This window comes from Nothobranchius furzeri, chromosome 5 (assembly GCF_043380555.1).
Source record: "Nothobranchius furzeri strain GRZ-AD chromosome 5, NfurGRZ-RIMD1, whole genome shotgun sequence".
Lineage (NCBI taxonomy): Eukaryota > Metazoa > Chordata > Actinopteri > Cyprinodontiformes > Nothobranchiidae > Nothobranchius > Nothobranchius furzeri.
In genome coordinates, this window is record NC_091745.1 from 60,982,905 (window position 1) to 61,115,565 (window position 132,661).

The following is a 132,661-nucleotide window of genomic DNA, read 5'->3' on the forward strand; positions in this document are numbered from 1 at the left end:
GAAGTTTAGCTGTAGCTTTAAAAATAAAAGCAAGTTATATGGGTGATAATGCTTCGATTAGCGTGTCGCTAATAGAAGCTAACTTCTCGTGAGTGAGTGTTAAGTTACTTCGCTGTCTTTTTAACCTGAACAGAGTGTGATGCTGGATAACACACATTAGCCACGTTTACATGCGCAAAATCTCCTCTATCCGATGAAAATCTTGGCTGTTCGGAAATCCCAAATGTCTGTTTACATGGACACTATTTTATGCACCAAGCATTCAATCTGAATAAATAGGTTGAGCATGCGCAGAGACTTGTCTTTCCCGGAAAAGATGGTAATCAAATGCCATGAAACGAAAAGAAAAGTGTATTAAAATCAATGAATCCGGTAGTTCACGGACAGCTAAGTTGTCGGAGCGTGGAGTTGACCAGAGAGTGGAGCCTGATATAAAGATGAGTATTTTTCTCTGAAAATCTAATTTGACAGTCACAAATAATATAACAAGGATATATATAATATAATACAATAATAATACAAGATCTTTTTTCCTAGGCTAGCTATACGGATGTAAAGATTCCACCTTGCTTTCAGGCTAATGGGGGGTTTCAGTGCAGTTGGAAAAACAAAACAGGATTTTTAATAACTGTCAATACACTACTGTGCATATTGGAGTGAAACATTAAAAACGACTGTGCATATTGGAGTGAAACATTAAAAACTGATGAATACTTAAATATGCTAGCCTATTTAATGATTGTCCCCAGCAATTTTTAAACCCCACTCAAGTGTATGGTTATTGTCCCCAGCAATTCTAAAAACAAACTGATGGCCTTGAAGCTAACGTTATCTTAAACATTTTATTTAACTACCGGAGCAGATTAAAATGAGGGTGTCTCACTTAGATTGTTGTCGCTGGTTTCATCATCACCCAGTTACCCACCACATTTAGTGAAGTGGACCCAAGCTTTAGCTTTCGTTCTTTCTACCATGCTGCTCTGTTTACAACTCACTCACAGCGACCGATGACATAACGCTCTTGCGCATGCGCAGCTGTCTAGGCAAGTTCTCGTTGTGAAGGACGGGTACCGAAACGAGGCACCATTTCAAATGAAGTGAATCGGTGCTCGGTTTGTACTGTGGAATTCGGTCGGTACCTTAAAAAGTACCAAATTCGGTACCCATCCGAGAAGCACTTGATCTGTAGCCTTCTGAAACAATGCAGGTGACGACGCCACTCCAAAAGGCAAGCGATTGAAACAGAACAGCCCCTTTTGTGTCGAAATAGTCAGCAGCTTCTTAGACTCCTCGTCTACCTCCATCTGTAGATAGGCATTTGCTAAGTCTAGCCTACTGAAATGCTGACTTCCTGCTAGAGAAGCAAACAGGTCCTCAACGCATGGAAGTGGGTACTTATCCACATAGAGCTGCGCATTTAGTGACTTTGAAATCGTCGCAGAGTCTCACTGAGCCATCCTTCTTGTTGACAGGGACCACGGGCGTAGCCCAATCACTATGCGCCATTGGTGTGATCACCCCAAGCTGAGTCAGGCATTTCAGTTCCGCCTCTAACCAAGGGCGGAGAGCATATGGCACGTTACGTGGTCGACAGAATTTGGGGACGCTATCGGGCCTAAGAGTCAATCTGGCTTTAATTCATTTCATTGTGCCCAGCTCCTTAGAGAAAATGGCTGAGTGTTTCTTTAACACAGTTTCCAGATTGTCAGATTGTCACTGGCATGAATCATCTTTAAATCTTTCCAGTTCAGTTTGATAACTCTCAGCCACTCCCTACCAAACAGTGGTGGAGCATCCACCTTTACCACGTACAAGGGTAGTGTAGCACGCTGCTCATTCAGTTCAACTTGCACTTTGATGACCCCCTCTGGTGCCAGCGGCTCCCCAGTGTATGTTTTCAGCATGATGTCCGTGGGTTGCAGCGGCAACTGACTCAGCCTACTTTTGTACTGTTCCCATGGGATCAAAGACACTGCAGCCCCTGTATCCAGCTCCATCTCCATTTTCTTCCCGTTAACTACAGGCAATAGAGAGATACATGAATATTTCTCTTTTCGAGATAAAGAATACAGCTCAAACTCACTATCAGTGTCGAGTCTGATTCCTTCACTTTCACTCTCCTCTGCAGCAACCTGATGAATTCTCCTCTTTTTGTCCTTTGCTCTGTTTTTAACTGCATTAGCTTTCAGCTCAGGTTTTCCCTCTTTCTCTTTCCTGTTCCAATCTTGGCTGCTTCTGGCTCTACCTTTACACATGCGTTTCGTGTGGCCCTTCCTCCCACACTGATGACAGTCACAGTCTTTGTACCAGCAGTCTTCATCAGTATGACTCATTTTCCTGCAGCGACGGCATTTATCACCTTTTTGTGCCAGCACCGCATTCACTTTAAGGGAACCACTCAACTGCTGCACTTCACGTGTTGCTGTCTCTGCCGACACAGCATAATCAACTGCTTTGCGAAAAGTGAGATCGTTTTCAGTCAAAAGACGCTTCTGCACAGTTTCACACTTTAATCCACACACAAATCTGTCCTGCAGAGCATCTTCCAGATATGCACCAAACTCGCAATGTTCTGATAGTCTTTTCAGCACCGCCACATACTGTGCGACCGTTTCCTCCTCCCCCTGATTCCTCTTGTGGAACTGGAACCTCTCAGCTATTACCAGTGGTTTGGGAGCAAAATGAGTTTGCAATACACCCACAATATCGTCATACTCCATTGCCCCAGGCTTGCTTGGAGCCACCAGATTACGCAGAAGACCATACGTCTTGGGACCCAACACACTCAGCAGCACCGGGACTTGTTTCTCCGGCTGAATGTCATTAGCAAGGATGTAATGCTCAAAACGTTCAATATACGTTGCTCATTGCTCACCAGCATCATCAAAGGGGTCCATCTGCCCAATCATTCCAGCCATGATGTATCCTCTTTCCACAGCCAACACTGTCGCTTCTGACTCATCGGAGAAAAAGCAGGTAGCCGCTAGCTCCGATGCTAAGTCGCCACACGATCGTTTTCCGTCCAAACTCGGCCACGCAGTCAGTACATGGTCAGTAGACGGCCAAGTCTCTCAAACGTCACAACTCGTCGCTAATTTATGTTATATTTCCACCTTTGTGTCAATACACTATTAGAGTTTATACCGAGTCAGACTCCATACACGATAGCTTGGTTACGAGTTTTTCTTCTCCTGTTTATTGCAGAACACAGAAGTAACACACACACACATAACTGGGCGTGGTGCCCCTACTGGCGATGACTTGCATAACACACAATAACTCTTGGTCCATACATAACAGGTAGGAACCGACACAACCTGCTTAAGACCAAAAGAATCAAGTGTATCAGTAAAATCTTTCACAAGGGGCTTGGCAGGACAGCAAACATGAACATTAAAATCACCCATAATCAGGACTCGTTCGTATGTTGTTGTTATTTCTGCCACAAGTTCTGACCATTCTTCAATGAAGTCCTTATTGAATTTAGGGGGCGGTAAACAAGCACACATAGAACTGGATGTGTATTCCCCAGTTCAAAAGTAATCAGTTCAAAACTATTGATGATGGTGGGGAAGGATACCATCTTGCAGGGGATATTCACTTTAAAAATAGTCAGCAATCCTCCCCCGCGGCCGGAATGCCTGGGAGAGTTCAGCACCAAGCACCCAGGAGGAAGAAGTTCAGTTAGTAGAGCGGATTCACCGGGGGGATCCGGGACTCCGTAATACAAAAAATGTCCAGGTCTTCATCAGAGAAATAATCCTTCAGGATAGCGGTTTTATTTTCAATGGAGCTGGTGTTAAGCAGAGCAAGCTTTAACGCGAGTCGGAGCAGGAGAGAGCTGCAGATCCAAAGTGGAGGCGGAAAGGTGTCCAGCGAAAGCGCGCAGGTTTGCGTGGTTGACTCCACGTCTCCATAGTAAAAGGGGCGACGCGCTGGAGCTGCCTCCTCTGTACAGACGAACCAAGGCACAGACGGAGAATGAGCGAGGGGAGAATGGAGCACGGCAGCCAGCAAGGTCTGGATAGACCCCCGGGAAATCGCCATGGCAACTCGCACCCGGACACAGCGGCCCCCTCGCTTACCGCAGCGTCTTTTCCGAGGCCAGGATGGGCGTGGCAGCCTCCACAGGTAAGCAGGAATACCTGATAGCAGTGGATGAAACAGTTTCTGATGTTCAGTGGCTTTGGTTACTGCGTAATCCACAGGTTAACAAAGCTTCAAAAGGGTGAGTCTGTCAGACACCAGGATGGAGTTGACACCATTCACTAGAATACTAAAAAACAGGAAAAACAGGAGAAGTAGAGAGAGCAGACGGCAGGCCGAGCACCTTGGTGCCATCTTGATCCTTCCTAAAATATCACTGTGCCAACAACATGAGGATTTATAACAGTAACAGTTTTTGCTGAAAAGCATGCGGTAATAATTCATAGTGCATTTAGTGCCAACCACAGCCTTAGATTATGTGTCAAAAAGGCCCAAGTCCATACGAGCACCATGTGAGCACCTGTGTACATACTTGTGCTTGTGCATGTAAGGTTTCTTTATAGGAGTGTTCAATAGAGAACATGCGGGGCCTGAGATCTCCCCCAAAGATTCGTGGAAGATGGAAGATCTGAGACCCCAGGGAGACTGCAAATGGGGATTCCCTAACCCCCCCTCTCAAGAGGTGGGGGGGGGGGGGGGGGGTGCAACTATCAGCCTCCCAGGTCAGCTCCAGCCTCTTTGTCCCCAGCTCAGTGTGTGTGTGTGTGTGTGTGTGTGTGTGTGTGTTATGTCCTCCTCCAGCTAGTTTGTGTGAGCCCTTCCCTCTGTCTTTAGATAATTGTTGTTTAGTTTTGTGTTTAGGTAATTGCCCTCCTCTGTTTCTGTTTTCCCAGTTAAATTATTAGATTCACCTGTCTTCCCTCCAGCCCTCACTCCACACACCTGCTGCCATTTACCCTAATTACTCCTCCCTGTGAATATAAGCCCTGTCTTGTCTCTGTCTTGTGTCGGTCCATTGTTTGTAATTCTGTCAGTCTTGTCTCTCTGTGAATTATTAGAGTTTTTGGATTTCCAGATCGTTTCCTGGATTTTGATTTTTGCTCCCCACCTTTGGATTTACTTTTGTTTTTTGGCTCACCTTATAATAAAGGACTTTTATTTATTCAACTTCTGCTTCTTGTCATCCTGGGTTACTGCATTTTGGGTCCTACCAACACCGTATTGTGACACTTGGCTGCGCCCAGAAATTCTGTCCATAAAAGTTATGAACAGAATTGGTGATAAAGGGCAGCCATGGTGGAGTCCACCTCCCACCAGAAACAAGTTCGACTTACTGCCAGCAATATGGACCAAGCTCTGGCACCAGTTATACAGGGACCTAACAGCCCAGATCACAAGGCCTGATACCCCATACGCCCGCACCATTATTGTGGACTCTTTTTGGTGCTGATCAGTGACATCACTCACTAATGAAGCAGTCGTAGGACGCTGATGTCTGTGCAAAGTCCTGAAAGAGATAAATTATATGGAGACACAATGACTGTGTGTACCGGGCCATCGTATCTCTCGCTCAAATTCCCCCCTCTTACAAATTACCTTAAAGTTCTGACAATGGAAACACGCCTATACAAATACCAAGACGGGGGACAACGAGTATGCCCACCCCTGCTCAGCACCTCTCAGTGGGGGCAACTCCAGAGTGGTAGAGTGTCCAACCCCTCACAAGGAATGTGGTTCTGGAGCCAGACACGTGTGTCAAGGTGAGTCTGACTACATCTAGCCGGAACCTCACACACAAAGTCAGACTCTTTCCCTACCAGAGAAGTGGCATTCCGCGTTCCGAGCCAAGGATGAGACCAAGGTCCCGGCATTCGGTTACCACTCATCTCACACTGCGCCCAACCCCTTTTGCCTATCCCACAAGAGGTATTTATTTATTTTTGTTTTTATTTATGTATGTATTTATGTATTTATTTATTATTTATTTGTTTGTTTGTTTGTTTATATTTAGGAGGATAAAGCTCCTTGGGATGAAACATCTCATTGTGAGAGGGTACTCCTTCACAAACAACAGAAAATAGAAAGATGGATAAGTAGTTGAAAGAATTGAGCAAAAAAAAGAATGTAAACAGAACAAGCAAAAACAATCCAGACCATTTCAAATTGGTATAACCCATACACAACCATGCACACAATGCTCTGTTTGCTAACCCAATACATTTTTTCCAGTTTTAGTCACATTTGGTACAGCACAAGTTCAGACACTAAACTTAGAAACAGTTACACACGGGCGAGACAGACAGTATTATGAAAAGATTTGGTCGACCGCATATCTGCTGGGAGGTTATTCCAGTCTAGTCCAGTTTCCCAACTTCTTTCTTCAGCTGGGATATAACAAAAGAATTATGTTTATCCATATATCCATCCATTTTCATCCGCTTATCTGGAGTCGGGTCGCGGGGGCAGGAGTCTAAGGCAAGAGGCCCAGGCTTCCCTCTCCCCAGCCACTTGGGCCAGCTCCTCCGGGAAAATTCCAAGGCATTCCCAGGCCAGGTGAGAGACACAGTCCCTCCAACGTGTCCTGGGTCTACCTGTAGGCCTCCTCCCGGTTGGACGTGACCAGAAAACCTCACCAGGGAGGCATCCAGGAGACATCCTGAGCAGATGCCCGAGCCACTTGTATCCGCGATCTAGTTCTTTCGGTCACAACCCAAAGCTCGTGACCATAAGTGGGGGTAGGAACGTAGATCGACCGGTAAATCAAGAGCTTCTGTTTATTTAACCAAAAATTATATTGACCCATATGTGGCACCTTCCTACCGGGTGGGTGGGCTATATTATATATCTACCAGATACAAAATCCCACCCAAGGATTACACCAGGTAAATTGAGAGCGTCTGCCAGAGATCAAAGGAATCAGCCATTAACCACCGCACCGGGGTTTATTGAAAATTCTAATTAAAACATCATTAAAAACCAGGTTAGGACAGACACTATAAACGGTTGTCAGAACTGGGCCGGAGAGTCTGCAGCCTTATCTGGACGCTGCGGGGCAGATTTCTCCTCCTTGGGGACGCTTGTCTGCCACGCTGCCGGTTTCCTCTTCCCTCGATAGCTCGCCCCCTCCTTCAAGACGCGCGTCTGCCGCACCGCCGTTTCCCTCGATCGGCCGCTTCCTCCTGCAGATCAGTCACTGGCTCGGCCGCGTCACCGCGCCACGCTGTCGTCCTCCTCTGTCGCGGGTCCACCTGTCAGTGAATTTAACGGCAGTCACTGCTCGATCACACACCGTGGGTCACACCTTGTCACAGGGCCGCTACTCACACGCCAGGGCAGAGGAATACCCTGCCCACATCTCCATGAAGCCTCGTCACAGACGATCGGTGTCCTTTCACCCGGCGATTCTCTGCTTGCTGCCACCGTCTCCACCAAAAAACAGACGCTCCTAATCTGCCACAGGTGCAGATAATTGCTCCGGTCCAGATGTCATCTGTCCAAGCTCATCAAAATAAAATCACACACCCTCCCAGTTTCCTGGGTTCCCCAAAATAAAAGCATTCCATGCACTAAACTAAATAAAAAAGAATACACACTAAAAACACACCACACTAGAAGGAAAACCACAATAAAACAGACTTTGCCCGTATGACACATACATGAATTTGTATATCTAACCCTAACCCATTTTTAAATTTACTGTTTACTGGTAACTTTGCTATATGCTTCACCCACCACACAGAGGTGTTGCACTTCTGTCCTTGTCACAGTAGGTGCAGCACACAGATGAAAGTTTATGATTGGTGTAATAAAACAAATGTTATGTGTTATTTTTATTGTCCCTGAAAAGGCTAAACTAGTCAGAAAATGTTTGTTTGCAAGTGAAAATAATTTTGCTTTTATTTAAATCCACTGTGACGTTTAGGAGCTGCACATGGAAATCAGCTCTTTGACTAACTCAGTTACATCTATGTTCACGAGAGGTTTCATGCAAATTCAAACACAAACAAGTACTGATTCAATCTCCCACCTTTATTTTTGTACAATGAAACAACTTTTCTTTAAAGCACCACAGTAATCTTCTGCTCGGTCTTGTCTGTAAAGCAGCGTTTGTTCTCCTTCTCCAGCATTTCTAAAATGGAGGAAGATTCCAGTTCTACGGCGGTTTACGACAACGTTTCTGAGAAAAATTCACGTAAATTTTTTTATTTCTTCACATATAAAACATTCAGTTCCCTGAAGTACCAGGATGTAATGAATGATCAAAGGTTTAACTTTATTTCTGATTACTGAGTACTTTTCCGAGACTGTAATTCGTTACATTTATGTTATTATTCAGATTACTACAGATCAGACAGAAAAAATGCCTGCGCTCCTGTGCATTCACATGTATTTAGCAAATGCTCAGTCCTTCATTTTAGAGACAAGCTGCTGAAAACTCAATAAAAGTTTTTTTTTTCAGATCAAAAGCAAGGAACATTCAGCTCTAAAGAAAAGCTGAAAGAATCTAGGATTAATTTACCAAGTAAGTGAAAAAGTTTTAATCCTTCTAATAGATTTGAATTGTTTTATTTTCTTCATTAACTCTGACATTGATAACAAGTGCAATAAAACATAAAAAATGTAAACATAAACTGGATGTATTTTTTTTACTTTCTTGATGATTTTAAATGAAATCCTGGAGAAGAAAGCATGCAGTACGGAGAGCTAATTTGTCATATAACTATCATTCAGAACCCCCAAAGTACTTCTTCAGAACAGCATCATTCTGACAGAGTTTGTATGTTTACTCGAGTCCAGAACACAGGAGAAGAATTCAGACTGCCTTAGGCTCTGAGAGGCTAAAAATAGACAGCAGGTAACAGGAACTCATTTGTTTTTCCATCTGCAGCCTCATGCAGAACGTTTTAGTCAGATCATTCAAGATAATTAAAAAAGAACAATCAAGGCAGATATTAATTCATAAGGAACTGGATTTTTATTTGCAACCTTTAACTACAGATGTTTTTAGCTTCAGATTATTTACTGTTTATCTTTTTAACCCTTTACTTACTACAGCAAAAAATAAATAAACATGAAAACTTTTGTTTTGTCTGTTTTTCATTTCATTTGGCTGAATAAGGGTTAAAATGCCATGCATTGTAATACTATTAATAAGGAACGTTATAAACAGTAATAATGTAGAACATTTAATTCAAACATCTTAGGTGTGTTCTTGCTGTGTCACGTTTCCAATTCCATGCTGTAGTTCTTTTTCTAAAACACAGAACAGTTTTGTTACCTGTTTTCCCGCTACGTTTCATTTGCGGCTGCAAACTTCCTCAGGCTGACGCTGATGGTGGCGTCACTTCCTTCTCCGTTTATCTGCGGGCAGCAGAGGACGTTGTCGCCCTCTGCTGCCCACTCTCCCCTCTCCGATGATGCAATCCCATGCGCGGTCCAACGTGTAAACTCCATCGTCTCTGTTCATGGTCCCACATCCACGTCTCCTTATCTCAATTGCTTCTTTTATCCATCTTTTGTATTTCTGTTGTTAGGTGTTTATGATCCTTGTGTTGTCCCAGTCCATTATATGGTCCATTATGTGGTTATAGGAGACATGGATGTGGGACCATGAACAGGGACGATGGCGTTTACACGTTGGACCGCACATGGGACTGCATCGTCGGAGAGGGGAGAGCGGGCAGCAGAGGGCGACAACGTCCTCTGCTGCCCGCAGATAAACGGAGAAGGAAGTGACGCCACCATCAGCGTCAGCCTGAGGAAGTTTGCAGCCGCAAATGAAACGTAGCGGGAAAACAGGTAAACAAAACTGTTCTGTGTTTTAGAAAAAGAACTACAGCATGGATTTAATTCAAACATCTTCATATTTTTAAACACATTTTTTTGTTTAGTTATTATTTATCTTTTGGCATCAATAAGATATAAAACTGTGATCTACTGTCCATAGACCTGGTTCATACCAGCAATGATTATCTAAACATAAACTGTATAATAAAGATATGTGTTTGTTAAAAGAAATGAGTTTAATTCATCCAGCTTTTTGTTCTGTTTCTGTTTTATTTTTATGTTAAAAACAAAGTTTTCTCTCCCCAAACAGGCGAAGACGTGTTTGCTTCTCGATTCAGTGTGTTGGTGGTGTGTTTGGTGACCCTGTGTGCTCTGCTGGTGGCCGCCATCTGCACCATCATCTGGCGTGAGTCCCATTTCTACCTAAATACTTTTTCACTTTGCTTTTTACTCACATCCGACACAGAGTGTAGAAATCTGTAAACTGATTCTGTTTTTGAACTCAGATCTTATTTTTCTGATGGAAAGGAACTGGAGGAAAATGCTTCTGGTTGTATTTTGTTCCTTTTATAGTTAATCTGCAAATGAGGACACAGGATGTAAACCTCCACTATCAGACTGGACTCATAGGGACACTGACTGATCAGCTGACCAACCTCAACCAGACGCTGGAAGCCATCATGATGAACAACCATTTTCCAAAAGGAGAATTCTGTCTCATTCAACGTGAGTACTGTCTGCTTCAGAGGAGCGTCAGAGAAATAAAAATTTACCTGATCAGGTAAAACATGCAACTTTCACAGTTTCTTCATTCATTTTATTCTTTGAAGAAGAAAGTTTTTTTTTATAAATTGTGTCATCTTCACCTGCATTTAGAATTTTCTTTTGAACTTCACATAAATATATTTTTCTTGATTCCTGAAAGTTTGATTTTGAAAGTTTACTGATGCATTACAGAATAAAAGGCAATCCATGTGAAAAGCTCCATAATCACATTTACATCATTTATCGTAAAACCTTTTGTATTTATTGACTTTGTGTGTTTTATGAACAGACTGTAAGCTGTGTGAGAAGAGCTGGGGTGTGGATCAGGACAAGTGCTGGCTGGCCATTCCTGAAGGGAAACAAAATAAAAAGTTCTGCAGAGACAGAAATGCAGTTCTGGTTGATTTTAATTATTGAGAACAGATTAGCTCCAACATCACACCTTTAGCTTTACTAGGATTATTAGAGCAAGAAAACTGTGAAATTATTGGAGCTGATGAGACTCGTTCAGACTTAAAGGGAAACTATTCAGTTTGGGATTGTTTTTAGCACCCTCTAGAGTCTGTTATTAACTCACTGTCGTAAAACCAAAAATAAAACTTCTCCTTGCTGTGTGTTTGTCTTTTTAACACCTTAATCTAACAGATGCAATGTCTCCTTAGCCTTCATTTGGTGTCTACAGGAGTGATTCATCACAAAATCAAACAAATCCGCCAGCTGCATCACCAGCCAATTTTGACAGAGCTTCAACCCCAAATGTTTTCAGTCGAGTCCCGAAAGTTTTTTGTCTTTTTGTTTTCACTCATCAGCCACAAGCTCAGTCTCTACTCTCTCTCTCTCTCTCTCTCTCTCTCTCTCTCTCTCTCTCTCTCTCTCTCTCTCTCTCTCTCTCTCTCTCTCTCTCTCTCTCTCTCTCTCTCTCTCTCTCTCTCTCTCCAGTCACGCTTTCATGACTTTAAATACTTTGTGCTGATGATCAACAATGCATGTGTGTGTGTGTGTGTGTGTATATATATATAAATAAGTCTCCTCTTCACAGCATTGAATCTCCTAGAGTTTTCAACACCTTTCTTGCCACAAACTCCAAAGATTTTGTGATTTTTACTTATTTTAGATTTGACTGTAGCCTTCGACATAATGAACCATGACATAGTACTCTGACAATCAGAGTACTGTGTTGGCATTTGTGGCCTTGCCCTGAAGTACTTTTTAAATTTTAATGATAAAAAAACAGAGTTGATTGTCCTTTGCATTGGTGCCTTCAGTGGGCCACTCCCAAGTCAACAGTGGCAAATGAAGGTTTTAAGGTGGGTGGAGATTTTATGATGGAAAGTCAGACTGTTGAGTAGTTATTTTTGCCCCCTTGCCTGTCCACTCTGGTACCTAAGCGAATCTGGTCTAACATGCCACAAACATGCTAAAGACTAAGGCGCTACTGGAGGAATATCCCACATCCCTCTTGCTGATCAGTAAAACTACTCTGGCATATTGTGGCACCCAGATCAACCATCATGTCTGCTTCAACTCCCAGGACAGGACAGGTAAAAAAAAAAAGAGGAGGAGGGTGAAAGCCCTTGTTTAGCATGACTCTTTCTAGGGCTGGGCGATATGGACCAAAACGTCTATCTAAATATCTTTTAGCTGAATTTTGATATTCGATATTTAATCTCGATATTTTCCCTCCTGCAAAATATTTACAAGTGAACTCTCTTCAAGATGTATACATGAAATCATCAGCAGATTAAATTCATACAAATGTATTGATCCTTGTCCAACATTAACCTTAGTACCTCACTCTATCAGTCAGAGCTTTAGACACACTGGTACAACCACACATATAGGTTTATATTGGTATGTGCTTCACGTGGTTCATTTACAATTGTTTTTAATGTGAACTGGAACTTGAGTTTGTAATAAAGAATATCTATCTATCTATCTATCTATCTATCTATCTATCTATCTATCTATCTATCTATCTATCTATCTATCTATCTATCTATCTATCTATCTATCTATCATCTATCTATCTATCTATCATCTATCTATCTATCTATCTATCTATCTATCTATCTATCTATCTATCTATCTATCTATCTATCTATCTATCTATCTATCTATCTATCTATCTATCTATCTATCTATCTATCTATCTATCTATCTATCTGTCTATCTATCTATCTATCTATCTCAGTCAAGAGCTAGAGATGTCTCAAATGTTCCACAGGCATTTCTATCCATTAAAAATTTATAATTAATGTAAAATAACTTAAATTCCATCTAGAGGTGGCTCATATCCTCTCATCCACAAAATTACCAGTAACGGTTTCTTGTCCGTTAAAAAAAGCTATCAGGTTATGCTAAACTCCCAATGTATTTGCATCTACTGCTCAGGATTACACTTTTTTTTTTGGCCCTCCTGCTCTCCGTAACTTTTCCTGACCACATGTGGGAGGGCGGAGTTTGGCCCATTTTGTGTCTTGTTTGAAATTATATAGATATTATAAATATACCGATATACTGCCCCGTCCTACCTCTGTCCATGGTTCTGTACCTGGGTAGCAGGAGAGGACGCTGTCCTTGGTCCTGAACTCCTGCTCCTGGAGCAAAGATGCAGCAGCTATAACAGGAATTAAATGACTCATTTTCATCTGCAGACTGATGAATGTTGTTGGAGATGGTGAAACCATATATGTGATCAGAACTGGAGAAAAATACTGGAGCTCCATCCTGATCTGGAACTGTTGGAATGTGTTAGCAACAGATAGATGCCACATCATTTGGTAAATACATAAGTATAAACCTACAGAGCTTCTAATTTAAAGTCACAAATAAATTAAAACTGACAACTGAAGCAGCATGACGGGCCAGTTAGGTGATATGCCATTGGAGCAACTCATCACTTTACATGGGCCCCATGCTGATGGATGATGTCATCATCTGTACACTTTATGTTATGTAACATCATGATGGTGTTGGCCCTGATGCTCATTCTGCAGACTTTTATCTGCAGACTTTCTCAGATCAGCTATGAAACAATCCTGTAGGAATTGTGTGTTCCTAAATCACATCCAGTCACATGACCTTGAAGCAGATAGATAAACTAGAGCCAACAGCCAGTAAAAGTGGATCTTTAAGAGTTAATTAAAAGGTTCTGAACAGATCTAATGTGAAGTGGTTTTTTTCAGATGTTACGGGCAGCTGCTTCCGATGCTGCGTCATCTCTGCTTTTTAGTTTGGCTCTGGATACACAACCTTTCAGAAAATTACTTTTTCACTTTTATTGTTTTTTTCTTTTCTTTTTTCCCCCCATGTCATGTCTGGCTATGAAGCAAACAGAATTAATGTCTGAATGCTGGTGACAAGCTGGTGAAAACCTGTTTCGCATTCTGAGTGGTAAATAGGTCTATCGAACTACTCTTGTATAAAATATGATTCATTTGTTAAAAATTAGAATATTGTGACTTCAGATTCTAATCTTTACACTTTTTTTCTGTACAAATTATCCAGAATATTTAAAATCTGTCTGAAAATAAGAAGCATTTAACCCATGTTTAATGCATGTTTTCTTATTTACTCACTTTTGTTGCTTTAAGTCTTGTGGCCCCTCCTCCTGGGGGAGGGGTTTTCCAGTGTGGGAGGGGCTCCTTAATAGGGGAGGGGTTACATTGAAGCAGTAGGGGCTGCTAATTAAGAGTAGGAGTTTATTGATGGGGGAGGAGCTCTGAATCATCAGCTCAGATAAGCAGATTCAAATGAGGATTTGGACTTAAATACTTAGCAATATTTTTCATGATTTTATTATTGTAATAAAAGGAAAATGTATCTTATGTACAATAAGAATGGTAAACTAAATTTGAATACATTTTAAAAGAAAATGAACTGAACATGTTTTATTTTTGCCTGAAAACATTTACCTTTTTTGTATTTATTTTAATACAAGTAATATTCTTTCCTGCAAGCAGGTTTTATCACATTATTCATAGATTACATATTTAACAAAATGTTGAAAAGGAAACTTATGAGTCAGACCATCCAAGACACAGTTCATTTGGTTTTTAGTGTCTTTAATTGTAATTATATCAAAAATGTCTTTAAAATGTTTGCATGTTGTAATTTAAAATTAATTTGGTTTTGACACAAAAAGACTGTTTCACTTTTAAAACCTTTAAATCTACCCTTTACAAAGTTTGTTTTATTTTCTTTATTATAACCGAGGGTTCTGGGTGAGATTTTACTGGTTTGATCGTTACTCTTGCAGCAGCATCTGCAGAGTACTTCCTACAATCCTTCACAATAAAAGCACCAAAATCCATTTGAAGCTTCTAGTCTGGCTAAACTCCAGCTCCAGCCTGAACTGTTGACAGATTATGTTTGAATTTCTTTATAAAAACTCTTTACACAGGGCATTATGGGGAAAAATATTTGAAGAAATGTCACATTTAATTAGCCTATGTAATTTGTGTTATTGGTGAATTAATTTATTTAAACCTTTAATATTGAGAGCATCACTAATTAGTTTAAGTTTTTAGACATCTACTGAACAATGTGATGAATCCAACAAGACAACTAATTTTTTACTTAGTTTTATTACTTAGTTCCTATAAGGCTGAAGACTTAAAAATAATTTGGAGTTCATTCAGGCATCAGTAAAGAAAATTGATGTTTTACAATCATGACTGATTCAACAATTATTCTAGCGAACACACACATACACACACACACACACACACGCGCACACACATGCGCACACACACACACACACACATCCTTCTGCATTTTCAGAGTTTTAAAGCACCAGTTCATCAGTTAAAAAGAAAAATTATTTTTCATAAAAATAAAAGATAACTGTTCTTGGCTGTGATTTAATCTTATTATTCGTTTGATTTCTTTTTCTTCTTCTTCTTTGGAGGAATCGCCTCGTCGTCCTCCATTTCCTCTGAGAACTTTTTATTTTTCTTCTTTTTCTGCTTCTCAGTTTTCACGCAAACTCCTTCTGCCTCCAGAGTTTCAGACTCTTTATCACAACTGTCTTCTTCTGCAGGTCCAACGTCCCTGTTGGAGCATTTCTTCTTCTTCTGTTTTCCTCTGGAGTTCACCTCTCCAGTTTCCTTTGGACTTTCTCTTTCTGCGCCTTCGTCTGTGGAAACTCGCTCCTCAGCTTCATCTTTCTTCTTCTTCTTCTTCTTTTTTGTTTGACTTCTTTTTTCAGGAGGTCCACAGTCCTCCCGACTGTTTATCAGATCAGATTTCTCTGTGGAGCTTTTCTTTTTCATCTTTTTCCTGCAACACTCCTCCGTTCCCTCGTCTGTCTGAGTCGTCGCTCTGACACAAACTGATGGAGACTTCGGCGCCTGGCTCTTCCCGCCGTACTTGGCCATGAACTCCGCCTCCTGCTGCTCCAGTCTGGCTAACTTGGCGCTCATGGTGAGCCCGTGCCTCGCTCCTCTGAAACACAACAGAGACGAAGCTCAGCTTCACTGTTTTCATTCTGAGCTTCTTCATGAGGATTTTAGATCACGTCTACTCACTTGTGAGCCGTGCGTCCTCCACAGACCTTCATCAGGGCAGAGTCAGAAAGTCTGTCGAGAATCAGAGTTTTAGTCTAAAAACGTGATGCAAGAAAGAATTTTAGAATGAAATCACAAAGGACAAAATGATGGAATTCATTTTCATGTGTTAAAACCAGCTAAGCTTTACTATTATGCCTCCTTATTTCATATGAAATAGCTTCAGCCAACAAACATTTAAAGCTTTTTTTTTTTTTACTACAAACAGTCCATTTTTAATCAGAAATTATATTTTTCATACAGATAGCGATGCTCTAAATAAATTAGAGCTGCCACAAACGACTTTCAGCTCTAAACAAAACTAATGTTTGATTTACCCAAAAAAACAAACAAAAAAAAACAAGGTTTTTCATTGAATTTCTCCTCCATATTTCAACTTTTCTGGTTGAAGTTGAAATACTAAAATGAAATGAAAGTTTATAATCAGATAAAGATCCGACTTTAACATAACTGAATATCTCATGAATTAAAGGAGAATCTTTACGAGCAACATAAAAACATAAAAAACTGATTACTTTCTGGTTTTAAAGGTTAGATAAGGTCCAAATATTTAAACGTAAAGCGATTATTTCTAACCTTTAAATCAGGTGTTATTTGAATAACTTGGCAGGTTTATTTGTGTTTTAATCTGATTTCAGGTCTAAAGGAGCTGCTGGTCTTACTTTGTGGTGCTGGACAGATCCAGGTGCTGGTCGTCCTCATCAGAGCTGCTGTCGTCTGAGCTGGATGGTTTTGGTTCTGGTTGCTCCTGACCCGACAGCAGCGTGGCGGACTGAAACAGAAGGGAGTCGGTAAAAACCAAAATGTCTCAAAATCACAAAGAAAGCATTCATAACAGAGTTATGTAGGCGACTCTGGAGGCTCTGCAGATGTATTTATGGGTTTAAAAAACACTTAAATCCTGATCTGTGCGTTTCTACCAAAGTGTGTGTGTGTGTGTGTGTGTGTGTGTGTGTGTGTGTGTGTGTGTGTGTGTGTGTGTGTGTGCGTGCGTGCGTGTGTGTGTGATTGACCATAAAAACCTGCTGAAGGAAATTAAACTCCCACTGATAACAGGATGGATAGTTTTGTTTCTGGTGTGAAAAATAGATCAAATTTAAATATAAAAGCTGTTTCTGGTTTCTTTAATTATTCCGTGTGTTTTAGGGTACACTGGGTTTAATTTTGTTGTTTCTGAACATTTAGCAGTAAAAGCCTGCTGGACTAGATTTGACGGTCATGACCCAAACTTTCACTAACAGGACTAAATATACAGAATTATTTAGTAAACCAAATTTGGAAAAGATCAAAGTTTTTATGGTTCAACTGTTTTATTAAAACAAACTTAGCTAATCCAGTAAAGTTAAAACTTTAAAAGTCTGCTGGAGGATGATTACAGTTTCTCGGTGTGTTTATTTCCACTTCATTCGTCTTTAACTCTCAACACAACCATCAACACAAACTTCCAAGTGAAAAAAAGGGGAGGAAGAAGAAAAATAGTATATGGCCTACCCCTTCTACTAAATACAAAACAATTTACAATACGGCCTTAAACACCATCAAACAAATATCTCTCTTTTCTTTGCAAACAATATCACATAATTAGCATCATAACCTAGGAGCCTGGGTGCAGCATTGGCTTTAGAGAATCATCTCATTCTGTGTTTATGAGCTCCAGATCAGATCAGCTGTTTAGGATCCTGCAGCAGACTTAAGCCTCGGATCTGCCTGCAGGGTGCGGGACAGCTCATGGTCGGTCGGTGTGAACCAGTATGGTCTGACATTTCAGTAGAGTGTGTTTGGGCGCTTGTGTTGGCAGGCTGGGTTAGAAACGAACCATCATGCGTTATTTAATAAATAAGTTGTGAAACAAATCAGTTTTTTTATGCTGCGATAAACGGCTTCACAAGAGACTCCATTAGTGCGGTTGCTGAGTCCAGCTGCCTCGGCTCGCCAGTCTGTGGCTATAAATAGCATCCAGCACATCGTAGCCCCTCCATGTATTTCTCCCCTTTCCACTGCGGCTGTTTCTCCCCTTAACCTTTTTATACTGGGCTTTCATTTCTTCAGCTTGGCCCGACTCTGTTCCGACATCTGCTCGAATCCTTCGGCTACCATTCGCTGAGAAACATCTTGCACCGCTCCGCCTAGCTCGTCCTGAGCGTGGACTCTCATGACGATGGTGAGAAATGTACGGAGCTCTGAAGCTGACCAAACCTCGCTGCTACTTGCTGCCATTTTCTCACATCTGTGAATTACTAATGAAAATAATAAAACTAGGGCTGCACGATTCTGGTTAAAATGAGAATCATGATTTTATTTTGCTTAGAACTGAGATCTCGATTCGCTCACGATTTTTTTCCAAAACAAGTTTTTGTTGCACTTAACATAACAGCTGTCACTGAACATGAAAACAAATGTCTCTCGGCATCTCTTACGTACACAACTTCTGAATAATTTAAACAATAACAATTTTGAAACAATATTCTCTCTGCTTGTAAGGTGATGAGAGAGGTAGGTAATAGATGTTTCTTTAATTGTAAACCGCAATTATTAACAAAATGTAACATTTAACAGGACAACATGACTGTTGACTATGGCAGGATCACAACAGAGAACAACGTCCTTTTTATATCTAGCCAGCTGCTAAAAATTGGTATGCAGGTATGAACTGAGATAGCTAATTATTTATTTATTTATTTTACGATCATTTGTGCAGCCCTACTAACAATGGAACTCCGAGGTTTGTTCTGCCTGTTGCAAGTAGTGATGTATTTCTATCCCCCAATCAGTGGACTGTGTTGTCGCACCACCCTAACCGTACTGCTTCACAAAGTGCCGTCAGTGGCGTGGTACGGTTGTTTGGACCGGTTTTACAATCAGGACAGAAAAAACTGCGGATCACCCCAAACCCTGCTGAGCTATTAAAAATGTCTAAAACCAGCCTGCAGCTTTAAAGATGATCAATCCTTCTGCTGATGGATGAAACAGTTGAGAAGTTGGCTCCTCCCAACTCTCTCAGGACCGTTTTAACAAAAACTAAATGGTAAATCGATCACCTTCACAAAGCTTCCATACAGTTTGGCTCTCTCCAGCAAGGCCTTCCGTGGTTTTTTATTGGAGATCGTTCCATCCTCTCCATCCGCCGTCTTCTTCACCTTTATTCCGTTCTGGATCCAACAGAAACAAAAACAATGATATTAACTGTTTTTAGACACATTAAACAACTCCAGAGGATATGAGTTAGGGTTAACCCTCAGTTACTCTGACTGAGATTCACGTGGTGACTAAATGAGCTAAATCTGATCATTATTTTTAGGTCTTTTAGGCTGAAGTCTGATTTTAAAGCCTCGGACTCACCTGATCGCTCTCCACCTGCAGGCTGGCAGATGCCTTGTTAAAGACGTGATCCCACCAGTGGAAACTGAACTGCTCCCCTTCTTTATGACCAACCTGGATGAAAAGATTATAAAACTAAATGAATAAAAAACTATTTAAAAAGTGATCAAATGCAGCAAGAAAGCAGCAGTCACTCACGCCTCCTTTGTCACATTTCACTTTGACTTTGATTGCCTCTGATATGCCGTTCTCAGCTCGTCCCAGTCCTTTACCTGCAGAGATGGTGGACCGAGTCAGACACCAGAACTCGGACCCATAACCTGAATCTGAAGCTGCATCTCACCATGCTCCCAGCCGTGGCGCCGGAGCTGGCGCTCTGCAAACTTCAACCCACGACTATTCTCCTCTTCAGCCATCTGATGAGGACATGAAGACAGAACCAAAGATGGACTCAGGTCAATTCTGAAGGCAGGAATAAAAGATGGCTGCTGAAAAAAATATACAAATATTTATAAAATCCGAACTTAATCTCCGTGTCCTGTAGAAACAGTCAAGTCAGTGATGTGATTCAACTTTTTATGAGAAAACTACAGAAAATGACGGTTTCAGGCTGAAACTGAATAAAAACACTCAGGAAAACCTTCAGAGTCTGCAGACCTGTTGATTTAGACCCTCTCAGAGAATGACAGTAGAAAACTTAATAAATGAAGAGTTGGTAAAAGAAAAACACAAAGACACGAGGGCTGAATCAACACTTCTGACCCAAAGATGAGACGCGATTTTGTAGTTCTGAGGACATAAATCCGTTTGACTTCTTATAAATTCAGTTAAACGTTCAGATCTAAAACAAAAACAAAAAATTAAATCTGATTTCGTTTGTCCACCTTGCTAAGCTGATGCTTCATTCCGTTTTAAGCTAACACGCGTGTCTAACCATCTAATATTCACTGATCTAAAACAAACTTAATATAAATATATTTAATCCAAGTTTAATCGTTAAACAGAAAAAATATACACGAACAAACCTGATTGCTTGTTTCGTTTAGCTTTTCTAACCGGTGTCAGCTGTAGTCCATGTGGTTTCAGCCGGAAGCCGACACCGGAAGTTTTCTTCTTCTTCTACGTTTGATTTACAATTGGTCGGCAGTTGTTTTATTTGCGCCACATAGTGGAATAATGAAATGCAGTAATTCAGATCTTATTTGATCGTTAATAAATATAAAAAAAACATTTAGCTGTACTGCGTGATAAACGCATTTACTAATGTCATGTATTGTTGTTTTTGTTATAAATAGTAGTAGTAGTAGTGGTAGTAGTAGTAGTAGTAGTAGTAGTAGTAGTAGTAGTAGTAGTAGTAGTAGTAGTAGTGGTGGTGGTGGTAGCCCATGAAATACATTTTCACACAGCGTTTGTTTAAACGCAGTTTCACCAGCAGGTGGCAGCATTTCACATAAAACATGAACATGTGGCCTTGCTGTGACTGTCGCTCTCTGGCGGTATGAACTACACTTAATAAACACAAATATTTTCAAGTTTTATTTGTGAGTAAAGATAAATAACATGATTTTGAGAAAAGACAAATAACTGAACACACAGCTGCATCTCCTTTTCACATCTCCAACAGAAAGATGATCAGCAACAAGCATTTTTGTTCAGCTCTTCTTGAAGCACTTCAGTAAAATATAAACCATGACTGAATATTAAAATATATTATTTAAGATTAAAAACACGAATTAACATGCTTTTCCAAGAATACAGTATTTAATCTATTTCCCAATGTGGATCTGGACCAGTTTTTATCCCAGAAACAATCCCAGGATGAAGAAATCACACCAATCTGAATGTTAGGAATGATACTCGGGTGTGAAAGACTGTTCCATCCAGAACTGCTCAGTTTCAGGGATGTTTGTGTTCTCTTGATGCTTTTTCTGACCTTCTCAGGATGGCAGCTCCCAGACTGGGACCGCTGGTCTGAGTCTAAATGGACGGCTGGCAGGAAACTATCCTGTTTCCTCCTGCCCTGGTTTCCTTGCTGTGAGGATGTTTGCTCCTGCAGATCTCCATCCAGGAGCTGTTTATCTGTGTCAGCACCCAGCAGGGAGGAAAACGCATACTGGTCATCAATACTGGCCCACTGTTCGGGAAGAAGGAGGCCATTACACAGCTGTCAATAGCGTCTGCGTGAGACAAAGAGACAGATAAACTGTTACAGCTACACAGAGCCTTGACTTGTGGGATTTGGGTCAGGCTTCCTGACTTCCTGCACAAACTGACAACCTGAAATCAGGACAGCAATTTTTAGACGACAGCGCCGTAAATAAAACCCGCCTCATAAAAAAGTTTGACTGGTGGACACAGATTGCTGTCGCTCTGTTCTGGAAGCTTTTGCTGCAGGAATCAACATATCAATGATCACCAATGTGATGGAAAAATACCTACGAGGACAGATTTGTTATGTTGGTTCTCCACCAGAAATAAGGGATGTCCTCCCTCCAGCTTTTGCATCCAGGTGTCCACCGTCACCATTGTTCCTGATTAATGGACAGAGGAAAAATGGACTGAAAGGTTCCACCTGCAGTGATGAAGGTGTCCTTCCATAAGGAGCTGAGATAAAACGATCCAAGCCCTCACCAATGCTCAGGTGGACGAGCAGGTGGGCAGCATAGATTGAAAAGAGGAAAATTAGAAACATTCCAGAGAAGTATAGGTTAAACATGAAGGTGAAGCTGGAGAAGACTTCCAGATCCCTGGAATGAGTTCTAACAGCTGGGCTGTAATAGGTCTGAGTGTTAATCTCCTGCAGATCCCCTAGTGGGTGGTTCAGCTGTTAATGAGCTTGATGCAAAATACCTGCAGCACCTGCAGTCTCCTATCAGTCCTGCATCAGTCTCTGCTGCTTCCAAAAGTAATCTGATTCCTTTTTGGGTCAGTTTGGCCCAACTAACCTCCATCCTGAGCTAGTCCTTTATTGTTTTAATGTTTATATTGAGTCTTTTATAGGAGCTCTCCTTGTTTCTGAGGCTTTTTGGAGAAAATAAACTTTTACTGTTTCTGATTTTAGTAACAAACTGAAAAACTAAAATGTTTAACTAAAGCTGTTATAAATGTAAATCTGTAGCTTAAAGAAGCACAATGTTTTATTTTTGTTTTTGTATGGAATGGAGTCAAACGTTGCTTTGCATAACATTTTTGACAAAATTATCATTTGAAATTCTTCATTACCTGATATCACCAGTCTCTCTGTGTGTGTTTTTAACGTTAAATAAATAATGAAAAAATTAAAAAGTGAGAAAAACAACATCTGAGTTTTTTCATCTGCATTAATGTTCTGGATAGTAGTGAACGGGTGAGTTCTCGGAGAGAGAACCCAAACACAGAAGCAAACAGGAAAAAAAATACAAACACCTAATTTCAACAAAAATGGATGGGATTTTTTTTATTAAAAATATATATATACACACATAATAATAATAATAATAATAATAATAATAATAATAATAATAATAATAATAATAATAATAATAATACGTCTCTGGAAATCTGGAGGAGAATGAACCTAAATGACCAGCTTGATGATGCAGGTTAGTTTGGGTTGTTTCTAATTAATGTCAACATAAATGCAGGCTTATGTTTCCTAAATAATAATCTGAAAGTTCTTCTCCCTCTGTGGTTATGAATAAACTGCAGTTTTCCAGAATGTCCCTGCAGCTCATCTGTTTTCCAGGTATTTTCCCACTGGACCATTTATTCCCTAAAAATTCCTGAACACGCTCACTCACACTTGCTCATGAAGGTCTGGAGGCCCGGTGCAGATAAAAACAACCCTCTGGACCTCCCCTCTGAACCTCCCTCCTCCCCGCTGCTGTCACTTATGAAGTTTTTCCAGCCCTCCTCCTCCTCCTCCTGGGCCCTCCCCCCTTCAGATGCAGCTCTGGATTTCTCTCCTCTAGATGTTTATGCGCCTTTGGAGATTTTTTTAAGTGGAGATTTATTCTAAATAAACCCTCTTTTCCCTCCTGGTTTCCTCTGTTTGGACCCTCGGAAGTCTGTGATGAGCTGACCCGTTTCATCTGGAACAGAATCCCGCTGCTGCTGGTCGCTGAGGGTGAGTGAAACCTTTTAAATGAAACACAAAAGAAACAAAAGTTTCCTTTTGTTTTAGGTCTGAATCTTGTTTATGCTTGTTTATGCTGCAGAAACGACTTCATTAGAAAATAGAAGAAGATGAATCTCAATTATTAATGGCTCACACTGATGTTGACTGCAAACAGGAGTAATTAGTTACAACTTATTTATTCAATTAGTTTATTATAAGAGTGATAATAAACATTAGTCATAATCCACATGGAAGTAAAATAGATTTTATTCACCTTTTTGAGTCTACAGGTGTGTTTATTCTGCTTCTGGCTACAATAAAATCAGAGTTTTATGAATGGAAGAGGTAAAACCAGCAGGCAGCATCTAAACAGCTAAAGGAGGAGGTGGGTGTCTGATGAAGACTCTCATACATATGTGAAATGATTCATGGTGTCCTGGAAAAAGGATCCTGGGTGCACATACACACGAGGGCAAAATAAGGCTGGAGGGCTATAGAGTGCTCGTGGACAACATCAGTCTGGTCCTTGAGGAAAATCCTGGATGACAAAATCTGAAACTGAGTTTTAGTCAAATCTGTGAGTCTGCCGGTTGAACGGATTCGAAGCAGATTGAGGCTGCTTCAACAGGCTGCTTCCTTGAACCGTGCACACGTCTAACCCTCCGTCTGATCCTGCTGCTTTTCAGGTGCTTTAACCTTAGCTGAATCCCTCAGAGAAACTTCTGGTTTGATTCCTCTCAGAAACGTAATGATGTCACGTTTCAAAGGAAAAGCGAAGTAAATTCATTCTGGAGGTAAAAAGCTAAAAATGCTTTTTTGGGTGGAGTGAGTTGTCCAGTAAAAGTCCAAACACGGTCAAATCTGAAGACATTTTGCAGGAGCCTGTCCAGACTCTTTACATCGCTTTCATAAAGCTCAGATCACAGACAACACGCCTAACCTGAAGTTTATAAAGGAAACCAAAGCCATCAGAAATGTTAACGCTGCTTCCAGTGGCTCAGTAGGGTCACCATAGTAACTGCCCATCTGTGTCTCTCCCTCCTTCACTGTGAAATTTACAAAGGTTTAAACTGTGAGTTCTACCTGAGCTACAAACCAAAAGGGGGCGGAGCTTTCTCACCTGTTTCACTAGAAACTCAATTTTGTCTTTAGGGAAGACGACGTATCCTCACCAAAACTCCTAAGGTATTCCATGAATCACACGTTGGTGTGTAATAAACCAGCTTTAGGTGAATAATCTCCAGATGCTGATGATTTGATTATATGTTGGTGAGTTTCCAGTTACTATTAATATTTATAGAAAAACCACCCTAAACATGTTTATTTGTAAGTTTGAGCCTCCTATTTATAAATCTGCCTCTCAGTGAACTTGTAGGACTGTGTTTTAAGCTTCTTTTTATTTTTGGCTCCTCTTGCTTTACTTTGAAATCTTCTCCAGATTCTATCGAGTTTGGGTCGTAAACGCCGCCCTCTGCTGCCAAAGCCTCTTCTTTCAATTAATGGTGGAGGAAGTTGCTGGGAGTGGGTCTGCTGTTTCCTCTCTGCCTCCTTTTTCTTTTATTCCCGTTGGATTTTCATTAAGTCATTCAGATTTGGTCCAAGTTCTGCAGAACAGAGCATCTCCGGCTCGTGAAACGTGGCGGCTGTGGCTCCTACGCTCGTCTGATGGTGACTCAACACTCCATGAGCTGTCAGAGAAGTTTAACAGATGAAGACAGACTTGCGTTTGATTCGAGCATCTCAACACAACAACATCACAGCTACAGCTGTTTGTTATAAAACGAGCCTTTGATCAACTAGAGTGGGATTACACGACTGGCCTCAGCCACCGATTGTGTTCTGGTCTTGGATTATTGGATGGATCTTCTTCACACTCTGACTCAGCATCAAATCAAAGTGAAACTCCTGTGAGCCATCAGTTATGACTTCCTGACAAACAGACACATTTGTACTGAGATTTAGGAGTTCAGCATGATTCATTTGGTCTCTTTTGGCAACAAAAGTCTAATTTTATTCCTCTGGAAGCACAAAATCCCATAAATCACTCAACTGATGTTTGTGAAACTTGTTGATGAAGATGTCTCTGGTGCCGTCAGATTATAAATACATCTGTGAGGAAGGTGAAGATGATGATGATGATGATGATGATGATGATGATGATGATGATGAACAATATAAATCTCAGGTTTTGACTCCCCACTCGTGATCCAAAGTTGTATTTTTCTTTGCTGTCTTCAAGTGTTTCTGTGTGTGTGTGTGTGTGTGTGTGTGTGTGTGTGTGTGTGTGTGTGTGTGTGTGTGTGTGTGTGTGTGTGTGTGTGTGTGTGTGTGTCAGAGAAGTCTTTGTTTCCCTCATATGAGATCCTCATTAGCTCAATTCTGACGTCTCCTCGACTGTTTCTTCTATCAGAACGTTTACAGAGTTCCAGATTTTTCTGGACAAGCAACAAAAATCTTGTTTGACAGCTGGAGCTCTGGCCCAGAACCTGAACGGGGTTGGATTTCAGGCTGGGTATCAGATGTGTTTGGGTTGTAGATGAACCCCACTGGAGAGACAAAGGGAGGAGGTATAACTTTAGCTGGAGTTGTTTAACATTAGACTTCTGTGGTTTACCGTAGAAGGATCTACATGTTGTGTTTTAAAAGCAACAAGTTTTATCGACACGCTTCGAGCCCGTGACCAAACACCACAGCCCCAGGCCTCTGTTTGTTTTATCCGCCGGACCACAGGCGCCGTCCGATCCTCTTACCTGGAGACCTGAAAACCCGCTCATTATTCAGAGATGGCTGGTTCTGCCACATGCGTCATGTTAGGCTTCATGAAAATAGAGTGGTGTAAAATCAAAGTTGCTTTCCTAGTCTGGATTAATACATGCATGTTTTTATAGTTTAATTTGTATAAAACCAAAATGTAATGAATGTTTACAGAGAATTACATTTGTGTCCAAGTTGAATTAAATTCACTGAGGACCTGCTTTAGCCAAAACAATTAAAAAAGGTTATATTGATGCTAAATATAATCCAGTTGGATTAAATCCAGTCATATTCATATTCGAGTTTAGTTTAAATTTGATTCAATTCATCTTCATTCAGTTTAATCCAAATTAAATAAATTCAATCTAATCTAATCAATTAAATTCTATTCTCTATTTGGTCTGGGTTTAATGCCGTTTCATTTGTTGTTTAGCAAAGTTGATTTGAAATAAATGCATCACATTCCAAATCCTTTATTCTATTTCAATCTGAGTCAGTCAGATTAAGTCCAATTCATCAAAAGTAAAGGTTAAATTCAGAACCATTCCAAATGAATCTGGTTCGTTACAGTGAAACAGCATAATTTAATCTATTTATAATCCAGTAGAGACTAACCCCCTCCATCAGACTAACAGTCTCAGATCCTGGACCACAGAACCAGGACTGTCATGTCATACTTCATTCCCAACCAGAACAAATATCAACATTTAAGGGTTTTGTTTTTACATTTCTAAAGTTTCTGCCAGAAATGCAGAAGAAGAAGAAGAAAATATCGTTTCTATAGCGCCTCTCAAGATAAAAATCACGAGGCGCTTCAAAAAAACAAAAACAAAAAAAAAGTAAAAATATAAAAAAGCATTTAGAAAATATTTAAAAATATATTTAAAATGAGCAAAAAGAGACAATTGTGATTAAAAAAAGGTTAAGAAAGAGAGAGAGTGAATAGGAAAGAGGGAAATCAGTGGATCCTGAGGAAGGTGGAATAGGTGGGGAGAGCAGAATAAAGAGAGAGTGGTGAAGAAGGTCATACAAAAGCCAGCTTGAACAAGTGAGTTTCAGCTGCCTTTTAAAGGAGACCACTGAGTCCACTGATCTCAGGCTCAGGGGGAGAGAGTTCCAGAGTCTGGGGGCCACAGCAGCAAATGATCTGTCACCTTTGGTCTTCAGCCTGGTGCGATGCACAACCAGTAGGCTTTGATCACTGGACCTCAGGAACCTGCTGGGGGTGTAGGGACTAAGAAGATCCCCAATGTAAGATGGTGCTTGTCCATGTAAGGCGCTATAGACCAGAACCAGGATCTTGAAATGAACCCCGAAGTTGACTGGCAGCCAATGAAGCTGGAGGAGAAGCGGGGTGATGTGGATGTGTTTGGAGGACTTGGTCAGAAGCCGAGCACAGGCATTCTGAACCACCTGTAGACGGTTCAGGGAGGTTCTGCTCAGACACGTGAAAAGAGAGTTACAGTAGTCTAAGCGTGAGGAGATGAAGGAGTGGATAACTGTCTCAAGTTCAGAGCAGGACAGAATGGGACTCAGCTTAGCAATGTTCCTGAGATGGAAGAAGGAAGAGCAAACAAGAGAACTGACATGAGAATCCTGGGTGAGAGCTTGGTCAAAGGTCATGCCAAGATTCCTGACGGAAGGTTTGGTGTGAGAAGCAAGCTGACCAAGAGAGTCTCTGACTTTGGGAACCAGCTTGTCTGGTGCACAGATGAGGATCTCAGTCGTATCTTCATTCAGCTGTAGAAAGCTCCCAGCCATCCAGGTTTTGATAGTCTAAGCAGGTGTGTAACAGCTGCAGCTTAGACATCTCATGGGGCTTAAAGGAGATGTATACTGTAGCTGGATGTCATCTGCATAAAGATGGTCGGAGATTCCTTTGAAGGAGCTCAGGATGTGCTGAAGAGGAAGCAGATAGAGGAGGAAGAGTAGAGGCCCCAGCACAGAACCTTGTGGGACACCATGGGTAAGAGAGGTGGTGGAGGACCTAAGCTTGGAGACGGCCACAGAAAAGGAGCGCTCAGAAAGATAAGAGGAGAACCACTCCAGAGCAGTTCCTGATAGGCCTACCCAGTCTCTCAGCCTCTCCAGTAGCAGGTGATGGTCAACAGTGTCAAAGGCTGCAGTCAGGTCCAGCAGGACCAGAACAAAACAGTCCCCTGCATCACTGTGAGTCAGAAGGTCATTAGAGACCCTAAGAAGAGCTGTTTCAGTAGAATGAGCTCTACGAAAACCTGACTGTAAGCTATCATAGATGTTATGTTCATCAAGAGCAGCTGTGAGTTGTTTAGCCACAACCTTTTCCAAGATCTTGGAGATGAACGGAAGTTTAGAGATGGGTCTGAAGCTGCTATGGAGAGAGGGGTCGAGACTCGGTTTTTAAGAAGCGGGTGGATTACAGCGTTCTTAAAGTAAGCAGGGACCTGACCAGAGACCAGAGAAGCATTAATTATAGAGAGCACGCTGGGACCGATGGACTGAAAAGCACTTTGAAACAAAGATGAGGGTAAGCTGTCGAGGGGGCATGCAGAGGTCTTCATAGAGTTAACTAGTTTGGTTAGCTCAGGCAAAGAAACAGGAGCAAAACTATCTAGGATGATGGGCCTGGTTGGAGTCGGGAGAGGCAGCGATAAGGCTTAAAGAGAGATGCTAGATCTAACCTTATTGACTTTGTCCACAAAGAAAGACAGAAAGTTCGCACAGTCTGCAACAGAGTGGATGGAGGCTGTAGGAGAGGCAGGAGAGACGATGCTGCTGATGGTGTTAAACAGCACCTTGGGGTTCCCTTTGCTCTGGAACATTAGGTTGGAGAAATAAGAAACCATAGCGTCTCTGACTGCAGAGTTAAAGGATGTCAGAAGATCCTTCAGGTGCAGCAGATGGGTGTGGAGATGGGTTTTCTTCCACAAACGCTCAATTTTTCTGCATTGGCGCTTCAGGCTGCGAAGGCTGTCATTAAACCAGGGAGTAGGGTTCACTGCAGGAACTGATCTGGTTCTGACAGGACAGAATGTGTGTTTACACTTTGATGTGAAACATGATTTGATGATTTTACTGATTAGAATTAAAAATCACTTGTAATGAAAAAAAACATTTTTACTGATGAAATCCGCTGATTTCTGTTGGCTGCTATTAAATCCAGAGTGGTTTCATGCAGAAAAACAACTTGTTGTGGATTTACAGTCCATGTCAAAAAATATGAATGGGAGCCTATGGAGAGATGAAAGTTATTCTGACCTTGTTGTGCCATGGATTTAACATGATGTCTGTGATTTTTAAAGTGTAAGTCACCCCTGATCGGATCGTCACTGCTTCAAATAGAATCCATCAGAGTCTATGGGGTGATGGACATTTTCAGGTGCGACCCAGAAGCAGCACGCCGCGCCGCTAAAGATAGGATCAGGTTCTATTTTTGTGTCGCTTCTGGGATGCGACAATTTCCGCAGTTAACAACGGGTTAGACAGGAAATCATGAACTGTTTCAGTGTAAACCCCCATAATTTTCAGATTAAAAGACTATTGCAATGATGCAATTTCATATCTGTGTAGATTAAATCAATACAAGTGACCTTGCAGTTTATTTACTCCCAGGATTGTTCCAGAAGTGCAGCAGTGTGTTTTTCATGGCTACTGGCAGTTGAGAGAAACAACATCATATATGACATAAACAGCGATATCAAATGTGATTTCCTTATTTTTGGTTTAATTGCGGCATTAACTCAAAGAATTTTGTGATCTTCCTTTTAAGTTAAGCGAGAAGAATGGCAAAAGTCTCGAGGGATTTTGTGATGTCACGAGTCCAGCGAGGAGCACGGCAGATAAGCAGCTCCACAGCTGAGAATCTCCCGGTACGTACTGTCACGCAACGAGTCGCAAGTAAATTGTTACGCTGCCGTTCCACTCCGCTGATGCGTCCAGTGTGAAATAGGGGTTAAGCTTGGTTTATGTTTGACGCATTGGCGAGGTCTGCACAGCTCCACAGGGCCAAATTACATCAATTCTGCAACCACGCCCCTCTTCGAGGCCTCCGCGCGGCCCAAAGTTTTCACACCGCTCATCTAGGAAATTTTCTAACCACACGGACATTCCTGCGCATAAACCATGGTGGACTAGCAGAGCTCGTAGCGCCAGAGGTTTTTAAGTATAGACATCTTCCTGATTCGGCTCATAAAGATCCCTGCGATCAAAAAATGGTAAATAATTGCTGTCACAGTCGGAAAAGACGAGAACACAGTGAAAAACGTCATTTCTACTTCTACTGTGATGTAGTGTTGGATGCATGCCGTAGAGCCCCATGCCGCCTCCTACAGTCTGGAAGAATATCGGCTCACAACGGAAACAAGCCGCAGAGGTAGGAAAGAACCATAAACGCTGCAAGTTTCGACGGGCGCCTCATTTCCACTCCCTTTGGCCGCTAACCCTAACCCTTTTGATCAGACTTCAGGTTGAGTTGGTTTTGGTTGGTGTGACGAGAGCTGGAATACGAAAAACGTCCTTCCTGTTTATGTTTGGTGCTTCTTTAAAATCAGAGAACTGAAAGCTTGATCCAGAAATCTCAGATTCAATATGAATATTAAAACATCACAGAAGTGTTTTGTTTCTTTTAAGTGAAATTTTTTCTGAGGAAATGACATCATGCATGGGGGTGGTGATATTCAAAAGAAGGTGCTGCTGCTGACTATTCCACCCCCATGTGTTCTGCAGCCGTGCAAATAATTTGGATCAGATTTGAATGCAGCCCTACAGCTCGGGGTGGGCGGGGGGGAGTTTGGGTGGCTGGTTGTTCTCTGGCTGAAGAACACGTAGCGTTTCTTTGGGCTCCGGCCCAAATCATAAAAGCCAAGGTCTGGGGGGTTCTGGGTGCATATGAAGGAACCAGCCAATGGGCTGATGGAGTGACCACAGCCTGCTTGTGCTGTGGTGAGGGTCTTTCCTGAAGCTGCTTTTGTTGGTGGTTGGTGTTTAGGGGGGTGGGGTGGGTGGAGCAGCTCTGGAGACATCGTTCATTAAGATTTCATTCGTGTCTCGATGTGGCGTCGATTCTGTATGACTAGGACCAAGTGAAACCTGAGAGGCAGAATTACAGCAAACGTTCAAAGCTCTGGGGGTGGGGGGTGGGGGGAATCGTTGTTTGCTTTGTTGGACTGAAAGTTTGTCCTGTAGGAGGTCAGATGTCAGACCTTTAGCACACGAGAGCATGTGAAGAACAAATGGCCTTTATGTCACGCTTGGCACCACACAGACGTGAACTGAGAGAACTCTTGATGTTTTTCTTCAGCTCCAACGCAGATCCACTCCACCAGCTGTTTTAAAATCAGTCGTCCATCTTGCATTTTATGAGAAACTTATTTTCCCTTTTTTCTTTTCCATTTTTCCAGGCCACTTCTGAAAGACAAACTTAGGCCTAGAAAAGCTTCGGTGAAAGATTATTGCCGTTTGTCAGCATCCCCATCATTCAAAACAACACAGCTCTGCTTGGAAAAAGGGTTTATTTAGTTAAATAAGAGCATCCAGGAGCCAAAGTTCTGGTGGTGTCATTACAGGAACTTTCCTTTTGCACTCTTGACTCTTTATTGACTCTTTTGCTTACATGTCAGAGGAAGTTGCTGTTGAGATGCAGACCTGGATACAAGCAAGATGTTTCCTCTCCGCTTCCTATTGTTGGTCCCAGTTAGTGTTCCTATTGTGCGCCACAGCAATAAGGTAAAAGAATAAAAGGGAGGTTAGATAGAGCAGCTTGTTACAGAAACACATGCATTTATTCCTCATTCTCAGCTGGAAACACACCAGGGTCAGGGTTCGTTTTGCAGGGCGCACTAGACGACAATACGATAAGTGCTCACTTTAACAAAGTTTCCCACCCTTACATAGTGAAAATACTCATTGGTCACCAACATCGACTGTATATATAAAGATGGGCGAATACTCTGCGACACCTGAAGGTTTCTAAAGTGCTGAATTGAATCCCAGTGGGTGGTTCCTACCACCTCCATCTTCAGAGGAAATCACAAAAATCAATCTCTGAGCCAATGTAGCGTCGGTGTAGCTACAAGCTAACTGACCTAACCAAAGCTAATTTCAGTTGGCGAGTGTTTTAAGACAGAAAATCGTGATCTCTGCTACCCTCTGCCTTTACGACTGTGATCATTTTTACGTGAGGCCGAGGCTGAGGCATCCCCGACGCAAGCAGGAGGGAAAGCTGCTAGCGCTCACGGCTCATCTGCTACCTGTCAATCAAATCGAAATTCATAAATTCAAGCGTTAAGTGCATCTAAACGGATGAGTTACAAAAACATTCATCCCCCTCAGAGTTGTCATGACTGTAAACTAGATGTATTAAACTTAAAATGTTTTTTGAACCAGCCTATAAACATGTTTATTTCTGCTGTGAAGCTGGCATTTCTAACATGGGAGTCAATGGGAACTTGCTCCCATGGTGGATAAAGGGGGAACTGCAGTGTCCGTCACTTTTGCGTTGGCTTCGCTTTTGGATGAGAGAAACAACTAAAACATGGAAGATAGGGGACACCAGGACAAGGGTTGGACAGCACCGTTCTACATGAGACAATGCTGCTGCTACTAAAGCAGAGAAGAACTGCAACAGGGGAGCCAATCCACATGACTTTCTTCTTTTCTTCTCACCAACGCTGGAGCTTTTTACTAGAACCAGATGAAAAAGTTTTCCAGAAGTAACACTCCAGAGAGTTTGAGTTGTCGATTAACCTTTGTCTTTGATTCACTGGCGTTAAAATCAGATTTTAAGAATTGCACAGCCCTAAAACCGGACCCGAGGACCTGTGAGGTTGAATTTAGTCAACAAACGTATTTCTATTGTCTCGTGAAGAGATTAAATGACGGATATGAACAAACCTTTGGTGAGTAAATCGGTGGAGTGCTGATAGGAAGCTTGGTTGTAGCAGCTACTTTTTTCATTAGTGGTTTAAAGTCAGTTGCAGTTCTGGTTAAAAAGCAGGGAGATTTTTTTTTAAATGACTCACAGACAACCTGCTGGGTTTCTCACTGCTCCTGTTTGCCTTTGGACGCCCTAAAACAGAAACGCTTCCCCTTTAGCTCAGTTTCCCTGATCACGTCGTGCCCACACAAGGTGACAGGCTGCAGGCCCCTTCAGCATCCCCCCCCCCCCCCATGCTGCACAGGATGTCCTGTGTGGTGCCTCGTATCTGGCTTTTGTCTTCCCTTTGTCCCCCATCTTCCTGCTGAGTGGGACAGACAACTTCTTCTCTCTTAATTGAGGCCTGTTTGTTTAAACGTTATGAGTGGAGACGTGAGAAATGCAGGAACATCTCCGAGGTTCACCTCCAGGATGCACACGTGGCTCAAGTGGACAAAATAAGGCTGCAACTTCCAGATGTGTGCAGGATGAGGCCCGTCTGTAAATTGGGAGCTAAGGGGGGAAAACGCTGTCAGAGCGATCACCTTAATAAGTTGCAGGTTTTCACTTTGTCCTGCAGAAAGACAACACAACATGCATCCTGAGTGGCTGGCCTGTAAACCCACTCTAGGAATTTACTGTCTCAGTCTGGACGCCCTGGAAAAGCTTGAGTACCTGAAAATGGTTCTGGTGAACTGTCCAGGTCTGCTGCTGCGTGAATTATAGTTTCAACACATCATCAGACCACCTGCAATCAGTTTAGGATTCACATCTTGTTTTACAGTCTGCAGCGCTCACTTTGAACGGCGGCACCGCCCTGCAGGGTTCAGTAAATCATCCACGAGTCAAAGTCCTTCTCTTTGCGTCGGGGCTCGAGCTGGATCTGAGGAACAAACGTTCGGAGAATCTGATGAACAACAGAAAGAGATGCTCGAATGTTCTCCAGCTTGCACCAACTGCAAAGAAAAGCAAAGCCCCCATCCAGCCACGGTCCCGGTGTTGTCTAAATCACAACCAGATGTGGCGCCGCTCAAGTCTGTTACTGTTTATCTTTTTTTTTTCATACAGCCGTGGCTTAAAGATTTATGCAAAAGCTGTTGTACAGAAACATTACCCGCGTTGAATTAAACGCGAGTTGTTCTGAAACCTTCTGTCATAGAGACGGATGCTGCTTCTCACAGGCGCTCGGGGAGATCGGCGGGCTGGTGTCCGTCAGCAGAGACCCCCCAGGCACAGGCGCACAAACACACCCTCGCTCTTCATCCAGGGGCTGTTTGTAGTTTTCTGCCAAACAGATCTGGTTTCATTTCACACCTCTCCTTTAGAGCTTGGACAGGAGCTCACCCACGAGGGTGAGGATGTGCTCGCTCTTCATCCAAAGGTCAAATAAAACTGTGTGTGTTGAGCTACGTGGAGCAGGATGGCACATCTGTGTTTGTGATGTTTGTGTGATGATTTGGCCCTTTTTAGATTCCTGCACTGATTCAGTGTTTCCTTCTGCTCAATCCCATCATCGCCTGTTTACTTTTGTAACAAACGCCGAGTCAAACGAGCGATCTAAAAACGGCACAGCAGAGTTCCATCATCTGTTTTTACAAATGCTTTTGTGCAAGAAAACGCTCCGGACCTGCTCAGGGAACAGTTCTCTATCAGTCAACAGTCACATTTATGTATGAAGGAAAATGTAACGCAATGAAGAACGCTTATATTTGTGGATTTTCTGCTAATTGTTCACATTAAGTTTAAGCCAACAGTAATGACATCTATTATCCCTGTGGGCCTTTGCACCAGCATTAGTACTTTCCTCAAAAGCAAGACCCAGATTTGTTTCTTAGGAGGAAAACACGCTTTCATTTGAGCCGACACATCCGAGAACATTTAATATTTCATTTATTCAGTGATTTTGTTCTGGGACAGAATCTGAGAATAACTCAGTGGTTCTGACCCGACCAGAACAGCCGCAGGTGCAAAATCACTGAAGGTCCTCCAGTCGGGATTTTTTTTTTCACAGCCGTTGGACTTTATGAATGAAGTGTCCAGATCAAGAGAGATTTATTCTATTTTGGGGAATTTTATTTTGTTTGGTGAATTTTGAGTGGAAAAAGCATCAAATCATAAGAAAAATGTGCCTTTTTATGTGAACGACCTCTGAGGTTTTTGCTGAAAGTCAGATTAAACTATCCATAATCTGAATCCTTGAACCTGGATTATTTTAGTTTTTAGGTTTTTTGTCAGACCAAACCAAAAAAGGCCTTCAGCCGTATCAAATTCTATGCATGTTTACTGCCCCCTGGTGGACAATCCATATCTACAGTAGCAAGTGCCAATTTTATTCCTCAATATGAGTCAAACATAAAATTAATTCAACAGTTATGTGGTTGATATGGTTAAATACAGTTCTAATTGTGAAAATGAGTCTTTTCTGATGTGTTTTGTTAGCCTGGCCAGCCATGCCGATGCTTCCTTATGGGCCTGGTAATGCTCCCATTGAAACAACCCCACCCCCTGAGAACTACTGATCCAATCAGCTCTGAGCAGCTTACGTCACACACGCGACGCTCAGTTTCTCATAAACAACAAAGATGGCGCCTGAAGCAGTTTCCTCTGTTCTAAAAGACTTGAAAGTTTTGAGATTGAAACTGAATTATTGAAACAAAAAGTCTAAATGTTATTTTTAGGAATCAAATCAAAACAACAATGTAAAGTAAAGGAACTAAAGCTAAGCAAAGGCTGAAAATACCCATAATCCTTTATGATAACTTATCCTATACCAGCGAATAACGTGTACATTTTTAAGTAGGCTGCATCACTGGAGTTATGGAGTTTAGTAATTAGAGACTCTTATTGTGAAGGACTGAAGGAAGTTTGAGTGAAGACTTCACATCCCACTGATCCAGGAAAACGTCTCTTGTTGTTATTTTATAGGTTATTCAGTTAAAGCGGACCACAGCCTTCAGTTACAGTAAAAATAAAAACAGAATAAAAAAGTCGGTTCTGGAACAAAACAAGCTTCACTTCTTTGGGCTGAGCTGGAGTTTCTAATCTGACATTTCTTTAGCATTTCAGTTTTAATCTGAAAATACTTTACTGTAAAATTTTCATTTATCCGTAACAGTGGGAAATAAACATTTCCTTCTCTGCCTTTTTTCTGCATGTTTACAGCATTTATTTTGTGTTTTATAATTTTATCTATTTTTAAGGAGAACTCAGCTTAAAATATTTGGAGGTTAAAAGTGACGTTCCATGTTAAGTGCTTAAATGTGCAGCAGCTCAGTGACTTTCCTTTGACTCTTTAGTCAGTACGTTTAATTACTCAACCTCCTCCTTTAATGTTTCCCTCCTAACTCCCTTTAAACACCAGTGCCTCTTCACTTTATCATTTTTCCACCATAAAACTTTGGTGTCTTTGATCATAATCTTTGATTTGTACCGTTCTAGGAACAAATACGAGCTGTCTTTCTCTGTGGGGTCAGAAAGTTGTGGGAATCATGGACGTAACGGGAATTATGGGAAGGTTTTAGCCAAGGTTACAAAAACAGAAAAAAAAAACAGAAAAAACATCTTAAGCTGTTGATATGAAAATCTCTTACTTATTATTAGATTATAATCAAACTGTCAGATTTGTTGTTTAATCCAGATTCTTCAGCTTACTTTGTTCTCCTTTTTGGCGCCCCCATGTTGATGTTTCATTTAGTTTCCTGCTTTTGATGCAAATAAAAAAATTCCAAAAGAAATAGATATAAAATTAATTTTTTGTGTCAATATAAACTGAAAAAGCATCAAAACTATAGATTTTAATATGAATCAGTCCTGAGAATTGGCCTGATGCAGCTTTTGGTAACACTTTACAATAAGGGTCCCTTTAATAACTTTACTGAATGCATTATAGCCTGTATTTATATAGCGCCTTCTTAGGGTTCGACAGCCCCCCAAGGCGCTTCACAACACAATCATTCACCCATTCACACACACAGTCACACGCTGGTGGTGATGAGCTACTATGTAGCCACAGCTGCACAGCTCGCACCGACAGGCGAGACTGCCGAACGCTGGTGCCACCGGTCCCTCCAACCACCACCATAGGCTCTCTGGTCACAGCCGGGATCAAACCTGCAACCTTCCAATTACTGGACAACCCGCTTTACTCCCTGAGCTACTGCTGTCCTGTTATGGGCTCGACACACGGGAGGCGACAAACGACCGTGATCAGCAAAATTTGTCACCGTCGCTTTTACTACCTGACACACGGGAGGCGATCCGCGGCAGCGGCAAAGCCGTCTACGCGTTCTGTTCCATGGCGAAATTGAAACTTCCGTTGTTTTGCTTAGCTGTGTCAGGTTGGAGTGAATTAAGGTTATTTAAGTGGTTCAGAGTTAATAAAGCGGTAGATATGATGTTTCACAAGGTGCTGCTAGAGTTATGTGAAATCTTACTTCTGATTTTACTATAAAACATAATAATAATCAACTTCTCCTTCATGTTTGCTCGGAGATGTACTGAGAATCCTGTCCGCTCATTGGTCAGTGAATGAAACCTCCGCTGATTGGTCCTCGTCCGAGCGACAGCGAAGAAAAGTTGAAAATGTTTCAACTTTCTGGGATCGCGACGCTGGGTCGCCTGTGCACAACACGTGCACAAGCGCAACATTTCACACGCACGTTTTTCGCGTTTTGCTTGGTAGGAGGGAGACCCGCGATGATCGCTTTGTCGCGCATTTCTCATTGAAAATGAATGGAGGAGAGGCAATGTCGCCTCCCATGTGTCGAGCCCATTAGGGTTAAGCATTGATGAACAAAGGGTTATTAACATAATGTTAATGTGGTAGTGTGTAGTTTCCTCGGGGCAAGACATGCATTTCAGGATAGTTTCACACGACATCACCGTGACCGTCGCTAGTTTAAATAAACATTAGGGTGAATGTTGTCACTTGTGGAGCACAAAGCATGTGACCTCAGCGTGGCACCTCAGACTTTGATGGTCCTTCAGTTAATGCCATTGAGAGAATGCAATGCAGATTGTAGTTTCCTGTTGCTGTAGTTTCTGAATCTGCTCGGAGTCATGCGCCTGCCGATGATGTCATCCTACTATGATAATACTGCTCAGCCAAAATATATTGCATCTCTTCTTCGATTCTGTTCTTTCACATAGATTCTGGAAAGCCTTTAGCAGTTTTTGGTATTAAATTCATGTTTCTTACTGCCTAAATGTTTTCAACGAGGTAACGTAACTTCCATAAGTTGTACGTCCAATCAGTCATCTAGTGTGAAATCATCAACAGGTGCAGGACTCCGAGCCAGCCAGATTGGAACATGGCATCCCTCAAAGAAGCTAGAACTGAGCCCTGTGTACTTTACACCAGATTTGTATGGTTATATGTTATGAAGCCGCCAATATTTTTTAACAAATGGACATAATTTTATTTATTTTAAACAACATTTCGATGGAAATTTCCAGAGATTAACGGTAAAAACTACAGATTGTCTCTTTAACTATTTAGGGTCCTTAAGATTAGGACAAAGGGCGCATTTACTGTCATTGGTTTCCAGAATTATGTTCCTAGAGCGATTTGTTTCAAGCAGTCCCCGTTAGCGACATCACAATCAAGAAAATTAGGAGCAGTGGCTCAACTGAGCCCCTCCGAAATATCTAACCTCCTCCTCCTCCTGGGATGGGTGGGCGTGGCCAGCAACAGCTTTTCTTTTTGAAGTGACTCATTCTGGAAGGTATTAAAACAGTTGATAGTAAAGCTGCTGACAGTGTTTAATGTCAAAGGGATTTGGTGCAAATAAAACGTCACAAACATGTTTTATATCGACCGTAATACTATAACTTATAAAAAGTTATTTTTTTTATTTTTTCATAAAGTAAGCTTCTGAGTGACATGACTAAAATGCATTTAATGGTTTGACAAATAATTAGTCGTAATTAAGTTAAAGTTTTTTTTAAGTTTAAGGTAAATTTATATTTTTTAATATGAATAGTTTTGTTTTATTTATTTGACACAAAGCTAAACTGATCGATCGACCTCACAGCCAGATAATAATCACTTGATGTATTTCCCTCAAAACAAGTCGGCTGAAAATGTACACTTTACTTTCAGCAAATTTTAACTTGGAAATTGCAAATCTGAATTTTCTTTTGTGGTTTGATTAGAACTTTTTGAAAGGCTTACACTCAAAATGAAGTACATTTATTTATTTATTTTATTCAATATAAATCACAATTATTAGTTAATTTAAGCAACAATTCTTGATCATAGTTCCTTCAGAAACTCAGTGAAGAGATGCAGTAAATCCTAACTGGTGGGAATTAGGATGATAAATAACCCAAAATCAGCTGTGAGGAAACGAGCTGGAAAGACAAACCTGATTTCACTGATAAATCTGTGAAACAAGTGGCCTGTTTAGTTTTGTTGTGTTTTATCAGAAGCTTGTGTGAATGTTTAGTATTACTTCCTGGCTTTTTTCTGTTTGCATCCATAACATTTCTCTTTCTGGTGTGAAAGTGTCTTCTACACATTTGTAGGCGTGACTAGTTGCTCTGTAGGTGGCTCGTGATTCGGGTGGATTTACGTTCTGGTGACTTGTCGTGTGCAGAGTCCTGTGTCCCCGTAACGAGCTGCAGCCTCGTAACCTCCAGGGTTTTGCCTCTCTTCACGCTGAGTCTGCAAGACCAAGCTGTGTGTTTTGGTCACGGTTTGTGGAAAAGTTGTGTTATTTTACAAGACGTCTGTGTGCCAGTGTGACCCACACAGCATTAGAGCACATATAATTACAGCACTGTTGGTCGTGTCCCTCTCAAACCTCAGGCAGAACCTCCATTTTGAGTTTTCCACCAGCTCGCTCATGCTCAGCCCGAGGTGTGATGTTAGGAGCTCAGATGTGTCGTTTGTCCGGCAGGCTTGCGTTTGTTTAGAGGTGAGCTGGACTTTTATCTCCCTCTTTAGTCTCTTTGAGTGGACCCGTCTGCTCTCTGACCAGCGAAGCCGCAGCCATCCTGCATGTGGTTTTGGGTTTGCCGTGTGGAGAATCAGCACTGCAGCCCTGCATAAGAGCACGAGACTCCAAATGTGTCGGAGCAGTTGGACGAGGGAAAGAAAGGCCTCAAACTGGCGCGAAGCCCGGCTCGAGGAAAATAAAACACACACACAGGCCCTGAGTGTAAACCGCATCAGCAAAAGGCAAACAACGAGTGAAAAGCAAGGATTAATGTTTGCTTTCTCATCAACGGTCCTAAAGAATACAGCTAGAACTTGCACTTTCTTGGTTTTAACCCTTTTTCTCTCTTATCAGCAGTGAGATTTGGCCTCTGGGATCATTTCGTGCTTGCTGTTGAGTATCTGTAATCAGTGTGAGGCTAGAAGACCAGAGCTGATTTGTAATCAGAATGTTTGTTTAGACCAAACTTGACTTTAACTCACAGAGAAGTTTGTTTGTGTCTAAAAAGTCATGAAAATGTGCATTCTCCTGCAAACGTTTGTCCTCTTTCAGTGAAAGCTGCTGTCATTCCACAAAGATCAGAATTATTTTATTTGATTAAATGTTAACATCAGAAATACCAAAACTCACTGAAGCATGGCCACATCTCTAAATATGAGTGAAAACACTTTCCGCCACCACAATACTCACTATAAAAACATATTGAAATTGTTTTTGTGCAAAATAGTTTATCTTATTTAACTGTGAGAGTTCTGTTGGTGCAGGCTCGGGTCGGGGGCCTGACAGGCCTTCAGCAGTCCAGAACTCATGCAACAAAAACACTTCATTAAAGAGGAAGATGGTCCTGGTTCTGGAGCAGCCTGCAGCCCTGTTTCAAGTTCATTTATGCTTCAACTCCTTCTCCATTTGTTGCTCTGTTGGTTCAGCTCCTGCTTCTATTTCAGTTTCAGCCCCCACTCCAGCTCCTGCTTACGTTTTAGTTCCAGTATAAGCTTCAGCTCCTGCTTAAGCGTCTGTTATTCTTCAACTTCCTCCTCAGCTTTGCTTCATCTTTTTCTTCAGCTCTTGCTTCAGTTCATATACCAGCATCTGCGTCAGTTCCTGCTTCAGCTCCCATTACTGTTTTTTTTTTCAGCTTCAGCTCGATCAAAAGTGGAACCTCAACATCAGCTGTTTCCCATCACACATTTGGCTTCAAGTGAGAAACATCACCCCATTAGAGTGGCTAATCCTAATCCCACTCATAAATGAAAACACATGTTTTAAAACTCATCCCAAATCAGATTATTGACCCGTCACCGAGCTGGAGAAGCAAACGGTTTGACCCTGCAACAGCTCAGCTTCTATCTGTGTTGTCACAGCTCTTCCTGTTCGTTCATACTCATCTTCATCTCCTGAAGTAGGGGCAAAACAAGAATGTTACCGTGGTAACCTTATCACAATGCTGTTATCTACAGACTCTGCTCCACATAGGCAAGTGGACCTCAGCAAGACCTGACCTGACACACACACACACACACACACACACACACATACGCACACACACACGCATACTCACACCCTACCTAAACACAAGCAGGTGTGATCTATCATTTTGCATCACAGTGGATTCCAGCCTTTTTGTCTGCTTCTGCTTTGTTGTTAAAAGAGTTAAAGACTTTGGATTTTAATGAATATATATATATATATATATATATATATATATATATATATATATATATATACAATATAAAAAAACAGAGAACTGTTTTTGCTTCATCTAAACATTTGGGGCTTAAAGGATGCTGGGTTAGAAAACCTGACATTCCTGACTGGATGGTGACCATCAGGTTTTGGGTTGACTGATCACAGTGTAGGGAGATAGTTTTTTAATGCTAATCACAGGTTTTGTCTCAATATCCCTGCAAACAAAAGTTATTTTTTCATAGGATTTAATTCATTTTGAACACGCAAATAAATTTTTTGTTTCTCTTGCATCTGTTATACAAAATAATAATAATAATAATAATAATAATAATAATAATAATTAATAATAATAATAATAATACAAATGGTAAAAATGAACAATTTCATATATTTATCTGAAAACATGTTTAATTCCATAATTTTGTAGTAAAATATTTAATAATACCTTATTAATCTTGCCCCCTTAGTCAGGCTAAAAAAACTACACTTGGTTTTTTTAGTCTTTTAAATATCCGTCTATATATCCTGAAGGCAGGAGCACGGGCTGCAAGCATGACACCCTCTCAGCATCTGTCCCTGTTGCCTAAACACTGGAAACAAAACCCACTTAAAGTCAGACTGATGTAAGTGCACCCCTCCCCCTTACACACACACACACACACACACACACACACACACACACACACACACACACACACACACGCACACACACACACACACACACACACACACACACACACACACACACACACCACTACTACCACCGCCTGAAAGGACTCAAACTCAAGGACAAACTAGCATTGCTTCATTGAGCATCTTTTATCAGGCTCCAGATCCATGTGGTGCAAAGACCCGCATTCATTATCCCAGTGTTTCCACTGAAAACTCCAGCTCATCTAATGGGATACTGTTGTAGATTAGGGAGCCAAAATGAGACAATAAAAGTGTCTAAAACTATTTGACAAAAGACACAGACTTTGCAGCAGTGAGGAAGTTTAAAAGGCCAAAAGTTCAGCCAGTCTTCTTTCTCTAGTATATGTCTTCCAGAAAGCTCACTCAGCAAACGCCGGGCTTCCAAGGCCTCTGCACAGCCTCCCCCCTCTTCCCAGATCACCAGTTTTTGTCATGCAGCTCCTTGAAAATATCAGCCTCATCTGCTGCCAAAAGCTTTCCACTGAGGAGTTGTTATTTTCCATAGTGGGGGTTCTGCCTTGTGTGTAGGGTACCACCTTTTACCGTAGTCCACGCCTTCACTGTAAACCCTGAACTGTGTGCAAGTTGGCTCTGATTTTCTGTTTATTAATGTGGAAAACTGATGAAGGCCATTAAATCTGTGGGTGTTTGTTAATGTGAAGTTGTTGTTTTTTTTGCCTCTGGGTGTGGCACTCACTATCGCGCTTTCTGAAAGTCCCCAGAGTGTCGTTAAGGGTCTCTGGCTCCCCTCCCACTAAACCTGAAGCATGGCAGTGGCTGCAGAGTGTGTGCCAACCTCGGTGTGGTTCGCTGACTCCATCCTGAACGTCAAGACGATAGCCCAGATGCAGAAGATTATGAGATTTATGTTGAGTTACTCTGGTATAATGTGGGGGTGGGGGCTGTGGTTGATGTGTCACATGAAGGAATTGAATCCAGTTTCTGCTCTGCAGTACTTTTTAAAATCTGAGCCGAAGTGTGTTTTGTTTATGTAAGCCTCCGTCTGTCGTCTCCTGTGGAGGAAACACTTGAGGAGATCCTTGATGGTCCCAATCAGCTCGTGGTTATTCAAACCTCCTTAAAGCTATCAGATGCACCACAGCTTTTAAGTGTAATGGTGCAAATCTGAGCTTTAATCATGTGCAGCGTGACCAGTGTGTTGTCAGGAAACAGTCGAACTCTTTTCTGTCAGAGATTGGTCTCTTTTGTCTCCACAAGGATTTTCTGACAGCGATCTTTTTTTAGTGGGCCTCTTTAAGGGTCTGCTGTAAACCATCCACTCCTGTTAGAGCCTGTTCTGTTTGAACTCCTGGAATAAACTCTGATATAAGAGCAGTAATCACTCATTTCTGTTTTCTTGCTGCTTTAATGGCTCTTTAATGGTGTTTAACCGCCGCTGCAGGAACGATCGCCTGATTAAATCACTCCCTGTGTCCAGCTGTGTGCTGATGTTTTGGTCAGTTGTGTCTTATTTTGAAACAATAATCCAAGAAGTAAAAATACAGAAAACATTGATTCTGATTTGTAGCTTTGAGATGTTTTTTGGACGCTTTGTGACAGCGTTCAGGAAAACATTTATTCACTTTAACAAACCTTTGTTCCCAATCAAGTATGATTTTATTCTGAAAATATCAGCAGAATTGAGTCTTTTGTGTTGCAAAAACATTCATAAATAAACTGCTAGTAAAACTAAACATTCAAATCTAAACTGCATGAATGTTCAGATTTAATTTAAAAGGTGGAAAGAGTCAGATGTGGACGATAGCAGCAAGACTGAGAAAAGAGAAATGATTGTTTCCCTGGGACCGTTTTAGATGGGACACACCCTGAGCCTGATCACTCTAGCTTGTATTCATGAAGCGAACCTTAAACTCAGCGTGTACTCGATGGTTTTCTGTAGCTTTGTTCTAGCCTAACTTTACTGTGAGTTGGTGACTAGGGCCTCATAAATGTTAATGGGGTTTTAGATAGGCTCATTTTACAAAAGGAAACTGTTCTTTTATCTCCTTAATGTCACACAAAACTTTGTTAGGACTCAAAATGGACCAGGAGCTCTGATAAATGTCCTAATTAAACCCCATAATAAAGCCCTACAAAAGAAAGACTGGTTTGCCCCGCCCACTCAGCCAGGCATGAATATTAGATGAGCTACGTGCTGATTGGTCGGTTTACCCAGAGGGCTGCATGACTGTCTGGAGCTAGAATCTATGTTTTCAGCTTTAATCGGGGTCTAGATAACTCAATAGGCAAGCTGTGGATCTAACTGATATTCCTTCAAAGTCTGGACATTCCCAGTAAATCCTGGAATGTTACATGTGTGCTCTGACATTCTCCTTTGATGTTTTCTTCTGGTCCGACAAGGATGTTAGCAGTAGCACAGGCTAATGCTATTCTGAAGTTAGCATAGCACTGATGTTTATATGTTTATATATTGTCAGTGTTGAAGTGGGTTGTTGTGGGTTATACAGGGTTAATGAAATGTCACTTAGACCTCAGAATACCGCACTTGCAACTTTGGAATGCCTTTTGGACTTAAAAAATAAAATGGGGCTGACATGCCTGGCACTGCAGTCTGCTTCCAGCACGTTTCCTGAACACGGCTGATTTGTTTGATTTAGTTATGAATCGCTCATGTGGAAACTATCGATGGCTGAGGAAACATTTCAGCAGTTAGATTGAGGTGTTAAAAGGACAAACGCACAGTGAGGAGATTCAATTCTGGTTTTACTAACGGACACTAGGGGGTGCTAAAAGCAAGACAAAACTGCTTAGTATCACTTTAATAGCACAATACTTCCTTTTACATTACAACAATATAGATAGTTTAGTGTCCTTGAAGTGCTCCCAGATGAGAACCAGCTGCCATTGCTGTCATCCTGTTTTTATTCATGATTTTATTATGATCATTTTCACATGAGATGGTGATGTAAAAAATGTCTGTTTTTAAAAAGTAGGATGAAAGAAAGACGTTTGAATCATTTGAGTCTGACTGAGATGCATCACAGCTGCAGGATCATAACTCTGTTGAAGACCTGCTTTACAAGACGGTTTTTCATCATGTCGACTCTTTGGTGCCTTTTTGGGGGTTTTAAAGGATATTTGAGGGTTTTAGGTTATTGCATGAAGGTCATGATGGAGGCTGTAACCAGTCCTTTAGAGAGTTAAGTTTCAGTCTGACAGAGAGAATGAACATTGGTGTTACGTCTCACTGATCCCCTTTAGACCCCAGCTAATGTCACCTCCAGTCTGGTTTATTTTTCTTTCCCCTCCAGTGTGTGACTAATATTTTCTACTTGGTTTAGAGCTGCAGCTGCTTCAGGAATATACAGAGACACAAATCTGAGGATAGGTGCGAAGGAAATTAACCCAAACTGTTTAAATGTCCTCTAGTGCCTGTTCTTCTTCACTGGAATTACAGAAAAAAGCCTCTTTAATAACCTGTTATTAGTTGTAATGCTACATAACAGGATTAAATTCACTAAATTATGCATTCAGTCTCTGGTCCCTACACTCTGTGTGTGTGTTTATGCAGAACACACACTTCCTAATTGTTCCTCCTGTTTGCAGCAGATCATTAAAGGGAGCTCACCGTCATGTCAGTGTGAGAAGATGTGGAAATGGAGACAAGTTGGGTTTTAGTTTGTATTTAATATAAGAGCTGGTCCAGATGCTCGGTCATCCAGGACAACTAAATCACCTTAAATGAGAAGCAAAACATCACATTTTTGTTATCACCAGTGGAGGCTCGTCCATAGGGGGCGCTGGGGCGCCGCCCCACCAGTCTCACAGAAAGAGGAAGAAGAAGAAGACAGGAATCACAAAATATAAAAAGAAAAACATGAAAATTAAACTAAATGATCTATACATTTTACAGATTATAAATCTTGATAATCTGCATTTGAGTGTAGTTTAAAAGTGTCCTGTCACACTTTTACCACAACTGGAATGTCGCAACCTTTTGGTTGAAGCAATCATAGACTGACGCTATAACTGGCACATGCACACTGGATCCCTGTCCAACACAAAGAATAGGAGGGGTTTGCGATCTAATACTTACACAGAAGACCAAGAACTTTGAGCCAATAGAATTGCTTGTTGTTGAGGTTTTTTTTTGCCTGTCTTTTGTATTAACCAGTCACAGGAAGACAAACACCGTGAACCAGAAAACGATTAAATGTGGCGTCTCCATCAGATAAGAAAGCCTAAACAGTCATGGATCAGCTCAGTGTGACATTGGGACATGGGATTACACGAACCGAGTGGATTATTTGGGGTGGGGATGCTGAAAACACACCAGTCTTCCTGACAGACCTGGTGCTTTCAGTCCCTCTGGATCTCAGCAGATCTCCTGCTCTATCTAACGATGTGAAACCCAAATGTTTGGTTGGAGGGACCGGTGGCACCAGTGTTTGACAGCCTCGCCTCTGTCAGTGCACCCCAGAGCAGCTGTGGCTACACTGTAGCTCATCACCACCAGTGTGTGAATTTATGAATGATTCGTTGTAGTGTAAAGTGCTCTGGAGTCCTCTGACTCAGAGATATGCTGCACAAGTGCGGGTCATTTATCATAAATGTACCTTTTATCTATTTTTAGATATGTTTTTTGGCAGGTGGCTGCTCATACTGAGCCAGGTGCTGTTGGAGGTTTCTTCCTGTTAAAAGGGAGTTTTCCTCTCCACTGTCACTACATGGAATTGCTGTAGAGTCTGACACAAGTCAGTGACTCGATGCGATCTTAAAGGTTTCCTCACATTGGACATTTTTAACTAATTGGCATAACCGGAATGTTTACTCTGTAAAGTGCCTTGAGACGACTCTAGTTGGGATTTGGCGCTGTATAAATGAACCTAACTGAATTGAATTGGTATTTATTACTTTTATCTCTGAGAACATTCATTCTGCAGTTGCTGCATGCATGAACACACCCATCTGCTGTTGTTGAGGCCCGCCCACCTGGAAGAATTGATGCACCCATCCTGCAGACAAACATGTTGCAGTGCCAATGCAACCGGATGCTTACCTGCATGGGACATCCCCATAAGCGCCTTCAGTGGTCTGGCTGTTGTGCAGCTCCTATTGCACTGAGCGGCTGCATCTGTGGGTGCAGGTAATGAGCTTGTCTAAAAGCATTTCAGGGACACGTTCCTGGTCATGCTGCAAAGATCAGAGAGCTCTCATTCAGAGCTCTGGGTTGTTTTTCATTTCAGTGATTCTTTTTAAATGACTGGGTTTAATAAAAAATAAAAAGTAAATTCACACCACATGTCCACACCTCCTCTTTATGTTGTAGTCCCACGAGCTGGGCTGTAATATTCAACTTCTCAAAGAGTGAGACACCTGACTTGTGACTCTTCACAGTTTATTTGTTCTTTTCCTGAAATGTTGTTCTTTTGGAGATGTGAGGTATTTGCCCAACTGCAACAACATTTAATTAAACCAACTAAAGCTTTGAACGTCAAAGTTAACGAAATATTCAGATTGTTGCTTCCTGGTGTTCTTAGCACGAAATTGATTGTAAACTCCAATAAAAGGCTCAAACCCTCTGGGATGATGATTAAAACCATACAAAAGGACTCGATTAGGATTCAAATATTAAAAACATGCTTCTGTTTCCATTTTAAGTTTATTCTGCAGCAGCTCTATGTTTGTGTGTGTAAACGTGGGCCGTCTCTGACAGTGAGTCAGCACCGACGTGGTGAATTTCTCCAGATACTAAAAATAGTTTCTCTCTGATCTCGTTTCTGCATGTGGAACGTATTTGTCTCCAAAACATAAAACCATACAGTCCATGTAAGACTGTGTGTGTGTGTGTGTGCGTGCGTGTGTGTCTATGTGTGTGTATTATTTAGCCATTTTCTGCATGTTTATGAAGCCACATCAAAGGGCCCTGAATGATTGTCTGCTCTTTTCTACACGTTGCATAACCAGTACAGTTAAGTATTTTTACTGATCTCGGTCCACATTCTGTGCATCATGTAGGGTGGAAAAGCTCTGGTGAGACTTGGTGCTGTTTAGGCTTCCTGCTGCAGCCAAACTGCAGTTTGGAAAAGACCCGAAGGAGACAAAGGTTCACTCTTCTGAGTGTCAGAGGTCAGGATCAGAACTAGTTCCTTCTTATTTAACCTAAACACCTATCGGCGAGGATTTCCAGCTGATGATGGGACCACCTGGAGTCCTAGACGTCCACCTGCCCCCCCACCCCGTCTGTAGGGAACCCAAACATGTAACGCAAACACCAGCTGACTTCAAAACAACTCCATCTGCACTCATTAGGCTCTTTCTCAGCATTTAAGAATCCCCGTGCGGTTTGAAGCCTTTCTTTAATGAAGCTCAATTAAAACTGGGAGAAGGTAATGAAAAGTATTTACCCCCAGTCCAATTCAGTGGCGCTTGATGACTTGTTGAGTCCTCTTAATAAAAGCCACATGTCTGTTCTTATAAAATGTTGTTTTTGTGGCAAAGATGGGTTGGGTGTTTGTGCCAGAGAGTGAATTCCCTCCTGACGACGGGTAGGTGGGGAGCGAAAAGAGGTTTATCAGAAACAGGAACTTCATTTTTATCCATTTTCTTCTCATTCTCTCAAACTTCTGCCTTTTGAAGCGATGCAGCTGGTTATAGGGCAGCTCAGGTTAATCAGGTCTGAACAGTAAAGTCATGGTCTCACTTACTGGGCTGCAGCTGATGGAAACCAGTTACAAACATGAAATTACAACAAAAAATAAAATGTTTACATGGTGACAAAGGTGTGGCTGATGTTCCAACAGATGGGCGGAGCTTAATGTTGCAGGAAGAGTGCACATTTTAAGTTGTGCAGATTTTTGTGTCTGTTTGGTCACAAAATGTTTAATTTGCATCTCATTTTGTCTGTGATTTACCTCCATTTTATTCCCAGTTTCACATTTTTGCTCTTAATGACTTACTAGAGATTCAGCGGCATTGCAGACGCTCCTGATAACTCTGATTCTTTCCAGATGTTTGCTCAGTGGATTTTTAGTTCAAAATTCCTGCCGCAAATAAGCAAAATTCAGAACCCTCGTGGACATTTCCAGAGGTTTTTAGAAGATCCCTGGAGACTGTTATTTGGGATTGATTTCCAACTGTCAGAACTCATTTTACCACCAGGTGTGATCAGCCTACCTGTCAGTGCTGGGTTTGAACCAGATGGTTCTTCAGGTTTTCACAATGTTTCAGAGCCATTAGTGTTTTTGTTGTGCTCAGTGTCTTCTCTAAGGCCTGTAAAGAACACTCTGCACATTTCTCTTTGATGGGAATTAAACCACTGACCTTGGCTCAGAACACATATTATTCATCAAGCTGCCAGCAAATCTTTTTATTTCAGTAACATTTTCCATGGCTTCCCAAATACGGGGACTTTAAATGTAAAAATGCACGAAAAGTGAAGGAAAATGTTTTTCTTTACCACAAAATGAAGGAGTCAGAACTCAAACACAGACAGACAGGGAGCCTTAGTGTCAGATTTCACCTGAAACCAGAAGAAGAACCAGTAGACACTCCTCAGACTCATCTCACAAATTCGAATGGAGATGATATAGCGGTGAAAAGACAAATCAAGGGTCAGAGGTCATGTTGGTGTTACAGTTATGTCCTATGTGACCTGCAAAGAGAAAAAAATGTTGCAAAGGTGTGGAACGCTTAATTTAGGCCTAATTCCAACTTCAAATTGTCTAGATTTCTCCTGATTTTGTCTCTAGTCACCACCAATCAATGCAAAAATAGCATAAACTAAGGATTATGAGTTTTAGTGATGAAAGCAAATATAAAAATCATCTATTCAACCCAAGTTTTAAACTTTAATTTTGCACTCAGTGGTGCTCCTAGAAGAATTTCATGGGGGCAGGGAAAATCTTAAGGTGCATTACATTTATCGTTTAGTAATGTATAGCTTATTTTGCTTTGTTGTTTTTAACAAAAAGCATTTACCAAAACTAAATATTTATATTTACACTTCTTTTTGAACATTTAGAAAATGGTGAGCAGCAGTAAATACGCTTTTTAATTCTGACTTATTTACTTATTGTTTATTTTATTGTGTTTTCATTTATATCTAATTGATTAATTGAGGGTGGCCAGTAATTTTCCAGGGAGGGGCCATGGGCTCCCCTAGCCACCCCTTGGGGCGCACCACTGTTTGCAATTTTTGTGACCAGGATTTAAAACTTGTGTCATTTAATATGTGATGAAAACAGAAAGCTTGTAGACAAATTGTCAACTGAAATATTTTTATAAAGAAATCTGAACTTGTGCATGCAGAAATGCTTAAGCATGTGTGTTTGTTTGGAATTACTTAACTCCTACAAAGTGAATGGAGGTATAAAATGTGATTCAATTTGTGCTTTTTTTTTAAATATGAGAAAAAGTTCAGATAAATTTATCACATTTCAAAGTTTGTTTTTAAAAATACAAAATCCATGAAACGATTCATTTTTGGAGATTAAAGCCTCAAACTGGGACCCAAGCAATGATACTTTATCTGAGACGGGTTTAAATGACTGCATTGATCCGTATTCAGGCTAAGGTGTCATCAGATCAGCGATCCTTCCACGACCCACGGTTCTGTCAGAGGAGATCGTATCAACATAATTTCATTCCCACAACTCTTTTATCAGACTGTTAAACTTCTGCTGGGTTTGGGGGGGGGGGGGGGGTTACAATGATGCACAGCGTTTCCTCCCTGCTGCTCCCTGAGAGCCCGACGGAGTCCCTGAGCCGGGACGCTGTGGTTGGCTGCTCCTGTGATCAGATCCAGATGTTGCTGCAGTTTGAACGGGGACAGCAGCGGCGTGTGGAGCTCCTGCGTTCTGATAGATGAGCCCGAGGATGAAGTTGGGAGTTGCGTTCCTCCTGGCCGATCCTTTCTTGTGGTCTCGGATGGTCTTTGTGCTGAAGCTGTGCTGCCTGCTGTCAGGACGTCTACTGATGTTGGGTTTCATGTTCTGTCGAGACAGTGTGGAGCTCAGCGGGAAGCAGACAGCGTTCCGCTTGGTTCTGGCGCTTCGCCTCATTTCAACAGGGCGTCTAATGAACTCTTTTATTGTCAGAGGGTACATCTTTACTGCAGGTTGGATTGTTGGTAAACAGACCCAGTTATTACTGAAACCTTCCAACAAACTGGGAATTCTTAATTGTAGGAGATTAAACCCAAACAATTAAAGTGAATCACCAGTTGAATGATATTTTCCACCCTTTGTTTGCATCAGATCCCTCAGAAATAAAGTTGCAGTCTGTTTTATAGTTAAAGACATAGGTTAGATTAATAAATCCTGAGCTTGGAGCCAAGTATGATCTGGTAAAACAATAAGAGTTTGATGTGACCCTGTGCTGTGCATGCTGGAAACGGTTGTCCATAACTCTTTTTGCCCCCCCCAGGACCATGCAGACCCTGTACCGCCCTGCTGTCCTGCAGCTTTTTGGCTTCCTGATCGGTCTGAGCTGCTCTCTGGACCCGAGAGACCCCAATGTGTGCAGCCTGTGGGAGAGGTGAGGCCTTAGAAGCAAACAATGCTGTTCTGGTTCTAGTGTGTTACTCTCTGGAGCTCCGTCTGTGTTGATGATTCAGGAGGGTCGGCAGGCAGGCCTGCAGGCCTGTGAGGTATCCATCTCACAATGTGTAATTTTTCCATTCTAACTCATCTAAGGTCAAATTTATGTCACAAAATTTTCAAAACAGAATAAGATCATTTAAGAGTTGCAGAATTACCCATAATGCCTGAGTAGTGTGACTAACAAGAGCGTTCAAGCAAAGCTTGTCTTTTTTATCACATTTTTAACAGTTTTATGAACTCAGGGCCTAAAAAGCTGCTGACTCATACCTTTCAAAACCACAAACATGACTCATCAGATTCATTTGGCATCATGCATCTGGGAATGGTCTCCACCTGATGTAGGAAACAGATGTTCAGATGTTTCTCCTGGTTGCACAGAAGTCTCAGGATTAAATTTCACCCTGTGGGACGTTTAGGAAAGCATTTTTCTCACAAGATTTTAAAAAAACAAGAAAATGGCGTTTTAAAGTGTCACTGAACTGCATCTTAATGGTGCAGATACTGTTTAATCAATAACAAAGAGCCAGAAAGGATCAAAATAACCCACATAGATTGATTTGGTCCTACTACTCTGAATATTCCATGTTATTGTTTTCAGCTACACCACCTCAGTTAAAGAGTCCTACTCTCATCCCTATGACCAAGCAACGGAGGAGCCGTGTTCGGACCCTCGGACGTCCTACAGATGCACACGCCACAGGTAGCGGCGCTCACTTCCTGTCACAGACATCCTGTTTTCCAGGTTTTAAAAGGTCTTTGGTTGTGTAAATCTTTTAGGATCACCTACAAAACAGCGTACAGGCAAGCGGTGAAGACTGAATATCGCAGGAGGTACCAGTGCTGTCCCGGTTACTACGAGAGTGGAGACAAATGTGCCCGTGAGTAGCTCTGTAGTGCCCATGTGCAGCACAGGAATCATTTCCTTCTTTTTTCTGATTGGTAATTTTTGAGCTTCCTAGTCCCGCCCCTCAAGTGCCTCTCTGCCTGTGAGTTGCCAGACTCATTCTCTGTGCAAAATTAAACAGAGGACGAGTCTGGCAGGCCAGGCTAGTATCTTCACTGGTCCCACACCGCCAACAGATTCAACATCCAGTCACCATTTCTACGTCCAAATGTCTTTTGTTGTCCATGACTTCAAATGGTGTTTGTCTTTGTGGGACTCTGGTAGTTTGTCCTGAAGTTGAAGTGGTAGCAGCCGGCTGTTTCTCCTTCTCTGATATTATTGAGTGGAGAACCTCTCACACCAGTGGTGTTCTGTTATTAAAACAGAAGTGTGTAATGAATGGAGGACCGAGGGAAGTGAGCAAGTGGGGCGTCCCATTAGTCATCGTTACATCTCCGCATTTGGTCCATTCCTGTGGAGAGCAGTGAGCTGTAGCATGGTCGCTCAAGAACTATTTGGTAGTCTAATCCCCCAATCCAATTTCTTAATGCTGAGTGTAAAGTGAGGAGGCACTGGGTCCCATTTGTAAAGTCTTGGGTTTAACCTGATTGTGGATTTGAACCCACGATCTCCCAGTCTAAGGGTGGACACTCACACCACTAGGCCACTGAGAAGTTTGCTTTTGATCTAAAATGTTGGTGACAGTTTTTAGACAAATGCAAAAGAATTACTTCATTCATTTTTTTTTCATTTTTTCTAACCTTGATGGGTTTTCAGGTCAGTCTACTAAAGACGAGCTTCTGAAACCTCCTCAGTAATCAGCTGCGACAGCGAGACGCTCATAACGGCTGTGGTTTCTAACAGCTCCTCGTTTATTCACAGCATCGCTTTTTCTTAGAAAGTAGTTTTTCTCCTCTTTTTTTCAGAGTAAATATGAGCAGCATGTGGAACATAAATCACCCAAATTATGGGTTTGATCACCACGTGAGCTTCTCAAGCTACTTGTAGAAAAAGGTTGGAATTTTAAACCCAAATATATCAAATGTATTTGAGTTTTATGATTTCACATAAATTAGGTCTCTTCTGTTTTGTCAGCTAAACATCTGTTCAGTCTCAAGTTTTTGTGCAGCTCAGGATAAAATCTGACTTATATATTAGAACTGGTGATAATTTGATCTGTTTAAATGTTTTCTTGTTCACTGTAGAGCAGGGGCGGATTAAGGACTGAAGAACATCCGGGGCTTAACACACGCACACACACACGCGCGCGCGCACACACACACACGTGACACACACTAGTCAACATCAAATATGTCTTGTACCACATAATTTTTAATCTGAAGCTACATATTAAGCATTTTCAGGGCAGAGTATTGTTCCTGTTAGTGTTTAGTGTGAGATGATAGTAAATATTCCCTTTCTTTCGCCAACAACTTTACTTGATAGTAAGCTAACTTTAGGCAAACCAGCAGCACAACAAATATTTTCAAATAAGACTCACAAACCTGAGTCAACACCAGTCTCATCAAAGCTGGGGTTCTGTCGCCGTACTTTTGGTCTAAAAAACGTCCTTATGTCCATCTTCACTCATGCATTTCAGGCAGAGAGTGTAGAAGAAGCCGGCTGCTGAAGGGCTTCTTCTTCAGTGGTAGAGGCTCAGGCAGGCTGTATACAAACTACTGCCAGCTGCTCCCTCTCTGTTGGACTTTGGTACTGCATGTTACTTCTGCGATTTAGATCCGGGGCTTTTCATGAAACATCCGGGGCTTCAGCCCAAGTAGCCGGGCCTAACGCCGCCCCTGCTATAGAGTGCACTTTTTCCTTGAGTCATGATTGTGTGAAATAGTGCTCTTTGCAGTGAATGAGTGAACATTTTGTGGAGCAAAATGGTCGGAGAAATGAAAACATGTTTACATCTCATAGGGAAAACTCCACCTGCCAAAAGTAAAGCCAACGCGAAAGTGACAAAAATTACATTTTCCCCCTCATCCTGTTGCTGCTTTTTGGATTGCTGGCTGTAATGCACATAACACACATAACACACAAGCTTGCAATATAAAGCAGGACAACACCTGTCCCCCTCCAGCTCGGCTGTGTGACTGCACTAACCTGTCCTGTGGGACCCTCACCATGTAGCCCTCATGTCCATGCTGTCTCTGGAGGAGCAGATAGGAGACAAGACCTCCTGTAACTTAAAATGAACCTAAGCTTCCTCCCAGTTTCTCTTTAAGCTGAATTTAACATCAGTTTATCTTCATGAAACAAAAGAATAAAGTGGAACAAGAACTTCTATCTTCTATTTCTCTCTCCTTTTAACTTCTCCGTGTCCCTAAATAAAAGAGACGGATGATTATGCTGCAGCCGCCGTCACTCACCCCGCCCCCTCCCCAAGACCGGATCTCCTGACATCACAGCACTCGGTCTGACTGAGCGCTTCCAAGAGAAACAATAATGAAATTATGAAAATAATAACGCGTGTTTGGAGGAGCGTCCTCCGATCCTCTCTCTTGTGTGAGCAGACAATCTCCCTCTCTCTCTCAGTCGCTGATCCAGCGAGTGGAGCGTGCCGCGCGACAACCCGCTCAATTAACATAATTTATGGCCCAAATCCAACAGAACCGGTCGGGCTGATTCGGTTCTGGTTCGGTTTCAGGTTATAACTCCAGCACTCAGCCCTGCAGTACCACATAAAGGCAGATCAAAGTTTCCTACCCGGTAAATGTGGAGAACACCGCTCTGACAGATGTGGATGCTGCGCTGCCGCCGTTAAAATAACACAACTACATTCCACTATAACTGATTATGGTACTCTTCTATGATGCTAAACCGTTTAGCCCGCATCTCATGCATTGATTATTTGATTATTTTCCTCAGCTCTATCCTAAACCTCCCGGTCGGCCGTCGGGGGTGGGGGTGCGGTGCGCATGGGGTTTGGGGGCCACAAAGAGAGGGCGCCATTTGCGGACTGTTCTAGAGTCCTAGAACTGCCCAAGTAACTTTACAACACAATCAGTCATTCATCCGTGCACACACACATTCACACCTTGGTGGTGATGAGCTAAAATGTGGCCACAGCTGCCCTGGAAAATGGTTGACTGTGAGCATGCATCTATCATAGCGCTCCCATTTTGCAGATGAAGAAAAGGATGACATGAGGATGAGGAGGGATGATGGACAAAAACATGTACAACCACTCTGACACCCCCCATCAAGACACAAAGTTAGGCTAGCAGGAAATAAACACCTCAACATAAAAGCACATATTCAGGTAATCACAACATAAATCCACAAGTGGTGGGTGGGGGTGCGGAGAGCCGAGAGAGTTTGTAGCTATCCAGCGCGACCTTCGACCTTCGCCTTCAACATAGTCAATGGTTTATCTCTAATACAAGACATGAAAGATCCTGATTCCTCCTACCTATGCCAGTTTATCAGTTTTAAATATCAGTACAGAAATAAATCCTTATTGTTACACTTCATTTGTTTCATGTCAGTTTTCTAGAAACAGATTGTTTCAGTTTAAGACTGAGAGAGAACTGAAGCGTTTCTGTTTTAGCTGCGGCGACGTTCTACCTTCACAAACCTCCCCAGAGATGCTGGACGGTAATAACAAGGTTCCTGTTCTCTGCAGTCACAGAAGTGACCTTCTGAAGACAAATGCTCTCCGTTCTGCTCAGATAATGACTATTTATGGTTGCTGGTTTGAGTCTCCTTAAACAGCCGCAGGACGTCTCTTTAAATACGAGTTTACTTTTTATCAGCAAACACAAAAGGTCTGTTTCACCCAACTCTGTTTAAAGTCTGTCGTTTCTCCCACCAGCATGTCATCTTCTCTCAAAAGCTGCTTTCTCCTCAGTGTGGGGCTTTTAATTATCCCATAATTACCTACAATCATGCTTGCCTCTTTCATCTGATGGCATGCTGAATCCAAACGCCGTCGAGGGAAGAGGAGAATCGGTCCGACCGGTGTTTATTGTGTTTCAATGGAAACAAAATCTGTTTTCAATAAAAATCTCCTCAGTAACTAAATATCAAGAGATGATTGGCTTTCGTCATAAATGTCTGAATTTGTACCAGAATGTGTTCTGATGTTTACGAGGAAGCTGCTGGATGGAATGAATGGAATCTAAAGGCCTTTCAGCTGTCGAGCTCCATCGCTGCTGCTGACGGGATGACTCCGCTGGATAGATGTTTTTATTATTTCTATCATCCACTCCTAGAAATTAAAAAGGCTGGAAACACAAAATAAAGCACATTGAGTTAATCCAGCTGGAATTTCACACAGAGAGATGATGATGATGAAAACATCAGAAATCAAACCGATCTTTTAATTAACTCAGAAAAACATGTTTCAGCACTTTCATTCTGAGTTTATGTAAACAGATCCCTTTCATCAGAGAAAAGTTCTGCTTTTATGTTTGTGAGATGCTTCAAATCAGTTCAGAAAATCTACAGAAGATCATTTTTAAAAGCAGAAGGCCTTTAATCCTGCACACTTCAGGAAGTTTGTGTAAAGCTCCTGTAAATATGGACCAGCTGGCTCTTTATCCCATTCTTCTTTCCTATTGACACATTTGCTGTCATCCATTAGTCTGTAATCTAATGCAAGCTGCAGTCTGCCTCTCTGATCACAAACAGGTTCTTTCTGATTTTCTTCACCAGCTCACTGTACCAGCGAGTGTGTGCACGGCCGCTGCGTCGCTCCAGATCGGTGCCAGTGTGAGAGAGGATGGAGAGGCGTTGATTGCTCCAGCGGTAGGTTGTTGCTTTTTTTACTCTCCGAGATGATTCTTTGAGTTTTCCTCCTGCTCCTCTCATCTATGCAGCTCCTAAACCTTTTATCTTTCTAAAAACGATAGGAAACTGTGGTGGCTGTTAGATCTTTGCATGAATAGATCACCTCAACAGCTTCAGTAGCCGGTCTGATGGTCCAGAAGGGCTGCAGAACTTTCTCTGATTGGGTTCCTTTAGTGAAGAAGTTTAATAACTGCAAACTGAAGTGTTCTCTCAGCAGAAGGCAGTAAAACAGTCATGGACTCGGATCAGAACCGGTTTTATGACAGTCCTCCATTTGGTCTAAACTCAGAATCTGATCCAGAGCCACGCAGTCTGAAGGATGATGTTTCCACTACCTCCACCCCCCTCCCTGGTTCTGTTCGATCAGCTGGGTCCACGGTACACAGCCTCCCTCCTCCATTTTCCTTCATTCTTCTGCCAAGGTCTCAAATTAACTTCAGCGGGAATGGGGATGGGAAGGGGAAATGGAAAATGTGACCCCACCGTTTTCTCAAGAACGTCTCGTCTTACGCTGCATTTTTAAACTTCACATGAATTAACTTAGTTTTGCTCTTTTCTCTTGGAGCTTTTTCTCGTTTGTCTCCATTGCGTCGCTTTAGTGGAGCCTTCTCTCGGCTGAATTCGATCCTTCACTTCCTGGATGCCTTTGTGTTGAGCTATCTGCAGGGTAGAGGAGAGAGGCCTTATGTGTTCACCCTGAACACTTTTGGACCGTTTATTCAAGAATATGGAGAACGACTCAAAGATGGACGCTCCTCTCAAATGCCATGCGACAACGTTTTAATCCTCACGTCTACCACGTTTCAGACCCCGAAACCTAAAAATAAATTCATTTTTGATTATGTGGACTTTGGCCTGAACTCCAAACTCCAGCCTGGACTAAACACACAAGGGGAAAGAAGAATTTTCCCATCATATCAGAGAAAATTCCTCTAAAGCATTCCCAGCTCTGATGCATGAACCCGATAGTTGTTTTAACTCTTAAAGTAGTTCACATTCAGCCATTCAGCAGCAGTCATTAAAAACTCTTTAAATAGATCTGCAAAAGCCCTGAGCTGAAGAAGCATCTGTTAGATGATAAAGAGTCATTAGATGGGAAAAAAAGAACTGCTTAGAGACGAACTATGGTTACCTGTTGCTCAGGTAGATTCCATAAACCCATAAAGAAAAATTGGTTCATGAGAAAACAATTCAAAAGTCAAAGCTTTTTTCTTCTTGCCATCAACAGAAGTTCTTATTTTCAGCTACGAGCTCATTTTTACAAAAGAAAACTCTCTCTGATCTCCACCTACTCTGTATTTTTAATTAAATTAAACAACGGTTTGTCCTAAAAACCCCTGACTTCCTCTATTAGCACCATCACAGCTGCAGCACATAAACATGAGTGGTCAAGTCAAAGGTCACACGGTCTGGTCTACCATCCAGATCAAGGTATTTAGACCTAAAGTCCTTATAAATAAGCTGGTTTGAAAAGCGCATCAGGATCAGATTTCTGTGACTTTCTCTCTCCTGTTTGGGTTCCTGGTTGGACTCTTCGGTAACACCCCCCTCCCCTGTATAAACACCATCGCTGCTCCAGCTGAGATCCTCATTACTCATCGTGACACGGTCCGACAGAACCTTTCTCCAGTGCCCACACAGAGAACAAGTGAAGCTGTGATTCCTCCAAACAGATCCAGTTCTGGTCCGAGTTAGAGTAATAAACACTGCAGGCTGTGGCAGCGCCGCCTAATTTGGTCCTGTTCAGGAGATCCTGGAGGTGCTGCAGCTCAGACGTTTGGTCCATAGTCATCTGAGACATAAAAATAAAATATAATAAAATAAACGTGACTCACAGCTGAAGTCGTCTTTTCCTTGACGGACTTAAGCTCCTACATCATGTCGTCTCTGTCGTCGTTTTGATCGCTGAGCGGCAGTCCGACTGAAGTCTCAGAGAAGTCACGTAAATAAGATCTGTGACCCATCTGAGATCATTTCCTCCTGAACAGAAACCCAAACCTTGTGTGAATCTCCACACTCTCACTGACCCCCTGAACCAGTCTGGGATAACAACGATGAATCCTCTGATCTCCGTGGAAATCACCCTGCCTTGTTGCATTCATTTCCAGGTAACATGATGCCCCGGGCTCGGGGGCAGACTTAGAGGCAGATCCATGGGCAGCAGAAGCTCTGAGTCACACTGGGTTTATATTTGACTATATTTATTAATACTCTGTGAAAAACTTGATTAAAAGGGTTAAACTCTCTCCGAGGTCGGGCTGTGGATGGGAACAGGTCGAGGAGACCTGCTTATAGGAGGAATTCAACTCCCTTCCCTGACAGCCGGTATCCAACGTGTTTTAGTTGTTTCCCCGCCTCATCACACCTGATTTTAATAAGCAGGTGATTAACAGGCTTCTCCAGAGCTTGATGATCTTCTGAACAGGTGAGTCAAATGTGTTGGAGCAGGGAAACAACTAAAACCCCTGTCCTAAGGTGTTTCCAGACCTGAGAGGATCTCTGGGTCCGAGTCGGGTAAACTTACAGAGGCTATCTCATCAAATCCACATCCTTTGGATGAGGAGGAGCAGTGGCTCTACTGAGTCCTCCTGGATGTGCTTGATGGTCCTACAGAGGAATCTCTTTTCAGCTGCTCGGATCCAGGATCTGGGTCTTTCAGGTCAGATTCATCCTGGGACAATGGTTCACTCCGCAATGGCGCCCTCATTCTTCCTGATGAAGATCCAGTCTGCTGGTCCTCGTCTCCGTACATCTGCCATCACTCAGAAACAAAACACCAGAAACTCCCCCACCTGAGCCAGACACTCACTCCCTGAGTAAAAAGGTCAGGGGTCATTTAAAAGACGCTGAGTTCTACTGTTTCTCTTCCAGCCTGTGATGACCGACACTGGGGCCCGGACTGCCTCAGGGACTGTAAATGTGAGAACGGAGCTTTGTGTGACCCACTCAGCGGAGCGTGTCACTGTCTGTGGGGCTTCATCGGACGCTTCTGTGAGGACTCCTGTCCAGCGGGAACGTTCGGGAAGGGCTGCAAGCAGACGTGCAAATGCAAAAATGGAGCGACCTGCGATGCAGCGACTGGAGAGTGCACGTGTCAGGAGGGGTTCACCGGAACTTTGTAAGTATAATGAAAAAATGACACACATTATTACAACGGCTACATCCCAGATTCAGTAAACACAGCAAAATATTTTCATATTTTTTTATGTTTCATTCACTTACATTAAAACTAGATGCAGGAGTTGAAACTAAAATAATGCAAAACAACCCCTTGTGGCTAAAGCTGGTAAAATGTTTAAGCTCCGCCCCCGCCATGTGAATAAACTTTTTTCTAACAAAGAAAAAAAGCAAATTATTTTCTGGTGGTTTTTGCAACTTTGTTTTAAAGTATTTTATTAAATGTTCATTTGTATTCTGTTACGGTCATGGCTGTGTGCAGATGAGTGGGCGGGGCTTCCAGCCCTCAGATTCTGCATCTCTTTTCTCTCCTTGTTTTGATTTAAAGGTGTCAAGCTGCTACAGATGTAATTTGTAGATGTTTGATCAGAGAGAAGAAAAGCAACGTCGTGGATCCTCAGAGTGAAATGTCCTTTGTTAGTGTTACCATCACTTCTTCGAATCAGCCCAGCCCTGATTTGTTCACCAACGTCTTTTTGTTTTGTTGAATATTCCTGTTGGGAGACACTTGATTCAAGCTTCATTACGCCTCGCTTTAGTATCTGTGTTTTCTCAGTAGGAATGTTAGAAAAGAGCCTTTTATGAGTTGCTGCCGCTCAATTTGGAGATGGAAAAGACACCCTGAGGGTCTGAGCCGTGGGCCGTGATTCATCCGTTACACTCTGATTTTAAACTGCCCCTGAGGATGGGTAAACTACAAAAACTCTCCCCAACGACACAGAAAAGAAGCTCAGCATTTCACTTTCAGCTGCGCAAGAAGACCAAGGACCTGCTGTGGTGATTAAAAGCTCATGAAGCTCCAGGATGAGTCGTTTTTTTAGTGGTAACATTTCCATTTTACCTCCAGCGTGTGAAGAGAAGTCATCCAGGCCAAGAAACCTCTGATCTTTCTGGTCCAGAACAGATTCCCCTTTGTTTATTCTGTCCCATCCTTTATAGCAGAGATGTACATCTTGTCTAATGTCGAGAACTGATGGATTTCTAGTTATTTTGGTTAAATCTAATATATGTTGACTGTTTGTTTCTCAGCTTTTAACATTTTAGCTGAACATCAGAGCTAGAGTCGGTTATGCTTGCTTAAGTTTTTGGACCATCACTTGTATTTAATTCAGATGAAATTCCAACAGACTTTCCACATCCCCTGACACAGAAATGTCCTTTAATGATCTGCTGCAAACAGGAGGAACATTTAGGAGGTCCGTGTTCTGCATAAACAACCATATGGACTGTAGAAACCAGTTTAGTGATTTAATCCTGTTATGTGGCATTAAACCTAATAACAGGTCATCAAAAAAAGGCTTTTAGAAGAACAGCCGCTGGAGAACATTTAAACGGCTTGCGTCCGTTTCCTTTGCACCTAACCTCAGGTTTGTGTCTGTATGTTTCTGCAGCAGCTTCTGCGCTAAACCAAGAAGAAAATATTAGTCACACACTGGAGGGGAAAGTCTGAGCTATTTCTGTGTTCACTAAAGTTGATTAGCTGTGGTGGCCATCTTGGATTGGGTTATGGTTCCTCTTCCTGTGAGACTGATGGGGCGGCGCCCTAGCGCCCTCTATGGATGAGCCGCCACTGCCAGAGTCCCAAAAAGAAAAGAATCCTTAAGAATCTGGACACCCTACATCCTCGCATCCCTTGTCGGGATTCCGCAATTGAAGGGCGCAAGGGTGGAAGTGTGAGTATTGGGATTGGCCCCAAGGATGTTTCTCAATATCAAGGTGCCTGGCCTAGCAAGGCAATGTATTTCTAGGCCAGGCACCTTGTTTACGAGGACACTGTCCTTCCTCGGTCAAAGAAATGGAACAGACTTACATCACCTGACCGTCGCTTTTGCGGTGATTATGTCACGTCATGTGACACGTGAGGTAGTTATATTTTACACGTATGAGCTTCAATATAACTGTATAACGAGCCTTTTACTTTTTTAATTGTGTATATTTTGGTTAAAATAAATTTGTAATATGTATGCTAGCCACCAAAGCAACAACTACTAAGCAACCAACCAACCATAGGTAACTGCTTTGGATCTAAAAAACATTAAAAAAAACATTTTAGATATCAGCCCAATAGTTATAATTAGTTGACTTAAATTGAAACAGAAAATTTGCCCCTGAAGTAGCTGTCGGCTCCTGATACGGCATCCTTTTGAAAATACCGCACTGTTTTCTGGGGCCAGGCTTCAGGACACCTCCCGTGTATCCTTGCTCAGCTAGCTAAACAGCTAACAAACGGAGAACAGCACATTAACATTGGACCACGCCTTGGCAGGTCCTGATGATGTATCTCCTAGGCAACCGGGGCAGGACCAAGACATCAAGGCAAGGTTCTTTGACATTGAGAAACACCCCAAAAGACATTTGGATATAGAAAATGGTGACTGGTGTTTAGCGCTCTCTTGTTTACTCTAGCAATGCACGTTCCCATATCAGGGGAACGGGGCCTAGGGATGATGGTGACGAGAGGGGTGAGAGTTTCTTAACTGCGTTTGTGTTTAAAAGCTAGGGTATTTTGCAAATTTGTCATTGTAGCTGTAACTGGAAGAATAAAAGGCAAAACTTTTTGACAGATATGGTAAATGGTAAAACGGCCTGTGTCTGATATAGCGCCTTCTAGAGTCCTGTAACCCCCCAAGGCACTTCACAGCACAATTAGTCATTCACCCATTCACACACACATTCACACCCTGGTGGTGACGAGCTACAATGTAGCCACAGCTGCCCTGGGGCGCACTGAGTGAGGCGAGGCTGTCGAGCACTGGCGCCACCGGTCTCTCCGACCACCACCAGCAGGCAAGGGAGGTTAAGTGTCTTGCCCTAGGACACAACGGTGACGAACCGAGTGGGGCTCGAACCTGCACCCTTCCGATTACGGGGGCGAGCACTTAACTCCTGTGCCACCGATACCACAGACATAACCTGATGCGGTAATGTTCTGAGTCTTTGCTGCAACACCAGATGTTGGCTCAACATCTGTAAAATGGAATCATGTTCATGTTTGTGTTGGCTAGTGCTGATTAGCTATGGCGGCCATCTTTAATCAGGTTGAAACAGCTGTAGGTTATTATCCAATTGTTGGAGTGTTATTACAGTCCATCCATTCAGTGTGTGTGTGTGCGCGCTCGTGCGCATGTGCGCGCGTGTGCGTGCGTGTGTGTGTGTGTGTGTGTGTGTGTGTGTGTACTTTCACCAATTGATGGTGGGAAAGACGAAACAAGAAAGAAAATATTTACTTTAGTCCAAAGGATGCACGAATCATCATCGTCCCATCTGATCTCATCATCTCTTGTCTCCTCCAGCTGTGAGAGGACGTGTAACAAGAGGAAGTGCCAGGCCAGATGTTCCTGTCAGAACACCGGCACCTGTAAGGGTAAAGGAGTCTGTGCCTGTTCAGCTGGATGGACGGTACGTCCTCAAGCCCTGAGTAGTTCAGACTGATGGAGGTTTTAAATTGTCTCTCTTGTCTGGAATTATCTGTCATCTGATTCCAGGTCGTTTTGGTTCTGTCGTGTTTCCCTGCAGGGTTCGGTGTGCACAGAGCCATGTCCAGAGGGAAGGTTCGGACCAAACTGTACAGAAGAATGTGTTTGTCACAACGCTGGTAAATGTGACCCCGTAACTGGGCAGTGTCGGTGTAACCACGGTTTCACAGGAAGCAGGTGAGTGGGTTCAAACGTAACGCTTTCAGAGTGTTGAAAGTTTTGAGAAAATGGGAATAAAACCCCAAAAGGACCAGAAATTATCTTCTTTCTAAAGAGTTGATGTCTTACCAAAAGAGTCTAACACAAAAGACTCTGTGTGTGTGTGTGTGTGTGTGTGTGTGTGTGTGTGTGTGTGTGTGTGTGTGTGTGTGTGTGTGTGTGTGTGTGTGTGTGTGTGTGTGTGGTTTAAAGGTGTACCGAGGAGTGTGCTGCAGGTACCTACGGTGAAGACTGTAAAGGTGTGTGTGACTGTGCCAACGGCGCGCGCTGCTTTAACATCGACGGCAGCTGTCTGTGTGAGCCGGGCTTCAGCGGGCCGCACTGCAGGAACAGGATGTGTTCAGCCGGGAGCTACGGCATGCACTGTGAGCAGAAGTGTTTGTGTGAGGAGAAACACACACTCAGGTGGGTGTGTTAAGTCATCACTCTCAGGAAGTCACGTTCAGATCCTCGAGCATCTTGAGATGTTTTATGAAAAAGAAATCAGATTTGTCAGGTGTTAATATTAAAACACATTTTTAGTTTCATGTTGAGATGAAAATTCAGCTAAACATCAGACCACTCTAATCCTGATCTGCATGCACAGATGTGCACAGATGTATGAGTGTAGTGGTTAGACCAAAACATGCACTTTGAGCCCAGAGGCCTCTGCAGTCGGTCAGCATTTGTACCAATTCAGTTTGATTGCAACTGGATTTTTACTTTAGCTCTGTGTCTCAACAGTCCCAGCCCAGTGGGAAACTGGTTTTAGAGATTCATGACTTTCTTTTGAGGTCACGGTTTAAAAATGGAAAATTCTGAATTTTCTGGTCGTTTACAACTCGAATCTCCTGGTGAATAAATCTGACATCAGAAAGGTTTCAGCTCCGAGTCCAAATAAGACACCAGTCAGCCTGTTGCTCGGATGTTGTGATTTAGTCTTTTTAAAGCCTGCTCTCTCTCTCTCCCTCCTTCTCTGTAGCTGCCACCCGATGAAGGGGGAGTGCACATGTCAGCCGGGCTGGGCCGGACTGTTCTGTAACGAAACCTGCACTCACGGTTTCTACGGCCACGGCTGCGTGGAACCATGTCTGTGTGTGAACGGGGGAGTGTGTGACAGCGCCACTGGACGGTGCCAGTGCCCCCTGGGATTTACGGTGAGTTCAGCTAAAGATTAAACCATAAATCCCACCGTCAGGTTTGAGTTAGTGTTTTATTGTGATCTCTGGTGTTTTTCAGGGCGTTCACTGTGAGAATTCGTGTAAAAGTGGCACCTACGGCAAGAACTGCTCCCTGGAGTGCTCCTGTGAAAACTTTATCGACTGCTCATCGGTTGACGGAAGCTGCTTTTGCAAAGAAGGTAAAGAGCCCTGAAAGAGCAGCTTCAGAGGAGCGGTGCCGTTCAGCTGACTGATGGCTCATTTGTGTTTGCAGGCTGGCGAGGTCCACACTGTTCTGAGCCCTGTGCTGAGGGGACCTGGGGTCCAGGATGCAACTCCACCTGCCACTGCAGCAACGGGGCAACATGTGACCCGGCAGACGGAGCCTGCAAATGCTCCTCCGGCTGGCAGGGCACGCGCTGCGACCAGCCGTGTCAGGTGAGTGTCTCCTCATTTGATCATAGATTTTTATTGGGTTGCGGCTCTGGAGCGTACACGCGTGTGTTTACGCAAGACTTCAGCAATCACTCTAGAAGAGGGACCACTGCTGCTCATCAGGCTGGGTATGTTACAGGTCATTATGCAGTGACTAGATAATTTGTTAAAATGAAACAATGAAGATGGCTGCTAGTTCATCCTGAGGTCAAAGGTCAATGTTCAGAGAAATGACAGAAGGTTAAGGTCAAAGTTCATGGCAATTAGAAAAAGGCCAAACACGTTTTGCTTGTTTGGACAACACATCAGAAACGGATGTCTTAATCCCGGACCACACTGTGTCTTTTTCGGCCGTCCTACATAACTCCCTCGTCGGGAACAGAATCGTGACCCAAAATTGTGAACGTGAGGGTGATTTGCAAGTCTGTGGCTGTCCAGCGTGACCGGCTCTGCGACAGCTTATTGAGCACTCTCATGACCAAAGTCAGCCTCCAACAGTCTGCTTGAAAACCTACGATTCCCGTCTGCAATCGACCAATGAAAATACACCCAGGGATTGACGCGAACTAGTGAGAGAGAGCAATACAAGAGTAGAACTCGCAACATTAGCCACAGTGGAAGGAAGCTACACGCATGAACATGTGGACTGCTATATTTTAGACTGCTGGTTTGGAGTCTACTACAAAAAGTGTAAACAGAGTCAGCTTTGTTGTTTTGGCTAGCTGGCGATTTTTTGAGACGTATACTTTTCGGGGGGTTCGGGGCTTTGTGACGTAACGTATCCTGCTAGAGCGAGACGTCATGCAGTATGGCTCACTGAAGTCTTGCGCCATACAGGGGTCCACCTCTCTAGAGTTCTCGGTGTACTATGAGCAGTTCTGTATGACACCGTGTGGTCCGGGCTTTACAGGAGCTGGAAATGCTTCAAAATGCTGAATTTAAAGGTGTGGAACACTGAAAAGCCACTTTTTCAATGTTTTTTTCTGATTATAATTGTTTACTCTGAGTTTTTTAGGCAGAACATGAAATTAGTCTCCTACACCTATCTCCTGCATTAGCTTCTGATAGAATGGTGAAAATCTAGGATTTGAAAATCCTCACAGATCTATGCCACACTGTGAATAGCATTCATGGACTCACCCATCTTCACTCACAGTGGGGAAGGCTGTTAGTGTTTTGGTGTCCGCAGAGAACGTCTCGGATAGCATAAGCTAACTATTATCATTAGAAACTTCACCACACAGCAGAAGCTCCTCCATGCTTGCATTTTATTTGTGGAGATGAAACATCCATGTCACAAATCAGTGGTAGAGTCGTGTTTCTGTTATCCAATCCGGGGTGAGATGCCCAAATATCAAGAAATAAGACTCAAAAACCACCTGAAGCTCAGCTGTGATGTGAGCAATTTTTAGGTCCAAAAAATGGTGCACCCATGTATTTTTTCCCATGAGAACGACTTACAAGGCATTCATTCCTAATAGAGATCACTGCAAATGTGTTGATTAAACAAGTGATCCACTCATTTAAGGTGGTATTTAAAGGTTTTAGATGTGATTGTTGTAATAAACAAGCTCAGTTGTAAAGGGGATGATTATTTTAGAGAAAAATTGTAAAAATCTCAATCATTTTATTTGGAAAAGGTGCAGGAGCTGGAACTTTTTTCTTTTTCAAACGTTGATTACAAAAATGAGACAAACTAAACACAGGAATTATGATGCAACTCCATGATTTCCTGAGTTTGCCTCCAAAAGCAGCAGAAACCTCCTGGACTCAACCCACAGCGCATGCCGCTTTGGCACAAAAATGTCCCAAACAGTAAAAAAAGACAAATCACAGATTAACATTTATTCTGTGTGGAGATTGCATGAGCCGCTGAGTTTGATTGGATCAACTCTTGTCTTGTAAAAAAGTTACAGAACACGTTTATTGAGACGTTCTGCTTTAATCTGGACTCTCGTCTTCACGGTGACAGACCGTCCGCGCAACAGCACAACACCGGGGTTGTTTTTTAGTCTGACTGTGACTAAGCTGCTGAACAATGGACAAGAATCCCCTGATGATTCTTCGCCCGCTGGCACCGGTTCTTTGTGCAGATGGATACGTTTGGACCCGGCTGCCTGAGGAGGTGTGATTGTGTCCACGCCGCCGGCTGCCAGGGCACCACCGGGGAGTGCCACTGTCTGCCAGGTTGGACGGGTAAGTGATGACGTCCTGCTGCTGCCAGCTTGGATTCGGTCTCAGACAAAGGTCCAAAAACTCAGAGAGCCGCAGGTTTTAAAACAGCTTCACAAACCTGTGGTCGTTAAAGGACCAATCGTGTCTCCATTAAATGATTTTATATTTGAACCAACTGCAGCATATTTAACTCTTAGACATCACTTTAATTTACTACCCTGTTCGTCTGCTTGTAAAAGAAAAAAGTGTATAAATTCACGTTTTTTATTTTGCTTTTTTTTCATAGATCTATTAAACAACTTCAGTCCTGCTCAAATGTATAAAAAAAACTTGGGTCATTTTGAGATTTTTAACCCTTCAAAATCCAGCTTGGTTACTCAATGTCATTGCTGTAATTTATGGAAAAAAAACCCAAAAACAAAAGATCAATATGCCAGCTGCATAAACATACTAATTGTTTTTGTTTTCTACACTTTGAAGTTCAGAGAGTCAAACTGTGTTTTATTCACTTTCCAGAGGTCAGGTTGATATTGTGCCTTCAATACAAATAGCAGAAGATCTAAAGAAATGTGTAGAGTTTCCAGAGGTATCACAGAATGCATGATTATTTTTAGCAGATGTTACAGGATGAAACACTGGTTTGAATGGAAGTCAATGGCACATTCATATATACATATATGTATGTGTGTGTGTGTGTGTGTGTGTGTGTGTGTGTGTGTGTGTGTGTGTGTGTGTCATAAAAGGATGGTAACTTTTAAATCTGTTGCTACACAAAAACTTTTGATGCAAAATGTAATTTTTTAGATATTTCATAACATAGCCAAGACTGATTTGTTGTCATGTTCTGGTTTAGTTTCCTGATCCAGGACATTCAGAATCATACATGGAGATTGGATAAAAGGGTAAAACAATATTTATTAGAAAAGGGTAACTGAAGGAGCGCCATCAACGTGAGGCGAGGGTCCGAGTGAGGTTGAAGGAGTAGAGGTGAGTAGGGAATTAGTTGAAGACGAGGAGGGTGGTCAGGTCTGAGGTGAGGGTCGAGCTTGAGAGGAGAATCCAGATGAGCGAAGGTGAGTGTGGGGTGAGTAGCTGAGAGCAGGTCGGTCAGGTTGAGCAGGGACACGTGGTCCAGTGAGATAATCCATGGTTATGGCTGACGAGGTGGTGATGGCGAGGATGCCTGAAGACAGGGAACAGGGATTACAAATATGCTAAAGCTCAAGACATGCGCAAGATTTCTAAATTCGAGAGTTGGCTTTGTGATCTCAGGTTGGAGTGTACCAAAGTGAGCAATCATCCGACGAAGTGATGTCGTCTCCCTGCTCCTTTTATGCACCAACTGGTAGATGAAAGATTGGCTGCAGCTGCCCGCTCTTCAGTGCCACTCACCTGCAATTAAGCACTCAAGAGGTCATGAATGAACCACTCACCTCAGACAATGACATTTGTAATAAATGCCCCGAGCAGAAAAAGTTGGGTTTTGCTTTGGAAAATAACAATTTATTTTTATTTTTATTATTGTTTTATTGCAACAATAACATTGAGTAATCAAAATGGCATTTGAAGGGTTCAAGTCCTCAAAATGATTAAATATTTTACATGTTTGAGCAGGGCTGAATTTGTTTAAAAGATCTCTGAACCAAAAGCAAAAAACATGAATGTATACATTTTTTATAGCCACTTTTACAAGTGGACATTTTTGTCCTCAAAGGTCACAAGAGTGTAGTGTTTTTATTTTGTTTCATTTTTTGTCAAACATGTGCACAAACTATGGTTGTGTTCAAGATAAGCCAGTTCTGTGCAGATTAGATCAGCGGTGATCGGTGAGCAGTGCATGCTGGTGTCGGTGCAGGATCGGATCGGGGTCCTTCGACTGCCGATGACGTCACGTGACTGCAAATCTACTCGGCTTTCACACATACGTTTTGGAAAGACATCAGCAGTTTTGTTAATAAATTCTTGTTTGTTAACACCTAAATGTTTTCTTTATAATTGTAATTTGTTAATAAAACACCATATTATCTTTGTTTTGTAAAGAACGAGAAACTACATAAAACCAACATCGGACTGACAATAACTAGAACAGTTCTTATATGTGAAGCCAAATATGTTTGTACTAATGTGGAGTTCGTCTGTATATTTCCTTAGTTGTTATCTAAATACATTCTTTGACTCAAAATATTGCTTGGTGTCTTTCAATAAAGTTCTTATATTTTATTTTGCCCCATTTCATCAACATCAAGAACTTTTGAGGGTCACCGTTTATCGTTTGCTTATATTTTACATTTCCTTTAGAAATTCAAACATATTTTCTCCAAAAAGTGTTGATTTTTAGACTACAGGACTACAACCGCAAATTTGTTCTGACCAATCAAAATCATTACGTGATTACGTCACTTCCGTAAGCTTCATGTTCAGCCAATCAACTACTTTGACGTCATCGGCAGTCGAAGGACCCCGAGCCGATCCTGCACCCGAGCAGATTCTGTACCGACACGGTTAGATTTGTGTCTGACTTGACACCGACTTGCTCTGATATCATGCATACGTAGGCAACGATAACCTCGTGAGATCAAGGCGGCCGCAGGTTTTGAGCAAGGCGCTGCAGTTGCTCTCCGCGGCTGCAAAATCTAGAGGATGACGGGAAACGCCTGGCTCTCACCTGATCTAAGATCTGATTGGTTCATATTCTGATCCAAACATCCGGTGGTAGAACATGAAATGTTAGTTGGTCACATGTATTCTGTAAATCATGTAACGTTGATGATGACAACTATATAGGCCATAAAGAGAAATGTGTTTTGTGTTCTCTTGTCACGTTTCCTATGAGCACACTGAAGCTACAGCTGATAACCTTTACTTATTATTACAGTCATGTCTTCATATACAATATATGATATCCACAAGCACGTGAGGATGTGTTTCAGTTGCTAACAGGCACCAGAATCAAAATTGAAAATTAAACAAGTATGAACTCTAACGCGATATCTTCATCCATCATCACCCGCGAGCTACACATGCAGGAAATTGTGTCCGACTTAAATGCCGGCTTCAGCCACTCCCACTGCTGCTTCCGTCTGCTCTCGTCTGTTTTCCAGGCGAGGCGCTGCTCAACTCGAACACGGCCAATGCTAAAATGGCATCCCAAGGAGAGGGAAAAACTACCCAATTGGACAAAAATGTCCCCATTGATGCCCGAGGGTTAGATAACGTTTCAATAAACCATTAAATAACTGATGTCATCTAATTATTTCTTGGTTTATAATTATAAAACAATTCAGAAATTATAGAAAGAAATTTGGTTCTGGAGTTGTTTCCATTCTCCACCAGGGGGCAGAATACACGCTTGTATTTCAATACAGCAGGATTGTTAGGAAGGTACTAATCCTGCTAACGAGGCAGAGACACTGACATAGAAACGGTTGTTAAAAGAAGAGGCTCTGGGATCATGGTTCAGTGACCTTTTGGTGATTTATCAGGTCATCAGACCACCTGTCAATCATTTGGTGTCCCCTCAGGTCCACGCTGCAGTGATCCTTGTCCTGAGGGCCTGTGGGGGTCCAACTGTAACCAGACCTGTTCAGAGCGATGCCCCAACAGTGACACATGTTTAAGGAAGACCGGCGAGTGCGTGTGTCGTCCGGGCTACTGGGGCGCCACCTGCCAGAACAGTAAGTGCTCCTGTGGGCCTCAAAACATTAAGAGTCCAAGACTCAAGAACACAGCCATGAAGGTCTTCTTCCACTTTCTGTTAGACTCCTCTGAGCAGGTGGGCAGCGTCATGGTTCCTCTCCCCCCGGGTGAGAAGGAGTCATGGGGGGCCATCAGTGGCATCGTGGTTCTGGTCCTCTTGGTGGTGCTGCTGCTGGCTCTGCTGCTGCTCTACCGGCGCCGGCAGAAGGATAAACAGAGCAACACGCCGACCGTCTCCTTCTCCACCAGCCGCACCGTCAACTCCGAATACGCCGTTCCAGGTACGGATCAGAACCTCGTGGGCCACAATAAAACAAATGAACATCTTAACCGATGAATGCATAATTCAGAACTAATTGAACCCACTTTTCTTCATGATTCATTATGAAGTAATATTTGACAATAAATCTTTTTGTACTAAACTCACATGCAGATCAAGATTTATCAGATAGAACATAAAAATACAAAAAACGCTGCCAAACTTCACAGCTTTAGGCTCCGCCCCCCAAAATACTGACACATCACCAGTGACTGTGAGGAAGATGGAGGTGAAAAACAAGCTTCACACTGAGACCTGAATGACTTCAGCCGAACATTTCTGCTAGGATTAAGATCTGAAACAACAAACCCTCCATGCATGCCTCTGCTGTTGCTGGGTGTTGTTTGCGGAGCGTGGCGTCACCATGGTAACCAAATATCCCAGCAAACACGCTGCTGCTGAGATGCTTGTTTTGACACATACATGTCTCCCATAATGCATTTCTATGCAGCACTAATTAGTGTATGTGTTTCTGTGTGGACTCATTCCCATTAAAATGTTGTTTAACTGGGTCCAGATTCCTCCAGACATCATTTCTCTTGATGATTCCTAACGAGGCTCAGGAACAGATGATCGGAGGTTTTAATTTAGATTTTTTTAATCGTTCTGGCGGTCTCGCTGAGGTGTTGTTGTAATTAATGCTCCACTAAGGTCTGTTTTATTGACCCTGAGGTGATTAAATCACAGCAGATGTGACTCCATGTGTTTGTTTTGGGCCTCCAGATGTTCCTCACAGCTACCACCATTACTACTCCAACCCCAGCTACCACACGCTGAGCCAGAACAGGCCGCCGCTACCGCACCTCCCCAACAACCACGACCGCATCGTCAAGGTGACACTCATTGGTCGAACGTTTTTTTTAAAAAGGGGGACAGCTGGGCGTGTCTCCTGTCCTGGACATAAAGGGTCGGATTTTGTCTCATCAGAACACAAACAACCAGCTGTTCTGCAGTGTGAAGAACGCTGCGAGAGAACAACGCAGTTTGTTTGGAGTTGAGCCCAACGCCACTCTGCCAGCAGACTGGAAACACCACGAAGGTCGCAAAGCCTCAGGTGTGTCTGGATAAGTGGGAGGAGTTTTTATCAGGTGGACAAATGTTTAACAACTAAAAACCTGAAGCAGGAGTTGATGCATCAGATTAAATTCACCGTCCTTCTTACTTTTTAATTTTCTGACCCTCTTCTCCTCCACCTGCTTTGGTCTAACCTGCACATTCAAACATCTGTGCACATCTGTGCATGTAGCTCAGGATTAGAGTGGTCTGATGTTTAGCTGTAGATCAGATAACAGGTGTTGAGGTTTTAGTGAAGCAGGTGGCAAAGCCCCGCCTCCTCAGGAAGACTTTGCAGTAGAAACATCATTTAAAGATGAAACGGGCAGTGAGACATTAATAAATGCGATTGCTTAAGTTTCTTTTTAGTTTTTACATAATCTGAGTCCAAGTTCCAGTATTTGGGGCAATTTTCCATTAGAATAAACTCAATAACGTGTTATTAGCGAAAAAAACTTCAAAAATTCTCAAACAAATCTTCTTACACCAAAAATGTTCGTACTAAATTTACAAACTATAATAATTATAATTAATAATACACAATACCTCCTAAGAAAAATGAAAAGCTGTGAATATCAAATCCCTGTGACACGATCTGGGGATTTCTTTAAGCACAAATGAGTTATTTTTAAACAGCAGTTTAGTGTTTGGGACTTAAAATGTATGAGTGTGTGCTCTGAAATATCGTCGGACTGTCTCATAGCTGTGTTGCCATGGTGACCTGATGAGCCACTGGCAGCAGCTTTAACATTTCAGTTTAATTTGTTTCACATTTGAACATTTTCTCTGTAGGTTATTACAGAAGTTCTAGATTATTTGATGTTGGGATTAGAATTTTGAGCAGAAGGAATTGGCGCCCTTGGAAATCTCCCTTTCAGGAGGAGATACGTCCCTCAGCTTTACCCGTTTGATATCGTTATCAAACCGAAACCTTTTCATGTGATTCTAAGGGATGAGTAAATGTTCAGAAATCAGGTGGAAGCTGAGATAAAAGAAGCTTCTCTTCTCACTTAAACTTTATCCTCCGTCACATTTCATATTCAGCTGCAGGTATCAGACCATAAACACTCAGAAGTTCATAAACACTGATGACGGCATCAGCAGCGCCTGTTAGTGATTTTATACGTTTCCAAAGCAGCTCATCTGCTTTGGATTAGTTTGATATAAAAGAAAACTGGATGGAGAATGTGTCTTTTACTGTTTACAGGAGCTTTTGGCATCGACAGGAGCTACAGCTACAGTGCCAGCCTCGGAAAATATTACAACAAAGGTAGTTTTATCACCTCGTTCTCTCAGTTTTTCTTCTCCTCTCATCAGTCAGAGCAGAACACACGTGGAAACGGCAGCATAGGATCCAGACTGAGTTCTCTGAAGCTGTTTGGCTTTCACTAATTTGCTATTTATTTAGTTATTTCTACTCTGGAGGAGTTTTATTGTTTCATAAGATTTAGTGAAGCATGACCGATGCTGTGTGTGAACAGAGCTGAAGGCGTCGCTGAGCAGCAGCTCTTTAAACAGCGAGAACCCGTACGCCACCATCAAAGACCTGCCCGGGCCGCCCTTCTGCCCCCAGGAGAGCAGCTACATGGAGATGAAGTCGGCCGTGCCCAGGGAACGAGCTTACACCGAGATCAGCCCGCCGCCATTCAACATGGCCGGCCTGCGCAGAGGTGAGCTGAGCTGCAGAACCCCTACACGTCTCAGGTTTAGAGAGAATCTGTTGGATGAAACCTGAAAAAAAATGATCATCATGCCTGAATATAACCTAGATGAAGGAATAACTTAGTAGGGATGAAACGGATCATTTGCGTTGAAAGAAATATAAAAAGCTGCAAAATGCAGATGAACCAGTTTAAATGTGGTTCTGGCATTGAGGAGAAAGGCCAAGACTGAAATCCTATTTGAAGAGCAGATCAGAGACTTACTTATAATTTACTAATAACTTTTAATGATGATCAGTCACTCGGGCTGAGCATCAAAACAGTCTCCTGTTCCTGCATTAGCATCTGATAGAAAATAAAAGGTGAAACATTAGAATTTTAAAACCCTGACAGATCTATGTCACACTGTCACTTCACATTCACATTCTCCCCCATAGTGGCTCGCAGCAGAACTCCTCCAGGCGTGTGTTATTTGTGGAGATAAAACATCAATGCTGCAAAGTAAACTTGTAGCCAATCAGAGGCTAGATGTCCAAATATCAGGAAATTCAATTGCGCGTTCCCGGCCAGTGGTGCAAGTATTGAGATCGATCGATATTTGAGACTCAGAACTGCTGATCTCAGAATAATCTAATCATGTTGAAAAATGGACGATTCCAATCACCAGTGGATTAGTTTAATCATCTCTAGGTGATTCCACCTTATTGATCTATTTAGAAGTTTGGATCTCTACAGGGACAGCTAAGAGGGGACTGGTTCTGGACCAGCCCAATGAAATAACCTTTGTTTTCCTGTCAGAGCGTCAGAGCTCCCTTGGCCACGCCCCGCACGAGGACCCCCACAGCCACTACGACCTCCCCGTAAACAGCCATATCCCGGGACACTACGACCTGCCTCCGGTCCGTCGGGCCCCCTCTCCCCGGACCTCCCCCAGGAGGAAACTTCAGTGATGCTCGGAGCTGCAGGTCCTCCAGCATCCAGGCTTTGGGGCTCTGTGAGAGTCTCATTTTAGGGCAGCGCTGCCTCCCTGTGGACATCACGTGGTACTGATCTCACTCCAGACTGCGGAGACAGAAAGTGATGAAGACAGGTGTGGACCCTTCACCTCCATGAAAACCATCTTACCTGCAGCTTTGGATAATTTAGCGTAACCTTGATTTACCCCAGATGACACGGAGATGATTATTCAGACATTTTAAAAGATGAAAACCAACAAAAGCTGCAGCCATTTGCTCCAGAATGTGGTTTATTGCTGCTGGATGAAAACTTTGTAAATATAGAGATGAATATAACAGATTCACATGAATGTAAAACAGCAGTTTTAACTGGTTTATTGTTTCAGTTTGAACACAAACAGGACATGATGTGAAGGAACCACCAAGTTCCTCCAACCAATCAGATCAGACTTAGACTTTAAGACGTTCCAACAAAGATTTCTTCAGTTGCCTAAAGGCCAGCGGAGCATCAGCAGGGAAGAGGCGGTGAGTCGGCTGCATTTACCGATGTATTAGCTCGTCGTAAAGCACGTTTGAAAAGATAAGATGTCCTGAATGAAGAACACACCTGTTCATCCCCAGGATATTTGAGACACTCCACAGGAGACAAGGAGGTGGAACGTTTTGTGCCTTCAGAACCACCTTAATTCTTCATGTCATGGATCCAAATAGCCATTTTAAATGTTCTTCAAAGGTTCTACTATATCCTAACATGACAGCATCAGCTCCATCCATGAGAACCTCTAGCTCCTCCACATCTCAAAGGTTCTAGACTGAGATCTGGTGGCTGCGGAGATCGTTGGGAGTCCAGTGAACTCATGGTCCTGTTCTAGAAACCATTAGAGATAATCTGAGTTTTATAACCCAGTGCTTTATCCTGCTGGGAGATGGGTCCATCTGGTCATAAAGGGATGGACATGGTCAACAACAAGACTCAGGTAGGCGGTGGTGCTTAAACCAGGCTGAGGTAGTTCTTAGAGGTCCAAAGTGGGACCAGAACACCATTACACCTGCAGCTGTAGTCTGAATACAAGGCAGGATGGATCCATGCTTTCGTGTCGGTGACACCTAATTCTGACCAGACAGCTGAAATCCAGACTCGGAGCCAGGAAAGGAGTCTCCAGTCTCCTCTGGTCCAGTTCTGGTGATCCAGTGTGAACTGTAGCCTCAGGTTCCTGTTCTTAGCAGACAGGAGAGACACCAGGTGGTCTTCTGCTGCTGGAGTCCATCTGGAGCAGCTGGTGAGCTTCTGCAGAGCTTGGTAGAGACCAGAGCTGATCTGAGCTGCTGTTATCATTCCATCATCTAGACCAGGAGGGTCCTATCCTGGTCCTGGAGAGCTGCCTGCTATCCAGCATGTTTTAGTTGTTCCTCTGCTCCAACACTCCTGATTTTAATCAGGTGATTCAACCCCTGAACAAAGCGTTGGAGAAGAGAAACAACTAAAACATGCTAGATCGAGGATCTAGAACCTGTCTGCACACTAGAGGTGGTTGTTGGTAGAGATCCCAGATCGGACCAGCCGGTCTGGTACCAAATGCCACATCATTCAAAGCTCCTTCAATTTTCCACTTTTCCGAGGTGTTTAAACCGCACCACATATCTGACCCTTCAGTTTACCAGAACCCAGACTGAATGTACATTCATATGCTGTAAATGTTACTCGTGTTTTTTTACTCTACATACTTTGGTGTATTTTGAATGTAACGTGGACCGTGCGTGTGTGTATAATGCAAATAAAAGTGTCTGTGACATCACCTGCAGCGTATGAGGACGAGTCGTTCTGGACAAAAATATTTTTTATTCAGCATCGTTTTAGAAAAGAAACAAAAAAAAACATCAAACATGGAAAATAAAGCTTTGGTTAAAGGTCCGTAAAACCTGGAACCGGGAGGATTCAGGAGGCCTGAACGAGCGACTCTTTAAAAGTCCGTCAGCGCAGAAACCCGGTCTGACCCGTTTCAGCCAACGCGTGTAAACAGAACCGTAGTCATGTCTCTACTTAGTATTTAATCTTTACTCATTCCAGCAAGAGGCTGTTGGTGAGAATGCTGAGGCACTTTGGGACAAAATTACACAAAATAAGGGCAAAAAAAATTAATAACAAGCCATCAAGTATTTCCATACTGATAAACATCCTACTGAGTAATAAAGCTACCAGACTACAGCACACATCTACCTGCAGCAGATAAAAGCAAAGCATCCTTAAGCTTCTGCGATTAACAGAAAAAATAAAGCTTGTGTTTGGTTGGGGGGGGGGGGGGGGGGGGGGGGGGGGGCTGACAGTCACAAGACCCCATGTGATATGAGGAAAGATCTGCTTCTAAAGGCGCATTTAGATTTTTATCTGGGAGAAACACAATCCTAAAAGCTAGCAGTGGACTCTTACTGGAAACCAGTTCAGGTTTTCTAAAATGGATGTGAAACATAATTCTGCATACATCTCCTCCTCCTGCAGAAACAAAAAGCAGCTGTGAAGCTAGTTCCTGTGCATCAGCTGCCTGGGGAGACTACATACACGTTTAGTCCCTGAGTGGATGGGTCCTCTTTGGAGGATTTGCATATGAAGGCAGAACATTTCTGCTCCAGAACTGAACCGTGAACATGATTACCAAAGCTCAGGCTCGGTGGGATCAGAGTGCTGACAGACGTCCAGAAGCAGCTTTTACAGACATGCAGATGAACCAAGCCAGAACTTGGGTCCTGAGCCCTTCACCGGAACCCTGAAGCACATCTAACCTGCAGATTAATCTGAATGCAAAATAAAAATCAAATATATATATATATATAAAAATGTTTATAAAGTCAAAACATCCCAATGGTAGAAAAGGGGTTTTCCTTGGCCATCGTTCAGCTGAGGCGGCGTTCCGGTTTTACATGACGGAGCAGTTCTCCGGCTTCACCCGGCCCTGGACAGGAAGAGAGTTTTATCACTTACTGAATGAAGATCAAACTTTAAACCTAAATGTTTGGTTTTGAAAAGCAGTAGTTACAATTCCTTTTAGACAAAAGCTCTAATTTCATTCATTCATAGGGAATTTATCTCTGAACCAGACAGAAAATAAAACCCTAAATGTGTAAAAACCATCACTAGGATGTTAGATTTAACGAGATCTTTGTACAGATTAAAGCGGCTCTGAACAGACAGTCCCATGCCTCGTGTTAGTTTGAGCTTTTCCTTTTTTAAACTAAAGTCCAATCAAAAGAAGACTTTTGATGTGATAAATTATCTTCATGGCTCTTCCCTTACGTCAGCTGATTAACTCTCTGCAGCAAGTTGGTATAAATCATCAGAACACGTCTGAATGATTCTGCTCTGATCGGTTTCTAGTTCGACTTCATGACAGTTTCTCAGCTTCTCTAACTTGGATCGCTGCGACATCCGTCTGACTGATGACGAGTTCACTTTAAGGATCCAACCGTTCCCATCCAGCGACACTGTGCAGCTCAGAGAGGGATTTGTTTTCATTCACTCGTCACCGATATCATTTGCTTGCATGTTGCTGTCAAGGTGGTACACGTCTGACCTGATTTAGTCAGGTGGGTTAGCAAACGTGTTCTCCTGTACAAACTGTAGCTATGTCTTAACATTTGCTTCTGTTTTACAAAACGGAGGTGGTTTGGAACTTTTTACATTTTACTGCCACATTAAATCAGGCCCTAAAGGGTTAAAATACAAAATTGTTCTAAATGTTGAGGGTGACCTTATATCTCCTCATAGATCGCCGTCCCAAATCCTGAATAAAGCCTCCAGATGGAGCATCGGGATTAGTACCTTCATCAGAAACCCAACATATAATGTCTACTGCCCCCTGGTGGAGGATCTAGGTAGAAAAGACCAGCTTTATTATTCATTACTGCTTTAGTGTCATAGGTTTACATGAAAAGTAAATTATTTAGGTTTACATGAAAAGTAAATTATTTAGATGTTTATAAATAAATGGTTCTGAATAAACAATTTATTTATCCTTTTCATGTTTCTGACTTTAGATGGTTAACTCTCGATTTGTCGTCTAAACCCGCAGCTTTTAAAAAAGGTATAAAAATAAAATTATCATTATCATCATCATCATCATTATTATCATTATCATCATCATTATTATTATTATATTATTATTATTATTATTATTATTATTATTATTATTATTATTATTTGTTCCTTTGTGCTTTAAAAAGTGAGTTTTAACTTTGTGTCAACGTACCTGTCTGGGCTCGTTGGTTCCCATGAAGAACGTGTGACCCCCGAGGCCTTCAGCCAACCCGCCGCTGCGTTCTGATGACTGACCGCACGAGTCACAGATCACCTTGCGGCTACGCAGGTTGTACTCGTTGTCTGCGCCACTGGTGCTGTGAGCTCCCTGCAGTGGGGACAAACTACAGTTACATTGACGTGAGATTCTGACCGGTTCCCTCTAACGTCCTGAAGCTCCGGGACAACATGATTATGCGGTCTACATTTATATTTAGCTGCTTTTAACTTCAGACACTAAACCAACTTCCATAAGTGCTTCAGATCTAAAAAAAGGTGATGAGGAAGATTTTACCATATCTTCATCCTCGTCGTCATGGAACAGGGTGCGCGTCACTTTCCTTGTGGCCATTTCCTGGTGGTGAACGAGGAGATCAGATGAGTCACAGAAACAAAGAAACCTAAGAGAACGAAGGAGGAGTGAAGTCCTACCTCTCCATTGGCACTGATCAGGCTGGTCTGCAGGAGGTCTCCGGTTCCCCACGAGTTCTGATTCTTCCACACCAGGTCCGAGGGGGGGTTGTGGGTTCCCCCTCCAGATGCAGCCCAGATCTGTGAAGACAAACACTTTCGTCACCCAAACACCTCGCAGGAGTTAGTTTAAGAAGAAGAGGTGAACGTACGGTCACGGAGGCTCCGGCCTTCAGAGTGAACTTTTGAGGAAACTTGTAGACGATCGGAGCTCCGCCCCCAACTTGTCTCTTCACCTGCCAGTTGCCCAGAGACTGGTCCTGCAGCACAAAAACGGGAGAAAAATAAAATCTAGTCCACAAATGATGGGATTTAAGAAAAGGTAAACACAAATAACTTTAATCCTTAAAGAGAAAACTTTCATTCATCACCAAATGTATTAGAAATCTGTTTGATTCCCTTTGCTGAAAAAACATTAAGCATCGGTGCAGAACCTCCTCTAAGTTCTTGCATTAATAAGTGATTTAAATGCAGATCTGCCCTCATGAGCGCTTGAGGTTTAAACAGGAATCTCTGGAGGAGTGTGGGCGGGGCCTAAATCTATCCGAGTTTCAGATGTGAAAAGGGAACTTTCCTGTGGTGCAGCAGGTTTTTAAGGTGGTTTATTTCCCATTACCTCATCAGCCTTGTTGGTCAGACGGATGAACTTCCCCTCCAGGTCCACCTCATCCACAGAGATGCGTCCGCTGGCCGAGGCGTGCTGGCTGATGCGGGCCTTTGTCACAGTCCCGCCCACCATGCTGGAGGTCTCGTTGTCATCATCATTAAGGCGGCGTTTTTTGGAGATGCTCGTACCGGAGGAGTTACGGCTGCTGGTGGCCAAGGCAGCAGCACTAGCAACCAAGCCGGCAGCACCGCCGCCGCCAGCAGCAGCAGAGGAGGAGGAGTGATGGTGGTGCACACGACTCGACCCAGAGGAGCGGCTCACCGTGACCTTTAGCTGGGGGCTGGGAGACAGACGCAGTCTGGAGAGGAGATGAAGGACACGTTTATTCCTGGGCTTCAATTGGACCAGTCCCAAACTGAAACATATCTGAGATCTGTCATTAAGAACCATCTGAGTATCTACAATATGCATCAGGTGATGCGAGTGGAGCCTGACTGGATTCACTTAGAGATTAAAAAGATCTAGGAACTTTTTATTTTATGCAGGAAGAGGAAGTCATCACTAAAATCTCATGATGGTCTTAATTCAGGCTTTTGTGTTTCTGGGATCAGAGATAAAACTTGAAAATGAACAAAAACAGAAGTGATCATGAGCCGGCGTTGCTTTCTGATCTTCACCGGTAACTCATCCATTACAAAGCGGCTCCTGCCCTTACAGAGTCCTGGTGAGCGAGTCCAGCTCCAGATAAAAGTCAGAGCATTTCATGATTTCAGCAGCTGAAAATAAACTAATGACAACAAATCCTGATGAACCGCCGGTGTTTGTTCACTTTAGTCTGCAGATCTGAAACTTTAAACCCACAGAAACACCAGCGAGGAGTGTGAGGTAAAGTTTGAATTAGTTAAAACTTTTGGGAGAAAATTATTAATGAACCCGTGAACAGACGTCGGAACATAAAGATGGCCTCTAGTATTTTTTGCTTGGGATGTTTCTCAATGTCAAGGAACGTCGCCTTGATGTCTTGGTCCCGCCCTGGTTGCCTAGGAGATACAACATCAGCAACCAACAAGGTGTGTTCCAATGTTCATGTGCTGCCAAGGCATCTGCCCTCCGTTTGTTAGCCGTTTAACTAGCTGAGCAAGGATCCACAGGAGGTGTCTTTTAGCCTTCTCTCAGTCAAACATTTCCCAGAATACAGCGTGGCATTTTCTAAAGGATGGCAGATTAGGAGCCAGCAGCTACTTCAGGGACAAATTTCCAGTTTAAATGTAATTAAACTAATTATAGCAATCGGGCTGATATCTACAATGTTTTTTAGATCCAAAGCAGTTAGCTAGGGTTGGTTAGTTGTAGCTTCGGTGGCTAGCAGGAAGTAATGCGTTTACATATTTATTTAACCAATATAAACCATTAACAGTAAAAGGCTCGTTATACAGGGTTTGGGTATACTGAAACTCATACGTAAAATATAACTTTACCTCACGTGACATGACGTGAGGTCATCTCTGAGCCACAGTCACGTGAGCCAAGTCTGTTCCATTAAACCATTTTCTTTGACCAAGCAAGCACAGTGTCCTTGTAAGCAAGCAGGCGCCTTGACATTGAGAAACATCCTTGGGCCGATGAAGATGCTGCCACCATGTTTCCTCACCTCTCCTCCTCCCCCTCCAGCAGCTTTCTGTAAGCATTGATCTCCATGTCCAGGGCCAGCTTGATGTCCAGCAGCTCCTGGTACTCGTCCAGCTGCTGCTGCATGCGAGCTCGGATCTCTGCCATTTCTCGGTCCTTGTCTTCCAGACGTCGCCTCATCGTGTCCCGTTCCCGGCTCAGCAACTCCTCCAGCTCCCGAACTCTGGACTCACTTGCTGACAGCTGAGAAGAACGCTCAGATGCAATGAAACCGCCGGCTGGGTGGGGTTTCGGAGTTTAGTAAAGTTTAGTAAAAGCTGTCCGAGTACCTGCTTCTGGATCTGGGACAGCTGGCTGGTCAGGCTCTCCATGCGGATGCGGCTCTGCTGCAGCTCCTCATGAGCCGCTCCAACCATGTTGCTGTTCCTCTCAGCGGAGTGACGAGCGTTTTCCAGCTGAAAATAATCAAGAGAATCTGGTTTCTAATCCTGGAAAACAATGTGTTCATCAACAGAGCTGGTTTTAATCAGATTCCTCGTCAGGATCCCCACAGAGCAGTGGTTCTGCCCGTCAGAGGAAGTCTGGGGAGTTGGACTAACGGAGAATGAATCAATACTTTGCATCCTTTTGTTCAGACAGCTGAGGAACCGTTCAACCTCTTGGTGACTACCTTGGAGTTGTAGGTCTTCTCCAGCTCGTCCTTGTACATGCGGACCTGCTCCTCGTGCTGCGCTCTCAGCTCAGTCAGAGCTTCTGCCAGTTTGCTCTCAAATTCCAGCTGCCGCCCGCTGTCGATCTCCACCACCCGGGAATCGTACCGGCGCTTGGACTCACGCATTTCCTGTGTTCAGACATCAAAGCATCGCTGACATCCAACTCATCTGTGAAGTTTAGCTCATTTCATGTGCCATAAACAACAATTAGCCCTCCACCTGCAGAGACCTGCTCTACCTGATAAACTGAACTGCATTGATCAGCTCGTTGCACTAATTACTTGTTTAGAGTTCCAGCAGGAAAATCTATAACAGCTCCTCGTTGCATTTCAATTTAAATCCCTGCTACAGCCAAAACCAATAAAGATTAAAACATAATCATGTGGAGAATTATATTCCAAGTACTTCTGTATTTGACAAGGTTTCTTTTTTTGTTTTGGAAGCAGATCTCGAGGAGAGGTGAGATGCATGAGCAAGTCTAGAGGGGGGAATGAAAAACCAACCAGTAGGTGGTTGGAAGCAGATCAATATCCTGCAGAAAAGATGAGAACTGGGACAGATTAAAGCAAAAGTAGATGAGTTGAGGTGAGGGGCACTGACCTCGGCATAGATGTTCTTCTGGAACTCCAGCTCCTCCTTCAGGGTCTGCAGGCGATTCTCAGCGTCCACTCTCCTCAGCATCTCATCCTGCAGCTGCTTCTTGGCGTCGGCCAAATTGACATCCAGCTGGGGAACAGGAGATTAGGGAATGATGGGTGCAGTTCCTCATTAGGACCACTAGGTGGAGCAAAGCCACAGCTGCAGCTCTGTGACTGATCGGGTTCATTGATAAAACCAACAGCAGAGATGTGCAGCAGCTTTACAGGGAGTGACTCTCCCTCTGGGGGATGTTGAGGCAGGAAAACCAAACGCACACAGAGAGACTCGCTTTCTGACCAACAGGTCTGACCCAACGAGTGAGTCTGTGGGTTAAAGGGAGACGTCCTCATTCCTCTGAAGGAACTTTTACAGTAGGAAACAGATATGATGCTAAACCACAGAAGCACAAATCATCCTTCACTCCTTGGATAAGGATTCGCTTCAAGGGAGGAAACGAACCCTTCCCGACCAAACAAACCACACAAGGCTTTGTCAAGAATCGGGCTGCTTTTACCTTGGCCAGCTGGGCCTTCAGGTCCTTCAGCTCAGCCTCCAAGGCTCGTTTCTCTCCCAGGGCGGTGGTGTAGGCCGCATCTTTGGAGTTGAGCATGGCCTCGAGGTCCCTGAGCCGGAGCAAAGCAGCCTCCAGGTCAGACTCCTTCTTAGCATTCCTGCAGAGACGGAGCAGCAGGGGGGAGGTGGGGGGTTAGCGCTCTCATCCAGTGATGTGATGCATCAATTTCAGTCTTGTTTTATTTTACTTAAGCATCTTTTCCTCTTGTTCATCAACAATAAAAACAGAACAACTACATTAATACGAAAAGTCAATTTATTGTAGCTTTGCAGTAATTAAATGCTGCAACTGTTTTATAATCCCAATAAAACCGACTAAATGCCTGCAGGGAGGACAGAGAGAAAGGCTTCAGGATAAAGAAACTAAAGAAATGACTGAAGCAGGCAGAACATTTTATATTGATGGTGAGATTTAAATAGTTGGAAGAAACAGAAAATGTAACTTAACACAAAGGACAAAGAAATGTAGATTTCTTTGCTCTAAAACACAAAGTCTGAAACATAAGAAACCAGATAAATTAGCGTGTGATCAGAATCAGTCCACCAATCATCAGGATGATCGACCCAACCTATGATCTGATTTTGCTTTGGTCTGTGAACGCAGCGTTGATAGCCACCAATGGGAACTAATCCTTCATGAGGATGTTTTATTTCCAGAATCATCATTTTAACATTTAATCACAACTGATGTGTTTTGCTGTATTTCTGTAAGAAACTGGAGCCAGCAGACCAGAACCAAAAATCCCTTTTAAGTTTGAATGTTGTTGTGGCAAAAAAGACGTTTAAATGCTCTTTTTAAAGTTTGTATTTGTCTTTACAGTTTTCAACTTTATTTAGGTAAAAAGGCAATGAAGACGTAAAGAGTTAGGCTTCTTTAAAACCTAAATAATCAGTCTTAGTTTATTTTACTTCAGCTTTTCCTTCCAGTCTTTCATCAGTTCAGTATTTTGGTCACAGATTCTTGTTATAAACTTCTGTGTAGTTGTAGTTTAGAGTTTTATTCATTTAGGAAGTAACTACAGAAATCTGTCCCTCACCTGAAATCCCCACAGCTGTTTGTGGACCCGAACCTGGGACCTTTGTTAGCTCTAGAGAGCCCTGGGATCCAGTTAGGTGACCTCACGTTTGTGGAACACGTGCTTCGTGTGCATCCCCAACATCTACAGGAACCAATTTAGAGCTCGAGTAGGAAAAAATGAAATGCTGGATCTGCCAGTGGAAAACAAAACACCAGCAGCAGAAGCTGGAGATGGAGGGAGGTTGTTAGCAGCAGAGGAGGCTCCTACTCAGCTCAGGAGGAAATGGGTTTCAGTTATTCAATTTGGCCCTGTGGGCTGGCCTTCATTGTTGCTAATAATGACCATCTGCTGGGGGAGACGGCTTCCAGGCTGCTCAGGAGGGCCTCAGAGAGCCGAGCTTCACAGGCAGCGCAGCTGCAGTTAGAGGAGGAGGATCTAAACTCACAGCTAGACAGAGCTCCAGCGTTTTATCTCCATTATAGAGCTGCTGATTCAGTTAGAGCTAACTACAGCTGCTCCCTGACAGAACAAGTTATTCAAGAAGAAAACGGATACAACTCAAACAAAGCAAATCGAAATTAGAAAACAAAAATGTCTTCCAGATTGCCAAGAGTCCTAAATGCAACTTTTTCCTCTAAAGTTTTTATTTAATTTTTTTTCCCCACACAAACTGCTTGAAACAGCTTTTCCAGTAAAGGCTTGATGCTTTTCTTGGTGCATTCTGGGTAATCAGACTCACAGCGCAGCAAGACAGCTCGGTCGTCTCTGCAAGCACATAAATAATAATAATAATCAGCCTGATTTAAAAAGCAGGAACAGCTGGTGTTTATGAACGTCTAACAGCTGATTAGCGTTTATAAAACGTTGAAGAAGCAGGATTCATGGCATTTCAAATAAAAGCTGGTTTTATTAGAGAAAGACTCGACGGAATGTTTATAAATGATGTTCATGTTTCTGCTGTGTGAGGCAGAACATTCTCCTGGACCCTTGTTCAAACGCGTCTGAATGTAGAAATGAGGTTTGTATAATAGAGTTGAACCTGGTGTTTAAAGGCTAAAGCAGAAATCAGCCGTGAGTCGCTCCAGGTTAGAACCCTAACTTCTACCTTTTACCTCAAACATCTGGATCATGAGCAGCTGGAGCAGATTCTGCTGCATGGAACCTACACACTCACTCACATATTATGGGACGTTATGTTAGAGCACAAGACGAACACATCTTGGAGTTTTTAACTTTAAAAGATGCACAAGAAGAATAACTGGTTGTGTTTCCTGTCCTTTGTTGACATTTGTTTTCCTGCAGCTGAAAGTAGAAACATTTGATACCTAAATTAAAAGGACCATTACTTATTTTGTTGTGTTGCAAAATCAGCAGTTTAAGGCAGCATATTATGCTACGGTTGCCACGGCAACAGGAAGGCATATGGATACCTGCAGCAGGTAAAGCAGAACCGGGTTGCCCCAGACAGGGGCCAAAAAAACAACTAATGAGGGGGCTTTATCACATGATATTATCGTGTGTGTGTGTGTGGGGGGGGGGGGGGGGGGTTTGTCTTAAAAACACACACCAGCTTAAATTTGCTCAGATGTTTAGATTCTGAAGCTGAGACTCGTTATGATCCAGGTGTGCACACTTCAGACATGACAACAAAGACATTCCCTGAATTCCTAACTGCTGCCTACAGGGTCGGGACACATCCACTAGATAGGTAACAGGTAACCATGGTAAATATAACGGGTAACCATAGTAAATATAACGGGTAACCATGGTAAATATAAAGACTGTAAATAGTTTTAATGGCTCATCTTGTGTATTTATGTCACTTCTGGTCAGGTCATCTCAACACTTTGAATCCATCACAATGAACTTTAACAGAATATGAGAGAGAGAGAGAGAAAGACAGAGAGAGAGAGGAGGGAGCGAGAGAGAAAGAGAGAGAGAGAGGAGGGAGCGAGAGAGAAAGAAAGAGAGAGAGAGAGGAGGGAGCGAGAGAGAAAGAAAGAGAGAGAGGAGGGAGCGAGAGAGAAAGAGAGAGAGGAGGGAGCGAGAGAGAGAGAGAGAGGAGGGAGCGAGAGAGAGAGAGAAAGAGAGAGAAAGAGAGAGAGAGAGAGAGAGAAAGAGAGAGAAAGAGAGAGAAAGAGAGAGAAAGAGAGAGAGAAAGAGAGAGAAAGAGAGAGAGAGAGAGAGAGAAAGAGAAAGAGAAAGAGAGAGAGAGAGAGAGAGAGAGAGAGAAAGAGAGAGAGAGTTTATTGGTTTATGAAGCAATAAATAACCTCCTCAGGCCCTCCTACAGCAGTAAACATGATCCTTTTCTACCATTTTGATAAAAACTTTCCATTTTTTGACAAATTACTTTTTATTCTAAACGTGCAGCAGTGAGGTCCACATCTTTATTATTCTCATGAATGTAAATAACCCCCTGTGACTGTGGTCCATAAAGTTTAACAGATGTTGCTTTTTGAGTCGGCTGTTGTTCCTGGATGTGAGATTAAAACAGCGTGGGGCGCCTGCGGATTAAAACCTCGGTGTGTGTTTTACCGTGGGAGTTTTGACTAAAACCAGGAGATTAACCGCTGCTGGATGTGAGCAGAACAGCTCAAACCTTATGAAATGTTTACATGTTGGTGTTTCTTTTATGTGACCCAGTGAAAACGATCCCGTTAGAGCAAAACGTTCAACAACGTGGAAGGTTTTGATGCAGATTGGAGCAGAAACTGTATTGAGTCTAAAAACAGAACAGCCTACTTTAATAAGGCAATATGTGCAGCAGCTGGGCTGCTTCTGCTTACACAGAGCTGGACCTCTGAGCTGAAGATTTCTGTACTTTAGTTCGATTTCCTCTATAGTTTATCCTACAAACAAATTATTAATCCTCTAAACAACAAAACTTGCAGCCTTAAAGAAGATTGTTTGAAAATTACAAAGAATTGTAATTGAGTTTTTTTCTGTATGTTTAGTTCAGCTGCTGGATGGAGGAGATGCAGTCTGTGATGAAGCTGTTCAGCAAATAAAAATGGAAAATCCAGATAAAGAGTGTAGTGGTGGTGGTGGAAGGGGTGGGGGTGGGGGGAGTGAAGAAATCCAAGGAGGAGGGGGAATGCTTTGGCTCGGTTCCCAGCCTCCAGGATGACTCACAGCTATCTCAGTCCATCCCAGTAAATGGTAAAATGGTAAATGGCCTGTATTTGATATAGCGCCTTCTAGAGTCCTGGAACCCCCAAGGCGCTTTACAACACAATCAGTCATTCACCCATTCACACACACATTCACACACTGGTGGGGATGAGCTACAGTGTAGCCACAGCTGCCCTGGGGCGCACTGACAGAGGTGAGGCTGCCGAGCACTGGCGCCACCGGTCCCTCCGACCACCACCAGCAGGCAACGTGGGTTAAGTGTCTTGCCCAAGGACACAACGACAGCGACAGACTGAGCGGGTCTCGAACCTGCGACCTTCCGATTGCGAGGCGAGCACTTAACTCCTGTGCCACCGTCGCCCCATAACAAGTAACAAGAAACAAATGCCGCCTCGCACAGAGGAAGAGAGCTTTGCTCTGCTGTTGCTGTGGAAACCAAGGCTTCATACACCAGGTCTGGTAGCTTCCAAGTTTCCACGGAGCTGTGGACAAATCCAAACGTTTCTCTGGACTTTTACAAACACCCTGAAGGAAGGACTCTGCATGTAAGACGTGCTTTTAGGGGAAGGGAGAAAACATTCTCCTTTTACAGTCGGTACTTTTATTTCTGTGCAGGCTGGTGGCATTAGAACTATCAAACTATCCGACATGATGCCGTCTCACGGTCTGACCTTTGCTCCGCTTGAGCTGCCCATTTTCTTTACTCTGCTTTGCAAAAAATATCGGTTCAGTCTGCCGAGGCTCGTTCCTCCTGCACCGGTCCGACTGTTACAGACTTAAATCATCTCAGCAGCATCAGCCGGCTTCCTGATGGAACTCTGGAGACGTTTCACTATTCTGAGCACATCTTCTGTAAAGTTATCGGCTTTTAAACATTTATTAGACAAACAAAAATTCCAGAAAGCATCTGATTTTTACTTTGTTTTTAACGTGTCTTCTCTCTACACCTCGGCCTGTTGAGCTGCTGCTTTCTTTTCATGTTTGTGTGTACGAGTCAGTTTGTTCCTCTGATTTTTATGGTTTCAAGTCTTATTGTGTTATGTGTTTTTTGTGCTTTTAGCCGCCTTGTGTTTTTGGGTAAAAGGTTCTTTATAAATAAATAATTAAAAGGTTCTAAGATTATTTTAGGTGCATTTGATTCTTCATAAGTGTTATCTTGTTTGCTGTGGAGAACACCCTCTGTTCAGAGAAATGGGGTTTAGGCCCTTCAGGACTACTTAATTACCATTTACACCTGTTCCTGGTTATTCACATGGAATTGTGTGATTTCAGGTATAAAAACCAACAGTTTTCAGGTGTGGCTCATTTGTTGCATGCAGGGATTATGTCCAACAGGAATTTAATATTTAAATGTTAAATAATTTAATATTTCTGCTAAAAATAAAGTCATGCAGAACTGACAGCAATGTGACTCAAACTTCATCAGGCATTGTTATTTCAGATGTTTCCGAGTCCACATCGATGACTGCTCCTCTCCCTCTGTGCCGCCCCCTGAGGTGTGCCACAGGGTTTGATTTTAGGCCCACTACTCTTTTCCATCCATTTTCTCTTCTTGGGGAAGATCTTAGCTAAACATGGGGTGCACTACCACCTTTACGCTAATGACTGTCAGGCTGATTTGGCTTTAAACCAGATCAACAAATCAGTGTGCATTATTTTCTTCAGTTTCTTAAATTTGGCTCAACTGTGTTTTATTCTATGCTTTGCTTCTTTTATAGTATATTTTATGATATTTCCCTAATGTATTTGATGTTATAATTTCTGGCAGTTTTTACTTTGTGAACTTTTAAGATGCTTTGTTATCTTCAAGTCTTTCTTATTGTGTTTTTCTGTAATTAGTCTGTCGACTTTAGGTTGCCTATTGGTTTTCTCAGTGCAGCACTTTGGTCGGCTGTCATGATTAATTTAATGTGCTCAATAAATAAAGCTGGCATGGTATGTTATGGTAACATTGACTTATGTCTACCTAAGTGTAGCACAGAGAAAGAAAAAATGAATCAGAGCAATAAAAATCTAAACAATAAATTGACAGAAAGTAAAAATGTTAAATAAAAGGTCAATAAAATTATATTTGCAATTTTAGAAGGCTAGAGATTAGGATGGCAGCAAAACAGAGGCTGTTCAGGAAAATAAGACTGATATTTTTAAGAAACACTGACAAATGGTCCAAAAATAATCCCTTTGAAGCAGTTTGGCCAAAGAATTGTGAAAACGCAGTAAAATAAACATCTAAAACCTTTATCATTCAAACCACAGAAAAGCCAATGTTTTAGTTCATTTGGGGCGTAATGTAAAAAAGCGCCTCACTGGTATTTATATATTAATAAAAGATTTATTTTTGTTAAATAGTGTTTTTCAGTGCAAGTTTCAATCAGCTGGATGAAAAGTGCTCCACCAAGGATCTCAAGAGGTTCAAGGATTTTAGGAGGTTGTTTTTGGAATAATAAATTATGTACAGATCAAGTGGATTGGGTCGATATTCAGCACAACTAGCTTAACTCACAATCAGCCAATGGTACTAAAGTTAATCACCAATTAAAAAATAATTTAGTTACTTTAAGGAATCTGAGATAAATTGCTATCAGCAGGTCAGAGCTGAATCAGAAACTGGCATAAGCCTCCAAAACCAAAATAAGTGCATCCCTAACGCAATGCACGGCAATGGGGTTCAAAACAAAGTGACTGCCTTATTTACTAAAGGGTTAAATAACTGATGCAAAGGTCCTAAATACCAGTGAATGGATTAAGTCTGATGGTCATGTGACCTCGTTCTGCTCCTAGAGGTCCTTTTCCTCCAAACTCTTCCCACAGATCAAAGTACAGATTAAACATGAGTGAAGTGCTTTAGTTCAAAAATGCAGTCCAGAGGTGGGAACAGAACCATCCCCTCACCCCCAGCGGCTGCTCTTCCTGGGTCAGGACCTCCCCCCACCCAGCAGAACCAGCACTTCACCACCTTGTTGTTTTACTGCACTTCTGACTCTGACACACACACACACACACACACACACACACACACACACACACACACACACACACACACACACACACACACACACACACACACACACACACACACACACACACACACACACACACACACACACACACACACACACACATCATGCGTATGGTATGCTTCTATGTAACCACACCCCCGCCCCAAACATCAGGCAGCCATGTGGGAGGGGTTTCCCTGTGACTCATTCCTTAAAGATCGGAATGCTGGAAAATAAAGCGGGATTCTCCTCAATTCCCCACAGAACCCCACAACTCCAGCTACAGAATTCCCTCCTTCCCTTTTTCCACTCTAGACATGAATCCTTGAGCCTTCCACAGAGCAGCTTTATGTGCAGAACCCTGCAGGAAAAGGTGACTCAAGGACGGTTGGTGAGTAACGGGATTTCTATAAACAAACCCAGAAACCCAGAAATAGAAGCAGTAAAAAGTCCAGAGTTGAGTGTGTTAAAGGTCAGTGTGAAAAAACACGGATGGAGGCTGCAAAGAATGAGAATCCAGTTTTAGACTCAAAGAAAAAAAGCTTTTCCTCAAAAATGTATTTTTTCCTTCCAATTGTAGAAACGCCCACATTTATTCAACTGGAACAATAAAAAGGCAGAAATGCTAATAAACAGAAAAGTGGCCTTTAAATCCTACAAAACATCATAAACGTTTTAACCCTTTGAGGTCTTTGCAGCCATTTGCGTGAGCAGAGCTGTTTAACTTATATATGTAAAAAAATATGATAGTTGGATAAAATGATTAGAAATATTATCTCACATTATTATAAAGCCTTATTTCACTAAATGAATGAATGAAAGTGAAACAAAAAAAATACGTTTAATTGCTTTTTCTTGGTGTCTCAGCTGGTAGCAGTATTGCCTTGCAGCAAGAAGGCTGTTGGTTTGAAATCCCGGTTGCAGCCTTTCTGCATGAAGTTATCTCTGAGAATTCCATCTTCCTCCAACAGACCAAAAATACGCATGTTGGGTCGATTTGATTCATCTGTTGGTCACACCTGATCGACAATCTTCGCATGTTTTATTTAGCGACATTTTGCTAACCCTAGACGATTAAAGGCCCAGAGGACTGGTTCTCATCAGCTGTGGAACGGTTCAGTTCACAGAAGCAGCAATTGTATCAGGCTACGTAAAGTGATAGATTACTTTTCAGAATCAGGGTATCGTATCAGTACTTGGTATCGGTATGTACTCGATTGTAAAGCCTAGTTTATAAGTCTGTCTGTGAAGATGCACAACGCCATTATCCATAGTCACAAGAGCTCTCAGACACAAGGACAGGCAGAGTAGAGCCCAATTTTCCAACTATCCACCAAAAGCGACAGAGACTGCTAGCCTGTGATTGGTTAAGATGCTGCTTCCTTCAACTTCATCAACAACACCCCCTCAAAAAATGTAAAATGAGAGCCAAACAGCAAACTTGGAGTAGACTGAAGAATGTTTATCGTCAAAAAAGTTTGTCAACGCAAACCTAAGAAACATGTTTATTTTTCCCTCAATAATTAGAACCGTTTCATATTTTAAAAGTGCTGAAAAGCTTCACAGATGTGAGGATCAGCAGCAAGTTACATGCTGATTGCAGCAAGGTCTCGACACATTTTTGTCTTTAAAAAACTGTAAAGTTTCAAAACATCAAGGGTGAAGGAGGCTTTGAGACTAGTTCCCAGATATTCCCAGATTCTTAGCTTCCTCCCTTCCTGCTGATTGGTCACATTTGATCTGCCTCGAGTCTTTCCAGCCAATCAGCATGCAGCAGTGACTTGTACAGGAAGTGTGGAGCCGGGCCTCTTTACCAGCCTGCAGACCAAACCTGGACCTAATCAGTGCGCCCGTTAACCTCTTGTTGTTCTCAGAGACCATAAAACCCTCAGATCCACTGTTAGAGCAAACGTTCCAGTCCGGCGGACGACAGTTTTATGTTCCTCGTTTCAGATGAACAGAGTAGAAGCAATCGTGATGAATGAATATAGCCGCGCGGGGGTGGGGGGGGGGGGGGGGGCTCAGCCACATGTGGCAGGCCAGAACACAGCTCTCTGTGTTAAAGTAGGACAGATGCTGGCCATGTCCAATGTGTTCACGAGCCTATGCGCGCACGCACGCACACACACATGCGCACGCACACACACATGTTTCGTTAAAGAAGAATCAAACTTTATGAGTGAGCATTATATGAGCTCCCTTTGTCCTATTCATCTCACGGGAATGAGAAAGTCCACGCCCACTGATTACTCCTGTCTGTGTCTGCACACACACACACACACACACACACACACACACACACACACACACACACGACGGAGTGAGTCAGATGCTGACTGCTACTCCTGTGATTCGAGTTTTCTTCACTGTACATAAACGATCTGAGCGTTTCCAGGCAGCACGCCTTTTATCACTCCACCTGAACAAACAACAGAGATAAAGAACAGTAACGTGTTAATGATTACAGTGAGGTTGGTAGAACCTCACACTGTACAAAACGTTTCCGGCTCCAGTGAAAAACTCTGAAAAGCAAAGATCTGTCGTCGTCTTCATCTCCGACCAAACTTGGCATCGTTTTAATCACAGGTTAAACAGCGTTTCATGAACATTGTAGCTTTAAGTAAACAGGAAAATCCCACTGCTACAGTTCTGTACCTTAACTGAACTTCAGTTCTTGTTATTTCAAAGCAGAACTCATTTGCATCAACAAGAAGGCACCTTGATCCAGGCAGCATGTAGCAACAGATTGTTGTTTCAAGCCTCTGATCCAACATGGCTGCATCTCTGCAGCTGCATAGAAAACTGACAGTTTGGTTTGAGTTAAATAAAACCCATGTGGAGCTCATAAGACTGATGACTTTGTGTTCTTATTTTTCCTTTCATGGGGAAAACATGGATTTGATGCCTGGAATGAAACCAGGCTGTGGTGGATTGACGAGCCCGGTGGCTGGTGCTCTCACGCAAATCCTGGCATGGGACACACACAAAGGAAACAGGAGCGCTCTGGTGATCCAGATCAAGAGGAAACATGAAGAACAAACAGATTTTACTCCAAACGTGTGACTAAGTTTCAGTAGAATAATTAACACAATGATCAAGCTTTTCCAAGTATCCTGCAATTGTCTTGACTTTGCCAACCACACCCATCTGACTGGGAGTAGGGGCACATTCTTCCAAACAGAAAAGCCAGGAGAAACTTTGACTTTTCAAAATTCACCTTTAACAAGAACCGAATCATCAAACCAACCATGAAGGTTTAAATTAAACCAATCAAAAGGTTTGGGTTAAGAGGGAATCCGTCCTCATTCCAAATAACAAACCAAAGCAACAGCTAATGCTGAACATTCAGATCTGAAAAGTTAAGAATGTGCTCCAGAAATCAGCATGTTTAGGTTAGACAGAACAGCTCCAAACATCCCAGTCAGCTCAGATTCATCAGAGACAACGAGCTTCAGCAGATCTGTCTCACATCCAACCAAACCACAATCCAAGGTGGAGCTAGAGCACATTTGTCTGAATCCCACAAAGAGGGCCTCTGGGCACCAAGAGGGACCAGAAGGATGGAAAGTGTGGGAGGACTTGTGGAATTCCACCATCTTGGAGTGATTTACCCGTCCTTGAGCGAGTGACTCATGGAGAGCTTGGCACTCTCTAAAATGGAAACTCCATTTCTATAAACTCTAAAAATACACATAATCAGTACGGAGGGTGCCAAAACCTCCTGATCGGTACCAAACTCTGCTTCGCTCAAGCCAAACACTCTCATTACTCTCACACCAATAAAGCCATCAGAGACGGCTCCATCCAGAGCATTACGGGCCTGCGGGTTCTGGTTCTGGTTAGGGGCTCACAGGACAGAGAGCCACTTTCTCACCAACAACCTCCTAAATTGTATCAGAAACTTGAGCAGTCGTACAGTAATTGGAGTAAAGCCAATTATTCAGTATAAGCAACATTATAAAGACCAACCCTCTTCACCATGATGGATGGTAGATAAACTGTTTATGCACGTTAATCCTCCTGTCAAGCTAGTCAAAACAGTCTAGTTTGTAGCCTTATTTGGTTTTTATTTTGGTAATTTCACAGTAAAATTCTAACAGTTGTCTGAGTGGTGGTTGCAACAACCGACACTGTTATAAACTACACTCAACTACAAGTATTTGAGGATTTGCATCTGCCAGGTAAGATTAAAGATGTGGATCACTGAAAAATCTATGAGTTGGAGGGTCAGTCAGGGGTGCTATGGCATTCCTCCTGCAACATTTTCAAAGTTCTAGTCTGGTCCCGTGTGTGTGTTGGGGAGGATTGCAGCCCACCTATTGGGTACCACTGATGTTTATTAATCAATCAGGGATGATTTTACTGTTTTATATAAACTCCTTAAGACCACAAACTTCATGTTTGAACCCATGGCGCAGGCCTGAACACGACTCCTGTTGTGATCAACAGGAGAGCAGGAACCAGAACATGGTAAATTGCCTGTATTTTATATAGCGCCTGCTAGAGTCCTGGGACCTCCCAAAGCACAAACAAACAAACAAACAAACAAACAAACAAAGAGAAAAAGAGAAAGAGAAAAAGAGAAAGAGAAAGAGAAAAAGACAGAAAGAAAAAGAAAAAAGAAAGAAAGAAAAAGAGAAAGAAAAACAGAAAAAAAGGAAAAAAGAAAGACAGAAAAAAAAGAAAGACAGAAAGAAGGAAAGAAAAAAAGAAAAAAGAAAGAAAAAGAAAGAAAAAAAGAAAGAAAAAAAAGAAAGAAAAAAAAGAAAGAAAGAAAGAAAGAAAGAAAGAAAAAAGAAAGAAAGAAAGAAAGAAAGAAAGAAAGAAAAAAGAAAGAAAGAAAGAAAGAAAGAGAAAGAGAAAGAAAAAAAGAAAGAAAGAGAAAGAAAGAGAAAGAAAGAAAAAAGAGAAAGAAAGAAAAAAAAGAAAGAAGAAAGAAAGAAGAAAGAAAGAGAAAGAAAGAAAAAAGAGGAAAGAGAAAGAAAGAAAAAAAGAAAGAAAGAAAAAAAGAAAGAAAAAGAAAGAAAGAAAGAGAAAGAAAGAAAGAGAAAGAAAGAAAGAAAGAAAGAGAAGAAAGAAAGAAAGAAAGAAGAAAGAAAGAAAGAAAGAAAGAAGAAAAAAGAAAGAAAGAAGAAAAAAAAAGAAAGAAGAAGAAAGAAAGAAAGAAAGAAAGAAAAGAAAAAGAAAAGAAAGAAGAAAAAGGAAAGAAGAAAGAAAGAAAGAAAGAAAGAAAGAAGAAGAAAAGAAAGAAAGAAAGAAAAGAAAGAAAGAAAGAAAGAAAGAAAGAAGAAGAAAGAAAGAAAGAAAGAAAGAGAGAAGAAGAAAGAAAGAAAGAAAGAAAGAAAGAAAGAAAGAAAGAAAGAAAGAAAGAAAGAAAGAAAGAAAGAAAGAAAGAAAGAAAGAAAGAAAGAAAGAAAGAAAGAAAGAAAGAAAGAAAGAAAGAAAGAAAAAAGAAAGAAAGAAAAAAGAAAGAAAAAAAGAAAGAAAGAAAGAAAAAAAAGAAAGAAAGAAAAAGAAAGAAACAGACAGGACACACACACACACATACACACACACGAGCTGAGATCACCAGGACTCAAAGGTTTTTCCCAGGCAGGGGAAAACGAGAAGAAACATCAGCGTCAGCATGACGAAGTTTGCAGCTACAAACAAAACGTTGCAGGTAAATAAACCTGTGTTTTAAAAAGAACTAAAAAATGCAATTAGAATTTCAACACAACAAGAACTCAAAGATGAGAAGAAATGTGATCAAGTGGCATGAAAAGAAATTCGACAGCACAATGAAATGATACAGACAGACTGTTAACGCTGATAAAAACCAGCAAGATCCTCAAAAAACAAAGTTCAAGATGCGTGTAAAGAAACTAAAGAAAAGGTTACAACATGGACGGCGTCCATCACACACTAACCACAGCCCACCATCATGACACACATCAGGTAATGGTGTCATCATTAAAGCTATTAGTTCCACCAGAGCTTTTCCTGAAATATCAAGTCATTATTCCTGCTGTGAAGAAAGCCTGAACACTGGTGGATGAACGCATTAGAGGCGATTCTGTAATTCCTCGGCCGCGGCGTAATGATGACGATCATACATGAAGTGGTTCGACTGTCAGCATCGATGAGTGCCGCCACAACCACGAATACTCAGACATTTAACATTTTTAACGGGGACCAGAATTATCAGGAAACACATTAAATTCTTATTTTAGTTCAATTCAATGACTGCATTCATGCATTTGTACGTCTGATCCAATCACAGTAGAGCAAAGAGAGTGAGACTGTCTGGAACATCCTCTGCTAACACTAAAGTGTGAACTAAACCTTTTCTCCTGTTTTTGGCATCTAGAAGAACTCTGTCTGAAACTTTAAAAACTAAAACTTTTATTGTTAGATTAATAAAACTGAGTTAAATGCAAACTATCACAATAAACGCTTCTAAAAAGGTAGCTCACGTTATCGTTACCTTTTGTTTTATGACACTTGTCGCTTCAGGTTAGAGGATTTTTCTCTTGGTGTGGAAGCTTAAGGGTTAAATTGATCCTAAAAGCATTTATCGTTGATCTTTTACAGTCAGGATTCCAGTCCAACCTCAGAGCATCACACTGATTCGGTTATTGCCAGCAGCCGAGACGTTTCCCTAGTGACTGAACATTAAAACAAAAAGCAGCTTCAGGAGTAGGGACTGATGCAAACTTCCTCTTTTCCTTTTTAGGAAACAAACTATATCCCAACAAACCCAACAGGATCCTCCTCATGTCCCCTAAAAAGGAGCCGCGATGACACGAATGTTTAATGAGTTAAACACAGTTAGTCACCGACACACGAAGATCATCTCTGGGGAGATTATCAAACCCTCAGAGGACTTTACAGACCGGATGAATATTTTATTCTAAATGTGTCTCAATTAGAAAAATTATCCTAAACTGTTAGGTGGTAAACTTCTGAGCATCCAGGAAACTGAAGTGCTGGGCAGTGTGTCTGCTTCCTGCAGCGTTCTGATAGTGAGAGTCAGACGCAGCATCATGGTGGAAGAGGTGTTGGTGGAGTTTGTGACTTTTCAGTCTGCAGCTGCATTCAGTGAAACGTGTCTGACCATGTTCCATCTACCACTGTGCTTTTTAAACCTTAATTCAACAGACAGCAGCTCCAACAGACAGCAGCTCCAAATGACTTGAAGAGAATAAAAGATTTCGCCTACCTGGAGTCACACCCTCAACCACAACAGGCGCGGCCGATCCCACCTTTGTTTCTCCTCTGGAGGAAGAATCTTTGTTTATTTTCCAGCTAAGCTTTGTTATTTTAGCCCATTAAAGAGGGATGTTTGTTTCAGAGAGCTTCTGCAGGGGAGGACCTGCTTCTGCACGAACATCAACGGCCACGGGAAACAGACGCGAGGAAGAAGAAAAACCAGATTAATCAGATTAAAGCAAAAAAAAAAACTACACTTTATTAAGAACTAAGGTCAAATCTGCATGTGGTCAATGTTAAATTAAACCTTTTTTTAGTTTAAAGACAGAATTGAAATAAGAAAAAACTTTGGAAGATGTTTTCTTGTTTAATGACTATGCTACTTTATTTTTAAAAAGAAATTTGCATAGTTTGTTGTTTAAATCTTAAAACTACATTTTAAAAAATGATAATTTAGAAAATAAGTCATAGACAGCTGTCCAAATTCAATCCACATCTCCATCATGCATCATCCATACCATTATAAATTATACTTATTTTAAATATTTATACATGATATTTATATTATTAAAACTATTACTATATAGTTGTAATATTTTATTATTTGTTTAACTTAACATCTAAAAAAACATTTAATCTAAATACATTTTTGTTGGAATGACAAAATTGTCACAATTAGAATAAATAAATCCACAATCACTAATAAATGAAATAGCACAGCCCTCATTAGTCATGAGTGATTTAAAAAATACTTTAAAATATATTCAGTATTGAAGTTCTAGGAATTTCAGCTACATAAATAAAGTGAATTTCTGCAAAAGAAACATCAGAAAACACTAAAAATGTGAAGGTTTTTTAGACATAAAACCTACAGATACGGATGGAATAACTCGTCAGTAAAGAGTTCAGGTGGAGCCTTTAAAACCCGAGACCTGCTGAGATCTGATGGGTTTCCAGCTGCAGGCGACTCAGCTGCATGTCTTGAGAGCATGTGAGGTTCGCCGTGAAGCTGCTGAGTCGCATCTCTGGGGTTCTGGTGGGGGGGCTGCAGGCTCATCCCACAGCCACCCATGTTTACAGATTTAGCTGCTGTTTTTCCAACAGGTTTTAATCATTCATAAGTCAGACAGCTTCTGGGACAACGGCTGGCGTTCTCCTCAGACAACTTGAGGTTCTTGCTCCAGGAAGTGAAAACAAACAAAGACGATGCATTCAGGATGAACAGGTGTGTCCCCTCACCCATACACTCCAGCAGCCGGAGACGTAGCTGCTGCCTGGTGTAGCTCAGCTGCACTCAGTGTTTATTAATAAAGCCCACTTCCCACCAGAGTCCAGTCAGCTCATTCCAAAGGCCATGAAAAACCTCTGAGTCACCACCCCGCCACAGAGCCATAGCAACCAAACACTAAACAGGCTGGTTAAAGTGCAGGCAGATGAAAGCAGCAAGGCTGCAGTGAGCAGAGCTTTTCCAGGAACATTAACACGACAGACCCCGAGTGCTGATCTCTCAGCACAAGGAAATGACCAGAGGCCTTTCTGTCGCCCACGTGCCACAAACGCTGATTGATTTTGGGACAAAAATCAACAGACAACAGCTGCATGATACAAACGAGAGCATAAACCACAAACATCACTATGATGCAGAGTAGAAGCAAAAACACCTCATGTTCATATTACACTGAGCTGGGCCATCCATTGTTATAAAATAGGCATGTGGAAACACGAGAAATGCTGCCAGACGTTGCTGAGGAGCTCATACAAACGGTTTCATTTTCTTAAATCTGATGCGCTTTGTTCACATTTCCCTAGAACCCGTGTCTGTCTGCCCGAGGCCAAGAGTGGATCTCTGAGGCAACACCCGAGTTAGGAACGAACCCGGTGATGACAGCACACCAATCCAGGTACCTTATATAAGTTATTATTAGGAAAAGCACCGCTTCTGGTTTTCGGGGCCGATTCCTAGTTAAGATTTTTATCCGATTCCAGTTTAGACTCGATTTGTTACTGAAGTAAAAGCTTCCACAGTGATGAATTATTGGAAAGAGACCGTTTGTTGATCCAAAACATAAATTCTGAGTTTTTTGTCAAGTCGATCACACGGGGTTTTCATAGCATGTGACCATAATTATAGAACCAACAATGATTCCACCTTAAAAGGCTGAGGTCGTTCACTTATTTGTGAATAGAATTAAAATCCAATTTTGTTTCCTTTCATTAGATGTTGAGTAAAATTTTTATTGAGTCTAACGACTTCATTCTGTTCATATTTCACCTGAACAAGCAGGTGGTTAGAGAGGGTGTGGTCGTTGGTTCAGAGGTGTGGCAGTATCACCCCCCACCCCCGGGCTTATAGAAACATACCTGGACTTGTTAGCAGATGAGTCACACACACACACACACACACACACACATGTGCTCCTACTTCACACCACATTCCTGCTGTTGCACCACCTCAGATCTTTTGAAAACTGGGCGTGAGCTGAAGACTCCAACAGTCACAGGAACTAGATCAGTAATGAATAAATAAAAACTCTCCCCTGCAGGCGCTGCTGTGGATGAACACATGAACATAAATCTGTTTAACACTAATTGAAGATAGAGTGTGTTCTCGCGGAAGAGTCTCAGCTGGGACAGAAACACTCATGTGATGTGGAACTGTCACCATAAATCTCATGTTTGGGGCTTTATGATGTTCGCCCTAAACACACATTTATCTTAGTTATCTTTATGTAAAAACTATAAAGTAAACTTTTGTGAAGAATCAGAAGAAAATTCCCAAACTGCAGTGGGATCACGTATGAAAACCTCCTGGGTGTTCTCCGGCAGAGCCACATTAAGGATTTCCGAGTGAAACAGCTTGAAATCCTTCTGTTAATAGTTTACACAGACAATACTCGAGGTTGAGTCACACAGCAGTGTCGAGGTGGGCGTGGCCACAGAGAGACCCTCCTACCTGGCTTTCAGCTCCTTGTGCTCCTCTTTGATCTTGCCCAGCTCTAGTTGCAGCCGTGCCCGCTCCTTGGCCACCTGGTCCAGGGTTTTTCGAGCATCAGCCAGCTCCGTCTCGTAGGCCGCCTTGATGCCAGACAGGTCACGGGTCACCTCCGACTCGGACTCGGAGATGCGTAGTCTGAGAGAGGCATTCTCAGATTCCAGGGAGCGCACCTTGTCGATGTAGACGGCCAGACGGTCGTTCAGGTTGCACAGATCCTCCTTCTCCTGCAGCCGGGTGATACGGGCCGGTGAGACAGCGCCGCTGCGGGTGCTACGCTTTTGGCTCGGCGTTTCCATGGCGGATGTTGCTCAGGTAGTAGTGCAGATGAGGTGAGCTGTAGGTGAGGAGAGAAGTGTTGAACAGGACGGAACTGCTTTCCCTGAAATAAACCTATCTAGGATAGTTCCCACCCACTATATGAAAAACCCTGTAGATCTATTAGATCTATATCTGAGATCCAACCGCAGGTCTCCGTGGAAACTAAACAACAAGGGTGCTGATGAGGTTTATTTTTGAAACAAAGTTAAATAAAGTTTTGACTTGAAGCACAAAGGTTTCTTTCAGCTCCTCCAAGTCTTGTTTATCCTCTTTTCTTCTTCTTCAGCACAGACCTCCCATCCCCTACCTCCATGCTTTTACCTTCCTCTGTAATTACGCATAAAGCTGCAAAGGGTGAAATAAACAAACATCCTCCCTCCAGAGATTGGCAAAATGAAGGAAAGCAGCTAAAAAAGCTGCTAATTGCTTCGACTCTCCTGAGATCAGTGTTCGGCTGTAATTTTTCAGCTGATTGCAACATATTTAAATACACAAGATAAGCATCGAGTCACGGTCTAAATTAAAGCTGCAGGATTTTCAGGGAACTTATCCTTTCTGAATGATTGGGACATCAGGCATAATGGCAGCGATTGGATTAAAGCCTCCAACTAATGAAGCTTAAATTCTATTATCGCCATATTTTTATCCGTTTTCTGCCTCTGTGTCATCCTGACTCCTATCAACATTTGAAATACATTTCTGTGGGAACAAAACTTTGAATCGGTCTGATTTTTTTACGTTAACGTGACTGGAACTGAGATTATGTTTGTATGTTTTTAAACAGAGACACTCTGATTCTTGTTCTGATTTAGGATTATTACTCGTCAATACAAATTTACCTGATGCCGTTTCCATGAATTCAATAAGGAGCCAAGAAAAATGACACTGTCCTGGTCTGTGGACTCACCATCACAAATTATGAAAGGTGGCAACAGTAGATCTTCCATGTGGAAGTTTAAACTTCCAGAATAGCAGCTTTTATAATAATAGCTGTTTCTAATCCAACCAATTTGGTACCGGTGGGTCTGAACTGTACAAGCATCAGAAATTGGTATCGGCTCAAAACCAGAATCGGTGCAGCTCTTGTTAAAAGCAAATTAAATGGATATGGATTTAATACGTAAAGGATTATAGTTGGATTTAAAAAAGGAATATAAAAAATTTACATTAGATATTTTACCCATAAATTAAAAATAACTCATCTACATAAAAATCCTAATTGGCATTGATCCTAACCAGCCGTACTTTCATTAAAATTATCGCATTAGAATCAATAACAGACTTCACTAGTCCTCTCTGACTCATGAGTGGGTGGACACGCCAAACTTCACCATCTCTGACCTCCTACTACAGAGCGCACGCATGAGCATGCACGCCCAAGTGGGTGGAGTGGTGTGTGCACACACCCACACACTCACCAGCGCCCAGGACCAACTTTGAATTAAGGAAACATAAATTTAACCTCCAAACGTGCCAAATTATTCAAAAGACTCCCAGATAAAAAGGAAAAATGACTGATCAGACAGTTAAAACCTCACAGGAGACAGAAACAAAGCAACGCTCTGAATCCTACCGTGGCTGAGTGGAACTCCTCCCTGCAGCCTGCTGAAGGATCCGAAAGTATACGCAGGACCTTTCTGGAAGTGAATCTGCTGCTGTGGGTGAGCAGAAGCAGCTGTGAGGATCGGTGGGACAACAAGGTCCTGCTCTCGGCTGGTGGGTGTGTTCGCCTTTGGCTAGAGCCCTGAACTGCCCGGTGTCGCTGCAGCACATGTAACTAGCGCAGTAGAGGGAGGGGAGGCGGGAGCAGCAGCTGGGAGAGGGGAGGGAGAGGCTGTGAGGAGGAGTCAGAGCCACACACACACACACACACACATATCTGCTGCTGCTGCATCTCGCTCGGCACTGCCTCTATCCTTTCCCTTCTCATTTCACTCCCTGACCTCAGCGAGCGGAGCAAGTGGTCCGTCAATGAAAAACACCGATGATTCCAAGCTGTTCCTTCACAAATGAAAAAGCACACCGATTTCATCCTGAGATTATCTGGTTACATAAGAGTTTTAAATAAAAACAAAGAAAATAGATTCCAAAAAAACAGCTTTTAAAAGGTATGATGGATGACCCCTAGCCTAGACAGTCATAGAAATGTGCACTAAAGCAAAAATTACAAAACCACAACGTTGTCGTGTTAATCCAAGACAGAACATCCACAAGCCGAAGAGGTTTTAATCCAAAAACAAAGGATAAAATTATTCCCACAGGTCGCTTTAGACGTCTGACACTCGGCACAGGCCGACTCTGGTTTTATATTATTTCTTCTGGGTGGAGTTAAGGGATTCACAGGTCCAATCAAGTCCTGATGCTAGGGAAAAAGTTGGCTTTTTTATTTATCTCCTCACCCTGGAAATAATGTGCAACGTGCATGACGGTGTGCCTGCTTTTGGGCATAGGGCAGCGGCTGTGGAAGTATCCTGGCTGCAGCCTGGCCTTCCAGTAGAACCCAGCCTCCGAGTCACATGACCCGGGTACCAACTCCTCACGCGTTCTGTCCTCCTCCTCCTTTTTATTGTGTGCCGTGAAGAGACACACAGAGATTTACCTGCTGATCAAAATGACTCAAATCTGAAACTTGTTTTATGGTTTTTAAATTCTAGTTCTTTAAAAAAAATTAACAGCCGATCAGATTTAAACATAACCTGTAAATCTGTGTCGGCCCTCAAACCCAGAATCGGTGCATCTCTACAGCTGGATCTTTAAAGTTAATAACCAATCAGGTGTGAAACAGGGATGTGCTCTCCTCCCATCATCCTTCATGTGTCCAAAGCCTGGATGTCTTCCTTCGCCCGACTGAGACACTGAATGTAAATCTCAGCTCGAGTCCTGAAACAGGAGCAGGCATGGCATATGTGATGAAACTCTGCACACAATAAACCAGCAGACAGCTCTCTTCTTGCCTTTTCTCTCTCCATTTGCCCTGTGGCGCTCAGAGTGGGCATGAAAAGAATAAAGCATACAGGAATGCCCAGCATGTGATCCAGCTCCAGCTCAGATCTCCTCAGAGAGAGGGAGGCAGAGAGCGGAGAAGGGAAAACAAAAACTAGCAGCTTTTGTCTGAGGAACGGCTTTACTGAAGCTTTTTGTTTCCGATGGAAACCAGAGGAGCTGCTCACACCAGCTCTGCAGAACAAACAAATGCTTCTCGTTTTTATCTCATCACCACACGGAAGTTTGGTTTGGATGAGATTTTAATAACTAAATGAGAAAGCACATCTGAGCCTGGTTTCAGCTCGACACGTTCCTCGTCTCCTCAGAGAAAGTTCCTCTCTTATGGATGTTTAGAACAGAACATGTGTGAGAAAACACACTGGCAAGATGTTTAGACTCTGAGATGTGAAATCAGAACTGCGAGGGGATCATCTTTGATCCAGTCTGCTGATTAATCTGAAGAGATGTACCATGGGACAGGAAGCAGCTCCTCCAGAGGGAATCTTGTGACAAAGTGCCCACATCCATGCCGAGTAACTCATCTTCTGGTTCTAAAAGTCCTTTTATGGTTCCGTGGATGTTAGAACTTTTGGTACCATGTGTTTTTTCATCAGTATGCTGCTCGTGTTTCAAAGGCCGGCTGAAGATGTGTCAGGCTGAGTCTTTAAACCTTTAATGGGCCGGTAGACTGCTGGGATTAAGCCTCGTGTCTTGCAAAAACATGCACAAAACTAAACTCGTTATTTTCCTAAACTACAAAAAAAAGTATAATTTGAATAAGGTTAGGGCAAAATTACTTTACTTTTTAATTGCTGATAAACCATATAAATGAGTATCTAAAAGTGCTGTAGACATGTAGTCATTTCGGCATTTTAGTAGCCTAAATCTAGACCAAGCAGTAGCAAAAGGGTTTTGCTTTGTAGGTTGGCCTTGTCACACTCCATAGGACTGCCCCACTGAACAACATCTGTAGCAGTGGGTACATCACGTTGTCTGATAGGGAGCCTAAAGCCTGGGGAACACTGAAGAGAGACGCGGTGCATCACGCCCGCACCATCATTTTAAATAGAAGCCTTGATAGTTACTAAAAGTGGCTAGACGGGGAGCGCAGCGCCACAACAGCAGCGCAACGCAGAGGCGCTGAAGATGGGCGCCTGTTCTATTTCAAGTGCTTTTAACTAGAACTTTGTGGAGTACTTTACAACAGACATTACACACGGAACGGCAAGTTCCACTTGTTACATGCCATGGATTTCACATTTGATGTCCGTGAATTTTAAAGATGCATTTTGATACCAAGAAAGCGCTTAATTTCTAATGAGGGGAAACGCTATTTTAAGTTTTGTGTGAAAACAAATTCAGGACTACAAATGCGCTTCACAAAAGTGATGTAATCGAACCAGACAGAGGGAAAATGGCTGGCATCTGGCCATGTGGTAAGTAGCAGCTACGCTAGGGGAGAGGAGATTATGTGGTGACATCATATATGTGACGTACCGATGTCCGATTTATAGTCATGCTAATTACCAACATTTACAAGCTGATAAACCTGAAAGTACGTGACTGGCGTGGTCGAACCACACCTCTTTATATTTCATTTAAATATGTGCAGTCCAGGGCATAAGGCAAAGTAGATTAGAAAACAGTCCCATTCACTAGCATTCATTTTTTCCTTCTTCTGGGGACTCATGAGTTGACCAGAAAAGGAGGAGAGTTGAGACTAATTTATACTTCTCCATCTGCATCGGGATGGACACACGCAATGCCATCCTTGCGAGCCTGCTGGAGAGCCCTCGCAAGGACGGATGGAGTCACGCGCTCTTTTCTAAACGTATGTGGTCAGGATGCCACTGTTGTTTTAAGTGCCGCCATTGCGCCCTCAAAAACATAAAGAGAGCCAAGGATATCTAGTGACAGACATGGAGATGCTAAAAGAATACCTCGTGGAAAAACTCTAAAAATATGACCGTTTTATTCCCTCGTGACTGGAGGAGTGAAACGATTCGCAGCCAACATTTTATTTGTGGAAGGAAATGATGGGAAACGTGGGTTTAGAGGTGGTGAGCACATGAAGAGGTGGAGGAGGATGAGGGGCAAATTTGTCCCTGTTAAAAAGTCTCTTAAATAGAATTAAAAAATATATATATACACACAGGTCCTTCTAAAAAATTAGCATTTTGTGATAAAGTTCATTATTTTCTGTAATGTACTGATAAACTGAGAAAGTGGAGCACTTCATTCTTTCATCTGCTGAAAAGCTTTATGGAGATGAAGATTTCATTTTTCAGCACGACTCGGCACCTGCTCACAGTGCCAAGACCACTGGTAAATGGTTTACCGACCATGGTATTACTGTGCTCAATTGGCCTGCCAACTCTCCTGACCTGAGCCCCATAGAGAATCTGTGGAATATTGTGAAGAGGAAGTTGAGAGACGCTAGACCCAACACTCTGGATGAGCTTAAGGCCGCTATCGAAGCATCCTGGGCCTCCATAACACCTCAGCAGTGCCACAGGCTGATTGCCTCCATGCCACGCCGCATTGAAGCAGTCATTTCTGCAAAAGGATTCCCGACCAAGTACTGAGTGCATAACTGAACATAATTATTTGAAGGTTGACTTTTTTGTATTAAAAACACTTTTCTTTTATTGGTCGGGTGAAATATGCTAATTTTATTGGATAGGAATTTTGGGTTTTCGTGAGCTGTATGCCAAAATCATCAATATTAGAAACAATAAAAGGCTTGAACTACTTCAGTTGTGTGTAATGAATCTAATTTATATGAAAGTCTAATGCTTATCAGTTCACTACAGACAATAATTAACTATCACAATATGCCAATTTTTTAGAAGGACCTGTAATATATATATATATATATATATATATATATATATATATATATATATATATATATATATATATATATATATATATATATATATAAACACACTATCTTGGGCAGCATACATGACAGGATACCGCAGAACAGTGCTACGCCCTCTGTTGTCCTGGTGGGGAATTGCTTTGCAACACTCTCCAGGAGACGGAGAAGTACAAGGGCAAATTGTCTCCGTTCGTGCGCGTCTCTCTTGTGGAGCAGACGGAGGTGTATGAATTTGGCTTAAGGCTCCCTGCAGCATGTGGAGACAGTTTATAAAACAATCCTAGGTTCTGCCCCACAACGAAGATCTCCTTATGGGTCATGGCCAGAATACATATTGGCTTGCCAGGCTAAAATTTTAGTGCATCTTATTAAAAATTAGAAAAAAATCCAGCCTGTTTTATAATCGCACCCTCTTCAGGTTAAATTCCGCACTACACTGAATTTAAATTAGCCATTGCTATTGGCTAAGAGTAGCCTGCGATGTCGCCGGTAACGTATCACATGGCTGCACTGCACTGGACTGCAGCAGCATCTCGGTCACGCCTCCAGCTGGCTTGGCCACTATCAGACAGTACAAAATGATACGGCTAAGAACCACGCTCCCTTAAAAATACTTCCTCCCGTCTTTCCTGTGGAGATCAAGGTGGACAGGAATTCTACGGCGCGCTGCTGTTTCCGTTTGTTTGCGCTGACTGAGCAGTGTTTGTTAAAAGCTTGTTTGTCCGACGGAGAAGCTCAGAGAGCATGCAAGGGGTGCAAGGGTGTCATTCACTGCCTCAGCGCAGCCATCTTGGTCTGCTAGGTGATGCCTCCTTTTGGGTGCATTTTTCAAACAGAAATGATTTGAAAACTATAAAAATGTGGTTGTACTTGTGGTGATTCCCATCATCTGAGCGGTGGTGTACGATGTTTTTGCCTTTGTGTGCTCAGATTCTAATGAAACTCTCAGAAACACCCATAATCCACTGTTTGTTAGTGCTAACAGAGTTTACCTAACACAAACTGGTCTAAACGTGGCTAGCTTTACAGTCACGGAGCTAAAATATTTATAGCACTAGCAGCTCAGAATCACAGCTCAGGGTGCTGATGGAGCTTGTGAAGACGACCTCAATAGCTACGATTTCTTTTCTCAACAAATAAAAAGGTGGAAGTTGACATGAACTCCATCCAGGAATATCAGCAGGGGCGGCATTAGGCCTGGCTACTTGGGCTCAAGCCCCGAATGTTTAATGATAAGCCCCAGATCTAAATCGCGGAAGTAACATGCAGTACCAAAGTCCAGAGAGGGAGCCGCTGGCAGTAGCTTGTATACAGCCTGCCTGAGCCTCCACCAATGAAGAAGAAGCCCGTCAGCAGCCGGCTTCTTTTGCAGTGCCTGGCTTCTTCTACTGTCTCTGCCTGAAATGCATGTGTGAAGATGAGGACGTTTTTTTAGACAAAAAAATACAACAACAGAACCCCAGCTTTGATGAGACTGGTGTTGACTTAGGTTTGTGAGTCTTATTTGAAAATACTATCATCTCACATTAAACACTAACAGGAACAATACTCTGCCCTGAATATGCTTAATATGTAGCTTCAGATTAAAAATTATGTGGTACAAGACAAATATATATGATGTTGACTAGTGCGTGTCACGTATGTCTGCGTGCGTGTGTGTGTGTGTGTGTGTGTGTGTGTTAAGCCCCGGATCTTCTTCAGTCCTAAATCCGCCCCTGAATATCAGCCTTTACTGAGAAAATGAAACTGTAGGTAAAACCTAAAATACCACACACACACACACACACACACACACACACACACACACACACACACACACACACACACAGTGCTGACTGATATTAAAGGCCTCCACACTTTTCAAGGGTTTTCAATTGCTTTTAAAACCCACATCCTTTTGGTTATTGTTTTTAAAAATACAGAAGAAAGCAGCTCGCAAATGAAGGTGTAACACCTTTAAGCTCTGTTATTTTGGGTTTTACAGTCAACAAACTATGTTTTATTCAGTCATTTGGGGAAACACTAAAAGGTAAAGTGATCTCCTTTGGTGCAGCTTTGTCTTGTAAAAGTGAAGAATTCAATGCCAAAACTAACCACTGGAAAAGGCTTTAGATGTGTTCATTAACTGATCTTTAAAATTAAGATTGGAATCATAACAGAACAAAAAAAATTTCAGTTTCAGGAATTATTTGTGTTTTTTTCTGACTTTCAGAGGAAGGCAGCAAGCTGTAATTATGTTTAATGTTAATATTTGTTTTATTATCTGAGAAAAACAAACAAACCCCCCACTTTAATCCTTTATTTGCCGTTTCCTGTTTTAATGAGTCAAATCGGCCTCTTTGACGCCCTCTGCTGCCTCGGTGGCCGCGCTGCGTGTCATTCAAAAAAAGCACGCCATCCACCGGTTAAACCCTCTCTTCCGCCTGGGTCACGGAGTTCATGAACTGACTCAACTCTCTTGTCAGCCTGCCTGCTTAAAAACACACCGAAAACCTCAAAGGGAAAATATTTCTGCTCTAAAAAACCCGCGACCTGCTCGGATGCTCGTCTCACCTTCAGTCCTCACCGCTGCCGTTTCAAACGAGCCTTTCTTCTCCACGGTTTACGGTGACCTTTCAAAAATGTTGACCGTCCGGCAAATTACCATATATTCCCCCCGTCGGGGAGACGAGGTTCCTTTAAAGGTTCAGGAGAACGGCAGAACCGAGCCCTACCGAGTCGAACCAGCACCCACCTGCAGATCTCTATCGTTGATTAACCTGCCAATCTCCGTTAATTAGGAGGCGGCTCTTGGACGCCATCTAGCGGCGCTAATTAACACCACTGAATAGAAATCCCCAAAACACGAGTTAATTCATGTTTGTTTGTTTTTTATAATTCTTCTGCAGCACATTTAGGATGCACATAAATATCTGAATGTATTTGATTAATCTCTAAACTCAAAGACTTAAAACATAAAAAAAATTGTTATGACGTTGAAATCCTGTCTGATGGTATAACACATTTAGGTGCATAAATGTGTAAACTTCTTATATGGGAAAATATTGTATGTCATGCTATTTCTTAAGTTGCATAAATTATGTATTACAAAAACAGATTAAATAAAGACTAAAGTGATTTTGTAAAATCACAGATTAAAATAGTATAAGATACCAGAACTAAGGTAAGAAATTCACAGTCCCATCTGCCTTCCAAAAGCTTAAGAAAGACTAAAACAATTCTATTTTTGAACTTTTTTTTTTGCCTTTTTCTCCAAAAGATGTGCTCACTTTAAAACAACTGAATTATAATATTTTAGATCCCAAATCATCCTTACAAATGAAAACATACCATAATGCCTCAGTCTGAAAAAGCATCTCAGACGAGCCAACCCCTACATCACAGAAAATGGAATGTGAGTAATTAAAAAAAACTATAAAAGCTCAAAGCTTTTATTCTGATTTGGGTTAAAGGCAGGTCACTCAGATCAGCCAAAGTGAATAAACAAATATCCTAGCATCACTGATAAACACCAGAAGTCAGCTCAAGGGTCAGAGGTCACACACCTTACACCTTTGAGGAGAAGCTGCCGTCTGGTTCTTGGTTCTAATAGGTGAATGTTCTCCAGGGATGGAAGGTTCTCAGCAGCTCCCAGAACAGACCAGCATTTTTCAGCCTTCTGCTGAATTAGAGCCTGAATGATGCTGGCTGTGTTAGTGGCCTGTGTAAGGTCAGAGGTCATGTGTTGGCCTAGTCATTCAGCTGTTTCCAGCAGCTCCACAGCCTCCTGTCCAGTGGCGGAGGGTGTCACACCAATAGGAAAGCTCCTCTATCCTCATAATAAAACTTCACATTGGGGCTACTCTACAGCTTCAGACACTTAAACATGAAATCAGAAGATCACCAAGAGAGAAAAGTCCTCCCTGCTGTTTGTAAGCTGCAGGTTTTAGGTCTTTAGGTCTTTAGAGAAACCTTTAGGAGACACAAAATGGACACAAATGGCGGCGAATGGATCCAAAATTGCTGTAGGAGTCCAGAAATCGTGTCCTGGGTGAATATTTTTTTTACATTTTTTTCATTGCTGTAAAATATTTCTGTTTCTGAGTTCAACGCCAGAGAAGCAGTGGTTCAGGTTCACTTGTGATGATTAAGTCAGTTTAAGGCCCGGATGTCCACATGGGTCCAAATCAAAGTTACAATTACTCTGGAAATGTAGAAATCAATTATTTGAGATTATTTTTTTATTTCCCCAACAACATTAAACTTCTCATGTTTAATGAACAAAACAAAGTGACTTAGATGTTTGTGGCTGTGAGACATGAACGTTTCTGCTACGCTTGTCTTAACAAAATAAAAGCACAAGATTCCTGATCTGATGGGTGTTTCCTTGATTCTGGTTCTGATAAATAAAAGTGAGTTGATTATCAGGATCTGGGTCGCTCATGTTTGCTGGATTTAGTCAGGTTGCATGAACGGAGCTCATAATGTGCTGGGTGTTGAACTTAACTTTGCTCATTTTGAGATATTTCTCTCAGGGTTTTCAAGCCTCAGTCCAGTAAAAATCTCACCAAAAATATTAAAGTGTTTGCTCCAATTACTTGTGCTGCCATGGTTACACTGGACGTTGTAGGCCACTCAAAAGCCCACTGGGGCACAAATAGTCTGTGGCCCAATCTTTGGACACCTGTGGGTCACTGGTGACCCTAGCAGGTCTGGGTCAACAGTTAGGCTCTCATGTGTCCACTCAGTCTCCACTGACTCTTCTTTGGCAGTGACTGATGCTGTAACCTGCACTAAATTTCACATGAATTGATCATTTAATTACCGCTGCAGCCACAGAGCCGTCATCCAACGATTCCTCAAGGCAACAACACCATTATCGAGCTCTGCAGATGGTCCAGTTGAACGGTGCCGACAGTTTAATTCCCCGTGACCCCCGACTCAAACAGAAAAAAACACATCAGAACCAACCGGTGTGCAGCTTTTAGCGTTCCTACGCATGCAGCTCTTATCATTATGTAACAGCTGAGCGAGAATCCTGCAAACGGTTTCGTGAATGATGGAGGACAGTAGGTCAGAGGAACCATCAGGATCTCTGAGAAGATGTGATGAGGTGAAACATCGGTTCTGCTAGCTCAGGCCAGTATGAGCTTATCAGCTGTAACACCACTAAACCAGCCAGAAAAGATACAGTGATCTTTTGGTTTGAAAGGAAAGTAAAAAATGGTGTTCACATCAGAGTGTTAGATGATGGCAGAGACATTTCAAATATAGGAATTGAAAATGCCAAATAACAAAAACAGATTTTGTAAATGAAATGAGTCCAGAACATCGAAATATATACTGGACAATTCCTGTCCATAGGCTCCAATTATAAGTTTTTGTGGCAAAATGGGAGGTTCCAACCACTGCCATTTTGACCATGTCAGAGGTTCCGTCAAGCCCAGACAATTCCAAAAAGGGAAAAGAGGTGGAGCTGAGGGTGGGGCTGTAAGGCTGGGATCAAATGACGACAGCCATCGAACTGAAGCGATGTAGCTACAAGCTAACACAAAGCTAATGTCAAAGTTGGGACAGTTTATGCAGTGCTCTTTTACTGTGCAGAAGTCGGTTTTCCTTTAATTATCAATTGCATGTTGTTTTGTTCCAATTATTAATGCATGTTTTTCTTTTCTGAGATGTTTGCTTGTTTGCATGGATTTGTGTTTTCCTGTTATGAGCACAGAAAATGAACTTCTGATTGAGAGCAGCTGCGCAGCTCATAATCACGGACTGATGCGGCTTGGGATTGGACAATCGCGGGATTGGGACTTGATATAAGGACGCTGACAGGTGTGTGTAAGGGAGAGAGAGACGCGGAGCAAAGCCGCCGCAGAGTAACCGGGCAGCAGCGGGACCCGCGTTCCTGGAAACACGTTGGGTTGCGGTACCGACGCTTTCTATCTCCAGGGAGAGATCAGAGGACGCCGCGGAAGGATCCAGCTGTGACATCAGAATCATTCAACGCCCGCCAAACAGCTAAGTGAAGGGACGTGAAATATTGTGGCTATTTCCTGCGTGCCTGTGGATTCTGGGAGGGAAGTGAACGCCCCCCTGAGGTGTGTCTTGTGTTTTCCTCGCAGCGGCAGAACCGGAGCCAGGGAGGGAAGAGGAGCGGGGCAGCGGCCCACCCCGACTGATGACGAGCTGGAGGAGACGCAATCCGTGACGGAGCCCAGACGAGGGGGGCTGGGCCCTAGCCTGGAGATTTCTAAAAGCACCAGAAACTGAAGGACATCAGGGTGGCCCCTGCAGGACAGTAAAGAGAACGCACCAGAGCTCCAGTTGGTGGGAGCGACTGTTCTTTTCTGAACAGCAAAGACAGTTCTTTTTACATTTTTTTACAGACTGTTTTAAAGAGTTCCTTTTATATTTTTCTTAACAGACTGTTTTAGAATAAAACTTTTGGATCACACTTTGGTTTTAGTCTTCCTTTAACAGTGGAACTCTCATTAATGCTGGAATCAGGGAACCTGCTTGGTGACACTAACGTGAAGGTGGGAGGCAAGCTAACGGAGGTAGCTACCTAGCTACAATTGGAGTTAACAGTGCACAACACCGGAGCTTCTGAGTCAGAGATACACCGGGTTGACTGCTGCGTAAAACCGGGTGGAACACAGAGATCCCCCGAGAGCTCCACAAGACAGCAGCCCGCGCAGCAGACAGGCGCTGCTGCGATCAGAGATGTGCTGAGCTGCCGCTGAGGGGAGGGGACCATATCAATAGTCGGAATCCAGCTCCACCAACATGTTATATTTTCAACCCATTTTCAAAAATGCAGCGTTATGTTTAATGCACTGGGTTTTACCCTAATGGAGTGGCAGTGCTTGTCAACAACAGATGGTGCCATCCAGGTCATGTTTCGGTGGAGTGTCGTCTCTGCAGCCCAGATGTTGAGCTCTTGGCAGTAAATTGTCACCCATATTATTTGCCAAGAGAGTTCACCAGTGTTGTCTTGGCAACCGTTTATAATCCACCTTCAGCCATTGCTGAAAATGCATGTGATGCCATCAGTTCCATTGTCGCTAAGCTACAAACCCAGCACCTCAGTGCAGTTGTGGCTATATCTGGTGATTTTAATCATGCCTCGCTCTCTGCTACACTTCCAGCATTTCAACAGTTTGTCAGCTACTCCACCAGAGAAAACAAGACATTGGATTTGTGTTATGCAAATGTAAAGAACGCATACATGTCCAAAACAAGACCTCCTCTGGGACAATCAGATCACAATCTTGTTTTTCTCTGCTCAGAATACAAACCACTTGTTCAGAGGCAACCTGTGACAAGAAGAACTGTGAGAAAATGGTCACAGGATGCTGAAGAAGCCCTGCAGAGTTGTTTTGAGACCACAGATTGGATGACTCTCTGCCAAGGATATGAAGAGGACATCAATGCCATAACTGGATGTGTCACTGACTATATAAACTTCTGTGTGGACAATATCATACCCACCAGAACAGTGAGATGCTTCGCTAATAACCAGTGGCGGCTCCAGATTTTTTTTTCTGCAGGTGCTATGAAGGAGCTAGTCTTTTTATTGAGGGTGCTATGAAGGAAGTGGTCATGCGTACCTATTGTTCTCTAAAACACCTTCAACACTAGCAGATACACATGCGTGCACAAAACCTCAACAACACCTGAAACAATAATATACCCTAATATGTTTCATAAACATATGAACAATCGCTGACTTGTCCATGAAATCATAAGCACATACAGCCACAAAGAAAACAATCTATAGTGTTGCAATGTTAGCTAACGTTAGTGTTAGCACTTCCAGCGGCAAAACCCTCAACTGCTGCAGTGGTTGAGGGTTGACTCTCTTCATCCAGATCCGTAGGTTTTTGTGGGTCTGAGATCACTTCCAAAAATTCATTCGTTTCTGACTGAACCTGTGGAAATTTGGGCAACGAAAACCGATCCATTTTACCACTAGCTCTACCTTTCACTCGTTCGCAGGTGGAAAATGAGGTCAAAGGTTAACATCAATTTCCTGTCTTGGTTTAAATTTTTACTATCTATATGATAATTTACTGATTATTTTTGTTTTTTAGTTAAATATTATCACATCCAAACGTTAAATTAAAATTAAATAAAAAAAATCTAATATTTACTTGGGGGTGCTATGGGGGTGCAATGACTAATCCAGGGGTAGCTATAGCGCCCCCTAGCACCCCCCTGGCACCGCCACTGCTAATAACAAACCCTGGATCGCCAGTGAACTGAAGAATCTGCTAAATGAGAAAAAAGAGCCTTCAAGGAGGGAGACAGGGAATTATTGAGGAGTGTACAGAAGCAACTGAAGATCAAGATCAGAGACAGCAAGGAGGCATACAGGAAGAAGCTGGAGAACAAACTACAGAGGAACAATATCAGAGATGTCTGGTCAGGGATGAAGAAGATCACAGGCTTCAAGCAGAGGAAGGATTGCACAGATGGCAGCCTGGACACAGCCAATGAACTGAACAAGTTCTTCAATAGGTTCAGTTCAGGAACAAACTCAGCATCCTCCTCACCTGTCCTCAGCCAATCAGACATCCCATCCTTCTCTGATCCAACATTTTCCTGTCACACACCAGCTCTTTTGTCCTCTAACGCAGTCATGGACTCTTCTGGTTCTATTAATCTGTCTTCAACCAAGTCAGGAGATGCTGCTGTCACATTTACCTACCCAGCTATCTGTCTCTAGAAGTCAGGTGAAGAGGCAGCTGGAGAGACTGAACAGGAACAAGGCTGCAGGTCCAGATGGTGTCAGCCCCAGGATACTGAAGGCCCGTGCAGAGCAGCTCTGTGGGATTCTGCAGCACCTCTTCAACCTCAGCCTGGCCCAGGAGAAGGTTCCAGTCCTGTGAAAGACATCCTGCCTTGTTCCAGTTCCAAAGAAAACTCGCCCATCAGTCAATGACGACTACAGACCGGTTGCCCTGACATCCCACATCATGAAGGTCCTGGAGAGACTCCTGTTGGTCCACCTGAATAAGCAAACTAGGACATATCAGGGCCCGCTGCAGTTTGCTTATCGCCATGGAGTTGGAGTTGAAGATGCCATCATCCAGCTGCTTCAACCAATCCACTGTCATCTGGACAAAGCAGGCAGCACTGTGAGGGTCATGTTCTTTGATTTCTCCAGTGCATTTAACACAATCCAGCCTGATGTACTTTGCCAGAAACTCCAGAAGACACATGTGGGGGCCTCAACTATCGCCTGGATTAAAGACTACCTGACAAACAGACCACAGTTTGTGAGGCTGAAGAACTGCACATCAAACCAGGCGATCAGTAACATTGGAGCACCACAGGGGACTGTACTCTCACCATTCCTTTTCACCCTGTACACCTCAGACTTCCAGCACAAATCAGAGACCTGTCATCTACAGAAATACTCAGATGACTCTGCAGTTGTCGGGTGTATCAGAGATGGACAGGAAGCTGAGTACAGAGAGCTGGTGGAGCGCTTTGTGGCATGGTGTGGAAACAATCATCTGACCTTGAACGTGAACAAAACAAAGGAGATGATTTTAGACTTCAGAAGAAACAGGGTGGAGTCAAACACTGTTTCCATCATGGGAGAAGAAGTGGAGGTGGTTGAGGAATACAAATACCTAGGAGTTTGATAGGTAATTTTAGATTCATCCCATATTACCTTAAAGGACGACACACACAGAGAGAGAGATTATTTGTAATGTCCATGAATCGTCATGCGAGAGCTGGGCGCAGAAACCCCTCCATGGAGCTAACCAGCCCCCCTCTGTTCCTGGGGAAAGCCTTCAGGTCACCAGCTCTGCATCCCCGGCATCTCCACCAAAATGTTAAGTAATTACATGTGGGGTAATATTTAATCTCCATAACCCTGGAACCTGAAATAACACACATGACAATAAGGGAGACATTTTACCCTGAGTCCCCAAAATAATGGAGAGTTAACGCAGGGAAAAACCTCCTCCGAGGCTTTTCCCCCCGTCACTCCCAAGTCTCCTCAGTTTCCCAGGGGCTTTATTCAGCAAAAGGATGGGGGAGAAGGCGGGCCTTCTCAGGTTACAGAGGTACAGTTTTCAGTTGGAAACCCACAATCAACATCCTTGCTCAACCTTTCATGAACAGCAACAGTTGGCAAAAACAGAGATTCATGATGTGTTAATAACACAAAATGGGCATCTTTTAGGCCTCAAAAAGGTACAATTATAAAAATACCCAACAGAGTTCACCTGGACAACAGACTGGACTGGAGAAAGAACAGCGAAGCCGTTTACAAGAAGGGACACAGCAGACTGCACTTCTTGAGGACGCTTAGGTCCTTCAATGTCTGTAGCAACATGCTGCACATCTTCTACAAGACTGATGTTGAGAGGGTAATCTCTTCAGCCATTGTCTGTTGGGGTAGTAGCATCAGAAGCAGGGACCTGAAAAGGCTCAACAGCCTAATAAAAAAGGCTGGTTCTGTTCTGGGGATGACTGTGGAACCACTGGAGGAGAGAATGCAAAGAAGGATTCTCCAGAGAATCAAGGAAATTATGGACAACCCTGAGCTTTCTCTTTACAAGACTGTCCGACAACGGAAGAGTGTCTTCAGTCAGAGGCTTCTTCAGTTTTGCTGCAACACTGACCGCTACTGGAGATCCTTCCTGCCAACAGCCATTGTAATCTACAACAACTCTTTGATGACTTGATTATTATTATTATTCTGAGCTACTACAGCAATCAGATTCCCTCTGGTATTAATAAAGTATTTTTGAATTGAATTGAATTGAATACATTTAAATTTCATGATTAAACAGTACATGTTAAAATCTAAGCTCAGCAAGTGCAAGAGTGGCAGTGACCTAAAATCGACATAAATACATAAATATATAATTTTACTAACTGAAAAAAATGAAGTGGAGACTTCTTGGATGCTCTATTAGTGCAATTAATACCACAGCAAGTCATTTTGTCCAACAATTGCACAAATAATAACCAAAAAGAATGCACAAATGCTACAACTAATGGTCTAAGTTGAGAGATTGAACATCGCGGAACAGAATGATCATATGTCTAATGGGGCATCATAAGCGAGTTTAATCAAATTATTCAATTTAAGTCACTATTTATTCAAATGACAAATTTATAGAAAAAAATATTTTTTTGATGGAAGTTAGGACTTTTATGCATTTGTGTCTTAAAGTTTTCAATTAAAAGTTCTTAATTGATCAAAAAACTGAAAAATAAAATAATTATTTGCTGTAAGAACAAAATTAAAACCTTTATAATAAAAAAAGTATTTTTACATAAATAATACATCAAAACTGCACTTGTCTGATTAAATCAATTCAGTCTCTTGTCATGTTTAAACAATTATTTAGGGGTTTCATGTGAAAAGTCAGCACCTGGTCTTTAAAACTGTGAGGAGACTAAGCATTTGACACATCAGCAGTGGGACTATTTCCAGATGTTCCCATGAAACCAAATATTGAATCATACAAAGAAATCAGAACATTTGTATACAACCTGGGACATAATAAATAAAGTGAAATGACTCAGGACATAAGTAGTGAAAATAGTTTATAGAAAAGCTTTTTTGGTGATTACAGCTTCGAGACACCGCGTTGCTCAGGAATGGCTCTGGACCCATCTTCCACACAAACGCTCTTTAGATCTTGAAGGTTCCTTGGGCCTTTTTTTTATGAACATTGATCTTCAGTTCCCTCCATTGATTTTCAATTGGATTTAGGTCTGTGCCACTCAAGAAGCTTGGTTTTCTTTCTTTTACACTGACTCATTGTTTCCTTAGCCTTGTATTTGGGATCAGAGTCTTGCTGAAATGTCCACCCTTGTTTCCGTTTCAGCTTTCATGTAGATGGCAGCAGACTTTTACCCAGAATGTCCCGGAACCATTCTTTATTCATCCTGCATAGAAAATATGAAGTCTGCCAGTACCCCTTGCTGAAAAGCAACCCCACACTATGATGCTTCCACCCCCAAACTTAACTGTTGGTATGGTGTTCTTGGGGTGGTGGGCAGTGTCATTTCTTCTCCAAACATGGTGTGTGGAACGAATGACAGCCAAAAAAATCCATTTTGGTTTCATCTAACCATACCATAGTCTCTCAGGAATCCACAAGCTTCTCCAAATGCTGTTCCGCAAACTTTAACTGAGCCCCAACGACCATGGTGAGTATGCGTGGACTCCATGGAAATGCACCTATAACCATTTCCATCAGAATGCTTTTCACGATAGATTATGAAGAGTTTGGGAGTGATTTACTTTTACTCTTCATGAAGTCTTTCCTGTGTGCCTGTTGGGTGATGAGAAGCCTTTATAGGGCATCAATTAGGGCTAAAGCAGCTGATATTAATTAGCACTGACAGGAGGCAGGGTTTGTCTCTCAATACTGACAGATTTCAGGTGATGTCTGGGCTTTCTATACCATTTTGCCACCTTCTCAGGCCTGGTGTTAGAGTGTCTACTCAGGGACTGGGAGATTGGGGTTCAGATCTGGCCGGGTCATACCAAAAACCTTAAAAATGGGACCTCAATGCCTCCCAGCTTGACACTCAGCTTTAAGGAGTCGGATTGGGGGTTAATCCACCAAATAGTTCCAGAGCACAGCTGCAGCGCACCGCTCCCCACATGGATGGTCAAATCCAGAGATATAATTTCACCAGTGTGTGATGATGACCAATCGTACTTCAACTTTTGCACCGTGTTGTCTTTGTGTGTTTAATACTGTTGTCCCTGTGTCTTTTTGCTTTATTGCATATTACTCAATTTATGGACGTAAGTGTTTAGATGTCTTTGCATGAATGCATTACTTCAATTGATGTTGGTAGAAAAGATGTGTCAATAGCCCACTTAGAAATACCTGATGTGCAAATTCCATTTCCCCCTGCTGTATATGTGTGTGTGAGTGTGCATCCATATATATATAATGTGAATTGTGATTTTACCAATTGCAAATGTGGAAGTGTGATTTTTGTCTCATCTAAATCTGCCGAGTTTGTGTTTTTTATTTAACTGAAAGATCACGGAAATAAACAGAAAACTGGGATCGGAACGTTTGGGTTCAAAGCTGTGAGATCAGCATACAGGAAGAGAGTGCAGTGATTCTGATTCATCATCATCATCATCGCTGGGCGTGTCACTATAGCTGTGCAGCATCAATGTGATTACACATGGCAGCAGAGAGAAGGGGAGGAGTTTTTGTGTGTGTGGGGTAAGTAGGGAAAAAGATGACCTAATGCCCGTAAAAAAGCTATGAAGTCATTCTACCTGACTCATATTCCCAGTTGACACCAGCTCTCCCAATCACATCCTCCTCCAGGAGTTTGTTGTTCGGGGTGTGTGTGTGTGTGTGTGTGTGTAGCATCACAGCAGGTGGAAAAGGACAAACAAGATGGTTAAAAAACAAACTTGTTAATTATAAACGGATTATTTCCATCCCTGATTATTAATCTTAAACTAAATAATCAAAAAGTTACCTAATGCTTTAATTTTGTTTTTCTTTTACTAATAAAATTGGGTTTGGGAAAACTGCAAGTTTTAATCCTTTTTCCTGTGTTTTCTGCTGAAACACAGATGATGTTTCATGTTCTCCTAAAAGAATAAAACTGTTTGGGTTCTTGTGTTCCACTTCTTCTCCTCCTCACCTTTTGTATTTGCTTCAGCTTTAATAAAACAAGTGTGTCATTTCTCTGTTTCCTGCGCAGAACAACAAAATAAAAGCAAACAAACAGATAAAGTTGAAGGAAGAACGACCACACACAAAGCGGGGTCGGCTTCTTCAGCTGACCGACTTCAGGGCTCTGCGGATTACAAGCACACGATGTGGTATCATTTGCATGAAGACTTACATCATCCCTGAGAGCCCGTTCAGCGTGGCATCAGCACGTGGTGCTCAGCCAACTCGTCCCTTTGTGCTCGCAGAGGCCTCATTCAGGAGACGGCGGGGTACCGAGGAGTCCTGAAAAGGACATCTGGCTGTAGAAGTCAAAGGGATGTCCTTCAGGGATTCTCAGACACACGCTCGCAGCCTATCATCTGTCCTCTCTGAAAGCCAGACACCATCCACAGGTGAAAGCAATATTTGCTCGAGCTTGCGAACAAAGAGATTTGTGTGAATCACGGTCCCTTCGAAGAGGAAAGTCTGTCTTTCATGGGAGGAGCAGCATCACAGAGACGACCAGATGGTCAAGATCACCTTTTTTTTCTTTTTTATGTGCAAGTAACATGACCTGGGCACTCTGGATTTCACAAGTATCCTGTTGCTAACACACACACACACACGAATGACAACTGTGGCCTGTAGGGAGAGTCTGAATGGAAACCAGACCTGCTGCGGTCCTTTCAGAGCCGGTCATAAAGATTATGTGGTACAACGGGCCACTCCAAGCTCACACATCCAGGCAGAGAAGGCTGTGGAAGATGGGAAACACGAGCCAGGATCCATGGTTTTCATTGATTTAGGCCCCTGCTCTCCCAGTGGACCCCCTTAAATGGAGCCAGACGACCTCTTGGACACACTGGCCCACTGCTAAGCAGTGCTGGTCCCCGTCCTGGGTCCTCCGGCCTCTGGTCTGGGTGGGGATGGAAAACAGATCCTCCTCGTGCATCATGCCATCCCGCTATCCTCCTCCTGGTGCTTTTTTTTTTTATTTATTCTTTATTGGACAGAGCGTTTTAATCCGGGTTTTATACCAGGAGCCCTCATCTGCAACAGCCCCTCGGGGAACGAAGCCCTTCCTGATTGGCACCCGGAGAGCACGTCTAGACTTTGATTACACTTGTAAATACACCTGCTCTACCTTTCTCTGGCACCATCTCATCACAACAGTTAGCGCTGCTCCTATTTTCAGATGTACTGTGTGATAATATTATCACTCCACTCGGTGTGTGACCTGAAAGCCGCACTAGTCTTCCTTATTCCTTACTAGCTTGTTTTATGTTTATGTTTTAGTTACGTTCACTCAGATAAGGACAGCCTTTGACCATGGGTGAATTAAAATGAATGGTTTAACTTCTGCAGGTGAAAACAACACATACATGAGATTTTAGGTCCCGGTGCTGAAGCCAGGAACTTGCATTTGTTGTGTTTTGGAGGTAAATGATTGTAGGTGAAGCTGCTGAGGAGCCAACACCCCCTAAGTTTGCAGGTAGAAGCTTATGCAACACTGTGTATGCCACCACATGCACAGATGGTATGGTTAGACTGACACTTGCAGAAAGCTGAAAACAGACATCAGTTGTTGCTCAGCAGCAGCTCCAGCATGTTCCAACTCCAGATATGAGATCAGTAACAGGAAATACTTGATTTCTGAGCTGCTGGAGACATTTACAAGTTCCAATAACTAGTTGGAGGCACTTCTCGGTGCAGGCGAACACAAAGGGGAAACGTGTGCTTTTATTTTTACAGTGTGATGATTTGAATTCCTGTCACTGCGGCCGAGCACGCGGTCGGCTTCAGTCGCGCGGGCATGTTATTGGGAGTCTGTGCGCAAAGAAATGCGCAGCGCGGTTCTTTGTTCACCGGAGCTGCTGCAAAACCTTTTTTTTTTCCAAAGCGGTAAATGTGCGCGAGCTTTACTGATGTCCTCCCCCCACCGCAGAAGGGCTGCAGCGCCTGTCTGACAACTCCCTTTCGCTCCCCCTCCTCACACCCCCACTCCAGACACCCTTTTGCCATAACATCCTGATGCGCAGCGGCGCGGTGACCTGCCGCAAGGCACCCAGAGGTGCCCCCCCCCCCCCCACACACACACACACACACACACCACCACCACCACACACACGCTCCTCTTTCTTTCTTCAAAAGGAAGAAAGGAAATGAAACAAACTCCTCTGGTTCTGAGCTTCGGCTCAGTGAGAGCGGAGCTGCTCCCCTCATGATGAAGTTGACATCATGTCTCTCAGAACCAGATGACCATGTGTTCTTGCACCTTTAAATGACTGTTTACATCCTGGCAGGCTGCTTCTTACATAAACAGCCCGCATGCAGCTCCGCAGCGCGGCTGCGTTTCTGCGACTGCGGCGCAGGAGGTGAACCGGATTTTTTCCCCTCCTTTCTACCGGAGACGGGCTTGGTGTGGGCTGCCACATGCCTGCGAACCTGAGATGGAATGGTACGGCGGGAGGGCGGCTCGTTTTTTGTCTCGGCCAGGAGGAGGAGGCGGAGGGAGCCGGGAGAACCAGACTGGGTGGAGCGACGCCTCGGCCGGCCCCATCCAGCTCGCAGACGGCCGGAGCTCCTGGCGGATGGAGCAGATGGGGCGGGCTATGGGAGGGTCTAGCGCAAAGAGGGAGGGGGAGGTGGAATGGAAGGAGGAGGGGTGAGGAGGAGGAGGAGGCGGCACGGGTGCTGTTTCTCCAGTCTCTTTCCCCCTGTCTTTGTCTCACACACTCTTTTGTTAGCCATGCCTAGCCTGCTGGTTCTAGCAGGGATCATGGAGAAAAATGGGGGCTACGCCGGGGATCTGGCCGGCTCCGGCTTCGGCGGTGAGGGGCTCCTGCCGCCCGACGAGGAGGAGGACGACTCCCGTGCTCTCAGGGTCGCGCTGGGCCAGCTGTCTCTGCTGGGGCTCGGGGAAGGCGAGGACGGCGGCGGAGGTGGTGGAGCCCCGACAACAGGAGTCGTCCAGGACCGGAGTAACAACAACAACAACCACCTCCACAACCACGCCAACACCAGCGGGGACGCTGCCATCCTGCAAGGGAAGAGCAAGTTGTGCGCCCTGTACGAGAGCTCCTCAAGTGAGACGAAGGGACGAGGCTGCAACATCACGGAATGCGTCCCGGTGCCGAGCTCCGAACATGTGGCCGAAATAGTGGGAAGACAAGGTAAAGCTCCGGCTTCCGTCCAGAACCGAGCCCCCAAAACTTCTCCTTCCTCCTGAAAGCAGAGGTGCATGCTCCCTCTGCTCCTGCTCTCCAACTGTTACCTGGTGTTTTTCACAAAGAAAAGGGAGTGGTGTGTGTGTGTGTGTGTGTGTGTTACTCCTCAAAGGCACCATCCTCCCACTTTTCTCTGTTACAAGTTCTGATGGTTGAGCAGAACCCGTCCGCGTGTCGCTTTGCGCGCATTTCCAGCTTTTTGAGTGAATTTGCGCACATTAGGACGGGCTGAGGAAGCGGATGGTTCCACATGCACGCCATCAATGTCAGCGCGCAGACACGCCGGAGCGGGAGAGCACTTGCTTCCTTTGTCGTCTGAGACGCGCCAGACTGTTTGGGAAAAAAAAAGATCCTTCTTATTATTGTCATTAGTTTTTCATAAAACGCGCAGCAGCGGAGGAGAAGGAAGTCTCCCACTCTGAGCCTAACCCAACCACCCAAATCCTGTTTTGGGGGGCTAGTGTGTCCTCGTGTCTCAGCTGCTCCGCCGCCTTGTTGTTTACGTTCAGACCGTTGGCCCAGTGACACAATTGGACAAAGAGACTCTGGCCACGTTGGAGTTGTGGTTCTGGTCATCAGGTCAAGGACTTGGGAGGTCCAGACTAAATCCAGATGGTTTTGGTTTTTAGTGTTTGTTGAACATAGGTGAAGTTGAGCTGTCAAACAAAGGTGTGTGTGTGTGAGAGAGGTGATTTTTAGAATATAATTTGAACACACAGGATGCTCTTAAATAGTGACTCAGCCAGAAGTTGCACCCAAAAAATGGGGGGGGGGTTACATTTAAGAGCTTTTGTTTAGTTTTGATATTATTTATCACCAACTTTCTGCTGCTTAGTTACAGAAATACTGAAAGTGTTTTCTTTTTAAATATAATTGTTTTTATTGATTTGTGCTAATGTGTCTGCCTCCCTTCCTCTGATGGTCTGTAGCATGCGAAAGCTGGGTGATGTAGTCACGCCTTGGAGCCTCTCTCCACAGCACGCTCTCAGCCACATGGTAGTCTGTCGTGGGGGGTGGGGGGGCTCAGACTGAGGCACAAAGACTGCAGGGTGGGTGAGGTTCTGCTAGGAAAGCTCTGCTTTACCTCAAAACAAACACATGAAGGCTCCACGAGAGCAGCCAGGACTCCTGTAGGAATTTTCCTTTTGTGCTCCTTTTGCCCTTATTTTGGTTTTTACTCTGAAATGTAAGTTTTGTATTTTAATGGGGAAATTGATCAAGTGGATCCGGTGAGTTCAGCGAGGGGTTGCTGGGTTTTTTTTTTGGGGGGGGGGGGGGGGTGAAATGATGTCTACAGCTTCCTGTCATGAAGGCATGCTTCTTTTCTCCAGTCAGAGCTCCTCTCCTACGATGCAGCGTGGCTTTGTTTTGGATTACCTCATCCTGTATAGTTCAGCAGATTGGGAGGAAATCTGTCTCTAATGGCTCTAATTCCTGATTCTGATTAATTCATTTTCATCCATTTCATTTATTAATAAGTCTTTAATGAAGACATTAACACAGACTTGTTAAGACCTAAAATGTAATTGGAGAAAGCAAATTTACTAATCGTTCCTTAAGCCCCCGTGTCATGGGCAGGTCTATTAGCCTAATACCAAGCGTGGTCTTAGAGGGCATTTCCAGAATTGGGGCATGATCAAATCTAACCTCTCTGAGCATCGCTGTCCTTCCTTCTGTACACTTGCTTCCCAGGAAGTGAGCATTTCTCCGCAAAGTGGGTCTTTGTGGCGGCATTAGGGAAATATCCTGCTTCAATCTGAAGTGCCTTTAGACGCTTTCACGCCTGCTGCTGTGAGACTCAGGTGGCTAACGCTGAGTAGGGCCTTCCTCGGTTTGAGCTGCCGTGTTTAGGAGGCGCCCGAGACCAGAAACACACTCTGAACTTGTCGATAAAATGTGGAAATCTTAATGAGGAGGATGCCAGTGCAAACGGGTGTAGGCTTGTGCATTATTCCTCCTTGGTGTAATGAAGAGAGCTGCTGTCGTTTTATACCGCTATTCTTCTTGACCTCAAATGTACCGGTCCTCTTTAAATAATGACAGAAACAAAACATCCTGTTGTGTCCTCAAACAAGGTTGAGTAAACTGTATAAAATAACATTATCCTGTACTTGATCATGCCAGAGCATCGTCCTGAAAGCACTTTAAATGCGTAAAGAGACCAAAAAAACTGCAGATTTAGAATGAAAGATGGCCTAAAACCAAACATTACATGGGTTTACCATTGTCCTGCAAGTTCAAGGAGAGGTCACTGGCTTGATGAAAGTTAAAGAATCGGAAATAGCTGACACATCTGTTGTCTTTGAAAGCCCAGAAGTAAGACAAACTGGACAATTTATTGATGTCACTTTGCTTCCCATCCTAGATTAAATATTTTATTTAATTTTTATTTCCTCCTTGAAGGAATAAAAATTCCAGCTGTCTTTAATCTGAACCGGTTAGAACTACCATGACCGAGAACCTTCCAGAGCATACTTGGTATGTTGTGATTTGGAGCAAAATAAACCCACGAGTGCGGGAAACCCCACGAATTATGCTAATGATTGGGTTACTGGTAACTTAAGCTGATGCCTTCAGCAGATGTCAGTAACATCTTCACTTGATTAGTGAAATGGAAAACCATAGCTCTGAATGGTTATTTTTGGTATTGAACCTCTAAATGTGTCGTTTCAGGTTGCAAGATCAAAGCCCTGCGAGCCAAGACCAACACCTACATCAAAACTCCGGTACGAGGCGAGGAGCCCGTGTTCCTGATCACGGGCCGGAAGGAAGACGTCGCTTTGGCCCGCCGTGAGATCATATCTGCCGCAGAGCACTTCTCCATGCTTCGAGCGTCTCGTAATAAGCTAGGCGTGTCCTTCAGTGGCTCTCCACCCACACCGCTTCCAGGTCAGACCACCATTCAGGTGAGAGTGCCATACCGCGTTGTGGGGCTGGTGGTGGGGCCCAAAGGCTCCACCATCAAGCGTATCCAGCAGCAGACCTGCACTTACATTGTCACTCCCAGCCGGGACCGAGACCCCGTCTTTGAGATCACCGGGTCACCGAGCAATGCCGAGCGGGCCCGCGAGGAGATCGAAGCCCACATCGCCTTTCGAACGGGAGGTCTGCATGACCACAACAACGAGAACGACTGTTTGGGTCCAAACGGCGGAAGCAGCCCAGTGAGCAGCACTGGTGGTCTGGAGAGCCGGCTACAGCAGGTGTGGGGGCTGCAGGGGGGCCAGCGCAAGCCCCTCACCAGCAGCTACCGCCAGAACTTCTCAGACACCATAGTTGGAGGGGGAAACGGAGGAGGCGGAGAGGGAGGGGGGATCTACAACAAGACCAACTTCTCCAGCTCCGGGGAAAAGCCATGCTCCTACTTTGGATCTGAGGGTACCCAGGGCTGGGGTGACCCCGACTACCCCAAACAGGTGTCCTTTTACACCCAGCAGCGCTCCAAGAGCTTCGGAGGCCTCCCGCTGCCCCTGACCAGACTGTCTCCGGGCTTGAATGAGCCTTGTGGAGGTGGAACCACCAATAGTTCATCAGTCACCAGCATTGTATCGGGCTCGCCTCATGCCCAGGCCCGCCGTGCCCACAGTGAGCCCACCTCTGCTGTGGAGGGCTTCCCGGGCCGCCTGCCAGTGCCAGACTCGCCACCGGCCACCGTGCGGGACTGCATGACCTGCTTTGAGAGCAAAGTGACGGCTGCCTTGGTGCCCTGTGGCCATAACCTGTTCTGCATGGAGTGTGCCATTCGAATCTGTGAGCTGAACCACCCGGAGTGTCCGGTGTGCCATACCCAGGTCACACAGGCCATCCGGATATTCTCCTAAAGAACCACGTCAGTTTTTATCCTTTGTTCCCTCAGTGTTTCTTCAATAATTATTTACTGTTCTTATGATTATTATTATTATTATACACATTTTTGTTTTTCAAAAAATTTAAAAAACAATCAAGCAGATATTTTAGAAGGCCCTGCTTGCTTTACTAAAAAGTATAAGAAATATTTTGAAGTTTTTCTTTTTTTTATATATATATATATGCATATATATTTTATAATAGTTTTGTTTATAAGAGAAGTATAGTACCCTGCATTTTCAGTTTTTGGACTGCTGCTGTTTTTCATTCATGAATCTCAGTGTAGGCAGGAGTAATGTGAACATTTTAATAATCAAATTTTTATTTTACCATGAAGTGGGTTTATACTGAAGGAAGATGATTGTTGAGGAACCCAGTCTGCACGTCTCTGACCCACAACGTCAATGTTGTTATTAGAAGGAAAAGAAAAATGTCATTGCACCTTACAATCATCTGGGTCTAAAGTAGGATTGTCAATCGTACCTTAAAATTTGCAGAAGCAGATGTGAAGGTAAATTCAACCTTTTTCAGATATACTGTGATTGTGGTTTTATATAATTGGTCCAAAATATTTTGGTAAATTGAAAATGTGAATAGATTGGGTCCATTCAGGATCTGAACAAAGAAACACGAAGCAGATCTTTATTTCATTCTTAAAAATCAGATAAAGAAAGGAAAAGGATGTCAACTATTTATAGGAACCAGTTAAATGTTACTGATTTAAATATTTACAGAAAGAGAGGGAGGCTGTTTACAGATAAAACTGTTTGTCTGGTAGCCATTTGTGACACTTTGGTCACTGCAGCTTGTTGAACAGATTCAGTCATACTCGCCGCTCGTGGCACTTGAAAAGCACCGATTCAGTTTGAGGAGAAAAAGACGCTGGAATTTATCCAGCTGGCCTGGTCCCGAGATCCCCGGTGGACTTGTCTCAAAGCCACCTTAACCACGCTTTATTGTCTCGTGTGGTCGTTTGGCTGCAGTCGATGAACAATGCGGGACACAGCGTCACCCCCCCCCCCCCCCAACACACACACACACACAACCTCAGTCTCCCCAATAACAAGCATCTCTGAGGCATGTGCCGCTGCAGACGAAGCCGAGTAAAAAGGTGTAAAATGTTTCCTGATTTAGCAGCAGCTTACAAGAGTTGATAAAGTAAAATACAGAGTCCAGGACGGTAATCCTTCCTCCTCGTCTCTGTCGCTGACAGCATGATGTGTGAGCTGCGAGGGGGCTGCTGTAATTAGCAAAGCTGTACAGGAGCAGGTGTTTCATGGCACATTGTGGCTTTGACCCCAGGTTTGGAGGTCTCGCCAAGCCCCCTTTCTTTCTCTGTATTCTCTGGGAGTGGCTTTCATACCCCCATGCCTCTCCCAGGCTTACAGTTGGAGCTTATTGTCTGGGCAGCGACGGCGTGGGCTGCACCGGACACGGCCTGGATCTGCTCATTCATAATTAGGGAAATGGGCTGGTCCAGGTGCGGACCGTGTGGGGACTCTGGACCCTAAAAGGGGGGTGTTGGGTGGGGGTGGGGGGCTTCTGGATGCAGCTGGGGAACAGGACCCCTGCTTCCACTCCCCTTTTTCTAGCCCACGGGGGTGGGGTGGGGGGGACTTCTTTTGTTCAAAAACATCCAAGCACACACACACAAGTGCAGAATGACACTAGCTGGATCTGGCAGCTGTGAAATAAAATGGAGGTTTAGGAGTGAAATAAACTGTCCAGTTACCTGGAATATTTATCCCACAAAATGTTACAGTGGTGCGGTATGGGACCCTCCCCCTTACGGGACAGGGCATGGATCGTGTGGTCGTTACTGTAAGGGCCAATGGCGGCCCCCTTCGCCTTACGTTCAGCTCTCAGAATGAAATCAGACTATTGTAATTGACAGGAAGGCAGAGGAAACGCCCCATTTAACCAGCACTCATGCTGAATCAAATTACACACCCTCTGCGTCTGCCTTAGCCCCAGCCTGGGGATTTCAGAGGGCTAGAGGAGCGGATGGGGGAGGTAGGGATTAAAACTGTTGAATGATGGGAGGTGGGGGAGCTGAAAAAAGACAGAAGTATGCTTCAAGACAAAAAAAAAAAAAAAAAAAAAAAACCTAAACCCCGCAGACTGAGGTGCTCTGTCGATGATCTGAGTGTTTGTGTCCTGAGCTGCTGTCACATGTTCACCATGTGTCGTGGTGCCACAAGTGATTCACCGCCCCTTGGCCAGAACTCGGCTTCTGTCTTGTTTTAACAATAAAGTCCTGAAGGCAGAAACACACAAAGCAGAGACTGATATAGGTGCAGTGTGCTCACATAAAGCACCACGAAGTCTTCTGAGGGGCTGGACCGGTTTGGGGAGGTGGAGAATTGCACAGCGTTTTGGCCGAAGCTTTCAGCATCACAGTCTAGGCGGGACAACACTGCTCTTTGAACTTAGTATTATTTTTTTTATTTTGCTTTCTGCCTTAATATTTTATGGAATATTGCCATTGCTTTGGCTTAACAAGGTAGCAACTTTGGCCTTTGATAGCACCACACCCCAAAAGCAACTTTTTACAGAACTTATTTTTGGATAAGACGAATGTGAATCAAACCGCTTGGGTGGGGATTAGAGGGATTCTGGACATTAGGCTTCGAAAACATACCCACAAAATACAGAATGAAGCACCTTATTACAAAACATTTGATTAATACCAAACCGACCACTGATGGTGAAATATATCTCAGAATTTGAAAGACATGCACATAAGGATTCCCTATCATTTATTTAGTGTTTTGGTGGTTCTTGTTCCTAATTGTGGCAATTTGGGAGACCTCTCAACCATCGAGTCAATGCTGTTGACATTTTAATTTGTTCAGTTTTGCACTGGTTTTATTGAAGAGATGTCTTATTAGAGATTCTCCCAGTTTAGGCGCTGTAAGTTAATGAGTGTTGTTGGGAAGCACTCTTCTGTAAATATAGTGTGTGAATCAGTTAGGAAAAGGCGGATGCCTGAAACAAGTTTTCCTTATTTTTACAATCTCAAAAGTGTCATTTGTCAGCGTGTTTGGGTTTAGGGAGAGCTAATCTTTTATATATGTGCCCCATCACCTGTTTGACTATTATAGTATATTAGATAGATCCATACGTGTAAGAAATATTATTTAAACTTAGTATTTCATCCAAATATAGAGATAAAACTTAACCAGACACTACTATAAACTGTAATAATGAATTTTATCAATCCACTGATGTACTTAATCACAAATAAAAACTCAAATGAGTATGTTTAATAGTTTTTACCCCAACAGAAGAAAGCAGTTTTTATTTATCAGGATGAAAAGCAATAATATTGACGACACTGGGACAATAAACGGTCTGTTTTATTAAATATTGCTGGATTATTAGAATAATTCCACCGTGTTTCTGTCTGATCCCAGTGGAGAATCTAATATACCACAAAAGAAACTCCCAAAAGCTGC

General features: G+C 42.9%; 4 protein-coding genes and 1 long non-coding RNA gene across 10 annotated transcripts; 2 read left to right on the forward strand and 3 right to left on the reverse strand.

Annotated features, from left to right (window-relative positions):
* Positions 1 to 6,187: 6,187 nt before the first annotated feature.
* LOC139070134 (uncharacterized) lies at positions 6,188 to 7,631 on the reverse strand. The gene is made up of 2 exons (XR_011520775.1): positions 7,312 to 7,631; positions 6,188 to 7,235 (listed from the first exon to the last, which is right to left on the reverse strand). It is a non-coding gene; the product is annotated as an uncharacterized lncRNA (long non-coding RNA).
* Positions 7,632 to 15,106: 7,475 nt separating this feature from the next.
* On the reverse strand, positions 15,107 to 20,579 carry gpatch4 (G patch domain containing 4). 4 transcript variants are annotated; one of them, XM_070551822.1, is made up of 8 exons: positions 20,450 to 20,579; positions 19,768 to 19,912; positions 19,623 to 19,696; positions 19,446 to 19,538; positions 19,145 to 19,255; positions 16,769 to 16,878; positions 16,068 to 16,118; positions 15,107 to 15,984 (listed from the first exon to the last, which is right to left on the reverse strand). In XM_070551822.1, exons 2-8 carry the CDS (start codon positions 19,838 to 19,840, stop codon positions 15,411 to 15,413), a joined length of 1,086 nt encoding a protein of 361 aa, XP_070407923.1. In that variant the 5' UTR covers positions 19,841 to 19,912; positions 20,450 to 20,579; the 3' UTR covers positions 15,107 to 15,410. The 4 variants fall into 4 exon arrangements, with proteins under 4 accessions (XP_070407923.1, XP_015805201.3, XP_015805199.3 ...); XM_015949715.3 differs by having other exon boundaries at positions 19,768 to 19,840; positions 20,450 to 20,568; XM_015949713.3 differs by having other exon boundaries at positions 19,768 to 19,909; positions 20,450 to 20,567.
* A 2,749-nt stretch (positions 20,580 to 23,328) lies between these two features.
* Positions 23,329 to 77,828, forward strand: pear1 (platelet endothelial aggregation receptor 1). 2 transcript variants are annotated; one of them, XM_015949716.3, is made up of 20 exons: positions 23,329 to 23,529; positions 51,871 to 51,981; positions 52,645 to 52,746; positions 52,824 to 52,924; positions 57,592 to 57,684; positions 60,598 to 60,844; positions 64,197 to 64,302; positions 64,420 to 64,556; positions 64,791 to 65,003; positions 65,560 to 65,734; positions 65,817 to 65,937; positions 66,012 to 66,175; positions 68,266 to 68,368; positions 71,869 to 72,021; positions 72,106 to 72,324; positions 73,086 to 73,195; positions 73,290 to 73,416; positions 74,623 to 74,685; positions 74,897 to 75,085; positions 75,875 to 77,828. In XM_015949716.3, the coding sequence occupies exons 2-20, from the start codon at positions 51,875 to 51,877 to the stop codon at positions 76,024 to 76,026; spliced, it is 2,682 nt and encodes an 893-aa protein (XP_015805202.3). In that variant the 5' UTR covers positions 23,329 to 23,529; positions 51,871 to 51,874; the 3' UTR covers positions 76,027 to 77,828. The 2 variants fall into 2 exon arrangements, with proteins under 2 accessions (XP_015805202.3, XP_015805203.3); XM_015949717.3 differs by lacking the exons at positions 73,086 to 73,195; positions 73,290 to 73,416.
* A 24-nt stretch (positions 77,829 to 77,852) lies between these two features.
* LOC107379121 (lamin-A) lies at positions 77,853 to 111,232 on the reverse strand. Of its 2 annotated transcripts, XM_054740843.2 has the most exons (14): positions 111,032 to 111,218; positions 104,183 to 104,422; positions 102,250 to 102,625; positions 84,894 to 85,050; positions 84,341 to 84,466; positions 83,698 to 83,868; positions 83,357 to 83,482; positions 83,050 to 83,270; positions 81,408 to 81,756; positions 80,944 to 81,051; positions 80,753 to 80,872; positions 80,616 to 80,675; positions 80,274 to 80,429; positions 77,853 to 78,980 (listed from the first exon to the last, which is right to left on the reverse strand). In XM_054740843.2, exons 3-14 carry the CDS (start codon positions 102,585 to 102,587, stop codon positions 78,945 to 78,947), a joined length of 1,968 nt encoding a protein of 655 aa, XP_054596818.2. In that variant the 5' UTR covers positions 102,588 to 102,625; positions 104,183 to 104,422; positions 111,032 to 111,218; the 3' UTR covers positions 77,853 to 78,944. The 2 variants fall into 2 exon arrangements, with proteins under 2 accessions (XP_054596818.2, XP_054596819.2); XM_054740844.2 differs by lacking the exon at positions 104,183 to 104,422 and having other exon boundaries at positions 111,032 to 111,232.
* Positions 111,233 to 124,795: 13,563 nt separating this feature from the next.
* On the forward strand, positions 124,796 to 129,831 carry mex3a (mex-3 RNA binding family member A). Its single transcript, XM_015949719.3, has 2 exons — positions 124,796 to 125,303; positions 128,031 to 129,831. The coding sequence occupies exons 1-2, from the start codon at positions 124,880 to 124,882 to the stop codon at positions 129,176 to 129,178; spliced, it is 1,572 nt and encodes a 523-aa protein (XP_015805205.2). The 5' UTR covers positions 124,796 to 124,879; the 3' UTR covers positions 129,179 to 129,831.
* Positions 129,832 to 132,661: the final 2,830 nt, after the last annotated feature.

Coding starts and splice junctions, on each gene's coding strand:
- gpatch4 (XM_070551822.1), bottom strand. CDS start 19,840: ATGGCTGAAGAGGAGAATAGTCGTGGGTTGAAGTTTGCAGAGCGCCAG. Junction 19,697..19,767: donor GCGCCACGGCTGGGAGCATG/GTGAGATGCAGC, acceptor CCATCTCTGCAG/GTAAAGGACTGGGACGAGCT. Junction 19,539..19,622: donor TGAAATGTGACAAAGGAGGC/GTGAGTGACTGC, acceptor CTTTTCATCCAG/GTTGGTCATAAAGAAGGGGA.
- pear1 (XM_015949716.3), top strand. CDS start 51,875: ATGCAGACCCTGTACCGCCCTGCTGTCCTGCAGCTTTTTGGCTTCCTG. Junction 52,925..57,591: donor GAGTGGAGACAAATGTGCCC/GTGAGTAGCTCT, acceptor TTTCTTCACCAG/CTCACTGTACCAGCGAGTGT. Junction 74,686..74,896: donor CGGAAAATATTACAACAAAG/GTAGTTTTATCA, acceptor GTGTGTGAACAG/AGCTGAAGGCGTCGCTGAGC.
- LOC107379121 (XM_054740844.2), bottom strand. CDS start 102,587: ATGGAAACGCCGAGCCAAAAGCGTAGCACCCGCAGCGGCGCTGTCTCA. Junction 80,873..80,943: donor AGGCCGGAGCCTCCGTGACC/GTACGTTCACCT, acceptor TTGTCTTCACAG/ATCTGGGCTGCATCTGGAGG. Junction 80,430..80,615: donor ACGACGAGGATGAAGATATG/GTAAAATCTTCC, acceptor TCCCCACTGCAG/GGAGCTCACAGCACCAGTGG.
- mex3a (XM_015949719.3), top strand. CDS start 124,880: ATGCCTAGCCTGCTGGTTCTAGCAGGGATCATGGAGAAAAATGGGGGC. Junction 125,304..128,030: donor CGAAATAGTGGGAAGACAAG/GTAAAGCTCCGG, acceptor GTGTCGTTTCAG/GTTGCAAGATCAAAGCCCTG.